General features: G+C 40.0%; 2 protein-coding genes and 1 long non-coding RNA gene across 6 annotated transcripts; 1 reads left to right on the forward strand and 2 right to left on the reverse strand.

Annotated features, from left to right (window-relative positions):
* Positions 1-47,161: 47,161 nt before the first annotated feature.
* On the reverse strand, positions 47,162-85,358 carry LOC122240389. 2 transcript variants are annotated; one of them, XR_006220063.1, is made up of 5 exons: positions 85,164-85,358; positions 83,316-83,418; positions 63,898-64,128; positions 63,479-63,610; positions 47,162-47,285 (listed from the first exon to the last, which is right to left on the reverse strand). It is a non-coding gene; the product is annotated as an uncharacterized LOC122240389 (long non-coding RNA). The 2 variants fall into 2 exon arrangements; XR_006220064.1 differs by lacking the exon at positions 47,162-47,285 and adding an exon at positions 62,347-62,396.
* Positions 85,359-85,681: 323 nt separating this feature from the next.
* On the forward strand, positions 85,682-101,627 carry PANK3 (pantothenate kinase 3). 3 transcript variants are annotated; one of them, XM_007077639.3, is made up of 7 exons: positions 85,682-85,844; positions 92,883-93,235; positions 95,477-95,730; positions 97,259-97,435; positions 98,084-98,207; positions 100,151-100,276; positions 101,451-101,627. In XM_007077639.3, exons 1-7 carry the CDS (start codon positions 85,817-85,819, stop codon positions 101,499-101,501), a joined length of 1,113 nt encoding a protein of 370 aa, XP_007077701.1. In that variant the 5' UTR covers positions 85,682-85,816; the 3' UTR covers positions 101,502-101,627. The 3 variants fall into 3 exon arrangements, with proteins under 3 accessions (XP_007077701.1, XP_042848663.1, XP_042848656.1); XM_042992729.1 differs by lacking the exon at positions 85,682-85,844 and adding an exon at positions 91,793-92,789; XM_042992722.1 differs by lacking the exons at positions 85,682-85,844; positions 92,883-93,235 and adding an exon at positions 93,852-93,965.
* A 27,445-nt stretch (positions 101,628-129,072) lies between these two features.
* Positions 129,073-130,068, reverse strand: FBLL1 (fibrillarin like 1). The gene has a single exon (XM_007077660.3). It carries the CDS (start codon positions 130,066-130,068, stop codon positions 129,073-129,075), a length of 996 nt encoding a protein of 331 aa, XP_007077722.2.
* Positions 130,069-144,179: the final 14,111 nt, after the last annotated feature.

Below are 144,179 nucleotides of genomic sequence, written 5' to 3' on the forward strand. Positions count from 1 at the left end.
CCAGAGTTCCCAAGAGACATGGGAGAGAAGGCCCAACACATGGCTTAAAGTCTGCAGGGCATGTGATTTGTATGGTCACAGACTGCCAAGGGTCATGGGGAAAGATGCCACTCCAGTGCAGAGAACACTTATTAAGATGTGGAGGAAGATTTGTCCTGGGCACTCCAATGCCTAATTAAATCCCCTCCTTTATTCATTCTTTCTCAAGCATTTTCTGAACATCTATGTGCCCAGTACTGGTCTAGGCACTGAAGACTACACAAAAGATGATCAAGACAAAGTCCTTGTTCTCCTGGAGCTTAACTGTCAATCAACAAATAAGTAAAGATAATATCAGATAATATTAAAAAGTAGAGATGTACTGGTGGGTACTTTCCACAGTGAAGTCAAGGAAAGCCTCTGTGACAAATTGAGACGGGGGGTGGATGAAGTACCAAGAAATGGAAGGAGGAAGCCTGACCCCATAGTGCTCACTAGATAATCTGCCCTCACACAGGTGTATCCAAGGGAGGTAGAGAGCTTGAGCATCTTAGTAGGCCAGAGGTGATGACATGAGTGAGACAGCACTATGAGAGGGCTTTCAGGGGTGAGGGTGGAGACAGAACTCACCCTTCAGCCTCCCAGCCCTGGGACAACCTTGGGAGCCAATGGCCTTTCTAAATAAAGAATGTCATGGATCTAGAGGCCACTACCAACTGACTGAGGACCATTTCTGCTTCCCTAGAAGATAGACCTATATCTCCATGAAAAACACAATTAGGAAGCAAGACGCTGGTGGGCAGCAGATGCACCAAATATAGGAAAGGGCCCAGGCCTGTTGTTCCTGGGCCATAGCAAGCAGGGCCATACAGTCTGGAGGCCCTGAGTGTCTACCAAGATGCCCTTGATATTAGCTTCAAAGCTTTCGGCTTGAAAGAATCTGAAATGAAAGCGGGGAGATTTTGTGCTGACACATATTATGTCAGGCTGCCTGGGCATCTCTGCCAGAAGAAGCTGCTGGCCAGGAACCTACAGCTTCCACTCTCCAAGCTTAGACAAAACAGCCCCTCCTCCCAGGTTTGGGACCTATAGTTCTACTGATCTGTCATATTTCCCTTTTGTGTCAATTGCAGAGCTTCTCAACTGAGAGAGATATTGCCCCCAAGGAGACATTTGGTAATGTCTAGAGACATTTTATATTGTAGGACTAGGACAGGGGAGCTACTAGCATCTAGTGGGAGGCCACAGGTGCCACTAAACACCCTATGATGCCCAGAATGGCCTCCATAACAAAGAATTATCCTGCCAACATATCAACAGTCTTAAGACTGAGAAACTCTGGCTTGGACTAATCAGCTCCTTCCTGTAACACCTGAATGGAATTGTTTACAAAGAAAGAAGGGGGTAAAAAAAAAAGGGGGGGGGGGGAAGAAAGGGGCAAAAACGCTAAATAGGTAACAAATAGGCCTCCTCAGGGGAACATGGTCTGTTGGTGAGAATACATAGCAAGCTAGTGATGTATACTTGTATTTAAAACACAGTTATTGATGTGGGACCAAAACATTCCTGGCAATGAGGTACCACCATCATCCTTCCTTTGCCACTCTGTCCTTACCACTCAGTCACTGCAAATGGGTGAACAGTGGATTATGGATTTATTATGCTTAGGTGACACATAAAATATGGCAGAGCAGGGGACATGCACCTTTGGACCTGCTATAGGCAGAAAAATGAATAGGATTAATAAAAATGTTTTTTCTATTTCTTGGAACTCTATTCCTCAGCTGAGTCCCAGCAGGAAGAACAGCAAAGGTTATCAAATAAAGACTTGAGGACCATGGATGTGTCTGTGGAATGTCAAAGGTGAGCAAAGAAAGTGTGGGTCAAAAGGCTTAAGCAGCCCAACTTCAAGATGGGGCAGGGGATGTTGGGCCAACTCCCAGTAAGGATGATAGGATTAACTGGTTGTCAGAGTAACCTTGCTCACTCAGAGTAATCTTATAAATTGCTACAGGGATAGGACAGGCTCTCCATCCAACCAGAGCTCTGTAAATGGACCCTGTAAATATCCACATTTGCAGGAAGAGAGGAGGAGAGGCAATCCTTGAGAGCAGAGATAGGAGTAGGGTCTAGGTGATAAGAGCAGACCTCTGTCCAACTCCAGCTCATGGCCCTAGAAAGCTCCACATCTTCTCCCCTATCTTGCTGTTTGATTTTAGCAATATCAGTGTGAGATTCAGTTTGTCCTTCTAAAAAAACAAAGATGGCAATACTTGACATAATCAAGGCTCTGTAGATTACAAGTGGCAAAAAGCAATTCAAATTAACTTAAGCCACAAAAGGAATATGTAGGCTCAAGTCATTGGAAAATCTAAGATCATTCTCACTGAATCAGACAGAGATGTATGTATCCTGGAGCTCAATACAATCTCATAAGGGCTCCGGTCTCTTATGCATGCTTGGCTTTCTTCTGTATTGGCTTCATTCCCATGAAGGTCTCCCTAGAGAGTTGGCAAAGTGACTCTCAGCCACTGCACAATGAAAGCAGTACAAACTACTAATTTCAAGTCGAGAAGAAAAGGGCTTCTCTTTTCCAATAATCCCAAGAGACATCTCAGCAAAGTCACTGCCACTGACTGGCCTGGATTCAGGTAAATGTCCATCACTGAACCAGACATTATGGGCAAAACAATAAGACTTCTTGATTGGCCAAGCCTGTATCACATGATCATCCCTGGAGCCAAAAACAGGTAGTTGAAGGTGAGGACAGGTGTTTCCCCCAAAGAAAAGAAGTAATAGATACTAGGTGGGCAAAAATTGCAGATAATAATTACTCACAAGGAATTAGTTAGAAACTATGACAAGTTTCCAGTTCAAGATGGCAACACAGAAGGATCCTGAACTCATCTCTTCCCACAGACATAATAAATCTATAACTACATATGGAACAATTTCCACTGAGAGAAACCCAAAAATTACTTGACCCACTCCTTCACATTAGGTGAACATGAAAAAAACCCATATCCAAACAAGTAGAAGAGGCTGAGACACAATCTTACCATAAATTCTACCCCTTGGCACAGAGACCCACAATCAGGAGGAAAGTAACAACCTTGAGCTTCTCACTGAGGCGTGAAGGGTTTGAAATCCACATCTGGCACCCCAATTTTGAAGACCTGCACTTGAGGGGTGAGTCCCCAAAACATCTAGCTTTGAAAAGCATCAGGGCTCACATCTACAAGACCCATGAAGCTATAGCAAACTGAGAAATAGTTCTTAAAGGGCTCATGCCTGTAGACCCACCCACCCCAGAGCCCAGCACAGAGGCAGAAAAGTGACCAGTTTTTCTGTGTAAGAGACTTATGTTAAAGCATCAGCCTGAAGGGCAGACATCTGATTTAACACATGTAAGGGACCTACTGATATATTCTCCAAAGACAGAGGCCAGTAAGTACCATCTTTGCACTCTCCCTCTGCTTGCCTCCAAGTCACCAGTATCTACTGGAAAGGAGTTTATGCACCCATCTGGTACCCCAGTTCTGCGGCTATTGCCCAGGGAACAACTTGATCACCTGACTCTGCTGGCCAGTGGGGCTTTCACTCATGGGTCCCACAGGACTGTAACAAATGGAGAAAGAGTTCTTAACTGGCTACACACTAGGGCACAGTGGGAGGCAATAGACTGAGGCTCCCAATCTTTCTATGAAAGAGACCAATTAGCTTATCTTCATAGCTTTAGTCTCAAGGGCAAGCTTCTAATTAAACACACATCTAAGGGCTGACTATAGTCCTTCTACAGAGACATTGGAGGGCAGGTGCTCCAGACCACCATTGTCTCCCAGAAAGGAGCTGGTGCACATGTCTGGTGCCCTGTTTTTTTTGTGGCTACCACCCAGGGGATGATCCTCGATCACCTGACTCTGGTGGACAGCAGGGCTTACATTTGCAGTTCTATCAGTGCTGAAAGTAACAATCTGCCAACCGAGAATATTCTACCTGGCAAAGTTGTTCTTCAAAATTGGAGAAATAAAGTTTTCCAGACAAGCAAAAGCTAAAAGGAATTCATTATCACTAGACTGACTTTACAAAAAATGTTAAAGAGATTCTCCAAGTGGGAATGAAAGGGTACTAATTAGCTACAAGAAAACATATGAAAGTATAAATTTCATGGGAAGGATAAATATATGGAATTCCAAATAATGTGATGTTGTAAAGACGGTGGGTCAATCACTTATAAACCCAGCATGAAGGTTAAAAGACAAAAGTAATAGAAAACCTATAACTACAATAATTAATGGATACCCAAGATAAAAAATGTAAATTGTGATATCAAAGTGATAAAGATGGGAGCAGGGGGAGTAAAAATGTACAACTTTAGAATACATTCAAAATTTTTCAGTTTAGATTATAAATCACTTTATATAAATCTCATGGTAACCACAAAGCAAAACCTATAGTAGACAGACAAAATAAAGGAATCTAAGTATAACACTATAGAAAATCATCAAATCACAAAGGAAGGGAGCAAGAGAAGAAAGGAACTACACAACAGCCAGAAAACAAAAATGCCAATAGGCATCAATAATTACTTTACATATAAATGGACTAAATTATCTGATCAAAAGAATTTTTTTTATTCATTAAGCCACTCTATCTATACAGAGCACACACACAGTGCAGGGAATAGAAAAAGATATTCCGTACAAATGAAAACCAAGGGTTAGAGTAGCTACACTTTTATCAGACAAATTAGACTTTAATGCAAAGATTGTAATAAGACACAAAGAAGGTCATTACATATAATGAAAAGGGTAAATCAGACAAGGTAGAACATTTATAAATATTCTGCACAAAACACAGGAGATTTAAACATATAAGGTGAACATTAACAGACTTAGTGGGATAAAAAGTCAGCAATACAATAATGGTTGGGGGATTTAATACTTCACCTTCATCAATGGATGGATCATCCAGAGAGAAAAATCAGTAACATTGGCCTTAAATCACACATTAGACTAGATGGATCTGACAGACATATACAGAATATTCCATCCAAAAGCAACAGACTATACATTCTACTAAAGGACTTATGAAACATTCTTCAGGACAGGTCACAGTTTAGGCCACAAATCAAGTCTTAATAAGTTTAAAATACTGAAATCATATCAACCATCTTTTCTAACCACAATGGTACAAAACTAGAAATCAATTACAAGAAGAAAATTAGAAAATTCACAAATGTGGACATTAAGCAACATGCCACTGAACAACCCACAGGCCACATTATACAATCAATGGAGAAAATAGAAGACCTTCAAACAAATGAAATTAGAAATACAACATGCCAAGACTTAGGGATGCAGCAAAAGCAGTTCTAAGAGGGAAGCTCATGACAATAAATGTCTACATTAAGAAACAAGAGGGGGAGGGGCCATGATGGTGAAACAAGATGGAAGTCTTTTTTGCATCTCTCATCTCTGAGTTGCAGCCAGATCAACACTAAACCATCTTGCACACCTAGAAAACTGATTTGAGGATTAACACAACAATCTGCACAACCTGAACCACAGAACTCGGCAGGAACGCAACACCATGAACTGGGAGAGAGAGAAGCCACAGAGCGCAGGGAGTGGATTTTGCTTGCGGAGAGAGGAGGGAGATGGGGGAAAGTACAGGAAAAGCAGCACCTCCCCCCAAAACCAGCTAGAGAGAAAAAGTAAGAGTGGAAACAGCCACAAGGCAGGGGCTGAACAAAAAAGGGAGAAAGGAGGGGAAAGGAGGAGAAAGGAGGAGAAAGGAGGAGAAAGGAGAGGGTTTAAATTCCACGAAGACTCTATAAACAGGGGAAGTGCAGAACCTGGAACTCCACAGCTCAATACCTGGCAGCGCTCTGGTAGGAAGAACAAATCCCTGAAAGCAAAGTGTGAGATCCGAGAGGTCCTCGAGCCACATGGGGAGAGGCGGTTCCCCTGCTGGGAAGACATTTGGTAGAGGCAGTGCAGCCTCCCAAAGGCAAAAGTCCCAGTGGACCCCAGAGAATGGCCACATTCACTGGTGTTGGAGTGAGGACATTAAGGGTGAAGCCTGGCACCAGATGAGTGTTGTGATTTGCCGTAGTCCCTGAAACACCGCTGCTACACAATCACATGAACATTTTCTGGGGCAGGATGGTGCCTGGCCACAGTCTCTGGGCATCAGCAGCAGCACAGTCTCCCAAATGTTCCTGGGGGCGGGCCCGCACCTGGCCATTTCTCAGTAAGACCCTCCCCCAGAGGGTCAGAACAGGTCACAGTCCCTCAGAAGTGAGGTGTTGGGAAACGCAGCCTCATCTGAGATAAAAATCAGGAGGGAGGCGCCCCCTGGCAGCCTGAGGGCTTGGTTACAGTGTAGAAGAGGGGAGTGGATGGAAGCTGGAGACAAAGGAGTGGTGATTAATTGCCTGTCGGGAAGAGCATAGAGTCCATACTAGAGACTGGGTAGCTGGTTGACAATTTTCAAACCTCCGGCACATAAGCATACATGCCTACAGGCACCACAACAATCCACCCCAGTAAGTTAAGCAGCGCCACCTACTGGAGAACGGAGCTGTTACACTAAATCCCACCCAACTGGGTCAACCGCGATCTTGAGGAACACAAGTCTCTCTGCCTGCTTAGTTTATGGACTATAAAGTGCTTCATAGTTTGACTATGAAGGGGAAACCAGATGTAATTTCAATCATATTTGACTCTGTTTGCTGGTCCATCTGTTTTTTTCTTTTCTTATTCTTGAATACAGAAAGAGAAAATTTTTATTTTCCATTTTTATTAAAAATTTTTATCTACTATATTTTTTATTGTTTGTAAATTTTTTATATTCTATTTTATTTCCATTTCATTTATTCTATTTTATTCTACTCATTTTTTCAAATTTTCAAACGTTTTCCTTTTTTCCTTTTCTTATCTTGCCCTTTTTTCTCTAATCTATCAAGTTTCTTTCAACAACCAGACCAAAACACACCTAGGATCTAGCATCCTTTGATTTTTTGTGTTGTTTTTGTTTAACTTTTTTTTAACTTTATTAATTCCTTTTCTTCCTTCAAAATGACAAAAATGAAGGGATTCACCCCAAAAGAAAGAACAGGAATAAATGACAGCCAGGGACTTAACACAGATACAAGCAAGATGTTTTAACCAGAATTTAGAATCATGATAATAAGAATACTAGCTGGGATTAAAAATAGATTACAATCCCTTTCTGCGGAGATAAAAGAAGTAAAAGCTAATCAGGGTGAAATAAGAAATGCTATAGTTGAGCTACAGTCTTGATTGGATGCCACAGCAGCAAAGATGGATAAGGCAGAGCAGCAAATCAGCAATATAGAGGAAAAACTTATGGAGAACAATGAAACAGGAAAAAAACAAAGAGGGAGACTAAGGCAAAAAGAGAATGATATAAGAATTAGAGAATTCAGTGACTCATTAAAAAGGAATGACATCAGAATCACAGGGATCCCACAAGATGAAAAGAGAAAAAAAGGGGTAGAAGGTTTATGTGAGCAAATCATGGTGGGAAACTTTCCTAACCTGGGGAAAGACACAGTCATCAAAATCCAGGAAGCACAAAGAACTTCCATTAGATTCAACAAAAAACAACCATCAACAAGGCATATCATAGTCAAATTCATGAAACACTCAGGCAAGGAAAGAATCATAAAAGCCGCAAAGGAAAAAAGTCCTTAGCCTACAAGGGAAGACAAATCATGTTTGCAGCATACCTATCCACAAAAACTTGGCAGGCCAGAAAGGAGTGGCAAAATATATTCAATGTTCTGAATTGGGAAAATATACAGCCGAGAATTCTTTATCCAGCAAGGCTGTCATTCAAAATAGAAAGAGAGATATAAAGTTTCTGAGATAGACAAAAATTAAATTAAAGGATTTTGTGACTACCAAACCAGCCCTACAAGAAATTTTAAGGAGGACTCTCTGAGGGGAGGAAAAAAAAAACAAAACAGAAATAAAAACAAAAAGACCAAAAGCAACAAAGACTAGAAAGGACCAGACAACACCACCAGAAACTCCAACTCTACAGGCAACATAATGGCAATAAATTCATAGCTTTCAGTACTCACTCTAAATGTCAATGGACTAAACACTCCAATCAAAAGAGTAACAGAATGGATAAAAAAACAAGATCTATCTATATGCTGTTTACAAGAGACCCATTTTAGACCTAAAGACACCTTCAGATTGAAAAGGGGATGGAGAACCATCTATCTGGCTAATGATTACCAAAAGAAAGCCATAGCAGCCATACTTATATCAGACAATCCAGATTTTAAAATAAAGACTGTAACAAGAGATTAATAAGGGCATTATGTCATAATTAAGGGGTCTATCCACCAAGAAGATTTAACAATTGTAAACATTTATGCTCCAAATGTGATACACCCAAATTTATAAATCAGTTAATCACAAATATAAACTCATTGATAATACTACTATAATAGTAGGGGACTTGAACACCCCACTTACAGCAATGGACAGATCTTCTAAACAGAAAATCAACAAGGAAACAATGGCTTTGAATGACACATTGGACTGGATAAACTTAACAGATATACACAGAACATTTCATCCTAAAGCAGTGGAATACACATTCTTCTTCAATGCACATGGAACCTTCTCCAGATTAGATCACATACTGGGACACAAATCAGCCCTCAACAAGTACAAAAAGATACAGATCATACCATGCATGTTTTCAGACCACAGTGCTATGAACCACAAGAAAAAATTTGGAAAGATAACAAATACTTAGAAACTAAAGAACATCCTACTAAAGAATGAATGAGCTAACCAAGAAGTTAAAGAAGAAATTAAGAAGTACATGGAAGCCAATGAAAATGATAACACCACAGCCCAAAACCTCTGGGACACAGCAAAGACACTCATAAGAGGGAAGTATATAGCAATCCAGGCTTTCCTGAAGAAGGAAGAAAGATTTCAGATACACAACCTAACCTTATGCCTTAAGGAGATGGCAAAAGAACAGCAGATAAAACCTAAAACGAGAAGAAGGCAGAAATAATAAAGGTTAGAACATAAATCAATGCTATCAAAACCAAAAAAAAAAAAAAAAACCCACCCCAAAAACAAACAAAACAGTAGAACATATCAATGAAACCAGAAGCTGATTCTCTGAAAGAATTAACAAAACTGATAAACCACTAGCCAGTTTGATCAAAAAGAAAAAGGAAATGACCCAAATAAATAAAATCAAGAATGAAAGAGCAGAGATCACAACCAACACAGCAGAAATACAAACAATAAGAGAATATTATGAGCAACGCTACACCAATAAAATGGGCAAATTCCTAGAAACATAAAGTACCCAAACTAAAACAGGAAGAAACAGAAAATTTGAACAGACCCATAACCAGTAAAGAAATTGAATTAGTAATCAAAAATCTCCCAAAAATACAGGAGTCCAGGGCCAGATGACTTTCCAGGGGAATTCTATCAAACATTTAAGGAAGAGTTAACACCTATTCTCTTGAAGCTGTTCCAAAAAATATAAATGGAAGGAAAACTCCCAAACTCATTCTATGAAGCCAGCATTACCTTGATTCCAAAACCAGACAAAGACCCCAATAAAAAGGAGAACTACAGACCAATTTCCCTGATGAACATGGATACAAAAATCTTCAACAAGATACTAGCTAACTGGATCCAACAATACATTAAAAGAATTATTCACCATGACCAGTGGGATTTAGACCTGGGATACAGGTCTGGTTCAATGTCTGAAAAACAATCAATGTGATACATCACATCAATAAAAGAAAGGATTAAGAACCACATGAGCCTCTCAATAGATGCAGAGAAAGCATTTGACAAAACACAGCATCCTTTCTCGATAAAAACCCTCAAGAAAGTAGGGATAGAAGGATCATACCTCAAGATCATAAAAGCCACATATGAAAGACCCACCACTAATATCATCCTCAATGGGGAAAAAGTGAGAGCTTTCCCCTAAGGTCAGGAACACAAGAGGGATGTCTACTCTCACCACTGTTATTTTACATAGTATTGGAAGTCCTAGCCTCAGCAATCAGACAACACAAAAGGAATAAAATGCAACCAAATTGGCCAGGAGTAGGTCAAACTTTCACTCTTCGCAGATGACATGATACTCTATATGGAAAACCCAAAAGATTCCACCAAAAAACTGCTAGAACTCATCCATGAATACAGCAAAGTCACAAGATATAAAATCAATGCACAAATATCGGTTGCATGCCTATACACCAATAATGAAACAGAAGAGAAATTAAGGAATCAATCCCATTTACAATTGCACCAAAAACCATAAAATACCTAGGAATAAATCTAACCAAAGAGATGAAAAATCTACACACTGAAAACTATAAAAAGCTCATGAAAGAAATTGACGATGACACACACAAAAAATGGAAAGATATTCCATGCTCCTGGATGGGAGGAATATCGTTAAAAATGTCAATACTACCCAAAGCTATCTACACATTCAGCATAATGCCTAATAAAATAACACCAGCATTCTTCACAGAGCTAGAACAAACAATCTTAAAATTTGTATGGAACCAGAAAAGACCTCGAATAGCCAAAGCAATCTTGAAAGAGAAAACCAAAGCTGGAAGCATTACAATCCCACTCTTTAAGATGTATTACAAAAATTTAATCAAGACAGTATGGTACTGGCACAAAAACAGACACTCAGATCAATGGAACAGAATAGAGAACCCCAGAAATGGACCCACAAACGTATGGCCAACTAATCTTTGGCAAAGCAGGAAAAAATATCCAATGGAATGAAGACAGTCTCTTCAGTGAATGGTGTTGGGAAAACTGGACAGCAACTTGCAGAAGAATGAACCTGGACCACTTTCTTACTCCATACACAAAAATAAACTCAAAATGGACAAAAGACCTGAACATAAGACAGGAAACCATCAAAATCCTAGAGGAGAAAGAAGGCAAAAACCTCTTACTCAGGCAGAAACTTCTTAACACATCTCCAGAGGCAAGGGAAACAAAAACAAAATTGAACTATTGGTACCTCATCAAAATAAAACTTCTGCACAGCAAAGGAAACAATCAGCAAAACTAAAGGGCAGCCAACGGAATGGGAGAAGATATTTGCAAATGACATATCAGATAAAGGACTAATATCCAAAATCTATAAAGAACTTATCAAAATAAACACCCAAAAAACAAATAATCCAGTGAAGAAATGAGCAAAAGACATGAATAGACACTTTTCCAAGGAAGACATCCAGACAGCCAACCGACACATGGAAAATGCTCAACATCACTCATCATCAGGTACATACAAAATCAAAACCACAATGAGATACCACCTCACACCTGTCAGAATGGCTCACATTAACAACTCGGGCAACAACAGATGCTGGCGAGGATGCGGAGAAAGAGAATCTCTGTTGCATTGTTGTTGGGAATGCAAGCTGGTGCAGCCACTCTGGAAAACAGTATGGAGATTCCTCAAAAAATAAAAATAGAGCTACCCTATGACCCAGCAATTGTACTACTAGGTATTTATCTAAAGGGCACAGGAGTGCTGTTTCAAAGGGACAAATGCACCCCAATGTGTATAGTGCGCTATCAACAAGAACCAAAGTATGGAAAGAGCCCAAATGTCCATCGATGGATGAATGGATAAAGAAGATGTGGTGTGTGTGTGTGTGTGTGTGTGTGTGTGTATAAAAATATATAATACATGTGTAATATATATATTATATACCTAGTGTACGTGTGTATGTGTACATGTGTACGTACATGTGTACATGTGTATATGCACATGCGCGTGGTGCGCATTATGTGCTTGTCTACATGTGGGCCTGCGTGCGTGTGCGTGCCTGCGTGCGGGTGCACGTGTATGTGCGTGTGTGTGTATATATGTGTATATATGTGTATACATGTGCATGTGTGTGGGGCGCATCGCACGCGTTTGTGTGTATATATACATATGTATACAAAACACACACACACACACACACACACACACACACACACACACACACTGGAGTATTACTCAGCAAGCAAAAAGAATGAAATCTTGCCATTTGCAACTATGTGGATGGAACTAGAGGGTATTATGCTAAGTAAAATTAGAAAAGAAAAATATCATATGACTTCACTCATATGAGGACTTTAAGAGAAAACAGATGAACATAAGGGAAGGGACAAAACATAAAAGACTCAAATATAGAGAACAAATAGAGGGTTGCTGGAGGGTTGTGGGAGGGGGGATGGGCTAAATGGGTAAGGGGCATTAAGGAATCTACTCCTGAAATCATTGTTGTACTATATGCTAACTTGTATGCAAATTTAAAAATTAAAAATTAAAATTTTAAAGACTAGATCTCAAACAATCTAACTTTCCACCACAGAGAACTAGAAAAAAAAAAAAAAGAATAAATCAAACCTGATGATAATAGAAAACAGAAAATAAGTCCAGAGCAAAAATAAATGATACAAAAACTAAAACAACAGAATATATTAAACTAAGAGCTGGTTTTTAAAAAAAAAGATCAACAAAATAGGCTACCTTTAGCTAGATTCACCAAGAGAAAAAGAGTGGACTCAAAATGAAATGAGAAATGAGAAATGAAAGTGGGCACATTACAACTGACACCACGGAAATACAAAGGATCATAAGAGTCTAGCTACTATGAACGATCATAAGCCAACAAATTGAGCAACCTAAAAAAGAAATGGTTAAATTCCTGGAAACATACAGCCTACAAAAGAGTGCATCAAGAAGAAATAATATAAAATTTGAACAGACCAAGAATTACTAATAAAGAGATTGAATCAGTAATCAAAAACATCCCAACAGACAAAAGTCCAGGACAAAATAATTTCACTGGTAAATTCTACCAAACATTTAAAAAACAGCAGCAATCTTCCTCAAATTCTTCCTAAAAACTAGAAGAGAATGGAACACTTCCAAACTCATTTTACAAAGCCAGCATTACCCCGATACTGAAACCAGACAAGAACACTATAAGAAAATTATAGGCCATTATTTTAGATGAATATACAAAAATCCTTAATAAAATAGTAGCAAACCAAATTCACATATACATTAAAAGGATCATACAAGAATGTCATCAATGTAGAGACATAGGTCATTCCTGACTTCACTCCTCATCACAAGAAAATCAACCAACAACTATTCATGAACAAGATACTACTGAGACACCATGTAAAACATGGGGGTGAAGCTAATGCATCTTCCTCCACCACAGAAACCAAGACAGCATTAGAAGGGTAGGAAAAGTGGTTACATGTTGACTGCATTGCCACTTCCCCAGGCCACTGCAACATCCATTAAGAGGTCTCCCCAAAGCCTACAATTCCTCCAGTAGGAAAAGGGAACACAGCATAAAGATCTAGCTCCCTTAACATTGTAGTCTGCTTCTTGGGAACTCCCATTTTAGTCTCACACCATGGGGATTTCAGGGGAATTTGCAAGCACTAACCACTGGTAACCTGATTGTGAAGAAGAAAATGGAAGGGGCTTGCAACAACAGCACTCAAATGCTTGCAGACCAATTTCCCACCTGCAGTGCGCAAACAGATGTCCCAACCAGCACCTTTGCTAATCGGAAGAGCCAGGACAGTAGCAAAGTCTGATCAGGCACCTCAGCAGAGCACAGGTCCTCCTGACTTGGCACCTTAAATGAAGAGCCATGCAGCCTCATATACTGGCCCCACCAATCCCCACCCCTGCAAGCCCCTGCAGGCAGAGGAGTAAAGTCATATCCCCACCTGCTACTAAGTGTAGCTCCTGGCCATGCTCAAGCAGAAAGGGCTTTGCTGGACTTGAAGCCACCTATCCTGCTCAGACAAGATAGGTGAGCTAATTCAAAACCTTGCCCACTATTTGAGTATAGCTCCTAATCCCTCCCAACCACAAAGCTTGACATATGGATCTCCTTGAAAACTTCTTGGATCTGGCCCTCCCAACCTGCCAAAGCAGGGTAGCTAAGTCATAGCCCTGTCCACAGCTGAGTGAAGCTTCCAGACCCACCCAAACAGAAAGACTGGCCAGAACACCTGGAAAGCCATGTAGCCCAGCAATGCTGAAGCAGAGAGTCTACCAGGCAGGACTAATGGTCTCTAGAGCAAAGCCAGTGGCCTAGTTAGGCCAGGGAAATTAGGGTGCAGCTTGCCTAGAGTCAAGACCATAAAGAGTCTTTCCAAGCTTGAAACTAGTTTTCTTGCTGTGTGTGGGCAGGGAAACTAATCTGTAGCCCCATTATTTGCTGAATACAGCAACCTGAACAGAGAACCTAACCCACATACACAGGAAACTACATAGCCCACCCAACAGCACTGTTTACAGAGGCTTTGAACACAGAACATAGCCCATGGCTTTCACTGTCTGCTAAGCAAACCAGGGGCTCTGTCTGATCAAGCAATTCAGTGCACAGTCTTGTCTGATTTGGGTCCCCCCAAAATAAGCCATGCAGGCCCTCAGACCCATCCTACTGCCCCAGCAGGGCAGAGAAGCAAATTCATAGCCCCAACCACTACTGAGTATATTACCCCATCCCAACCATCTATTAAGCCTGAGTAGAGAACCCAGTCAACAGCAGATTAACATCCTACAGTCTCACTTAGGCAGGGAAACAAGACAGCAATGCTAGCCAACTGTTCTCAACCAACAACACACCCACCCCCTGACCTTTGAGCTTGGGCAGTGGCCTTGCCCAAAAACAGACCCTGACTGAAAGCCTCACATATCCAAAGACATTACCAGCAGACATGTCCAGAAACCCAAACATATCTGACTGGTGAAAAAGGGTCTCTGCCAAAACAAATCTGTAAAATCTGGAAATGGAGACTACCTACTCAGATGTGCACATACCAGGGTTCATGGCTGGCTCGGATGGTGGAATGTGTGATTATTGATTTTAGGATTGTGAGTTCAAGCCCCACAATGGGTATAGAAATTACTTTAAAATAAAGTCTTTAAAAAGAAGTGTACATGAAAAGATACTCAACATCACTCATCAGGGAAATACAAATTAAAATCACAATGACACACCACCTCATACCTGGCTAAAATTAACAACTCAGGCAACAACCGATGTTGACACAGATGTGAAGAGGAACACTTTTGCACTGTTGGTGGGAATTCAAACTTGTGTGGTCACTCTGGAAAATAGTATGGAGCTTCCTCAAAAAATTAAAAAATAGAACTACCCTATGACCCAGCAATTGCACTACCAGATATTTATCTAAGGGATACAGGTGTTTCAAAGAAGCACATGCACCCCAATGTTTATAGCAGCACTATCAACAATAGCCAAATTATGTAAAGAGTCCAAATGTCCATTGACTAATGCATAAAGAAGATGTGGTGTGTACATATATATACATACATACACACAATAGGATACTACTCAGTGATGAAAAAGAATGAAATCTTGCCATTTGCAACAACGTGGATGGAACTAGATAATATTATGCTAAGCAAAATCAGTCAGAGAAAGACTGATATCCTATGATTTCACTCATATGTGGAATTTGAGAAACTCAACAGATGAACATAGGAGAAGGGAAGGAAAAATAAGATAAAAATAGAGGGAGGCAAACCATAAGAGACTTAAACACAGAGAACAAACTGAGGGTTCCTAGAGGTGCGGGAGATGGGTTAAATGTGTGATGGGTATTAAGGAGGGCACTTTTCAGGATAAGCACTGGGTGTTGTATATAAGAGATGAATCACTGGGTTCTACTCCTGAAGCCGAGACTACACTATAAGTTATCTATCTTGAATTTAAATTTTAAAAAAATATACATATACCAATAGAAGAAATCAAAGAGCCTAGAAAACTCTAACAAACATGAAGCCATCAAAGGAAACTAGTAAAGCTCCAATAACTAACCCTAAATAGAAATGTATGAACTATCAGATAATTCAGAATAGTTCACTTAAAGAAGTCTACCAAAAAAAAAAAAAAAAAAAAAAAAAAAAAAAAAGTCTAGTGAACTACAAGAACACACAACCAAATGAAATTAGGAAAACTGTGTGTGAATAAAAACGAGTAGTTCAAGAAATAGAAAACAAAATAAAAGAACGAAAGATAAATTCTTAAGCTGAAAAATACAATGACTGAAATGTAGAATTCAATAGAGAGCTTCAAAAGCAGAACTGAACACAGAGAAGAATCCATGATCTAGAAGAAAAAAATATTTGACATTATCCAGTCAGTAGGTAAGAATGAAAGAGTGACGAAAGGGTAAGAAAGAAAAAAAAGAAAGAAAAAGAGTGATGAAAGCCTATGGGATTTATGGGACATAATCAAAATAAATAAAATCCATATTATGGGAATACCAGGAGAAAAAGAAAGAAAGGGACATAAGGTATATTTAAAAATAATAATTGGGGCACCTGGGTGGCTCCATTGGTTAAACTTCCCACTTTGGTTCAGGTCATGATCTCACAGTTCATGAGTTGAACCCTACATTGGGCTTTGTGCTGACAGCTCGGAGCCTGGAGCCTGCTTCTGACTCTGTGGTGTATTCCTCTCTCTCGGCCCCTCCCCTGCTTGCATTTTGTCTCTCCCTCTCAAAAATAAACATTTAAAAAATTAAAAATAAAAAAAATAAAGAAAATAAAAGCAATAGTGACTGAAAATTGCTTAAACCTGAGGGAGTGAACATCCAGATCCATGAGGCCCAAAAAAATCTCAAGTAGGTTGAATCCAAATAGGGCTAAACCAAGATTCATTATAATTAATCAAAATCAGTCAAAAGTCAAAAACAAAGAATTTTAAAAGCAGCAAAAGAGAAATTAGATAAAAGGAACTTCATAACACTATAAGCAGATTCCTAACAAAAATGTTGCAATCCAAAAAAGAATGGGATGATATATTGAAAATATTGAAAAAAAGTTGTGAACCAAGAATTCTATACCCACCAAAGCTATCCTTCAGAAATAAATGAGATAAAGACTTTCCCAAACAAACAGAAGCTGAGGGAATTTATGACAAGATCTGCCCTAGGAGAAGTGCTAAAAGTAGTTCTCTGACCAGAAATGAAAGGTAAAACCCTAAGAAAGGAGTGTAAAGTTTATTGGTAATGGTAAATATATACTCAAAGTTAGATTCTATAATACAGTAATGGTGGGGCATAATTTACAAGTCTAACTTAGAAGTTTAACAGATGTAGTAAAAATATCCATAACTACATTAAACTATATTAGTTACACAATATGAGAAATATGTAAATTCTAATATCAAGTCTAAAATGTGAGGGAGAGAAGTAAAAAGCATAAAGTTTAGGAATTCTATTGAAGTTATAAGTTTAAAGTTGGAGTTATAGTTTTAAGATTTTCTGTAAGCCTCATGGTAACCACAAGAGAAGAAAACCTGTGGTAATTACACAAAAGAAAATGAAGTCAAAGCATATGGATACCAAAAGATATCACAACAGAAACAATACAGGCAGATAAAAAAAAAACAAGGCACAATGTATCTACAAGGAAGCAGCGGCTTTCAATGACACATTGGACCAGCTGGATTTCATAGTTATGTTCAGAACATTCCACACTAAAATGGCAGAATACACATTATTTGCAAGTGCACATGTACATTCTCCAGAATAAATCACATAACAGGCTACAAAACAAGTCTCAACAAATTCAAAAAATCAAAGTCATACCATGCATATTTTCTGACCACAATGCAGTAAGACTTGAAATCAACCATCAGAAAAAAATCTGGAAAGAGCACAAATACATGAAGTTTAAGTAACATGCTACTGAACAACGAATGGGTCAACCAAGAAATCAAAGACATCAAAAAATATATGGAGACCAATGAAAATAAAAAATACAATGGTCCAAAATCTTTGGAATGCAGCAAAAGCAGTTCTAGGAGGGAAATTTATAGCAATATAGGCCTAACTTCAGAAGCAAGAAAAATGTCAAAAAATCTAACTATATCTCAAGGAGCTTGGAAAAAAAAAAAAAAAAAAAAAAGAGAGAATAAAACCCAAAACCAGCAAAAAGGAAAGAAATAAGAAACATTAGAGCAGAAATAAAGGATACAGAAACTGAAAAATAAAATAGATCAATGAAATCAGGAGCTGGTTCTTTGAAAAGATCAACAAAATTGATAAACTGCTAGCCAGAAACATAAAAAAAAAAACAAAACAAAACCCAAATAAAATCAGAAATGGATAGCCACCAATAGCACAAAAATACAAAAGATAATAAGAGAATACTATATAAAATTATATGTCAACAAATTGAACAACCTACAAGAAATGGATAAATTCTTAGAAACAAAAACCTACCAAAACTGAATCAGGGAGAGAGAGAGAAAATTTGAACAGACTTTTAATCAACATCATACTGGAAGTCCTAGTTATAGTAATCAAACAGTAAAAGGCTTCCAAATTGGTAAATAAGTAAAACTTTCATTATTTGCAGAGGACATGACATCCTATATAGAAAGCCCTAAAGCAAAAACTAGCAGCAAAAAACTGGCAGAACTGATGAATGAATTAAGTAAATTCTCAGGATACAAAATCAATGTACAGAAATCTGTGGCATTTCTATACACTAATAATAAAGCAGCAGAAAGAGAAATTAAGAAAAAAATCCCACTTACAATTGCACCAAAAATAATAAAATACTTAGGAATAAACTTAACCAAGGAAGTCAAAGACCTATACTCTTAAAACTATAAAACATTGATGGAATATCAATTGATATTCATTGATGAACATGACACAAAGAAATGGAAAGACATTCCATGCTCATGGATTGGAAGAATACGGTTTCTTTTTCAAATTAAAAAACAAATTTTTTTTAACATTTATTTATTTTTGAGAAACAGAGTGCAAGCAGGGGAGGGGTAGAGAGAGAGAGGGAGACACAGAATCTGAAGCAGGCTCCGAGCTCTGAGCTGTCAGCACAGAGCCAGACATGGGGCTCAAACTCACAAACTGACATGACTTGAGGCAAAGTCAGATGCTTAACTGACTGAGCCACCCAGGCACCCTGGAAGAATAATGTTACAATGTCTATACTACCCAAAGCGATCTACACATTTAATGTAATCCCTGTGAAAATACCAACAGCATTTTTCACAGAACTAAAACAAACAATCCTAAAATTTGTATAGAACCACAAAAGACCCCAAGTAGCCAAAGCAATCTTGGAAAAGAAAAACAAAGCTGGAGGTATCAGAACTCCGTATTTCAAGTTATATTACATAGCTGTACTAATCAAAACGGTATGGTACTGGCACAAAAATAAACACATAGATCAGTGGAATAGGATAGAAAGCTTAGAAATAAATCCACAATTATATGGTCAATTAATCTTTGACAAAGCAGAAAAGAATACACAATGGGAAAAAGTTTCTCCGTAACAAATGGTGTTGGAGAAACTGGACAGCTACATTGAAAAGAATGAAAGTCAACCACTTTCTTACATGATATACAAAAATAAAATTCAAAATGGCTGAAGGATCTAAATGTGATACCTGAAACCACAGAAATCCTAGAAGACAGCATAGGCAGTAATTTCTCTGACCCTGGACATAATGACACCTCTCTAGATAGGTCTCCTGAGGCAAAGAAACAAAAACAAAAATGAACTATTGGTACTACATCAGAATAAAAAGCTTCTGAACAGCAAAGGAATCAATAAAACTAAAAGATAACATACTGAATGGGAGAGGATATTTGCTAATGACATATCTGACATTAGAGGATATTTGCTAATGACAACCAAAGGGTTGGTATCCAAAATATATACAGAACTTATACAATTCAAAAGCAAAAAACAAATGATCCAATTTAAAAGAGGGCAGGGAGATCCTGGGTGGCTCAGTTGATTGATTGTCCATTTTGATTTCAGCTCAGGTCATGACCCCAAGTAATAGAATCAAACCCCACAGCAGGCTCTGCACTGAGTGTTGAGCCGGCTTAAGATTCCCTCTCTCCCTGGGCCCCTCTCCCCTGCTCACACACTCCCCCGTCTCTCAAATTAAAAAAAAAAAAAAAAAAAAAAAAAGAATCATTACTTTTTAAAAATGGGCAGAAGACATGAACAGACATTTCTCCAAAGAAGACACATATGGCCAACAGACATATGAAAAGATGATCAACATGATTTATCATCAGGAAAATGCAAATCAAAACCACAATGAGATATCACCTCACATCTGTCAGAATGGCTAAAGTCAAAAACACAAGAAACAAATGTTGGTGAGAATGTGGAGAAAAAGGAACCCTTGTACACTGTTGGTGGGAAAGCAAACTGGCACAGCCACTGTAGAAGATAGTACGGAGGTTCTTCAAAAAATTAAAAATAGAATTACAATATGATCCAGTCATTGCACTAATGGGTACTTAACCAAAGAATACCAACAAAAAAACACTATTTTGAAGGGATATATGCATCCCTATATTTATGGCAGCATCATTTACAATAGCCAAATTATCAAAGCAGTCCAAGTATCCACAGACAAATGAATGGATAAGATTTGGTATATACATACAATAGAATATCATTCAACCATAAAGAATGAAATTCTGCCATTTGCAACAACACGAATAGATCTAGAGTATTATGCTAAGTGAAATAAGCCAGAGAAAGACAAATACCATATGACTTCACTCATATGTAGAATAAAAAACAAAATAAAGAAGAAAAAAAAGAGAAAGAGAGAGAGACTCTTAACCACAGAGAACAAACAGATGATCATCAGAAGGGAGGTGTGGAGGACGGGCGGTGGGATGTGTAATGGATGAAACAGGTGAAGGAAATTAAGAGTACACTTATCACAATAAGCAGTGAGTAATACATGGAATTGCTGAATCATTATTGTACACCTGAAGCTAATAGAACACTATGTTAACCAAATTAGGATTAAATTTTTTAAAGTTTTTTTTTTTTAACTATTGATCTGGTTTTAGTAAGATATTATAAATATTTTTATCTTTAACATTATCTGCCCAGAAAACAAGGATTCTGTATTTTCCCAAAATAATTACCTGTGTTTATCAGGTCTTTGATTTACTTTACAAAAAAAAAAAAAAAAAAAAAAAAGTCTTAATATTCTAAAAAAGCTAAATTTTGCTCATAGAAATATGGTCTGATGCATTTGTCTTTGATATCTTTTATTGTTACTTTGATTAAGTGGATAATTGAATATTGTTTCATACTAAAAACAAATCAAATTTACAAAAAAAGATCATATTTGTGTTTACCAGAGGCAGCAGGTGGGTGGATGGGGGATTGGATAAAGGCTGTCAAAAGGTACAAACTCCATTCTAAGATAAATATTAGGAAGGTAATGTACAACCTGATGACTATAGTTAACATAGCTCTATGGTATTTACGAAAGTATAAATCCTAAGGATTTTCATCACAAGGAAAAATAATGTTCATGATTGTAAGTCTTTACAAGATAATGGATTTTAACTAAGCTTTCAGTGATGATCATTTTACAATATACGTAAGTCAAATCATTGTTCTGTACACCTTAAAGTTATATAGTGCTATTATCAATTATATCTCAATTTTTTTTAACGTTTATTTATTTTTGAGACAGAGAGAGACAGAGCATGAACAGGGGAGGGTCAGAGAGAGGGAGACACAGAATCTGAAACAGGCTCCAGGCTCTGAGCTGTCAGCACAGAGCCCAACATGGGGCTCGAACTCACGGACCGCGAGATCATGACCTGAGCCGAAGTCGGACGCTTAACTGACTGAGCCACCCAGGCGCCCCAGTTATATCTCAACTTGGAGGGACGGGAGGGACGGGAGGGACGGGAGGGACGGGAGGGACGGGAGGGACGGGAGGGACGGGAGGGACGGGAGGATCATTATAATCAAGTGGGATTTATGCCAGAGATAAAAGCTTGGCTCAATCTCTTATCAATTGATGTGATTATCCACATTAACAAAATGAAGGATGAAAATCATATGATCATCTCAATAGATGCAGAAAAAGCATTTGACAACATTTAATGTCCATTTATGATAAAACTCCCAACAAAGTGGGTATAAAGGTAACATATCTCAACATAATAAAGGTCACATACATATCTACAATTAACATCATACTCAAAGCTGAAAAGCTGAGAGGTTTTCTTCCAAGATCAGGAACAAAACAAAGATGTTCACTCTCCCCTTTAGTTCAGCACAATACTAGAAATCTTAGCTAGAGCAATTAGGCAAGAAAAAAAAAAAAAAAAGCCCTCCAAATTGGAAAGGAAGAAATAAAACTGTCACTTTGCAAGTGACATCATATGTAGGAAACCCTGAAGACTCCACCAAAAAGAAAGAAAGATCCAATCAATAAATTCAGTAAAGTTTCAAGATACAAAATGAACATACAAAAATCAGTTGTGTTTGTACACACTAAAAATGAACTATTAGAAAGAGAAATAATCTTGTTTACAACTATATCAAAAATAATATGTAGGAATAAATTTAACCAAGGAAGTGAAAGTCTTGTACACTCAAAACTATAAGACACTGATTAAAGAAACTGAAGACCCAAAGGAGTGGAAAGATATTCCATACTTTTAGATTGGAAGAATATTCTTAAAATGTCCATAGTATCCAAAGCAATCCACACATTCAATGCAAGCTCTATCCAAATTCCAATGGCATTTTTCACAGAAATAGAAGAGTCCTAAAATTGGCATAAACCACAAAAGACCCCAAATAGCCAAAGCAATCTTAAGCACAGAGCTGGAGGCATCACACTTCCTGATTTCAAACTATTATAAAGTTATAGTAATCAAAACAATGAGATTAGCATTAAAAACAAAGGTCAATGGAACAGAATTGAGAGCCCAGAAAGAAATGCAGGCATATATGGTCAATTTTAGCAAAGGAGCTAAAAGTATACAATGGGGAAAGGACAATCTCTTTAATAAATGGTGTTGGGAAAACTGGACATGCAAAAGAATGAAACTAGATTACTATTCTATACCACACACAAAAATTAGCTCAAAATGGATTAAAGACTTGAATGTAAAACAGGATACCATAAAACTAGAAGAAAACATGGATTATAAATGCCTTGATGTTGATCTTAATCATTTTTTGGATTTGACACCCGAATCAAAGGCAGCAACAACAACAAACAAAAAAACAAGGGAGACTACATCAAAACACTTCTGCACAGCAAGGGAAATCATCAATAAAGTGAAAAGGCAACCTGCTGAATGAGGGAAAATATTTGTAAGTCACATATATATGGGGTTAATATCCAAAATATATAAAGAACTCACAACAACTCAACAGTAATAAAACAATCTGATTAAAAAATGGTCAGAGGATGGGGCGCCTGGGTGGCTCAGTCGGTTGAGTGTCCGACTTCGGCTCAGGTCATGATCTCGCGGTCCGTGAGTTCGAGCCCCGTGTTGGGCTCTGTGCTGACAGCTCAGAGCCTGGAGCCTGTTTCAGATTCTGTGTCTCCCTCTCTCTCTGACCCTCCCCCATTCATGCTCTGTCTCTGTCTCAAAAATAAATAAACGTTAAAAAAATATATACTAAAAAAAAAAAATGGTCAGAGGATCTGAACATTTTTCCAAAGACAACATACAGATGGCCAACAGGCTCATAAAAATGGGCAGAGGATATGAATAAACATTTACCCAAAGACAACATACAGATGGCCAACAGGCTCATAAAAAGATGCTCAACATCACTAATCATCCGGGAACTGCAAATTAAAACCACAAGGTATCCCCTCATACCAGTCAGAATGGCTATTATCAAAAAGACAAGAAATAACAAGTGTTAGGATGTGGAAAAAAAGGGACCCTTGTGTGCCATTGGTGAGAATATAAATTGGTGCGACCACTATGGAAAACAAAATGGGGGTGCCTCAAAAAATTAGAAAGAGACACCTGGGTGGCTTGGTCAGTTAAGCCTCAGACTCTTAGTTTCAGCTCAGGTCGTGAACTCATGGTTCATAGGTTTGAGCCCTGCATCAGGCTCTGCACTGGCAATGCAGAACCTGCTTGGAATTCTCTCTCTCCCTCTCTCTCTCTGCCTCTCCCCTGCTCTCACTCTCTCTCAAATAAACTTTTTAAAATTTTTAACAAAAAAAAATTAAAAGTAGAACTCCCCTAAGATCCAGCAATTCTGCTTCCGGGGATTTATCAAAACAAAATAAAAACACTATATTAAAGAGATATATGCACTATCCCATGGTCACTGCAGCATGACTTGTAATAGTCAAGACACAGAAATAACGTAAACGTCAATCAATGGATGAATGGATAAAGAACACGTGAAAAAGAGTATCATTAATATATAATTACTAATATAATGACTAGTAATTAGTAATTACTATTATAAATATATAACATTCCTTTGTGTGTATATGTATATATATGTATATACACACACAATGGAATATTATATGGCCATTAAAAAGAAGGCAATCTCACCATTGCAACAACACATATAGACCTTGTGGGCATTATGCTAACTGAAAGAAGCAGACAGAAAAGATAAATAACATATGGTCATACATGTAGAATCTAAGGAAAAAAACCGAACTAGGGAACAGACTGGTGGTTCAGAGCAGGGATTAGCAGCTATCCTGTCACCACCATCCCCCCTCCAAGGTAGGATAAGATACATTTTTAGGCTACTGAGGTGGGGGTGGGTGAAAAGGGAGAAGGTGGTCAAAAGGAACAAATTTTCAGTTATAAAATAAATAAATCTAGGAATGCATTGCACAGCACGGCGACTATAGGACTGCATTGTTTATCTGAAGTTGAAAATAATACTGAAAGTTGCTAATTCTTAAATAACTATTACAAGAAAAAGTGTGTTAACCGTGTATGGTGATAGCTGTTAACTAGACTTGTTGGGGTGATCATTTTGCAGTATATGCAAATATCAAATCATTATGTTGTACATCTAAAACTTATGTAATGCTATATGTCAATTACCTCAATAACAAATATGATAAAATATCGATGTGATAAGCTAAGGTTAGGAATCCACTTTGTGAATTCCAGCTCACCAGGCAAATATATGGCAGAGGCCAACATTTAGAAGCTAAAAAATAACATGAAGTTTCTTACTAAGATTTTTGAACGTCTCTAAGTTTCATCATTGGACTCAGGGTGCTATTTTCACGCAGACTTAAAAATTAAATTTAAAAATGCAGCCTAAAAATCCATCTTTCCTTACACTGGAGTGGGGGTGGTGGTGACAGAACAGCCACTGACCCCTGCTCCGAGTCCTAGAATAAAATATAATTAGCTGAAGAGGGAGGCTCAGGCTGACCACTTCTCCAGTGACCTTGTTTTGAAAATGACCTCATCTTTCGTCTCCTTGTGATGGCAGCTAATAGGCTGTAAGAGCAGTGTTTGAAGATTGCCTAGTCACAGGTGAGAAGGTAGATTCACAGAATGAGGTGACAAAACTGACATTCAGGCAGCACATGCCCTTTATCACACATTTATACACATCCTTTTGTGTAAGCCCCAAGCAATGCTGCCTGCAGGTTCTGTTCTCCCCACTTCACCAATGAATGAGCAAGACTTGAATCCCACACGTAGGAAGTGGGAGGGGGGTGATTTGAATTAGGTTTGACTAAGAACAATGCCCATGTCCTTTCCACTATTACACCATGATTTGCACGCCCTTGGTAAATGTCTCTTGTTGGATGCCTTCCCACATACAGGGGGTCTTGTGCAAGATGCTGGAGCTCATGGGATTAAGGAAAGCTGCAGAGCTAATTAATCCAAGACTGAAACCAGACCTTGTGTAAGTGTTGGAGTAAAGCCAATGCAACTATTAGGAGGAAATAATGGGAACAGTTTTTATAGAGCGGCGGCTGTGGGCCAGAGGTTTTACACATTTATCCCCAATTCTCACAAAAACTCTACATGGTAGGGATTGTTATCTCCGTGTCGTAGCTGAAGAACCTGAATCTTGGAGAAGTGAGGTCATTACCCAGGGGTTCCACAGCTAATAAACTGCAGAGCTGGGATTCAAACCTGGGCCTGCTATGCTTTTTCACTCCACCATGCTATCCCACCTTTGGCCTAAAGAACAGAGATCTCTATTTACCAGGGGTGGGGGAAGGGACTGCAGGAAGTGTTTCTGAAGATAGGAGGAAGCCATGAGTCCAAGGAAGCTGTGAGTCCCTGGAAGCTGAGTCCTGAGTCTCACTGGCAGGCCTCAGCCATAGTAACCCAGGTGTAGCTGGTAAGGCTGGTCCTTCCCCCAAAGAGCCTTCAGCTTAGGCCTATGAGAGGCATTTCCACATTCATTCTCGTGGACTCAGAACTTTTCAGCTGAGGGGGACTACTGCACTAGAGAAAAGCACACAAACTGGAGCCCGAGGGCCACCACTGACTTGCTAGGTCACTTCAGTAAATAGGTCATCTTTCTGAGCACCTGCAAACAGGGGAATGGGTTGGTAAAAGCTACCCGAAGCCCAGAAAAGTTACCTGGTTAATAGGTTCTTCATTAACCCAATTTCCAATGTGGGAAGAGGGGGATTTGCCCACATACCACCAAAAAGTCTTGGACATCAGCTGTGTGTCCAAGTCAGTTGTGACTCTACCCTGCAATAGCATCAGATTCCACAAGAGTTCAGTCCTCCAAGACTGCCCCCCAACCACTGTTTTCTAAAGCTACTTTTAAGTCCAGGTTGTTACCAATAGGCTATCGACTGAAAGTTCTAACGACCTCCTCCTCAAGCTCAATAAGTTTGCTATAGTGGCTCACAGAACTCAGAAATACGTTTTACTTACTAGAATATCAGTTTACTATGAAAGGGTGTAGCTCAGGAACAACCAGATGGAAGAGATGCTGAGGGCAAGGTATGGGAAAGGACATGGAATCACCATGCTTCCTCTGAATATACCATTCTCTCCAAATCTCCATGCGTTCAACCAACCCAGACGCACTCCAAACCCAGGCCTTCTGGGTTTTTATGGTGGCCTCATCACTTAGGTGTGACTGATTACGTCATTGGCCTTTGGTAATTGAACTCAATCTCCAGCCCCTCTCCTCTCTGTGGAGGGTCAGGTGGTGAAACAGAAAGTTCCAACCCTCTAATCACTTGATTGGCTCCACAGGCAACCAGACCTCATCCTTCCAAGCTCTCTGAAAGTCGCCTCATTAGCATAACAAAAACCACCTTTATGGCTTTCACCACAGGGAATTTCAAAGGTTTTAGGAGCTTTGTGCCAGGAACAAGAAAACCAAATGTGTAATTCTTACCGTAAATCACAGTATCACACCCGGCAAAACATTTACCATGAGAAAAAAATTATGTGCCTACACTTTGTAAAAACTACAAACACCATGAAGATATGGATTAATCCTAGAAACAGTACCCAATCTGTATCAATTTCCTAGGACTACCATAACAAAGTACCACATACTCACTTAAAACAACAGAAATCTATTCTCTCCACACTTCAAGAGGCCAGAAGTGCAAAATAAAGGTGTCAGAAAAACGGATTCCTACTGGAGGCTGAGAGAAATTCCCTGCCTCTCACCTAACTTCTGGTGCTTGCTGGCAATCCTTGATATGCCTTGGCCTGCAGACTTATCCCTCCAATCTCTGCCTACCTCACCTTCACAAGGCCTTTCCTGTGTGGCTGTATGCCCTTTTCTGTATCTTAGTGAAAGAGGCCTTCAACTACCTTCATTTTGACCTCAAACTTTCTAATTGATTAAGTTATTTGCAGCTCATGTCTTAACTCAGGCAAAAGAGCCCTGTGGGCAAAGCATGTCATGAGGGAACAGATACTACCCCATCATGCAGTAGGAACCCTCCTGAGCCAGCAAGGCCCAGCCAGTGATGACCCCAAGACAACAATGGACCTGACCTGTACTGCCCGCCTGCATGTACCCACGGAACTTTGTCCCACATTTTCCTTACATAAGCCTAGAAACATTTTCATCACTTTGGAGACTGTCTTCCTGGTGTCGACCTCACTGAAATAAATCTTTGTTTCCCCACCATTCGCCTCTCTCTTTTGGATTTTGTCAGCGGCAACTGGCCGAACCTGGTCTGTTTGGGACCCCCACTGCCAGGTGCACCCCAACTACATAATAAGGAGACTCTCCTTTGGATTTAGGACCCATCCTATCCAGTAGGATCTCATGTCAATCCTTACCTTAGTTACATCTGCAATGACTCCAATTCCAAATACAGTCACATTCTAAAGTTCTGGGTAGATATGATGAATTTGATGGGAGACACTATTCAACCCACTACACAATCTAATACTTTGATTTACAGCTGAGAAACCTGAAGTTTTTTAAAGGGAAATGACTAACCCATGGCCATACAGCTTCACATGTGTAACAGATGTTGGAGGGAGGAGAGGCATGGGCACTATGATTTTCATAAGTGGACAGCCCTTCATAGGTCAAGATAAATAAGCCCATCCTACATGAAGACAACCAGAGGGAGTCTACTCAAAACATGGTCTATAATTTCAACCCATATCTTCCCCTCCTAGGAAACAGAAGTAGGCATCTCACTCCACAGAAAAACCATTGAAGCCAGAGAGAGAAACCACAGAACCAGCCACCAGCCAGCTCTCTTACCAGACACAAAGAGAGAAACCACCACCTCCCATTTCCTCCTCTACAATTTCCTCCACTTAAAGTTTCAAAACTCCACCATAATATTAATCAGAGAAGTGACGGACCTGGCCCACAAGTTTATGATGTGCGTCTCCACGGCATCCGTGGTTCTTATGGCCAGGTGCAGCCACGTGGAATGTTAAGGAGCAACTTGAACCGTAGCTGTTTCCCCGTGTTTTTCTGTCTGATTATAAATACAGCTTGGTGAAAATCCAGCCACACCACAGTTTCAATAGGGCTGCATTTTTTCCAAAACCCAACTTGCCTTCAAGGGCACAGAGCATCTGTTTCAAGTCAGAAGCCAGGGCAAGCCTGTCTCACACGTGGCATGGCTTAGAAGCCCCAGCCATGGTACTTAAACCCTAAGTGCCCCGAGATAATTGGCCTCCAAAACAAATTCAGCGGCTGGGACCTGATCAGAAATTGCTGGTGGCTTTTTTCCTAACCTAATTTCATTCCCACCGCCCACCCCTGCCCTCTGACCTTCTTTCCTTTCTCTGGCCTAAATCCTGGAAAATAGAGTTTGGAAATGCCTGGGGGATTTCTTGGGTGGGCCCCAAATCTTCAGGGAGAAGAGATAGGACTGAAAGTTACCAGAGGGATAAGGAAAGAAGCCAGACACGAAAGGTCACATATTGCGTGATTTCATTTGTAAGAAATGTGCAGAATAGGTAAATTCAAACAGACCAGAAGCAGATTGGTGGTTGCCAGGGTCTTTTGGGAGGAGGCATGGGGAGTGACTTCTTGAGTTGGGGAGTCCCTTTTGAGGATGATGAAAATGTTTTGGAACTAGATAGAGGTGACAGTTGCACAACAGTGTGAATGTACTAAAGGACACTGAGTTGTTTACTTGTACATTTCTGTTTTGTGAATTTCACCTCAATTTTAAAAAACATTAAAAGAGGAAGGGTAGAAGGGTGGGAGGAGGAGGAGGAAGGAAGCCCTGCAGCTGAGAAGAGCTAGCCTCAAGAACAGCCAGGGGCCAAGTCTAAGTTAACCCCTCCCTTTCCAGGACAAAGCTGCTAGCTGAGTGCCTGCTGCAGTTTCCCCAGAAGCTTCAGCTGAGAAACTGCCCTGAGCCAGCTGGTCAGCCCCTTAAAGCTAAAAGGTTCTGCCTCTTCAATGCTTCAGCTCAATCACAGGCTCTTTTCTCTAATAGGTAATGTTTTGAAAGAGAGAGAGGAGGGACCCTACCTATTTCAGGAGTTTAAAATGAAATTAAGCGGAAAGACACGCAATGGGGGGGGAATTTTTTTTTTTTTTTTTTAAGTTTAGGATTCTCTGCTTCCCTACTCAGAAGTGCCTAAAATGCACACTGCCTTCTCTAAATTGAACGGAATTGCTGTTTTGAGCCCCCATCCTGTAGCACTGCAAAAACTTTATCTCACTTGCAAAAACTTAATCTCGGTTTAGCATCTGGCCGTTGCTGTCTTCATGTATTCCTGTGAGGTGCCAAAATGTGCCCATACTCTGGACCTCTGAACAACTGTCCTGACTACTTTTGTTCAATCTGTCTGGCAGGTCTCCTCCAAGTTTGCAGGTTCTCTATGCCACTTCTCTATGCCACCTGTCTGTTCCCCACGAATGTCTGGGAATTTGCCAGTATAAGAAGTTAGGTGGAGCTAAGACTGTTCACCTACTTGCTTTCTACTCTTAGCCACACAGAAGAGTCGTTTCATTGCTCCCCCACTGCACAGAGGTTTGGGAACTCTTCAAGGCTGACTCAGTCATGGTGACCAGCAGCTACTTCTACTCTACTTCCTTTTGCAGCATGTTATGGCATATGCAATATCCCTAGGGATGTGCCCTTTTCCCGGGCTCTGCCTCCTAAATGGACACAGGTCTTCTCTACTCTGGGATTCCCCAAACCTATATGCAGTCTCTGAGGTGGAATTCAAATCCAATTTGACTTTAAAACACACCTACTTCCTCCTACACAACACTACCTTGTAGCATTTAACCAGGTGCCTTAGAAAGACATCAATCTTTTGACTGTAGTCAAGATGAAAGGACTTTCAGGAAGAAAAACTGAATTAGGTACTCCTACAGAAGAGCCTCAAAGCACTGTCAATGGGGTGTAGAAACAGAAACTTGGCAATGGGTCAATGTGCCCCACTGTGGTAGGGTCCCCTCCCTAAAGAAAGAAAGAAAAACAAAAAACAAAACCAAAAAAAAAAAACAAAACAAAACCCTCAAGGTAACCTGGCTATAAGCTTATGTGACAACATCCGTCATGACCTTGTAAGATGAGACCACTTAATCAGTGTGTTACCATATATGGGAGACAAAGAAGTAGAAAATAAATTTAAAAACCTAGGCCACATGGCGTTCGGGGCTCAGTTTTTTAGGTACGAACCCAACTGAACAGTGCCGGCACAAATAAAGTTGCTTCCTGGAAAGAAAAGCCTCTGTCGAGAACCTGCTACACTTCAAGGTTCCCTGTTCCCTACAGGAAACCCTCATGGAGTTAACTTGAAAAAGTCGAGAGACAAAGGAGTTTATTCAAAAATGAATGTCTAAAAAATTCCAGGCAATGGGCGAAACTTGAAGACATTATGCCAAGTGAAAGAAGCCAAACACAAGGAGTCACATATTGTATGATTCCATTTACATGAAATGTCCAGGGAGATGAATTCATAGAAACAGAAAGTAGACTGGTGGTTGGCAGGGGCTGAGAGGAAGAGGGAATGCAGACTATTAACAGGAATGGGTTTTCCTTCTGGGGTGATGAAAATGTTCTGGAATTAGACACTGATGAAGGTTGTATAACATCATAATGTATGGGAAATCATTGACTTATACACTTTAAAATGGTTTAATTGGGAATTTTCTGTTAATTTTACATCAATAAAAAAATCTTCCCAGACATACTTGGATTTGGTCATTAAGACTACTTTATGCTTGGAGGGCCTGGGTGGCTCAGTCAGTTAAGCATCCGACTTCGGCTCAGGTCATGATCTCATTGTTTGTGAGTTCAAGCCCCGCATTGGGCTCTGTGCTGACAGCTCAGAGCCTGAAGCCTGCTTCACATTCTGTGTGTCTCTCTCTCTGCCTTCCTCTGCTTGTGCTCGCTCTCTCTCTTTTAAAAATGTATAATAGACATTTTAAAAATTAAGAAAAAAAAAGACTACTTTATGCTGGTTGGAGTGCTCAGGAAAAAGACCTATATTGGAATAGGGTTTGGGGGAAGGCATCATCTCCTAGCCTCTGCCCTTGATATGCATTTCCACCAGCTTCTTGTTTAACTCCATCATCTCTTTAAATTTCCCTTTAAAATTCTTGATAGATTTATTTCAGACCCCCCCCCCAGTCTTGATAGCTTTACCTGGAATGCAAAAATGTTCTAATGTTTGGGACTTTGCTTATTTCCAAACAACTGTGAATGTCTACAGTTGGAGGCATAGACTTCTAGTCTGAAAAGCCCCAATAGAAGTCATCCACGTACTGTCTGGAAGAGAGATTCCTCTAGCTTTGTCCCCTCTCTTTCAAGCCCTCTGTGAAAGAACACATTGTTCTCTTAACAGTAGTGACCACCTTTGGTTATGATTATATGCCAGATATGGTGCCCTCACTCCCTCAAAAACTGTGAAAACAACACTATCATTCTGATTTTGCAGGTAAGAATATAGGGACCCAATCAGTGGAGCATTTTGTGTAATCTCATACAGATGATAAGTGGCAGGGTTGAGATTAAACCCAAGATTGTCTCCACAGTCTATGCTCTTAATCATTATATCATACAGCCCGTTTCCTATTAGCCCTGTTGAGTGTACCTCAGCGCTTTGTGTCATTGCTTCCCTGACTTCTTAGTTCTTCCATATTCACTCATGTTGAGATTAGCAGAAAGAAAAGTGAGGAAAAGATTCTGGTTCTGGTAAGAACAGAATAGCCTGTATAAAACTAACCCTCCCACATAACTTTTATATACTCCGGATAAAATTTTTTAAAAAACAATTGCCTTAAGGCACTAGACGGCAGCCAAAGCAGGCCGGAAACTAAAGGGATCCAATCCTTGAAATAAAGGAAACACATTGAGTGAGATCTTCCCCTAAAGGCACATCCCTTTTTTACAATGTGCAGAGGGCTTGAGTGACTGGAAATTGAGGCATGAAATCCAGCAAATGATGGAAGCACAGAAGAGTTTCCCTAAAATCTGTGTGCTGATTCTCCTCCAATACCTGTCTGACTGCTTACAGTTCATACATAGGGTGAGACTGTAAATTACCCATAGGTTAAGAGTAAGGACCACATCCTAGGACTAAGGTCTACACCCTAGGAATAGGATAGAACTGGAAGGGACAACTCTAATAAAGGCTGAAACTACACTTCCACAGGATTAAGGTGATCTGTTAGCAACTGAATCATTCACTAGGACAAAACTTAATACTTTTCAGAGAAAGACCACAGAATCGAAAGACAGTCTTCTATTCTTAGAGCCATTTCACTCACTCAGCATAGTGTTACCATGCTTAGCACGAAGCCTGCTTAGGATTTTCTCTCTCTCTCTCTCTCTCTCTGCTCCCTCCCCTGCTCACACGCTCTCTCAAAATAAACATTTTAAACGTATATTTTATAGGAAAAGATGAATGTAACAGCTAAAGAGCTGGTGAATTTCAAGATAGATAAGAAAATTCTAAAAAGACAAATGAAACCTCACAAACAAAAAATACAATATTTGAAATTAAAAAAAAAAAAACACTAGATAACAGCATACTAAATACTGAACACTTTAAAAGTAGAGGTAAAAGTAAAGACACATCAGCAGAAATTATCCAAACAACTACAAAATAAAGAAATATTTTTCAAACATGAACAGAGTCTCAATAAGAAACATTAAATAATCTGACATCTGTGTCATTGGAATCCCAGAACAAAAACAGAAAACTAGGAAGAAAACAAATATAGCAAGCAATAATGGCTGAAAATTTTGCAAATTCAATAGAAGAAACTGCAATCTACAGATTTAAGAAATTCAGAAAACCACGACCATGATAAATACACACCCACATCCACACAAAACCATGCGTAGGCACATCATAATCACATTAATAATGACTAAAGATAAGGAGAAAGTCTTTAATATATCCAGAAGGAAAAAAATACATATAGACAAATGAAATAAACACAAGAACAAATAGAAATACAGCTTACTACTTATCAGAAATGATGGAGGCCAGATGACAATGGGATGACATCTTTAAAATGCTTAGAGAAAAGTGGGTCACCTCTGCAACACCTGTGAAAAACCTACTTACACGTGAAAATTATTTTCTGTAAGCATCTGCTCTCAATAGAGTTAAAGTTGAATGTTTTATCATTGATACAAAGGCAGCCCTGAATTTTTACTCTAAGGTCCAGTCCTGGAAGTATACTAGGTAAGTGCTATCTAACCTTTTTGACCCAGAGTTCTCATATGTAAATGGCGATGATAATAGTACCTTCAGCTCATAGAGCTGCTGTGAAAATTAAATAAAGTTGTAAATGTAAAGCACTTAGTACAACGCCCAGTATATAATGGGCTATAGACCACAGGGCGACTGGGGATGGAGAAAACGTAGACAATGGGGTCCAAGACTCCCAAAGTCCTTTCCAACCAGCTAGGCAACTGAGCTCTATGGCTAAGGATATTGGATATGATGAGGGCCCAGACTGTGGTCACAAGCACCTCAATGAATGGGACCACAAGTGAGCTACCAGGACTGAGAGCAGGAATGGTAATTCCCTGGATTAATACTAGGGGCTGTCACTAAAAAAATGGATGATGGAGGTGGAAGGTAAAGAACAAATGTTTACCCTAGAGGCTAAAGGTGGGTCACAGTTTTCCCTCAAAGAGCTCGCGTATAAGGAAATAATTCAGTAGGAGACAGAATACAAGGCACTAAGCATTGTGATAGAGGGATGCACGGGTTCTAAAGGGGCAAAAAGGGAGAGGAGAAAGGGGTGATCAGGGAAGTCTTCTTAAAAAAGCTATTCATTTGAAATGAATATTCAGGGAAAAGTAGGAGTCCACAACCAAAAAAGAGGAAGAAGATTTTTAAGGCAAGCCAAGACCTTGAAGAGACGGCGGGAGTTGAGGCAGCAGAGACAGAAGCGGGTTGGGTCCTGCTTTGTGAGCCATGCTAAGGAATTTGACTTTCTCCTCTAATGAGTGGCTTTCATTGTGTGTATTGTGTATGTGTGTGTATGTTATACCAAGATCCACAATAATAAAATCATTTTACATGGCCACCTGAACCATAGCAATAGACATTGTATGTGTATGTGAACATATGCACGTATAAATCTCAAATGTAACTATTCTTAAAAAATGGAAGTTTTAGGGGCTCCTGGGTGGCTCAGTAGGCTGAGCATCCAACTTTGGCTCAGGTCATGATCTCACGGTTTGTGAGTTCGAGCCCTGCATCGGCCTTTGTGCTGGGAGTACAGAGCCTGGAGCCTGCTTCGGATTCTGTGTCTCCCTCTCTCTCTCTGCCCCTCCCCAATCACGATCTGTCTCTCTCCCTCTCAAAAAAAAAAAATAAACATTTAAAAAAATGCCTGGAAGTTTTAATAGTCATCATACATCTACCCCGAGGCTCACAAATTTTACTCCGATTAGCATGGCTAAAAGAAACCAGTAGAAATGAAAAGACAGGTATAAGATTATTCCCAGGAGCTTTGTTCATAATAGCCAAAAAGTGGAAACAACCCAAATGTCCATCAACAGAAGAAATGGATAATGAAATTGTGGTGCATTCACACAACAGAATAATGAAAGCAGACAAACTACTGCTACACACAACATCACAAATGTATCTCAGACATACTGAGCTAAAAGAAGCCAACCCCCAAAACCCCATTCAGTTCAAGAACCAGCAAAACTAATTGATGATTATATCAGTCAGAACAGTGATGAACTCTCAGGGAGTGAGGGGGGTTAGTTTGGATTGGGAAGGGGCATGAGGGAGCCTTCTGAAATACCAGATGTGTTTTATGCCTTGGTCTAGGTGGTGGCTAAATGAGAGTATGCACATATAAAAATCCATCAAGCTGCACACTCAATACTTGTGCACTTCACTGAATATGTTATAGCTGTTGGGGAATGTCATCAAAAAGATATGACTGCCAGTTGGCCCATGAGCTGGACCTGGGCACTTGGAGGCTCCTCACCTGCTCCCCTGCCCTGGGAATGTGGGTTCCACTTGCTTTTTCCCTCCTGGAGGCTGCTCCTAGGGCATAGCCTTAAGATGGTGAGACAGTTGATAACATCTGTACCGTACATGTGACTGAGCCCAGTTAAGTCCTCTCTATATGCTTTTAAGATTTAAGGGGTGGATATGGGGGTCCATTCATCTTGCAGCTGCCCAAGAGAAGCCTCGTTATATAAGATCCCTTTGCTTGTTAAAAGTGCCACCTACCCACCTGGAAAAGCCTGCATTTCTTTGGTCCTCCCTGTCCTTCAAGCATGGAGGCTGAGAGGTTCAGATTATACTCAGCTCCCAAGAGGAGCTACCATTTAAATGTAAATGCTTACATTTAAAATAATCTGAAATAAATGTTTCACAAAACAATACTTATATATGACTGAGGCTTACATTTAATCCGTTCAATTTTTTTAATGCTGATTGCAATTCACTAAATTGATTTCAGAACTCACTAAAGGTCCTTTTTTCATTATTTGAAAAGCACAGATTTAACCACGAGGGAGCCACTGAGGATTTTGAGAAGAGGAGGGATGCAAATGAGCTAGCGTTTCAGGAAGTGCCCTCTGGTGTAAGGTGGAAGGTGGGTTCAAGGTGTGAGACTGGAGCTGCAGGGCCAGGTGAAGGCCCATTAGGTTTGAGGATGGGCACTTGAAAAGAGCATTGTTGAACTGGGTCTTTCTTTCAGGTTGTGGGGTTTTGTCTGCACTCTGCACAGACCTCTCACCCTGCATCACCTGGCCCCAGTGTTCACAGAGTTGACCTCCTTCCCGCCCTGTCCTGCAGGTGGCATCCCCCCAGGGAGTGGGTGGCTAAGAGGAACAGGCCCAGTCTCCCCACCATTACAGCCAGCATACAAGGGTGTGGACAGAACCTGCCCTCCCTCTTCCCAGCAAGCAATGCTCGCCCTATGTGCACTATTAGTGTAGTAGGGTTCTCGTGCATAGTCGTGACACCGAGGCTTTTCTTTGCAGGAAGCAACTTTATTCCTGCCGGCACCACTCTGTTGGGTTTGTACCGAAGAACTGAGCCCCAAATGCCACATGGCGTAGTTTTTTATATATTTTCTACTTCTTTGTCTTCCATGTATGTTAACACACAAACATGCAGTCTGATTAAATGGTCTCATGTTATAAGGTCATGAGGGATGTTGTCACGCACGCACATAGCCAGGTTACCTTGAATGGTTTTTTGTTGTTTTTTTTCCTTTCCTTAGAGAGGGGACCCTACCCCATTGATGCTCGGACCCCTCTATTTTGGATCAAAGAGCATCATCTTGGTTTAGAGGTTTATATTTCTGTAACATAATTACATGAATGGCCATCCTTTTTTTTTAAATCATGGCCTCAATGAGACTGGAGACAGACCAAGGGAGCCAAGCAAGGGAGGATTAAGCAACCTCCCAGAATTAGGAGGATATTTTTACGAGAGTTTGAATCCCCCAAAAGTTGAAAACCATCCTCCAAATAACTCCCCAGGTTTCAACTGTTCCAGGTCTGGATGGGGACATGAACAATCCTTTTTATTTGATTTGTGATCTCTTTTATGATTTTTTCCCCCCTTTATCTGAAAACAGCAGTTGCTTAGGTTAAACTTTTTATAAACCTTTTTTTTTTTTTTTTCCCAGAAGTAAGCAGATAATATAAGGCCAAGAGATTTTCATAGATAGTATTGCACATTTTGGTTTGCTGCTTGGCTAGTAAGTTAAGAGCTCTGGCAGTTTTATTGGCAGTTATAATTTTTATAACTGCTTGTAGTCTGATTATGTGCTTTAGCATGTAAATGGGAGTGTGGTAGCCCCAGGACCCATCCTCTGCCCAGGTGGCAGGGCCATAGTATTGGATTATACGCTTGGGAGGCCATTTATCGTCTTTTTAATTGCCAATTTGTAAGGCACACTGTTTCCTTTAAGTCTCCCTGTTCCCATACATTTGGACTCCGAAATGTTTCCCTCTGGCAAGTGGGAGCAGGAAGAAAGATGGACGAATGGTTTCCAGCACATATGACCCTGACCAGACTGAGGGAAGTACCATATAGGCTGTCCTTCCACATATCTAGTATAGTCCACCTGGGGCCCACCATTTCATGGCTGTGTTGACATTGTCCCAGGCCTCTCAGAGATGAGAGAAGTTAGAAAAGGGGTAGGGACCTGGCTCAAGGTAATTTGGGGTCCCCCACCATTGGGTTTTCTGAGCAGTTCAGTTATAAAATCTTTGGCCTAGGCATGTTAAGTTTTTAATAGAGATGATGATGAACTTTTACCCCACCAGACAAGACAGTTTTTCCCAATAATTGAGCTTTTGAGAACCCAAACCCCAGTAGTAGGACTGGGGTATTTTGTTTTACTAGAAAATTTGTGGGGATCTAATTTTCTAATCTCTTATGGCCATTGTTTCCCCATGTTGGTACCAACGAAGTATCCTATCCACAAAAGGAAGGTGAGTGCTCACAGAAACCTCTCACCACTTTTCTAGCAGGCCTGGGCAGCCTCAGCCAATCCTATGGCAAAGAGCAGAGCAAGAATCATAATAGTGAGAAACAAGGTGTGACAGTGCATCACAGTAAGGAAACAGATATAGAGAACAAGGACTGTCTTTTGTTTTGCCGGACTGTCGATTCTTCAAGCTTCTGCCACATGAAGATTAGTCAGCTTCTGGAGTGACTAAAGCAGGCCTGCAGTCTTCCAGAGACTCTGGAGTTGCAGATTGCTTCTTCGGTATGGTCAGCTTACATGGTGTTGATGGATCAGGAATGCACTCCCAGTTTCGAGATGCTAGCTTCACTCTGATGTAATGAATCCAGGGACCCACTTCGGCTAAACTGCAGTAGGGGTGGCCAAAATGACAGTGAACAGGCCCCTCCAATGGGGTTTCAGGGGTTGGACATTTCATTCCTTTATTTATATTGCATCCCCTGGTTTAAAGGGGTGAGTGTCTGTGGTCAGACTCACAGGTAATTGCTCCCTGACCCAGGGGCATAAGGTGGTTAGGGTAAAAGCCAAGGGCCCACATCTGTTGTCTTATTGCCTATCTCATTTAGATACTCCCTTAGGCCCTTAATAATGGGGGGAGGGTGCCCATAAAGGATTTTATAAAGAGAGAACCCCATCTGTTCTTTAGCATCCCACTTGCAGCTGCCTCCCTGAAGGTTCCTATCTCTCCCTGCCTAATGTTAACCCTTTCCCTATTCATTTCTCCCCCTGGAATAGGGCCCCTAAATCCCATTAGGGAACAGGGATTACGACTGTTCTGGCTTCTTCAAGCTGATAAGGGACGATATAGAGGTACAGCAGTTTGAGTCTACCCAAGGGTCGGTCAAGTGGCCCACAGTATGGTTCTACAGGAAGGCTGGCAGGCATGAGGTGGCATAAACATTAGCAGACACAAGGAGAAAGACACAAAGTAAAGATTATATTGACCAACAAGATGGCATTTAAGATAATGTCCCCAGTTCCCAAACCTGTCAAACAATCTAGGAGAGACCCTGACTTTGTAAACAACATGTGTCAGGGAACCTCTCATAACCCAGGTGATGGAGGAGGAGGAACAGTAAGTAATCAATGGTGGCTCTATTACCAAGAGTTTGGCCCTAACTTAATTTAAAAAAAAAAAAAATTTAAGCATCTAATACCTGTGAGGTGTTATTTAGAGTTTTGCTGAGTATAAGCAGGCAGTTTGCTTTATTTTGAGGTGTAAAACTTTTTCAAGAGCCAGGAGTTCTACTAGAGAAAGAGTTAAGGTAGCCATTTACCATTATTAATTTGCAAATCTTTAGGTAAGCCAAACCTAGGTATTATTTTATAGAGCAGAACTGTTATTACTTTTTGTGCCGTTTCTGTCTTGTAGGGGAAGGCCTTTACTCGATTAGTAGAAGTATCAATCCATACCAACAGACGCTGGAATTCCTTTGACCTTGGCATAGGAGGGAAACCTAATTGTCAGTCTTTCCTGGATGGCCTCCAGTTTCTTGACTGCCTGGGAGAGCAAGTTTGTGGTTGAGAGGATTGTTTCTAAGACATACTTCACAGGCTGATACTACTTGTAGAACTGTCCTTGACAAATTTTTTCCAGTAAATATCCTTTGGGCCATTTGATAAGTTTTGTCCCCCCCTAAATGAAAGGCCTGATGCTGTGTTTTAATGATCTTTTAGCTTTGTGAGCTTGGTAATAGTAATTGCCCTGCTCTGTTTGTAACCATTCAAGGGCTGGAGACAGTGTCTAGGAGACAGACCCTAGTTTATTTATATGTGTGTGTGTGGGGGGGGGGGGGATAGGTGGGACTGAGTCTCCTTTAATAATTGATATAACAGGCAAAATATTTTCCTGAACCCTGGTATTTACAGCCTACAAAATCCAGTAATTCCCAAAAACTTACACAATTGTTTATTTGTTCTGGAGTTAGTAGTACTATAGTCTCTAATTTAGTTATAATGTCCCTTCCCAGCAAGGGAGTAAGGCTCTCTGGTATTATCAAGAAAGAATGAGAAAAAAATTAGTTTTTCCCATATGTATCCCAGGAGCTGAGAGAAAAATTTAGTTATAAGTTTTCTGTAGATGCCTCTAATCGTCATGCTGAGTTTGGATAGTTGGCCTGGAGGGTAAAGGAGGACAGAAAATGTAGCTCTGGTGTCAAGAAGGAAATCAACTGGGGTGCCTGGGTGGCTCAATAGGTTGAGTGTCCGACTTCAGCTCAGGTCATGATCTTGCGGTTTCTGAGTTCAAGACCCTCGCTGGGCTCTGTGTTGACAGCTCAGAGCCTGGAGCCTGCTTCAGATTCTGTGTCTCCATCTCTCTCTCTGCCCCGCCCCCCACTGTCTGTTCTGTCTGTCTGTCTCTCTCTCTCTCAAAAATAAACATTAAAACTTAAAAAAAAAAAGAGAGAGAAGGAAATCAACCAGTTTTCCTTCTATAGTTAGAGTTGCCTGAGGCTCTGGATTTCTGATAGATAGTTGGTTTAGGGGAGCCACCATGAAGAGCCCCAGGCCCGGTCAGTCCCTTCCAGGGACACTGGTAATCTGAGCCCTCACAAGTAGATGTCCCCAAGGGCATTCAGATCCCCAGTGATTGTCTCCACATAAGGGGCATGGCTTAAGGGGTTTTCATTTTGGTTGTCCTCTCTGAGGACCTTCTTACTTTTAGTGCTCTGAACGGCCATACAGATGGCACTTGGTGCCAGGAACCTCGGAAGTCCGGTCTGACATATTATGTAAGGCTACAACTAAGGCCTCAGATTTTTTTTTTTTTAGGCCTCTTTTTCTGTTTTTTTGTTTTTTGTTTCTTGCTTTTTTTTTTTTTTTTTAATTCTCTTCTTGATCTTGGTTGTAATTACCCAATTGGCAGCTTGTAAGAGCTCCTCCAGGGTCACTTCTGGACCAACAGCCAGTTTTTGCAGTTTTCTCTAAATATCCGGGGCCGACTGAATGACAAATTTGTCTTTTGGAATCGTCTCAGCCTCAAGGGTGTTAGGGGAGATAGCCATATATTTAATGAGAGCCTCCCTTAACCTTTCCAGGAAGGCCACCGGGGTTTTATTTTGTGTCTGTAAGATAGTGGCTAATTTAGCATAACCTTAGATCTCCTGACCATATATAAAAATTTTTTTAAGATTTTTCTTTACAAACCTTTTATAACTTTGCTTTTAGATTTTGACCTAAGCCTTTATATATATATATATATAAACAACCAGTCTCATTTAGGACAAAATTACTCTTTTTTAACTTTAACAAAAAATGCATTATCATTTCTTATATATATATATTTATGTATCTACTCTTTTACATGCAGAGTTGCTTTTCTTATTTTCATTAGTCTTAACTATATTTGGCAGATTTTTAACTCTTACAAACCTTAGTCTCCAGTGAAAACTAAGTAGTAACCAATTGTGAACTGTTACATCAGAATTTTTTAGACAGCAAACTTATGAATCAATTAAGCACAAAGCATGTTTTCCAACAGGTCCAAATATCTTTAGTTTCTCTGCAACAAGTCAAAAGCACACACCTACATCTAGTAATTAGTGCTTTAGCCTCTTATCTTGTTAGATCTCCAATGAATTTAATCCCAATTTAAACTTTAACATTTTAGTTTACCAAAGACTTTGAAAGCTATCTTAACAATTACCCATGAAAACTATGAGACAGACGAAGTTAACCATTACTTTAAGTCCTCCTTTTGCTAACAAATTTGAACAGAGATAACATAGGCATATTTGACCTTCAGCAAATCTAGATAGAATAAAAGTTTTTGTTGTTGTTGTTGAATAAAAGTTTTTGTTGTTGTTGATAAACATTGTCTGTTTCAAACCAACAAACTTAAATTAGCTTAAACACTGAATACATTTTACTTGGATCCATTTAAGACAATTTGCTCCCCATGGTTAATTTTTTTTTTTTAATTTTTTTTTTAACGTTTATTTATTTTTGAGACGGAGAGAGACAGAGCATGAACGGGGGAGGGGCAGAGAGAGAGGGAGACACAGAATCCAAAGCAGGCTCCAGGCTCCGAGCCATCAGCCCAGAGCCCGACGCGGGGCTCAAACTCATGGACCACAAGATCGTGACCTGGGCTGAAGTCGGACACCCAACCGACTGAGCCACCCAGGCCCCCCTCCCCATGGTTAATTTTTACCTAGAGCACTGGTGGGGAAATCTGAAATGGGTGGTCTTTGCTCCAAGGCCTCTAGGGTGGGAGGAGGAGCTGATGGTGTCTGAGGCATTAAAGAGCAGTTATGCAGGCTGCCCCCCAGGTGGTGCAGAATGGGGGGTGGGGGGGAGGGAAAGCAGAAGAGGCCAGGTGCCAGCAAAAGGCAGAGAAAGAATTCCCAGTTTTAAATCTTGTCAGATCAGACAGAGGAGCAGACTCCAGGTTTCTTTTGTTTTGTTTTGTTTTCCATTAGTGGAATTAGGCAGTCAATGTCAGTTGAGAGAAGACAGGGAATTTCCCCAAAATGAAGAGTGTTTCAGCAGCTATTTGGGAATAGTCCTTAAAGTCCCTGTTCTTAGGTAGACTATCCAAAGACAGTTGGCTCTAATTATCATAGTCATTGACCCAGGAAATGAATGAGAGACAAGTCCCCACACACAGTCACACAGCAACTCCAACCCATCTATCTCCCTACATTCAGTGCCTTAGAGTTGCGGCTTTGTTCCTCATCCCTTGTGGAACCACTAGGGCAACTCTGGGAGGTGATCACGCTCCCCTTCTGCCTCTTAGGGGCAGGCCTGCCAAAATGAACCCTGGTTCTTACCAGTCTGATGGGCAGCGCTCCCTGAGCTGGTTCCTGGGCCTTATGGGTTCCATTGGCGCACACAGGGTCCTCACCCTGGTACTGGGAAGGCTAGTCTCCTGTGGATCAAGCCATCTGCTGGCTCCAGGTAAGGCTGCCTCTCCCAGCCCTCCGGGATTCATATCTCCTGCAGCAAAGGAGGTGGAAATGCACTGTCTCCAAATCCTGGACGAGCCCCCAAGTAATGTAGCAGGATTCTCACACAGAGTCATGACACCAAAGCTTTTCTTTCCAGGAAGCAACTTTATTCCTGCCGGCACCACTCAGTTGGCTTCATACCCGAAGAACTGAGCCCTGAATGCCACATGGCATGGTTTTTTATATATTTTCTTGTCTCCCATATATGGTAACACATACAAACATGCAGTCTGATTAAGTGGTCTCACGTTGTTACAAGGTCATGAGGGATGTTGTCACATATGCACATAGATTACCTTGAGGTCTTTTGTTTTTTCTTTCCTTAGGGAAGGGACCCTATCACATTAGGGACCAGGCTTCAGGTAAAGCTGATGAGGAAAGAAAGCAATTTGTATGTCCTACTCTTTCCCAGACATTATGCAAGTCACTTTATGTGTGTTATCTCATTTTATTCCTCCAGCAACCGTTTAGAATAGATCTGATCAAGGATGAAGAAAGCGAGGCTCAGAGAGGGGAAGTGACACACACACATGTAAGCAGAGTCGCACAACTGTTAAGTGATAAAGCCAGGCTTAGAATCCTGTAGGCTGATGAAAGGTGCAACACTTTCTGAACAAAAGGCCTAATAATGTGAGTGTGTCCCACTCGATCTGAGATGCAGGCTACAGAAGGGGAGCCCGAGTCATAGCATGTGCCAGCACTCCTGGGCTCTTTGAGAGCTTCCAAAGAGGGCTGAGAAATCTCGAGGAAGCAGCCCTCTCTGTGTAGTACTGGGACTTCACACTCTCTGTCCAAAGTGTGGTACATGGTGACCCTTCCCACTCTTTGGTCCTTGTTTCAGCTGGGCCAGCACTTCTGCTGGCAGCCCCGACCTCACAGCTCCTGCACTCAGCACTGGGCAGCACTGGTGGCAGCTGTGTTAACCTCATTTCTCTAGCCTGGGATAGCAGGTTAGAAAACTGGTGAGCAAGAGTAGGTCGTCTGGAGCTTCGAGGAGAGTGGAGGTCAGGAAGGGCCATATCCCTGGCTACCAGGCCCAGACAGGCCCAACAACCCTGCCTCTATTTCTATATGAGGATTGCAAGACAAGGAGAAGCTGCTGAAATGCCTAGGCTCTGAAGAACCAGGTTTCCTTCTAGTCTAGTCACCTCCAGAGAATTCTGGAGGCAGAAGACGATTCTAGTGGGAAGCGTTGAGGCCACTGCAAGATGCACCTCTCTGAATGAGAAACCGAGCATAATGAGTATCTCCCAACAGTGCCTAGGGAGAATAAATTTCCAGTTCACACACAAGCATGCATGTATACATGCACACACACACACACTCACACACACACACACCAGCCAACCTAATCACTGCTGTCTCCGTCTTGTGCCCTGAGACCCAATCCCAAGGACAGTATCCTCTGGGTTTCCTTTTCAGGGTCCTTGCTGGAAGCCCACCACACACCCATGGTAGCTCTGATTCCTCAGGCAGGCTCTAGCCAACCTCTTTTTTCTTTAAGTTTATTTATTTTGAGAGAGAGAGAGAGAGAGCAGGGAAGGGGCAGAGAGAGACGGAGAGACAGAATCCCAAGCAGGCTCCATGCTATCAGCGCGCAGCCCAGTGCGGGGCTTGAACTCACAAACCACAAGATTATGACCTGAGCCAAAATCAAGAGTCAGATGCTTAATCAACTGAGCCACCCAGGCGCCCCTAGACGACCTCTTGCTTTCAGTTTTAGGAAGGAATAGGCATCTGTTCCAGATTGCCCTCTGAACTCAAGGTGATACCACATTCTCTCAGTGGTTCTCAGGGAGCCTCCTGCCCTTCCTTTGAGGTATGTGTGGGCAGGGATTCCTGCTCTTGGTCACTCTCTCTCCATCATTTACATGCCTCTTTATACTCCCAAAGCAGCAATGGAACCAGATTTTTTGATCCCCATTTGGCATGTTCTGCATAACTGGTCTAGCTCCTCCCTTTAGAAATCGAGGGCTCTTAATGCCTTTTGTTCTCAGCTTTATGGGTATTTTCAATCAGAATATTAGAAGATCAAGAATGCTGTACACCCTCCACCTACCATTCCTTCTTTTTGGCACTTCTGCATATAGCGGATAGATCTCACCCCCTAAATACATGTGCACATCTGCACAGATGCATACACACACACACACACGCATCTCCCATACACACACAAATACAACAAGTAGCTGAAAACAGAATCTAAGAGACCCAAGTGGTAGAGATGTTATCTCCACAAATAGCATCTGGGCCCAAAATACCTGTCACGCATCAACCTGTGAAGACATCTGGTGGGTGTGAAAGGTTTTGAGGCTGGGATCTATGCAGCCCCCTCCAGCTGCACTTCAATGTGTGTTCATTTCAGTATTGGACTGTAGGAGGCAGTCTGATTCCCTCATTTCTAAGTAATCAGGGGGAACCTCATAATAGTCTGCTGATACTTAAAATGACTCCAAAAAGGATGGGTCACACCATGGACCCTGTGCCTGCATCCCCCCAGGGGTCATCACTGTGTAATTGAGTCCTGGCATCATCTGAGCCAATAACCAGGCAAAATTAGATATTTTCAGTGAATGCCTTTCCTCTGCCAGCAATGCACAGCTCACAGCTCACAAGGGCCTTCCACACACATCACTTTATCCCAGTCTTGTGCAGAGCTCTGTGAGAAGAGAATATTACCCGTCTCTGGGAAAGATGAAGATGCCCATTTCAAGACTCCTGAGGTTCTTAATAAACCAAACTAAATACATTGGCAGAAACCCTGATTACTTTCCTCCCCTACCCCATTTCTCCCCATCGCAAACCTACCTACACTGATACGGCTCCTCCCCACCTACAACAACGGGCAAGGATCCAAGGCACACCTGGGCTTGGGACCCCATTGCTCTGCTCCTCAGGGCAAGTGCGGTTCCCCGTTCACCCTGCCTTCCTCAGGTTAGCGGCACTCTCTCCCAGAGCTTCCTAGTCACCTGCTTCATTTGCAGAATGATCCAAAGTTAAGCTTAGAGAAGAGAACTAGAGGAAGGAAGAGGAAAGGGGTGAAGGAGAAGGGAAGAAGGAAGGGGAAAGAGATGGGAGAGATGGAGTTGGCTCTCTACCTACATGAAACAAACCCACTTGTGTTTCTTCTGACTGGACACTTCTCCCAGCCATCGCCTTAATCTCTTTCCTTCTTTTCACAGCCAAATATTTGGGAAGAAAGGTCTATACATGTCTCTACTTCTTTACTTCCTCTTTCTTTCCCAACTGGCTATAATCTGGCTTCTGTCCCCTCCTCTCCACTAAAACTGATCTAAATTCACCAAGGAGTATCTGACTGCTAAAAAAAAAAATTAAAAACAAAAATTTGTTTTCTCCAGAGCCTCTGGTTCTGCAGATGACCCCCTTCCTTTTCTTGAGACTTTCCTTTCCCCTGGCTCTGTGGCCCTATCTCTTCCTGAGATACATCCTCCCTCTCCCTCTCCTTTTCTTTCTTTGTCCACTAACCCCTAAATGTCAGGACCCCTCCCTACACCATATTAATTCCTCACTCTTCATTACCACAGGGATGTGACATTCAAATCCACAATTCTAACCACCAGCCTCAGCTCCCCACTGATGATGGCCTACACCCTGTCATAATAACAATAGCTCATATGATTAACTGATACTATGTGCCAGTGCTGTGCCAACCCACAATAACCCTCTGAAGCAACCCATTATCAGCCATATTTCACAGATGTCCAAACTTAAATAACTAGCCTGAGGTCACATGGTTATCAAGAGGCTGTTTTTTTTTTTAATTTTATTTTTTAAATTTACATTCAAATTAGTTAGCATATAGTGCAACAATGACTTCAGGAGTAGATTCCTTAATGCCCCTTCCCCATTTAGCCCACCCCCCTCCCACAACCCCTCCAGTAACCCTCTGTTTGTTCTCCATATTTAAGAGTCTTCAAGAGGCTGCTTTTAAAGTCCATTCTCACTGCTGTTTCTGGTTTCCAGCAACATGATAAACTAACAAAGGGCTGCTGGCTCCCTCACCACAGTCCGACCCTGGAGGAAAAATGAAAGTGATAAGGAGCTGGATGAGTCTGAGGTCCTGTCAAAACTGTGAGGAATCCCTCTGGAAAGCCAGAAGATGGTTGGGTCCCAATGGAGATGGAAAACAGTAGCGTAGGGAATAGGAGGACAGCCAAGTGCCAACCAGGTGACAGATTCTGAAGAGGGCCTTAGAGCTGCTCTTTCCTGCATTTCCATGGGGGCTGAGGGTAGGACTGCCTGCCAGCCAGTGCCTGGAGACAGAGCAGCAGCAGGGCACTGGCTGGGCTGTGAACCGAGAACAGCAGGTGCACCCAAATGGCCTGGCTCAGGACACTCCTCCCTGCCCCACAGCCTGAGGACAAGGGGATGTCAGCCAAAGAAGACAGCTCTTGGAAAGAGCAGTGCCCAAGGGTAAGTACAGCCAGGCTCCTCAGGGACAGGGAAAGAAGCAGTGGTTAGTTCCAGGCTGGAAGGCCAGGGCACTCATCTTGAGGTGTACACCCGAGCACACATACTCACATTCTTAAAACTTTGCAGAACACAACAGGGGCCAATCCTTTCAGCCCTCCGCCTGGACACACATTCCCAACCAAGGCGATGAGCCCCCAAGGGGAAAGCTGGTGTGTGTGATCACAAATTAGAATAACCAAGGTGAGCAACACCACAAAAGAAAGTCAAAAGGGTAGCCAATGAATATCAGATAAAGCCTAGCTGAAGGGCCAGAACAGACAATTCAAATAAGCACAACAAATATCTTCAAAAATATAGAGGAGTTTGTAAAATGACTCAAGAACAAATACTCATGTTGAAAAATAATTTAAAAAAATTAGCAAAGCTGGTTTGCAAAATATTAACTGTTTTAATATCAATTAAATATTAAAATATTAAATTAAAAACCAATGCTGTTTTTTTTAAAAAGGAACTTTATAGATTGGTTGAATAACAGAATGCAGAAACTTATTTTATTTATTTTTACTTCTTTTTTTTTTTTAAGAAACTGTTTCTTTCCTGTCAACCTTATTTCCATTTTGTTTGCCTTTATGGGAAAATAGCTCAAGACCACTCAACGGTTGTTCCTACCCATTCAGTGGCCTGAATAAACTTGAAGAATGAATTAGTGAGACTGGAAATTCCAGTCAAGACAATCATCCAGAGGAATAACTGGGAAGAGATGAAAAAATAATAAACTATAGAAGAGAAGCTACGAGACATATATGGAAGAGAGAAGCAGACCTGTCAGCATTTAGATAATAAAAATCCCAGAAGGGGTAAAAAATAAGCATAGGTAAGAAAATATTTGAAGAAACAATAACTAAAATTTTTTCCCAAGATTAGAAAGAAAGAATAGACTTTAGATTAAAAGATCTCACAGTGGGGTGGCTGGGTGGCTCAGTCAGCTAAGTGTCCAACTTTGGGTCAGGTCATGATCTTACGGTTCGTGAGTTTGGGCCCCACGTTGGGCTCTGTGCTGACAGCTCAGAGCCTGGAGCCTTCTTTGGATTCTGTGTCTCCCTCTCTCTCTGCCCCTCCCCTGCTCACACTCTGTCTCTCTCTCAAAAATAAATAAACATTAAAAAATTTACAAAAAACATCTCGTAGAGTGACAAACAGATATGTATAAATAAACCCACTCTTAGTCATGTTAAAATGATAGCTTAGGATATCAAAAACAAAGAGAAAATGCTTCCAAAGAGGAAGAACAGATCATCTCTTAAAAGCAGACAATGGAATTCTGAAAAACATTTATTCCAATGTAAGTATGTATATATACATATATAAAATTTATATATCACATAATGTATAATTATATATGTAAATAATTATATATTTGTATCTCACCATTTATAAAGCACAGCTTGATTTTCACAATGTGAATACATCTGTGTAACTAACCCTCATATTAAAAGGCCCTTTTAATTGGCCCTTACCAGTCACCATTTGTACCCCACAGACAACTCCATCCTAACTGCTAACACCATGAATTAGTTTTTTTCTATTTTTGAATTTTACATAAATATATGCACACTGTATATACTAATTTGTATCTGGCTTCTTTAGCTCAACATATGTTTATGGGAGTTATGTGTTTGCATCCATGTAGCAATTGTTCATCTATTCTCACTGATAATAGAGCAGAGTTTCTCAACCTCAGCAGTGCTTATATTTTGGGCCAGATAATTCTTTTATGGGATGACTGTCCTATGCAATGCAAGATATTTAGCAGCGTCCTTAGTCTCTACCCAGTAGATGCCAATAGCAATCCTCTTCCCTCTCCCAACAAGTTATGAGAACCAAAAAAATATCTCCAGACATTGCCAAATGTCTCCTGGGAGGCAACATCGCTTCCAGTTAGAAACATTGCTGTATTGTAGAAATATAGGAAAAGTTTATTTATCTGTACTACTGTTGATAGACATTTAGGTTGTTTTCTAATTTGGGACTATTATGAATAATACTATTATGAAGAAAAGCAGTATTTTCAAAAGTTTTAAAGGAAAAGAGCATCAAAACTGGATTTTTTAAGTTTATGTCTGTCTGTCCATCCGTCCATCCGTCCATCCATCCATCCATCCATCCACCTATTTATTTTAGTAATCTCCACACCCAGCATGAGGCTCAAACTCACAACCCTATGATCAAGAATCACATGTTCTTCCAACTGAGCCAGCCAGGAACCCCTCAGAATTTTAATCTATATAAAAAGTGCCAGTTTTATCACTCAAAACAATATTCTCTTTGGAAATATTCTTTGAAAATTCTTTTGTAGTTAGTATTCCAGCAAGAAGAGAAACAAGGGGCACCTGGGTGACTCAGTCAGTGAAGCATCCGACTCTTAATGTCAGCTCAGGTCATGATCTCATAGTTTGCAATATCAAACCCCACATTTGGCTCTGTGCTGACAACATGGAGTCTGCTTTGGATTCTCTCTCTGCTCCTTCCCTACTCGTATGCTCTCTTGCTCTTGCTCTTGCTCTCTCTCTCTCTCTCTCAAAAAAGGAGGAGGAGGAATAAGAGGAAGAGGAGGAAAAGGAGGAGGAGGAGGAGAAGAAAGAGAGGAGAAACAAATCTATATGAATGCTACAAGCTATATGTAAAATAAAGGTGAGTAAACAGCATAGCAAAGTATGCTGTTATCTAAAATAGGAAAAACAACTTCCACTTCTGGGTAGAATGTAGGAGGTTGAAACAGGCCAACCCTGACACTAACAACTATTAAAACCTAGACAGATTACCCAAAAAAAAAAAAAAAAAAATCACATTTTCCAGCTGTCAAGGACTTTGGAATAAGGACTGAAAGGACTAAACACTCCACAGAGGAGAGAACAGTTCACTGGAGAGCTATCAGATCAGCAGCTGATACACTCCCCTGGCGGCATTTGCCACATCGGGACATGGGTGGAGGACTGGGACTTGGCCCAGGCAGACAGCCACTACTGGGGGAAAGGGAAACCATCAAAGCTTTCTTCTATTGCTGGTGGCTAGAGTGGAAAAAACAGAAATGAGGAGCCTTCAGACACACTTGATTTTCCTGACCACAGGTTTGCGGACTCCAAAGCAGGAGGGCAGGAGGCTAAATGAGCTGGGCTAAAAGCTTCTGAAAGTCAAATAAAATCTGATGCAGGGGCACCTGGGTGGCTCAGTCGGTTAAGCGTCCGACTTCGGCTCAGGTCACGATCTCACGGTCCGTGAGTTCGAGCCCCGCGTCGGGCTCTGGGCTGATGGCTCAGAGCCTGGAGCCTGCTTCTGATTCTGTGTCTCCCTCTCTCTCTGCCCCTCCCCCATTCATGCTCTGTCTCTCTCTGTCTCAAAAATAAATAAACGTTAAAAAAAAAATTAAAAAAAAAAATCTGATGCATATGCTAATCCATAAAACAAGTCTTAATAAATGTAACAGGACTGAAATTATACAAAGTGTGTTCTCCAACCACAATGGAATTAAGTTAGAAATTATTAGCAGAAAGAAATCTCAGAATTGCTCAAATATCTGGAAATTAAACAACATATCTCTAAATAATCCGTGGGTCAAAGAAGAATTCCCAAGAGAAATTAAAAACCATCTTGAACTGAATGAAAACACAACCATAATGTCAAAATGTATGGGATGTGATAGGGGTGCCTGGGTGGCTCAGTCGGTTAAGCATCCAACTTTCGCTCAGATCATGATCTCATAGTTCATGGGTTCAAGTCCTGTGTTGGGCTCTGTGCTGACAGCTCAGAGCCTGGAGCTTGAGCCTGCTTCAGATTCTATGTCTCCTTCTCTCTCTGCCCCTCCCCTGCTTGTGCTCTGTCTCTGTCTCTGTCTCTCTCTCTCAAAAATTAATGTGTTAAAAATATTTTTAAAAAATTATGGGAGGTAGCTAAAACAATGCTTAGAGGGAAATGCATACCTTCAAATACCTATATCAGAAAAGAGGAAAGACTTCAATCAATAACTTAATCTTCCACCCTAATAAACTAGAACAAGGCCAACAACACCTTAGGAAAAGGTACAAAAGATCTCTTTGCAAAAGAAGATAACCAAATGTCTGATAAAAGGTACTCAGCTCTGCTAGTCATTAGGAAAATGCAAAAAACCACAAGGTAATACAAACCAACTAGAACCAGGACAAAAAGAAACAGAAAAATATCATGTGCGGGTGACATTGGTGATGGGGGTCTAAACTGACACACCTACTTTGGAGATTTGGTTAGCAGTATTGACCAAAGCTGAACTATACATACCTGACGAACCAGCAGATCCACCCCCAGTGATATACTCAACAGGAATGCCTACCTCTGCTCACCAAAAGCCATGCACTAGAATGTTTACAGTAATTCTATTCATAATAGGAAAAACAAACAAACGAACAGAAAACTGGAAAATACCAAATGCTCATAAAAAGTAAAATCAATCAATAAATTGTAGTATGTCATATCATGAAACACTATGCAAGATACTACACAACAATGATCAGACTACAATTACATACAGCCACCGAAATTAATCATACCAAAAAAAGGGGTTAAGCATAATAAGATAGATACAAAAACATACATGCTGTATGATTCCTTGTATATAAAATGCAAAAATTGATAGGACAAAAAAGAGTAAATAAAAAAATATTTACTCTTTTAGAAGTAAGAATTGTGATTTACCTTAGTAAGGGTATGAGGAGTGATTGGTGATAGGCATAAGGAAAATTTGAGTGTTAGTAATGTTTTGGTTTTTTATTTCGCTAGTTACACCAGTGTGTTCATTTTCTGAAAATTCATTGAGCTGTACCTTAATTATATGTTTGCCTTTGTATATGCATATAATATTTCAATTAAAAATTTCAAAAAATCATGCAGTAAGTGATTCAGACAGGATTCAAACCCAGCCAGTCAGATTTAAGAGAATGAATCCTAAATCTCAATTCTAGATTCAAGGTTACACCATTCTCGAGAATGATTGAAGAAAAAATCTAAGTATATCCCTATGTTAGTCAGGGTTCTCTGAGGAACAACAATAGGATGTGTTTGGAGAGACAGAAAGAGGGAGAGAGCAATTTTTTGTTTAAGAAATTGGCTCCTGCAGTTGTCAGGGGCTGCCAAGTCCAAACTCTGCAGGGAAGGCCAGCAGGCTGGAGACTGAGGGAAGAGATAATGTTTGGGCTCAAGTCTGAAGGTAGTCTAGAGGCAGAATTCCCTCTCCTTCAGAGGACCTCTGACATTTTTCTCCTAAGGCATTCAGCTGATTGGATGAGACCCACCCACACTATATAGTCTAATCTGCTTTACTCAAAGCTTATTGATTTAAATGCTACCCTGTAAAAAATGCCTTCACAGAAACATTTAGACTGGCTTTTGACCAAATATCTGGGTACTAAAGTCTGGCTAAGTTGACACATAAAATTGACCATAGCAATCTCTAACAATTCAAAATGAAAATTCTAGACAAAGTCTAGAGACAAAAGAGTGGAGACAAAAGAGAAAAGAGTTGTCGAGTGGAGACAAAAGAGAAAAAATAAGGGATGTGAAAACATGCTAATATTTTTGTCTTGTTCAGGAGGAAAATAGTGACAGTATTATGTTTAAGACATTATTAGGGAGGATAACTACAAATATTTGTCTTAATTCATTAAAAATAGAATGCATGGGGCACCTGGGTGGCTCAGTCGGTTAAGCGTCCGACATCGGCTCAAGTCATGATCTCGCGGTCCGTGAGTTCGAGCCCCGCGTCGGGCTCTGTGCTGACAGCTCAGAGCCTGGAGCCTGTTTCAGATTCTGTGTCTCCCTCTCTCTCTGACCCTCCCCCATTCATGCTCTGTCTCTCTCTGTCTCAAAAATAAATAAACGTAAAAAAAAAAAAATTAAAAAAAAATAAAATAAAAATAGAATGCATGTATTTCAAGCCAACAGAACAAAATTCAATTTAATGAAAGGAAGGAAAAGAAAAAAAAGAATAAAATATAAAGTGTAGTAAACATAAAATAAGAATAATTCATATATAATATGAATCTTAGTTTCAACAAAAGTAAACTCACTGCTCAAGAGACTATGAGATTCTATTTTTGAAATATCTATATCAAATATATTTCTTATAAGTTACTGGTAGAATTTATGTCTACAAACAGCTAAGCAAATTTTGAAAAAGAAGAACCAAGAAAGACTATCCACATTACTAGTTGTTAAGGCATATTTTAAACCACAATAAGTCATCAATGCATTGATATAAAGGAGCAAATAAACCAATGGACAGAATTAAGAGCTCAGAAGTAGACCCAGGTATACATAGCAATTTGTTAGATAATAATAAATGGACATGGATGGATTTTCTTGGAGATGATGTTGGGAAAACCAGTTTACCATATGTGAAAAATAAAGTTGGATCTCTACTTCAGACCATACACAATGGCGAATTACAAAAAAGTAAAGGCATAAATATAAAAAGTAAAATTATAAAGTTAATAGAAACTCCTATCTGTGTGACCTGTGAGAAAGAACCTGTTAACACTCTAAAAGCAGACATTACACAGAGGAAAATATTACATTTGACTACACCAAAATTAGAGATTTCAGGGGCACCTGGGTGGCACCTGAGCATCTAGCCTCAGCTCAGGTTATGATCTCACGGTTCTTGGGTTTGAGGCCATGTTGGGCTCTGTGCTGACAGTTCAGAGCCTGGAGCCTGCTTCAGATTCTGTGTCTCCCTCTCTCTCTGCCCCTCCCCCATTCATGCTCTGTCTCTCTCTTTCTCTCTCTCTCAAAAATAAATAAATATTAAAAAAAAATTTTTTTAATTAGAGATTTCATAAACAAAATACAGATGAAAAATTGGGAAAAGATACCTGCAATATTTAAAGTTGGTAAGAGATTAATATCTACAACACTCAAAAATTCCTTCAAAATCAACAAGAAAAGAACTGGAAACCCAGTAGAAGAATGAGCAAATGATATACACTTAAATTTACCGAGGAGGAAACTTGAGTGGCTAATAAGCAAAAAAAGAAAAGGATAAAGGCCTAGGAGCTCCTTGGTGGCTCAGTGGGTTAAGCGTTTCAAAATTTTTGGTTTCTGCTCGGGTCGTGATCTCATGGTCTGTGAGATGGTATCCCACTTCATGTGCTGTCAGCACAGAGCCTACTTGGGATTCTCTCTCTCCCTCTCTCTCTCTGCCTCTTCCCCGCCCCCCCACAAGAGCTCTCTCCCTCTCAAAATAAATAAACGTGAAAAAAAAGTTTTAAAAAAAGAAAAAGTTAAGAAAAAGCCTAAATTTACTAGTAAAAAGCGAATTACAAACTGTCATTAGATATCCCATCAAATTAGTAAAAATTAAAAAGTCAGGAAATACCAAGTGTTGGCAAGGATATGGGAAAACACCAACCAATCCTCTTGCACTGCTGATGGGAGAGAATAACAGAACAGCTAAACTGGAAAGCAATCTGCCAGAATTTTCATACTTGACCAATTCAAGATACATGTTTTTTGTGTGCTATGAACTGAGGGGGAGGTGATTGCACATAGCCATATGTCTATCTATCTGATTCCCACTGAGGCTTAAATTCATCATGATCTAATGTAACTCATCATCTTGCTCTACCCTCTCACTCCACTCCTCCTCCGTTTCTTGCATTAAAGTCCCTGCCAGGTTAATATTATCACCATCTACTTAGTCACCTAAAGATGGTAACTTGAGTCAACTTGTACTGTTCCCACTCCCTGTGACTTTGGTCAGTTCTCCCATTTGATGATTCCACCTCTAAAGTGGTCTTGAATCCCTCCATTTGTGTCCATCCTTACTGCCAAAAACGTAATATAAAATCTGGTTACTCCCCTTTTAAGTAACTAAAGTAGCCTCAGTCCTGCATCTTCCCCTTTCCTCTTCTATTCACAGTGCATACCAGCAGCTAGAGTGACCGTTCTAAAATATAAATGGGTTCACAGAACTCTCTCCTTAACAGTCCTTCACCAGTTTCCCAAAGTTCAAGTCCTTTAAGCTGTAAAGCACATCTTCACCATCTGCCTTCTGCCTCTCTCCAGCCTCAATGCTCTCCGCTCTTCCACATTCAACCCATGACCCTGAAACACCAACCTGGTGACACCATACTCTGTTCTTGCCTGGGAAGCTCCAGGGTTGGCCAATTACAAGGAAATTTGATTATAGAAATAATTATAATAGATTATCAAAATAAATGTCTATTTTTTACTGTATATATTTTTGTAACTTTGTATTTTTATATCATTACAATCTTAGAGAAATTTGCATGAACAATACAAAGAACTGCATACCCTTTACCCAGATTTATCAGTTATTTACATTTAGCCCCATTTGCTTTGTCTTCATAATTCTCTCTGTATTTTTTTCATGTCATTTTTTCTGAACTATTTGAAAGTACGTATGTTGGAGACATCATGGCCCTTTATCCCTACATATCTCAGAGTATATTTTCTAATAAGGACATCATCTTACACAATCATGTACGGTTATCAAAATCAGGAAATTTAATATTGATACCATACTATTATCTAATCTATAGATCTATAGTCCATTTTCAAATTTTATCAATTGTCCTAAAAACATCTTAAAAAAAAAATGTGTATTTATTTTTGAGAGAGAGTGTGAGCCAGGGAGGGGAGAGAGGGGCAGGGGATAGAGGATCCAAAGCAGGCTCTGTGCCGACAGCAGAGAGCTGGATGTGGGGCTCAAACTCACAAACCATGAGATCATGACCTGAGCTGAAGTCAATGCCTAAGGACTGAGCCACCCAGGTGCCCTGTCCTAAAAACATCTTAACGTTTTGCCTGTTTGGAACCCAATCCAGAGCCACACATCTAGTTCTTATGTCTCTTTGATCACCTTTACTCAGCCTTTTATTGTCTTTCTTGACTTTGACGTGTTTGAATTGTTCAGGCCAGTTATTTTGTAGAACATCCCCCAACTTGTGTTTATCTTGTGTTTCCTTATGAAGAGATTGGCATTTTACATTTTTGGCAAAATACCACTGCAGGGACATGGTATCCCTTCTCAGTGCATCCTATCAGGAGGTACAGTTTGATCCAGTATTGGTGATGTCAACTTTATCATTTGATTAAGTGACAACTGTCAGGTCTCTACACTTTAAAGTAAGTTTTTAGCCATTTTATTTTTGCTTTAAACATAAATATGCACTCATTCACCAATCTTTTCATTCAGGCCAAGGATTTTTCTTTGAGTATCGGTCTGCTAACTGGATCTTTAAGCCATTTCCAATGCATTTCCTAGAATGCATTGTCTAAAACTTCCAATTTCAATTTCTTTAAAGAAGAGCAATAACTGGGGTGTCTGGGTGGCTCAGTCAGTTAAGTGTCTGACTCTTGATTTAGGCTCAGGTCATGACCTCATGGTTCATGAGTTTGAGCCCCGAGGTGGGCTCTGCACTGACAGCACGGAGCCTTCTTGTGATTCTCTCTCTCCCCCTCTCTCTCTGCCCCTCCTCTACAATTTCTCAATCTCTCTCTCTCTCAAAATAAATAAACTTAAAAAAAAAAAAAGAACAAGAACTTAAAGCCACTGTCAAAGCAATCTGAGTGCTGAATTATTCTAGAGTTTGTATTTTCCCAGTCTTTTACTTTTTTTTTTTTAATGTTTTATTTATTTTTGAGACAGGGAGAGACAGAGCATGAACAGGGGACGGTCAGAGAGAGGGCAACACAGAATCTGAAACAGGCTCCTGTCTCTGTGCTGACAGCTCAGCTGTGCTGGGTGGCTCAGTCGGTTAAGTAGCCGACGCGGGGCTCGAACCCATGGACCTCGAGATCATGACCTGAGCTGAAGTCGGCCGCTTAACGGACTGAGCCACCCAGGCACCCCTTCCCAGTCTTTTACTTAAGCAAATTGACTTCATCTATTTTTTCCCAAAGTTTTCAACCTGGTTTTCCTGGTAACAATTCTCTTTTCATACTTAAGTTCATTGGTAGGTACAATTTTTAACTAATTTATATAATTCTAATAACAAGTGCAACTGGCATAAGCAGGTTTGGGAACAAATGCAACTGACTGATAGTGGTAATTAGCACACAAGTCAACTGATGGAAATAAAAACTATGGGTTTTATTTACTCCTATGTATGAGTATTTAGAATGCTGTAAGCATCTATCAATATATTTTTCAGGCAGAATGGATAGTGTGGGTTAATCTAGTAATGCAATTAAGTAGAAGTCAGTTAACAGAGCTTTTGCTAGAAATTAAACCTCCCAAATGGACAGACATGAGTTTTCAGATTGAAAAATCCCACCAAGCACCCAGAAAAATAAATTTAATCCATCATTGAGAAATGTCACTGTGCTGAAATAAGGAGAAAACCCTAAAAGAATCCAGAGAGGAAAAAAACAATATTCACCTACAAAGCAAAGAAAGTTGTAATTGCACCAGATTTTTCAATAAGCTTCAAAATTCTGATGGAAAATCATTTTCAGTCAACATTTATGTACAAAGATAAACTATGAACGAAGTATGAGGGAAGCCCAGCTACATAATCAGTTATGCAAGATCTCCCAAGCAATCTTTCTTATGGAGGTAGTGAAGAATATATAAGGAACACAGTAACACAAGGGAAGATGCCGAATCCAGGAAACAGAGGGCCCAACCCACAAGTGTGGGCAAGTATCCGCTGTCCAGATGAGAGAAGAAAGATGTAAGGAAGCAGAAGAGATGTCTCTGGTAGGGGGAGAGGGGAGAGGAGAAACAAAGTATTGAATGGAGTACCTGATGTCTCTGAACATTTAGAAATATTATTGATAGGCATTTGACAGATTTTAGTAGCAATGGGAATAAAGAACAATAAGTACCTTGAAAACTAAGCAAATGACAAATACTGAAGGACCGCATCAACTAGAAAAAAAACAGTTGTATAAAAAACAAGAAACAAAAAAGTATCAGAGCATAACTTTTGGCTGAACAAAGAACAGTATTTATACAGAATAATACAAACTCTGCCTATTGACTTAAAAACTCATGTAGAAGTAGAATGTAAGCTTTATGAGAACTGAAACCCGGGTGCCTGAGGCTCCACCTCAGTCAGTGGAGCATGCGACTCTTGATCTTGGGGCTTTTCGAGCCCCATGTTGTGTGTAGAGATTACTTAAAAATAAAATCTTAAAAAAAAAAAGGAAAAAAGAACTGAAACCTCATCCTAGTCACTATTATATCCTAGTATTTAGGACAGTGTTTGGTACATTGGAAATGTTTAAATGATGTATCTTGTTTTTTAATGATAGTATTTAGAGCTCAAAATTTTAAGTGAAGGCTAACAGAGTTTTGTTTTTTGTTTCGCTTTGTTTCGCTTTGTTTTGTTTTGTTTTGTTTTAAAGACTTTGTTTTAATGCGAGACTTCCTGAGGCCATACAGAAAACTAGCTGGTGGTGTGAAGTCTGCCATTCTCCCAGGCACCTCATCCATATAAAAACATGTTCTCACAGACCGTCCCCACTCATCAGTGTCCCATCTTGGTGTCCCAGCCCTGGATATTCACAGCTGGTGGTCACACTGTGCTCATGCTGCACCCATTAGACTGATACATTGGATCTGAAGCTATGTCAGTCACTCTTGGTGGGGCAAATTTGTTGTTCCAAATGAATTTAGCCTATGTTAACAGACAAGAAAAGTTTCTGATGGATTCTGCCCCTTCCCCCCCAATCTGCATAGTTTGGTTCTACAAGTGTTTATTTTCTACACAATTGTAGATCTCTGATCACTAACAACATACAACATAATTTTTCCCAATGTTTATCCTTGTTCCCTCTGATTATCAACATAATAAATAAAGATTGCAGAAACCTTGGAAGAAGAAAAAGAAGTAAAATTAAAGTAAAAATAATGTAAAGAAGTAATCCTTCCATACACTGTATGTAACTAAATGGAATTTAAATAAAAACTTGAGGTAGGGGGAAGAGGTAATCCTTTCAAATAACCAGAGATAACACTATTAAACATTTTTTTTCTGAGCCCCTTTTTTTTCTTCTCGACATTCAGATTTTACTATTGTAAATATTATTTCATGCTTAGTTTATTAACCACCGGAAATAAGCATTTCTCCAATCATTAAAAACAAACCTATAAGCAATATGAAAGATTGTTTCAAACTTATTGCCCTTAAAAGAGCATTTTAGCTGCTAGGAAAACCCCTTTTTATAAAAATGGTAAGGGAACAGAATATTTCCTCAAAGTGCTGGTCCGTGGGAGGAAGTCCATGTGATACACTGGGGTGAGGCTTTACCACCTGGGGCTCCACACTCAGGCTTTGATTCTAATACTAGTGTGCCTCTTACTAGCCAATGACCTTGGAAGTTTCCTTATCTGTAAAATGGGGATAATGATATCTCCCTCAGAGTTATTAGAAAGATTAAAAGAAATATGGCATGTCAAGTGCTTAGCACCACACCTAGAAAAGAGTAAGGACCCAATGAATACCAACTGCCATCAGTCTCTTCCCTTCCATCATCATCCTAATTAAGGGTTAAGACAAGCAGACACTCCTAAAGCTTGGTTCCATCTCCTGCAGTTAAAATAGCATCTCAGAGCTTGTTGTCTTTGCTTATTTGATCCTGAATATTTCTGTTCCAATTAATACTTAGTTTCCTTTTGGAATGCTGTAGCATTTTGCCTTCCAAAGCCAGCGTTTAATTAATGCTTTCACCCATTCTGTGCCTTACCCTCTTATCCTTGAGAAATGTTAAAAATCTAACTGCCAACTTTGGCCGCAAGCCACATGTGAGAAAATAAATGTACGGGCTAAACATTCTTTGTTGTAAAATGAAAAGAAGAAAGAGAACTGAGTAAGTTCTGAGTGAACCATAACCTGGGCTGTATGCTTTTTCCACCAAAATTCTGCAGTGCAGGTATTTTACTCCTTCTTGGCAGATCAGAGAGGGAAAGCAAATTGCCCACAGTCACAGAGCTAGGAAGTGGCAGATTTAGAAATGGGAGCGAATTCTCTCAGATTTCAAAGATCTGGCATCTTCCACACTATCATGCCACCTCTAGAATGTGCACTGCCCAAAAAGGTTCAGAAAACACTCCACCATCATTAATAGTTGATACTTACTAGGCAGTCACTAGATGCCCAGTGCTCAATCTATTTCATGCAGGATCTCATTTAAGCCTTATGTTGGCACCATGAAGTAAAAGCAGGTATCATCCTTGAAGAGGAAAAGTGAGGCTCAGAGAACTGAAGCCACATGCTTGAGGCCATGATGCTATGAAGAGTCATTGCTGGGACTCCAACCCAGGTCCATGTGACTCCTGGGAGCAGGCTCTGAACCACCACACCCTCCTCCTTCCCTGTCATCCTTCCCTCTCTTGCCCACTCATAACATCTGGTTGAAAAAAAGGAAATCAATTCTTATACCCCAAGTTCTTCATATTGATTCTCTAACTCAGTTCGTAATTAGCGAACATGGAGTGAACATCCTAGGAACCAAGGGGAGACAAAGACAAAGTCCTTTGTAACAGGATTCCTGTTGTGTCAATCATTATCCAACTATGAGATCCCAGAAAGCAAACCCGGCTCCATGGTCACACTTTGCCAGGTCTCTTCATTGTCCCTGTGCCAAAAGCCATCCCAGTAGAGACAATATCAAGCATTACAATGAATTAAAATATCTTCAAGCCTGAAACTGTTTTCCAAAGAAATTGGGCCAAAGGCCAAACTTCGATCTTCTCTCTCCTGAGGCTGAGGATCTGATTCCCCTGAGACAGTTTTCTGAAAACAACAACAGACTCTGCTCCTTGATCAAAGAAGAGGCCAAGGACTGACAGGGGAGGATGTAACAGACAGGTTGCCAGGGTGGGGTCAACTCTATGATCCTGTGAGGGCTCCAGAATGCCCTGGGGACATCAGGCTACAATAGGACTCCTATTGAGACCATATTCTTACTTAGCTTTTTGTCACCTTGTCTTGCTTCCTCATTCCCCTCTACCTTTTTTGCTCCCTCAAAAAATTATTATTATTTTTTAATTATTATTATTATTTTTTTAATGTCTATTTATTTTTGAGAGAGGGAGAGACGACAGAGTGTGAGCTGGGGAGGGGCAGAGAGAGAGGGAGACACAGAATCCGAAGCAGGCTCCAGGCTCTGAGCTATCAGCACAGAGCCCGATGCGGGGCTCGAACCCACGAACTGTGAGATCATGACCTGAGCCGAAGTCAGACGCTTAACCGACTGAGCCACCCAGGCACCCCCCTTTTTTTTTTTTAATTTTTTTTAATGTTTACTTATTTTTGAGATGAAAAATTTGTTTAAACAATAAACCCCATCTCAGGTTCTGCTTGTAAGGAAACCAGTCCAAAACAGTGGGTACCAGAAAGAGTCCTAAGAAACAAAATGCATGCCACAGCAATGCCATTGCTAAGACTTCCACCTACAAAGAAGAGGCAGTGGTGAAGTTGAAGGGAACACCAGATAGTACAGTCCCTCTGGCATCTGAAAGGTCTGGGGCAAATGCTAACCAAACAGACCATGGATTAGGTGGTTCTTGCTAAGTTCTTCCAATGTGTTGAAGAAAGAAGATGACAGATTCATTGATAAACAATTCCAGAGGGCCTATTTGGCAATAATTTAAAGAGATACTTACCTCCCACAGCTTGCGGGCTACCAGAGCTGAAGAGCAGGCACAGGACTGCACTGTAAGAATGGCAGAACTTCAAAGAATGCCAAGTGCATCCCTTTACACCAAAGACAAGGCCCTGACAGGGAAAGAGGGGACACTGATCCTTGGGAGAGGCTATCTGTAGAGATAAACCAAGAGAGTCCTGAATCCTGTGGACCTGCTGAAGTGTCCCTGTTCCCTTACTGGAAGATAAACACTCTACCTTGCTTAAAAATGAGTCAGGTGCTTTATAAAACAATATCTTCCCTCCTATAGATTTGTCCCACCTACACTCCTGGCCACCAGACTGATCATGGGGGTAAAACCTTAGCATGGACCAACTCAGAAAATGCTAGGCCTACTGAGGAAAGAAAGGGATTATATATCAGATCTGGCCAATGTGCATAAACCAAACTGAGGGAGAATGTCTGTGGAGGATTCCAAGGGTGATAGATCAAAGCAGGTAAGATATAAGCTCGATAAGGTAGTTTGTTGATGTGAAGGGGTCCTCTCTCCAGTGCCACAGGATGGCCCGAGGGGTTGGTTCTAATATGCTGGTGGGAGGCTCTTGAAAGACTAGGAAAAGCAATGAGCCAAACTGAACAATGCAGAGATGCCACAGCTGCCGTTGCAAACTAGAGGGGAGGTCTGATGAGCTCAGAGAAGTGGGCATGCTAGAATGGGTCTACCATATGAGACAGGAAAACCCACCAGCCAACCATGCTCCTTGGGAAGTCCTGGAGGACTCCCCCTTTACCAATGAGATAAGAAAGTATGAGTGAGTTTGGCAACAGTACCCCAAGAAGCTCCATCATGGCTGTCCTTTATAGGAGATGCTGCAACAGAACTGTGTTCCCCAGGAAAAATAAAAAAGTGAAATTCCAGAATAGCAAAGACAAATGGAAGCACTCAACCATATGACACAAGATGGGTACAATTACCATAAAAGGCAACAAGGGTGGAATAGTGGCCAGGGCTCCTGGACCTGCAGGCATCTAGATAGCTGGTTCATCGAATATAGTAATGTTGGGAGCAAATTAAGATAGTTAACTAGGGTATACACAATCAGAAGAGATCAAGAATGGAAGGAGCACAGAATGAGATCAGAGATACTCACAAGTATAAGATCAAGGCAATCACACAGGGTCCAATGCTCAGAAGGGCCTCTTGCTTGGAGTTTAATGCTCTGCACTTGCCATCTTGAACTTCTTAATAATTTTATCTTTGAATCTGCTTTGTAGGGGAAGTCCTATTAAATTAAGACAGTAAAGATGAACAGAGACTTGGAGTCTTGGTTCACAGGTAGTGCCACTTCCCAGCACCTCTCTGCCTCCTCTACTTCCTAACACCCTTCATTCTCCCCCACCTCTCCCTCCCTGCCCTGTCCAGTGATGGTAAAAGCCCTCTGCCCTTGGCAGGGGCCTGAGTGCAGACATTAGGAAAAGTGGGGTTGGGCAAAATGGTAGCTGTCCCTTCTTCTGGTTGGCAATGCCATGGCACATTTGGCAAGCATTGTGGCAAGAACAAGCCTCTCACCTATCCCCCATGCAGGTAACTGTATGTCCCAGAATGGAGGTTGAAATAAGCTTAGGGTCTCCTTCCACTGTGGGCTGCAGTGGGTAGCCTGTGGGAAGGGGAGGTTCCTGGCTCAAATTTCTCAGCCAAGATGCATCATGGCAGGTGCTGGTGTATCTTTCTGCCTTGCACACCCTCCCTTCCAATCTTCCTGGGTCTGGCTTGTGTTTGTGTCTTCTGACGAGGCACCTTCTGGGGATGAACCACAGAAATACAAATTAACGTAATTTTGGTGATATTTGCCTTTCAAATTGGCATTGCACAAAATGAAGATAAATGGTAAAATTCATGCTAATAGTTAAAATTTTTCATTTTACTTTACTTAAAACCACATTAAATAGCAAATAAAAATACCATGGCAAGTTGAATAAAAATGGTAGAAAGAAGAAAAAGGTTTTATATGTTATTATCTCTCTGTTTTTTGTTTTTTTTTTTTTTGAGAGAGTGTGCACAAGCAGTGGAGAGGGGCAGAGGGAGAGAAAGACAGAATCTTAAGCAGGATACATGCTCAGCATGGAGCTTGACGTGGGGCTTAATCCCATGACCCTGGGGAACATGACTTGAGTCAAAATCAAGAGTCAGATGCTCAACCGACTGAGCTACCTAGGCTCATACTAAATATATGTTAGTATCTGGACCTAAAAAATTATGTAACCAGTCCTGCTCACTCCCCATCTCCTGAGAGCACTGCCCCCCATAAATCACTTGAACAGGATCCCTATCCTTCTCCCACCCAGCTATTAGAAAACCTAACATAAGATACATGGCAATTTATCCAGAAAAGAAGAAAATAGAATTCCGCCAAAAAACATGGGAGCAGTAAGAAATAGCCATTGTGTCCTGTCAGCAAGAGCAGAACTGAGTTCTCCTCAACTGTCACACTTTCTCTTCCTCCCAAACTCACCCTGAGTTCCTCTCTAAAACCAGTAGACAGGGTTATCTCTGGGATTCCCCCAGCACCTTTGTTCATTTACTCCACAGGCAGGGGTTGAGCACCTAATAATAACAGCTATCAGACAAGTGCTTACCATGCCTTGTGGCCAATCCACAGGTCAACTCTAGCCAGCAGGTAATAGGATCCCCATGTTAGAAACAGGATACAACCTCACTGGCATGGGGTCACTTGCCCAAGATCACTCATCAAACAAGTGGCAGACTCAGGATTAGACTGCAGGGCATCTGCTTTTCATCACCAGATTACTTATCCTCTGTCTGCCCTATGCTAGTACTGGAGCTAGAGAGGTGAGCAAGACACAGTCCTTACAAAAGCACATCTTATTAGTGAAATATTGGCTTATTTATACATATTGCAGGCTTAATTATATTTACAAACAATTTGCATCTAATCAGAAAGTCCCAAAATAGAAAGGGGGCTCAAAGTAAGTCTAAATATGTCTCCCCTTCACTAGTCAGCTAGCCTGCCCAGGAGGGTTAGTATGGCCTCCTGGAATCAGACAGCTCTAGTGATGGGATGCTCACTCCCACACTGGAAATTTCCACCTATTTTCTCCAGTAATCACCATTGGAAAGAACATACTTACCATCTATTCCTTTGTAACTACTTCTCTTTGGTCTAGCTCTACTCCTGAGAGCACAAACTAGAAAAGACAAGCAACAGCCCCAACCAGCAACAGCCCCTCACACAGGGGTGAACACTGCTGGTCTCCCTATGACTTCTATAGGATATGGTTTCCCAACCCCCCTCACATCTTGGCTGCCTTGTCCACTCACTCCAGTTCCATAAAGGCAGACTCTCTTGATTCCAAGTGTCAAAAAGCAAAATCAACCTGATTTAAAAAACAAAGAAACTGGAAGAACTGCATTTATTGGCTCAAGTAACTGAAAATGGAAGCTGACAAGATGGAGGAACTGGAATGATATATGAGCATGGAGTCTCTTGCCTTGTGTACTCCAGTCTGCGGTAAGCTCTCTCTAGAGGGTTGAAGCAGAAGAAGCAGGCTTACATCCCCAGAGCTTAGCATCCCTGAGGGGAAAGAAGGCCAATAAAAGCACTAAGGTTGAGCCTCATTGGTCCAGCTTTGGATTGTATTGCCAACCTTGAACCAATCACTGTGGCCAGAGGAATGGAACATGCTAATTGCTAGGCTTACCTAGAGGCTTACCTGGACCTGGAACAGGGATAAGAGTGGGAGAAGGTTAGTTTCCCAAAGGAAAAAAAAAAGTCAAGTTACTTTTATAAGACATGAGAATGAATATTCAGCAGGCACAACCCACAGATGCCTTCCAAACACCCACAGCCAAAAGCATGACACCATGTGGTCTGACAAGCCCCGTGATGGCAAGATTCTAATTCTTTCTGTCCTGTCCAAGGGAGAAAGATGGTTTCTGGGCCTCCAATGGGAACTGTGACTTGGACTCATGTTCAATTTTTTTCCTTTTTCCCCTCTTTTCATTTCTTCTTTATCCAACCCACTAACACAGACCCAGACTCCTTCCTGTTGAATCCAGAGGCAGAGAGAAAGACACATGGTATACTAAGGGACCTGGATTCCTTTGGCCTCCCAGAACCTGAGAAGACTACCAATCCCAAAGACACTCCTTCCGGGGGAAAGACAACCCAGGACTAGTGGGATTATCTTGGGGCACTCAGGGGAACTGATGGAGAAATAGCTCCTTCCAAGTGATCAGGTTACACAAGTCACTCTTCCAGGTAGGCCTCACTTTACATAACATACATGATTCTGTACAGGTTGGTAATTTTTTAAATATCAAATTATAGTTTAAATGTACTGTGAGGGGCGCCTGGGTGGCTCAGTCGGTTAAGCATCCGACTTCCGCTCAGGTCATGATCTCATGGTTTGAGTTCCAGCACCAAGTTGGGCTCTGTGCTGACAGCTCAGAGCCTGGAGACTGCTTAGGATCTGCGTCTCCCCCTCTCTCGCGCACTGTCTCTCTCTGTCTCTTAAAAAAAGAATAAACGTTTAAAAAATAAAATAAAATAAATACACTGTGAAAATAATATAATAAAAGCTACCTACCATTAATTAAGTATCCTCTATTTGCGGGGATATTTTAAAATTTTATGAACTGGGTATTATCATCACCATTTCGCAGCTGAGAAAACTGAGTCTCAGAAACTGCCCAAGATTCCAAGGGCAGTAAATGACAAAGCAAGGATTTGAATCTAGGCCTGTTTGCCTCCAAAGCCCCTATTATGTTTTCTATCACACACATTAAAGGAAAGGAACCCCACAGCAGTGATTTTTATAATATTCTTGATAATGCCGCAGAATGTCAATTTTGTGCATGTAGATTTTTATATCCAAACTTGTTTATAGTACAGTGTACCTATGAGTTATTCTGATGGTTTATGAGAATAATCAGTATCAAATGCTTTTTGACAACGAGGTTGCAGACATATAAGCATATTTATTCATCCACTCAAATGTGCTCTGTCCTGTACTGTGCCTTCCATATGCAGTTAAGTATGGTGGTCAAGAGCAAGATCTATGGCATCAGACTGTCAAGACTTCGCTCCAACTAGGTGAATGGCCCTGAAAGACCACCTTAGTGGTCCCCATCATAAAATTAATGCAACAATAGGACCTATGCCATATAAGTTTTACAAAGATCAGATTAAATAATATAAGTTAAATTCTCAGCACCATACCCTAACCCAAACCCTAATCCCTAACCCCTAACCCTAACCCTAACCTCGTAAGTATTCAATGAATGCTCCTACAAGACTATAAGCAATATGAGGGCAGGGAGTGTGTGAACTTTTCTTCACTCAACTTTTCTTCACTCTAAGGTTCACTCAACCTTAGAACCTCGTCCGGTGCTTTGCATGCTGTAGGCATTCAATAAACATTTGTTAAATGAATACTTTATTTAAGCTAGATCATTTAATCCTTAACTAATCCAAAAAGCAGGGACAGAAAATAAACAAACACAACTTGTTTAACATATAATAATTTTAAGCAGTGTTAAGGGCAGGAAGAAAAACAAAGCAGAGAAGAATAATGAGTGACAGAAAAAAAAGGGTGGGGTGGGGGGAACATGTGTTGTAGATAGTCAAGAACTAAACCAATTTAGACCTAACAGGGAGTGTTATGGACTGAACATTTGTTTTCCCCTGCCCCCCACCCTGCCAAACTCAATGGTAAAGCCCTACCCCTCAGTGTGGCTGTATTTGGAGATGGGGCCGCTAAGGTTAAATGAAGTCATAAGGATGGGGCTCTGATCCAACAGGGTTAGTGTCTGTACTTACAGAGGAGACATCGGAGAGCCTACTCTTCCCATCAGTTTCTGCACGTGCATCTAGGAAAGACCATGTGAGCACACAGGGAAATGAAGGCCATGTATAAGCCAAGAGAGGAGGCCTCAGGAATGAACTTACCTTGTCAGCACCTTCACTTTGGACTTCTAGCCTCCAGAACCATGAGAAATAAGTTTGTGTTGTTTAAGCCACCCAGTCTGTTATGGCATTTTGCTACAGCAGACCGAGCCAAAAAAGACAGGGCATATTCTAGGAAAAGGGAACATCAAGTGCAAAGGCCCTAAAGGAGCCTGGTTTTCAGGAACAGCAGAAGGCCAGTAAATGAACAAGACAAAAAGTGGCAAGACAGAGGGCCAGAGAGCCACACCAGTCCTACCCATAGGCTCTAACAGTACCGTACCAAAAGCAAGCCCTCACTCCAAACAAAATCATTATTATCAGCACCATAATATTTAAAATGAACAACTGACTTTTTCCCAAACTTAGGTAAAGGGTAAATAAGGGCCTTTTAGAAAACTAAGATACTATAGTTCTATAACACAGTCTATAGATCAAAAATATTCTTGCCATGCAAATTTAGCTTCTATGCAAATCAGACATGGCCCCCTACTGTGAAATTCTGTATTAACCCCTGGAAACAGAACCCTTTCCCTCTCCCTCAGGCAGTGACAAGTGTGTTCCAGCTCTAAGCCACCAAAGCTATGACCCTCAACCCCTAGATGGGGCCCGTGTGAACAGTGCTAGGGAAAGGCTCCAATTTCTCTATGCTATCAGATCTGGCCAAGCCTGTTATTTTTCCTGCCAAGGTAGATCAACAGACCTGGTTAATGCTGAAATCCCTGGAGGTAACTAAACAGCAAAAGTGGGCTTGGCCTCAGAGAAGGAAGGAGGGAGGGGGCTATGTAGATTTTCCTTTCTTCAATGCCAGCCAGCACTACAAAATTGGCATTGTTATCTACTTTCCTCCTGGTGACATTTACTTTTGAAGCAAAAACAAAAACAAAACAGGGAAGAGGAGTCAGGTGGATTGGGAAATCAAATTCAGAGGTGGACATAGCTTTAGGCATAAATGTCTGCCTTTTATCTGAAGAAATGGTTTGCAATTGGCAGCAAACTTGCCCACCTAATCTGTATCCCCCTGGCCCTTCTCGCAATATGTGGAAACATTTTTGGTTATCACACTTGGGGTCAGAGGGAGTGCTACCATCATCTTGTGGGTAGAGGCCAGGGATATTGCTAAACATCCTACCGTGCACAGGGAAGCCTTCCACAACAAAGTCTCATCCAGTCCAAAATGTCAACTCTGATTTAAGAAAACAGGACAAGGAAAAATAAACTCAAATATTTAAGGGCCTTCCATGTACCAAATGATATACACATATACCTGCACATACATATATGTCATTTAGTCTCTACACCAAGTCCACAAAGTGATGCCCATTTCCCAGATGAAAAAAATAGAATGCGGACTTCACCCAGTTAGTAACTGGCACAGTTAGCAACTTCACAGGAGGAATTTGAACCTGACTCTGGGTGGTTCTCACTAAACTGTGAGCTCCATGAGGACGGGGACCTTGGCAACCTTGTTTACTTCCTCATACCTAGTGCCTAGCAGAATTTATACTTAATGGAAATATAATAAAGACTTCTTTGAATTAATAAGTATCTGAGTCAGTGGACCTAAAGTACATGATTGTTTCTTCCCACCACTCCTTAGAATAATGAAGATCCTCACGATATCCCTCTAGGGTTCCTGTCAAGTCAATATGTTGCATGTCAGAGTCAGAAATCTCCCTAGGCCAGCACAAGTAAAAATGGAAGTTTATGGAAAAATGCAAAGGTATTATGGAAACAAAGCATCGCCAGGACTAAAGGCTTGGAAAGCCACCAGGAATCAGAGTGCCTCATGTTCTCTATAATGTCTACATCTTGGTTTTCTTTTCCAACAGAAGACTTGCACTGTGTAGCCATCTTGCAGATGGTCCTATGTACCAGCCTCAGCAACATTTTGACTCTGAAAGTCCCCATGGCCTTTCAGCTTGGCTCTCCTTAGTTAAGTAGCTTAGTCTATCCATATCCCAGTTATTATCCATTCCCTGAGGAGGGATGAGATCGGCATAGCCTGGGCTAACCTTCAAGATGCCCCTGGCCCCAGCCAGACAATTGCAACTTCACGACACACTCTGAGCAAGAATGGCTAAATTAGCACCTTCAAGCCTGAGGACCATGAACTGTAAAAATGATTGTTGTTTTCAGCAACTATGTTTTGGGACGTTTATTATCCAGCAGGTACCAGAAACAGATTTTGGTATAGAAAGTGGGTTGCTGCTACAACAAAAACTTAAAAGTGTCTCAAATTATAATTCTGCTCCCAGTTCCAAAGTCTGAAGACCAAATATATATTTCTTACTAAACCTCACAATATCATAATTACCCTTGTGTTTGACCAGCAGGCAGAACTAGAAGGGCCTTGGAGAGTATGTTAGTGAAAGTCTAAAGGGTCTTGATGATGACTTAAAGGAAAGTGAGGAAAATGCTACTGAAAACTGGAGGAAAGGGGACACTTGTAGCTGGTGGAAGGTTTGGTGACACTGTCATCTGCTGTAATGTGGAAAAGAAGGAATTGTTCCATAATGAATATGATCATCTGGCCAACCTGATTACAGTACAATGCAAAGGAGAGAGAGCATCTAAAAGAAGAAACTTTTTTGGTTTGAGCAAAATTTAGATGCTACGTAAAAAGTGCCAGGGTTTTCTGAGTTTGAAAATAAAACAACTTCTCATGCCCAACCTCTCCAGAGGGCAAACTTTTCTCAAATTGAAATGACTTTCAGCAAAGGGTGGGTACAGCATCTTTTGTTAGGCACTCAGAAAGGTTTCAGAAGGTACTTCATAGACCAATTCAAACAGACAAAATCCTTCTAAAAAACTTTAGACTGTGCCTGGCTGTCTTAATTAAACAACAGGATTTCCTAAAAAGGCCCCCAAAATAGAAAGGACTTATGTAAGCCAAAGGGATTTGTGGTCATGGCTTTTTCCCCAATGGAAGGAACTCCAGGAAGAATCATTTAAAAACTCAACATTTTTTTAGAATGAGGTTGAACTGGGGCGCCTGGGTGGCTCAGTCGGTTAAGCGGCCGACTTCAGCTCAGGTCATGATCTCACGGTCCGTGAGTTCGAGCCCCGCGTCGGGCTCTGGGCTGACAGCTCAGAGCCTGGAGCCTGTTTCAGATTCTGTGTCTCCCTCTCTCTGACCCTCCCCCATTCATGCTCTGTCTCTCTCTGTCTCAAAAATAAATAAACGTTAAAAAAAAAAAATAGGTACGTATTAGAATGAGGTTGAACTAAAAAGGAGGAGATAGTGTAAGGTGGAAAAAAAGGGCTTTGTATTCCAGAACTTCTACGGGCAGGAAGCAGGTTCAGAAACTACTCCAGGAAAACACAGTTTATGTTCCATGGAAAAGGAAGGTTAAATTCAGAAGGTAGAACCAAGAGCATGGGAGGAAGAGCTGCAGAGATCACTACAGAGAATTGGTCCTAACCAAGGAAACTATAATGCTTGCTACAGTTTTCCGATGCCGATTCCAATATTGTACATTGGGTGTGGAAGATGAATAACCTGTCTTTTTTAGTTCACAGATACTCAAAGCATTCTTGAAAAGCTGTAACTAAGGATCAACACTCAAGGTACCTCATCTACACCTGGAAGTAATAGAGAAGATGAGATTCTGGACTTCATGTCTGTCCATGATGCCATTAACTGTTTGGGAGAGTCTTGGGATGGGCCAACTGCCTTTTGAGTGAAGGAAGAACGTAATTTGTGATCAGAGGCAGACTGTGATAGTTTGAAAATCTGACCTTGCAACTTTTTGACATTCCTACTATGGAAGAATGGTCTCTTTCTCTCAATGACTGCTTGATCAACAGAAAACAGGAGAAGTGGTACTGTGCCAGTTTCTCGCCCAGTCCTTAAGAAATGAGCAGCTTCTATTTCCTCTTTCTTGAAATTCTTGCTTTTGGATCCCACCCATCATGCTGTAAGGAGTCCAGGCCACAGGGAGAGGCCAAGGGATTGTGTTCCAGCAGACAGCCCCACTAAGGTCCCAGTCTATAGCCACACGGGAGTAAGAAAGCTTTAAGAAGATTCCAGCCAGCCCCAGCCAATAACCAACTGTAACCGCACAGAAGACAGTGAGTGAGATAGTATTAGCTAAACCCAGGCAGACCTCAGAACCATGAGAGATAATTAAATTATTGCTGTTTCTTTAAAGTCACTAAGCTTTGGAGTGATTTTTTACACAGCAATAGAAAACCAGGACAAATATTTGCTGTAGTTACTTTATGTAATCTTAAATTGCTTGAATTAAAACAATAACCTTAATATATATATACAAAACCTTAATAATAATAAAGAATCACTAACATATAAAATGAATTAAAAGTTACTATTAAAATATTACTATTAAAATGACACAAGGCTTTGGGATCAAAGAGAACTAGGTACAAATCCTGGTCAGCATCCTATTAGTTGTATGACATTTGATAAGTTACTTAGCCTCTCTGATTGCCAGTTTCTTTCTCTTTAAAATGGAGTAAAGTGGAGGGTACCTGGATGGCTCAGTCGGTTAAGCATCCAACTCTTGATTTTGGATCAGGTCATGATGAACTGTGCCACAGGCTCATGCACTATGAGACTGAGCCCCAGGTCAGGCTCTGTGCTGACAGAAGGAGCCTGCTTGGGATTCTCTCTCTCTCCCCTTATCTCTGCCCCTCCCCCACTTTATGTGGGTGTGCTCTTTCTCTCAAAATATATAAATAAACATTTAAAAAAAAATGTTTTTAATGGAGTTAAGGGACACCTGGCTGGCTTAGTTGATGGAACATGCAACTCTTGATGTCGAGGTTTAAGTTCGAGCCTCATGTTAGGTATAGAGATTATTTAAAAATAAAATCTTTTAGGGACACCTGGGTGGCTCAATTAGTTAAGCATCTAACTCTTGGTTTTGGCTCGGGTCATGATCTCATGGTTTGTGAGTTAAAGCCCCATGTCACACTCTGGGTTGACAGTAAGGAGCCTGATTGGGATTCTTTCTCTCACTTTCTCTCTCTCTGCCCCTCCCCCACTCACACTCTTTTTCTCTCAAATGAAAAAACATAAAATCTTTTTTAAAAAAACCCACACATTTAATGTGTCAATACAGCCTTCCTTAAAAAGGAAGAAAGGCCTCAGATACACAACCTTACCTTACACCTTAAACAGCTGGCAAAAGAACAGCAAATAAAACCCCAAACCAGCAGAAGACAGGAAATAATAAAGACTGGAGTGGAAATCAATGCTATCAAAGTAAAAAAAAAACCAAAAAAACAAATCAATGAAACTAGGAGCTGGTTCTTTGAAAGAATTAACAAAATTGATAAGCCCCTGGCTGGTTTGATCAAAAAGAAAAAGGAAAAGACCCACATAAATAAAATAATAAATGAACAAGGAGAGGTCACAAACAACACTGCAGAAATAAAAACACTAAGAGAATATTATGAGCAATTATATGCTAATAAATTGGGCAATTTGTAAAAAATGGACAAATTCATAGAAACATATAAACTACCAAAACTGAAACAGGAAGATATAGAAAATTTGAACAGACCCATAACCAGTAAAGAAATTGAATTAGTAATCAAAAACCTCCCAAAAAACAAGAGTTCAGGGTCAGATGACTTTCCAGGGGAATTCTACCAAACATTCAAAGAAGAGTTAACTCCAATTCTTTTAAAGCTGTTCCAAAAAATAGAAATAGAAGAAAATTTCCAAACCCATTCTATGAGAATTACCTTGATCCCAAAACCACACAAAGACTCCACTAAAAAAAATAGAACTATAGACCAATTTCCCTCATGAAGATGGATACAAGAATTGTCAACAAGATACTAGCCAACGGGATCCAACAATGCATTAAAAGAAATAACAGGGGCACTGGGGTAGCTCAGTCGGTTAAGTGTCTGACTTTGGCTTACGTCACGATCTTGCAGTTTGTGAGTTTGAGCCCTGCACTGGGCTCTGTGCTGAAAGCCCAGAGCCTGGAGCCTGCTTCAGATTCTGTGTCTCCTTCTCTTCTGTCTCTCCCCCACTCACTCATTTTCTCTGTCTCTCAAAAATAAATAAACATTAAAAAAAAATTGAAAAGAATTATTCACCATGATCAAGTGGGATTTATACCTGGGATGCAAGGCTGGTTCAATATCCACAAATCAATGAATGCAATATATTACATTAATAAAAGAAAGGACAAGAACCACATGATCTTCTCAATAGATGCAGAGAAAGCACTTGACAAAATAAAGCATCCTTTCTTGATAAAAATCCTCAAGAAAGTAGGGATAGAAGGATCATACCTCAAGATCATAAAAGCCATATATGAAAGACCCACCACTAATATCATACTCAATGGGGAAAGCTCTCAGTTTCAGGAACATATGTCAGGAACACGACAGGGATGTCCACTCTCACCACTGTTATTCAACAGCGGATTGGTAGTCCTGGCCTCAGCAATCAGACAACACAAAGGGATAAAAGTCATCCAAATTGGCAAGGAGGAGGTCAAACTTTCACTCGTCACAGATGACATGATACTGTATATGGAAAACCCAAAAGATTCCACCAAAAAACCTCTTAGAACTTATTCATGAATTCAGCAAAGTCACAGAATACAAAATCAATTCACAGATATTGGTTGCATCTCTATACACCAAAAATGAAGCAGCAGAAAGGGAAATCAAGGAATCGATCCCATTTATAATTGCACCAAAACCCATAAAATACCTCGGAATAAACCTAATCAAAGAGGTGAAAAACCTATACACTAAAAACTATAGAGCGCTTATGAAAGAAACTGAAGAAGACACACAAAAAAAACGGAAAAATATTCCATGCTCATGGATTGGAAGAATAAATACTGTTAAAGTGTCAATACTACCCAAAGCAATCTACATATTCAATGCAATCCCTATCAAAATTACACCAGCATTCTTCACAGAGCTAGAACAAACAATCTTAAAATTTGTATGGAACCAGTAAAGACCCTGAATAGCCAAAGCAATCCAGAAAAAGAAAACCAAAGCAGGAGGCATCACAATCCTGGACTTCAAGCTGTATCACAAAGCTATAATCATCAAGACAGTATGGTACTGGCATAAAAACAGACACTTAGATCAATGGAGCAGAATAGAGAACCCAGAAATGGACTCACAAACGTATGGCCTACTAATCTTTGACAAAGAAGGAAAGAATATCCAATGGAATAAAGACAATCTCTTCAGTGAATGGTGTTGGAAAACCTGGACAGCAACATGCAGAAGAATGAACCTGGACCACTTTCTTACACCATACACAAAAATAAACTCAAAATGGATGAAAGACCTAAACATAAGACAGGAAACCATCAAAACCCTAGAGGAGTAAGCAGGCAAAAACCTCTTACTCAGGCAGAAACTTCTTACTCAACACGTCTCCAGAGGCAAGGGAAACAAAAGCAAAAATGAACTACTGAGACCTCATCAAGATAAAAATCTTCTGCATGGTGAAGGAAACAATCAGCAAAACTAAAAGGCAACCAATAGAATGGGAGAAAATATTTGCAAATGACATATCAAATAAAGGGCTGGTATCCAAAATCTACAAAGAACTTATCAAACTTAACACCCCAAAAAACAATCCAGTGAAGAAATGGGCAAAAGACATGAAAAGACACTTTTCCAAAGAACACATCCAGATGGCTAACAGACACATGAAAAAATGCTCAACATGACCCATCATCAGGTACATACAAATCAAAGCCACAATAAGATACCACCTCACACCTGTCAGAATGGCTCAAATTAACAGCTCAGACAATGACAGATGCTGGCGAGGATGCGCAGAAAGAGGATCTCTTTTGCATTGTTGGTGGCATGCAAACCAGTGCAACCACTCTGGAAAACAGTATGGAGGTTCCTCAAAAAATTAAAAATAGAACTTCCATATGACCCAGCAATTGCACTACTACGTATTTATCCAAAAGATACAGGTGTGCTATTTTAAAGGGACACATGCACCCCAATGCTAAAGCAGTGCTATCAACAATAGCCAAAGTATGGAAAGAGCCCAAATGTCCATTGATGGATGAATGGATAAAGAAGATGTGGTGTATACACACACACACACACACACACACACACACACAACGGAATACTACTTGGTGATGAAAAAGAATGAAATCTTGCCATTTGTAACAACGTGGATGGAACCAGAGTGTATTATGTTAAGCAAAATTAGTCAGAGAAATACAAATACCATATGACTTCACTCACATGTGGAATATAAGATACAAAACAGATGAACAGATGGGAAGAGAAGCAAAAATAATATAAAAAACAGGGAGGGGGACAAACCATAAAAGAATCTTAAATATAGAGAACTGAGGGTTACTGGAGGAGGTGTGGGTGGAGGGATGAGCTAAATTGGCAAGGGCATTAGGGGGACACTTGTTGGGATGAGCACTGGATGTTATATGTATGGGAAGAATCACTGGATTCTACTCCTGAAATCATTATTGCACTATATGCTAACTAACTTGGATGTAAATTTTAAAAAATGAAAGTAAAAATAAATAAATAAATAAATAATAAAAACCCCACACATTTAAAAATTAATTAACTAATTAATCAAATGGAGTTAATTGAGAACATCTATTGTTTAAGATTGTTGTGAGGTTTAAAATCAGAGGATAAATGTAAATCCTTAGCCCAGTACCTGGTACATAGTAGCTATTCCATAAACATTTCTCATCATTGTTACTTGATATTGGTTGAGCCAGTGTTGGCTAGCAAAGCCTCTGGTAATGAATAGGTCTTTTCTCACGTGGGAGCATTGACAATTCTATTAAGCAGGCTGGCCAAGTACCTACCAGCTTGCCTTGTGCCATGGGCTCTGTGGCTGGATGACTGTGGAAGCAGACATTCCAAACAGGGCTTAAGCATTTATGTGGTTCCAGATGAAAATGGCTCCAGTTCAGTTGCTACTGAAAACCAACTCACCTTCTAGCCTTAAGCATCAATGTAAACAAATGAGAAAGAACAAGATAAAAGGACAGACATCCACAGCATGGACAAGATCAGCCTTGTGCTTAAGGACTCAGCTTCTGTAGAGTAAATGGAGAAGTTAAGCTGCTTTTCTGTTAGCTAGTCAATTCAACTAATTGGATATTAATTAAAAATTGACTTTGACAAAAATCTGTTTATGCTATAAAACATCCAAAGCAAGAGTTGGTAAGGCTCATGACATAAGGAAACTTGTGGTCTAATTAATGATGTTAATTCAATCAATCTTAACACTTATTTATTCATTCCCACTGCTGGAATCTTCGCCTGAGCCCCACCTAAGCCACCACCTTACCTTTACCAGGCCTGAGTAAACTTTCTAAAACCTAGTTCTAATCCTGACACTCCCCTGCTTTTAAATCTTTGATGGGTCTCTGTTGTGCTTTGGATTAAGTCCAAACTCTTTAACATGGTTTCCAAGAAACTTTATAATCCGGTTTAAAACCCTCCAATGGTTTTGCATTGCTTTAAGACTGGAATCCAAACCCTTCTCTGTGTTCTACTAGACCTGCATGAACTGGATTCTCTCTCACCTCACCTCCTTTACTCCACTCCAGACACTAGTCATCTTGTTTCACCAATGTGCCTCAGAGCCTTTGCACATACTCTTCTCTCTGCCTGGAACACTCATCCTTAAGTTCTTTGCTTGACTGGCTCCTTCTCACACTTAAATGGAAGTCAACCATTCCCTAATCAACCAATCTTTTACACATTAAAGAGTTAGTTGACTTTCTCATAGCATGTATTGTAAACTGGAATTATCTCACTTCTTTATCTGCAGGCCCCTTGAAAGCAGGAATCCTATCAGCCAAGGTCACTGCAATAGCCTCAGCTTGCAGAATAGTTCCTAGAATCTAGTATGTGCTCAAAATGTTGTTGGTCAAGAATAAATCTCCATTTTCCAGATTTGGAATCTAAAGCTCAGACAACTTAGAGGACTTGCTTAAGTAGTACAGCCAAGTCTGACCAACTTCAAAGTCCATGCTCTAGGCCTGTGAACTACTTGTTACTGGTCCAAGCCTAAGATAGTGACAAACTGGGCCAACATGTAAAACAGTGAAATGCCACCTTCATGGAGTATATCTTGCTAGGAAAAGAGTACCAACTGAACTAAAAACAGTGTGTCAGTCAGTGAGGCAATTGATGTACATTTTGCTGCAAGCTCCCTACCCCACTGGGAGCTAATCCCAGGCAGGGGTCAGCACTGCCCCGTGGGCCACAGTTTGAATGGCATCTAGCCTGGCCACCACATTATACTCTTCACTCTTCCTTATCCCTCATGCAGTGACTTTGTGTGAAGCACACGGTTTGTTCCTGACTCCTTTATCCTCCCATCTGTGGGCTTGTGCACAGGAAGGGTCTGATAATTTGTCTTGTAGATACAGAGAATAGTGAAAAGGTGGGTGGGGTTTTCTTAATCCTGCTTTTCAAAGTAAGTAAAAAAATAATTTTTTGTGGATTATTCCCAGTTTTGGAATGTTCTTAAGGTTCTAAGTTCCTACAAGCTAGCTATTCTTAACGGGTAGTTGGTTAAACTCTGTCAGAGCCCTGATTTCCAAAGTACAACTATGCAAACTATTCTTATTATACACACTGGCCTCATAGCCTAAGGCAGTGACAGCCTTAAAAATCCTATGATGAAGGGCCTGTCCTTATGTGCTCTTAGTGTCTTGTTTCATTGGTACAGAGCTTGCTAACCAGAGTCTGCCCCCATTCTCCATCAGTATGGGCTTTCTACCATGCTAATCTCACCAAATAACACCCCCTACACACACACACACACACACACACACACACACACACACACACACACACACAAATGCCCCATGCCAACATAGCATGCCAGTAGGGAAGGCTTTTACATTCATTCAAATAGTCAGTGAGAGCTTTCTATGGGCCAGTAACTGTGTTAAGAGTTGAGGATTAAAGACCAGAGTCCTTGCCTTCTAGGAGCTTTCTAAGCTGAATGAGGACATCAGACTAAATGTGACATAAATAGTCTCATGATGAATGCTATGAACAAAGTACTCATGTTTTACAAGGTCAACAGCCACCCTAATGCAGTCAGCTTGAGTGCGCTAGTAAGAGAAGAAGGGACATTTACACTGAGGCTCAAATATAAGCATGAATGCTTTGTTTCTCTAATAGTTCCCAGTAAGGCCACACTTTTGCTCCCATATGATAGGTACTATGTTAAGCACTTCAGATGCAGGAAGTCATTTCATCTTTACAAAGGCACGGGAGCCTTTTTTATCCTCATTTTATAGATGAGGAGACCAAGACATAAAGAAGTAAAATTACCACTCCAAAGTTGCACAACCAACCAAAGATCAAAACCTAATTCTGCCTAATTGTGATGCCTAGCTTTTACCATTAAACTCTACTCTAACCTGGTCAAAGCCTTGATAAATACAGTCTTACAGGTGTCCTAGGCCCAGGAAGAGGCCCAGCTGTAATTAGAGGTGCCCTTGATTAAACACAATGTTAGGAAGTACAGGATGGCTCCCAGGTCATACTCTCTTCAGTATTAACCCCATAAAGGACAATGATTCACTCCTGCTAAACTGCCTTTGTTGCCAATACTTACTGGTTCTTAGAAGTTTCTAGAAGGCTGAGAGTTTCCAGGTTGCATTTGAAGGTCTTGGACCCAAACTCATCCAATTTATTTATTTGTGAGCCACTATTCTGGGTTAGCCCCCATGCTAAGCTTGGGGATACCAAAAAGAATAAGTCACGGTCCTAGACTTGAAAGAGTTCATTTGGTAAGTAAAGGCATCATTATATTACTATGCAAAGAATGGCAAGGAGAAGCTTGTGCTGGGACCAGAAGTAGCATGAAGGAAAAGAAGTCTTTCCAGAGGAGGTGGGGATTTCTGGGCTGGGTTTTAAAGTATGAATAGGTGCTCAATGGGAACTCAAGAAGAGAGTCTTCCACATGCAAAAGGGGTGACAGCATCAGGCAGTACAATGTACTCCATTTGCTAGAAGCAGCTTTTATCTTATCAAAGCATATATAATGAGGGTGCACAAATACAAGGGAAGCAGCTAAAGAAGTTTACACCAGCCAATCATAATGTGTCTTATATCTCAGGCTAAGGGGCTGGATTTCATCCTGAAGACAGCACTGGGGGAGAGCCATGGTTCTAAGCCCTGGAAATGGTACGGTCCAGTTCGCTTTTGAGAAAACTCACTCTGGCATCAGTAAGGAAGGTAGATGGAAAAAAGCCAGTCAAGAGGCAGAAAGAGCCTTTAAGAGTAGACATGGGAGATGTGGACGCTGGTGCTCAGATGAGAGTGGTGAGGTTGGATAGAAGTTAACAGACATGAAGACAGCAGCGAGAGGACTTAGTGACTGGTCAGATGTGGGCTGGGAAGGGGCGAGAAGAGTCCAGGATGACTCCCAGATTTCTGTGTTGGCAAGTGGGTGGATGCTGGCACCACCAGCTGAGACAGGGCCTTTAGGAAAGTGAGAAGGCAGGAGAAGAGGGGGAGGAGGATGATGAGATCATATCTGGACTTGTTAGGTTAAAGTGCCAGAAAGCAGGGCTCAGTGGTCCGAGTGGAGCTCCAGAGGATCTTCCCTGTCCCCACAAGGAATGTCCAAGGGAACTCATCCCCGGGCAGGGCAGAGGTATGTGACACCCCAGCTGGGAGCCTCTATGATACAAACCACCAAGTGTTCAAACATGCTGACCACTATGACAAAACATGGACTGCATCCCCAATTTCAGGAGAGGAAGGTCCTGGAGGACCAACAAGGCCAAGGCAGAACCCTTGACTTCCCATTTACTTATTCCCCATGCTCCTTGGCAAGTGACACTACCACACCCTAAAACCTGTCCTCTTACCTCCCTTTCCTTCCCCTAATCCACTTCACTAGCTCTGTATCTCAAACAGCCCTATCACTCCTGATCTCTGTCCCACTTTATCTTCATAGCATTTATACTTTCTAAAATATTATGGTTAACCAATGAGACAAGAGTCTACTTGTTTACTATCTAGGTCTCCTTTGAAATGTAGACTCCAGGAGGGCAGGACTTTGTCCTGTTCTTAACCATACCCCCAAAACCTAGAATGTTAACTGGCACACTATAGGAGTTCAGTAAGCAGTTGTTAAATGAAGTTCTCATCCCAGAACTTCTCTCCCTCTCTGCTGCCACCACACTGATTCAAGTTCTCACACACTTCCCAGAGTGTTCCTGGAGCCCCTTAGACATGTTGACTGCTTGCATGTGGGCCAGGAGGGCGAGGGAGGAGCCTTTCCATTTCCAAGTCATGGAACCTCTCCAATCTATCCATTCTCCACATTGTAGCCAGAGTGGCTTTCTAAAATCACAGATCATGTCAATCTCCCACTTGAAAATTTCCAGGGGTCCTCAAGGTCCAGCATGCTCACCTCTCCAACTGTACCTCCAATCACTTTACTCCACTTTACTCTTTACTGCCCATACTCTGCTCTGTTCCTCAAGCCAAACCTACCTCCAGTGCCAGTCACACCTCTGTCTTCCCCAGAAATCTGCAAGGATTCCAGTTCATACACTACCTCCTTGGAGAAGCCTTCCCTGACCATCCAAACTAAAATAGAGCCCTCCTTCTCTGCCCTCACACATCCACCTGATTTCCTTCACATCACTCACCACAGCCTATTCTTGTTCACTGATTTGTTAACTTGATTATTATTTCTCTCTTTTTCACTTCTCTCTTCTCCTAGCATGTATTCCAGTGCCTAGAACATAGTTAAATCTCAGTTAACATTTGCTGGATAAAATTGTGTTTCCATTGTCATGATGGTGATGCTTATAGTAATGATGCCCTCCCACAGTGAGATGCTGGTTTGAGTTTGTGGAGCCAAGGTCTGACTGGAGCATGCTCTTGACCATCTAATTAGAGATAGAATCCACTGTTACAAGCTTGGTCTGCGCTTTGAAGCCAAGGTGTATGTGTGTGTGTTTACTTTATGCCAGGAGACCTCATCAGCATCATTAGGTATGATCTACCACCTATCTCCATTGACACACACTCAGCAAAAGCAAAATGAGGATGTGTCCATTCTCCTCTATTCCTCTGCAAGATAGGGTGAATTTTTTGTGTGTGATAAGCTATAAATATTGAAACAGGAACACAGTCTCTTGGCCCCTTTAGATACTCTCCCCAACTCTCACACTCACCCTGCTGGGAGGGGTTTTTATGACATGATAGAGAAGAGAGAAAATGCAGTTAACCAAACAGTACTGGAGGGAGGGATGGGGCTGATAGTCAATAGGGGATGCAGAAGAAAGTTTCTGGCCAAAAACCGAAGCAGGATAACCTGTCAGTTTCAATACCACTGGAACAAAACTTAAAGGAAAATGCAGTTGAACACATCTCATAATGTTCCTGAAAAAGAGACATATTTTAGTGAACCTCAAAAATCAGAGACAGAAGAAACCTCAATTGTTTCATTTTAAAGATGGGTAATCTGAAACCTAGAGAGGAAACAGGACTTTCCCAGGACCACACTGAAATTCAGTGGCTGATCGGGGTGCTTGGGTGGCTCAGTTGGTTGATCGTCCGACTTTGGCTCAGGTCATGATCTCACAGTCCGTGAGTTCGAGCCACACGTTGGGCTCTGTACTGTTAGTTCAGAGCCTGGAGCTTGCATCAGATTCTATGTCTCCCTCTCTCTCTGCCCCTCCCCCACTCATGCTTTGTCTCTTTCTCTCTCAAAAAATGAATAATCGTTAAAAAATCAGATTCTATGTCTCCCTCTCTCTCTGCCCCTCCCCCACTAATGCTGTGTCTCTTTCTCTCTCAAAAAATGAATAAATGTTAAAAATTTTTTTAAAAAAGAAGAAGAAATTCCATGGCTGAGCTGAGACTAGAATTCTCACTGTTCAAAGTTCAGTAGTTTTCTGGGACACAGCATCACCAGCGTAAGCCTAACTTAGCTAAATTGAACTAAGTCATCCACATGTACACTCGTCTCTGTGGCCACGGAAACTAGCAAAAGCTTGTGTCCAAAACTCACCCAAATTCTTATGGCTTCTCATTTTAGCTCTCCTTCCTCTTGGTCCTTGGCCAGCCTATCACAAGACACACATATCACTTCCCTTCTGACTCCCAAGCTGATGCTGTCAAAAAAAAGCAGGAAATAACTGAAAGATATATGCTGGTAGAGAACAGGGTATGTATATTTTTACAAAACCAGCGGGTGAATCATATTAGATACTGAACACTCTTTGAAGCCATGTCTGATCAGAAATCATGATTCTCACCCAATAAAATTGTGGGCAAACAGGACCATTTAAGAATATCTACAGCTCCATATGGGATGGAATGACAAGAGGGAAAAAAAGAGGAAAAGAAGGTTAAGTCTACCACTCATGGTTCAGAGATCAGGTCAGATATCGGGAGCTCAGAAAAATGTTTCTATAAAAAATATAAATAAAATTATATTTCTAAACGACAAATGTGAAAACTGGGGTCAAAAAAACAAAAAATAAGGAACCACAAAGTACCAATTAAACTTGAGGTCCAATCCCAAATAATTACTTTAGGCAAACAGTGTAGATAATCTTTCTTCATCTTTACAATAAGGATAACAACAGCAATCATAGATGTAGTCATCGCTTACAGATCACTACCCATATGACAGGCAGTGAGTTAACTACTTTATATATCCCTTCTTTCATCTAACCCTCATCTAATCCAACCCCAAGGAACATAGACATCATTATTTCCAATGAGACTCAGACAGATGAAGTAATTTGCCCAAATTTATTGCCAAGGTATAGGACCAAGATGTACATTCAAGTCTGCAGTTCTTAATCATTATATTTCAAAAGGTGGTTGTGAGGATTACATTTAAATTAAATTAAATTAAATTAATTAATGTATTTATTCTTATTTGAGAGAGAGAAAAGGCACGAGTGGGGGGGGGGGGCGGGGAGAGACAGAGAGAGAGAGAGAATCATAAGCAGGCTCCATAGCAAAGCGACACGAGGGCCTGATTCCAGGACCCAGGGAACATGACCTGAGCTGAAATCAAGAGTGGGATGCTCAACCAACTGAGCCACCCAGGCACCCCTAAATTAAAATTTTAAAAGTAAGCTCTCAGTACTTGCTCCCTGGTAGTTTGTGTCCCTTCCTGTCCATATTTACGATCCTTGTCTCATCCTCCATAAGAGAGGGGCAATAAAGCTCAATCATCCATTGCCAACTCTCAGACCATCTGTTGCCAAAGTCACTGAATTCCTGGTCAGCTTACTGGCGGACAGAGGTGGAGGGGAGGCCAGGAAAAGATGCTCAATGCCATCCCTTCCTGTTCCAGCTAGAAGACTCAGGAAATAGGGGGCATTGAGAAAGGGGTCTCTGGCTTTGCTGTGAGAACTGGAAAATCTAATTTTCTTCTCTGGAAATTTCCCCCTTTGGAAAGAGGAAGCTGGACTGCAGGGCCCCTGAAGGGACCACGGAACTGTGGCAAAGAGCACGTGTTTCCCAATTTATTTAACTCCTCAGGTCCCACCCCATCTTCAAAATGGTAGATAATAAAATAATTGTAGGCAGTTTACAAGGTTGCTCAATCGAACTAAATAATTCCACAAAAAGTGCTTAGCAGAGTGCCTAGGACATGGTACGCATTCCATAAATATTAATTATTATTTTTATTGCTATTATTAGTATTCCAACCCCATAACATTTGAGGTGTCTCTTAAGCCAGAGGGTCCCGTTGTGAATGACTTTAATTTACAAATGCATTCAACGGTCTGCCTAAAGAGCGGCTCCACAGCCCTGTGTTTAGTGCTTTCCACCGCCCAATGACCAGGTTTTCTACCTCCAGGGGAAGGCTGCGACTTACAGACAGCCATGACAGTACCTGCACAGACATAGTACCCTTCCCCTTCTTTTCCAGCCGCGGGGTGAAGCCTGAGCCCCAGACTTTCGCAGCCCGCCCAACTCAGCCACCATTGGTCGCCTCCTCGCTGGCGTGATTAAGGCCCCGCCCCTTCTCTCTGGGACCACGCTGAGGCGACCTCCGGAAGCGGAGGGGCCTCAGAGGAGGGACTGCGATGCAGCCTGGGCTTCGTAGTCCGACTGGAAAGCTGCAGCCAGAGACCGGGGCATCGCGACCCGGAGAACTACCATCCCCAGCAGCCGGCGGAGAGAGGAGGGGCTGGCGTCACGTGGGCGCTCGGCCTGGGCGGGCTATTTCTCAGTGCGGCGGCGGCGGCGGCGGCTCGGGGGACCGGGGCCTTTTGTTTGGAGCGGCTGCGGGGGGGCCCCGGAGCGGCGAGGCCGGAGGCCTTCCCCAGCTCGCTCGGTCCCGGCACACCCTCGAGGGGGTGGGGAGGCCGCCCCCTGGGCCGGGCCTCGCCTTAGGCGCCGCCGCCCCGCCCCAGGCCCGCCCCGCCCGGCCTGAGGGGAGGAACCGGCCGGGCCTTCCCGCGCGGCCGAGACACCTCCGGAGTCGACTCCACTACCCCCCGTGCTCCGGACTCGAGGCTGCCTTTGGTTCCTTAGGCAGACGCCATGAAGATCAAGGATGCCAAGAAACCCTGTAAGATGGGGTCTTGGGCCCCCCGGGTTGGGAGAGCACTTTGGGCCCCGTGTAGAAGCGCCTTAGCGGAGCGGCGTTGTTCCCGGCCCGTCGGCCCTCGCAGGCGCCCGGCACGGGATGGGGGGGCGGAAGGACCATTTCAGCATCGGGGTCGAGGCTCCCTCTTCATTCCCCTGTGAGCGCGTGACGAACGCCTGCCGCCTCCTGGCCCTTTCCTCCCACTTCCTTCTCGAGATCTGGAAGGCACTTGGGGGAATTTTTGATTCGGGTTTTGCCAGACCAGACGGGAGCTATCAGTCCGCTCCCCCAGCTGGCTCTGAAGTGAGGTTGAAAATGGGTGTCATTTGCGCAGGGGCATTTACCGCCCCCCCCCCCTTTTTTTTTTTTTTTTTTTTTTTTACTGATTTCTGAGCTTCCAGCATGTGTCCTTGAAATCCTGGTGTGTTCCTGGGAGTTGTCACTGCTGTTACAATTAAAGCCTTTTTAAAACACGCCTGTAACCTACCAGCGGGTAATTGCTTTGGCTTGTTTTTGTTTAGAATAACAGCTAGATCGTGTTTGCTTGGAAAAAGACATAAAAGGATGAAAATCATAGGTATTCCCGCCGCTCAGGGCTAACCACTATTAATATTTTGGTGAATACTCAGATTTTTCTACGCCAGTATATATGTGCGAACTTTTTAATGAAACGTTCTTTCCCATGTTTTAAACGAGCGTATCAACTTTCATTTGCTTCCTTTTATTTTTAGCCTTTTAAAAACCTTTACTCCTGTAAATAGCTTATTTAGTCATTCATTGTGATTTCATACTAAGTACATTCTCCCAGAGCAACTAGGAATGTGGGGATGCATGCTTAGTTCTTAGAGTTGTGTTGATAGTTCACAGTTTTTAGTGTCTCAAGTGATAAAACGGAGCACTGACACCTTCCCTTCTGGCCCGTCAGGGTTCTTGTTACCTCAAGGGAGAGGCAACTTACTGCAGCACTCTGAAAACTATGGATTGTTATTTAAACGTGAGATAATTCATTCTTAATGTTACTGGTGAGGAAATTGAATTTATTTAGCCCCAGAGTAACTTTTCCAAGGCTATGCCAACCAACTCTGCTAATGAGGCTCAGGGCCCTAAGTGAACTCCTAGTCCAGTGTTCTTTTTTCTGCACCCATAGGGCATAGTTTAGTCTAAATACTTAAACACAAACCTTTCTGACGTGGTGATTTTATCTGCCTGCTGAAGAAAATGTGTATTTTAACGATGATTTCTTGTGATCTTTAAAGAGTACTTACTCAAGGGGTCTATAGAATAGTGATGGGAAGGTTTAAATGACAGTTAATAGAGAACCAGTTTTAATTTTCTTTACATTTGCTGAATTAAACTAACCTTGAACAGATGCAGTAACGTCGAACACTTGGACATGTTCCTTTAACACATACATTTTCCCTGCTTGTCTTAGAAGTTCCATTTGGTAAAATGAGTTGAACTTTGACAAGCTCATATTCTAACTCTTAGGGTATTTTCTTTTTGCCATGATGCTGATGTGATTTGTTAGATTTGGGCACACTTGTAATCAGGTATGAATGCTGCCTCTGTCAAAGGTGCTTCAGCAAAGATAATACGTAAAGGTTTATAAAATAAACTAAGTTGAGAAAGGAGCACCTGTTTTTTAGAAGTTGCTTATTACTGCTTAGGGCACAGTGTTGAAGGAGTCATGCTGAAACACTAGTCAGTTAATCGGATTTAGAAGTCTAAAGTGACATTTCCCGTTTCTTATATGTAAAAGGTGACTTTGCTGCTTCCTCAGTTCTTCACTGGGAAAGTAAAGAACATCTTGTTTTTGTGTGGGGGAAGTATTTCAATTATGAGCTATAAATATATAGACCCAGAAAGTGTCATTTCTGACGTTTCAAACCACTCCGATTAGGGAAAGATGTATTTGTGTTGTTTTTGAGTACTTGTATAGGGTTTTTTTTTTTTTATAATTATAAACTAAGTGAGCACTTCCTATGTGTAAGGCACTCTTTACATGCATTGCAGCATTAAACAAGTGGCTTTAGCTTCACACTCTTACATTCACCTAAGGGTTAGAAAACATTGCTTTTAGATACAACACTAATATATTACAGGGTTAGAAACCAAATGCATGTATTTAACCAGATAGTGAGAAAAAGAATCCGTTTCGTCCTCTAGTTGTATAAGGTTAGCGTTAATTCAACTCCAAGGGAAGGATGAAGTCAAACATGAACCTCATGACAAATTTTTCTAGTGAAAATTTTTCTAGTTTTCTATGAAAACCTGAAAAATGACAATGTTGGCTTGCTTTGCCTTATGTTTTTCACACTGCTTAAGTATTAGATGTTAAAAAGCCAATCACGGGTTCCTCTCTACCTGGACTGACCTGGACTGATATCTTAAGATATATTCAGTCTTTGTTTTGCTTACCTTTGTGACATGAAGCCTGATTAACAAGGGGACAGTAAAAGATAAATTTTTTTAATTTGATGAGATAAAGGTTTTTGAATCTCTGCTTTGCTAACCCAACCTGAAGCTTTTGTCAAGACCAAAGAGAAGTATATGGCATATATGTGTAGTTTGGCCTGTTTGTAAATTGAATCATTGTTTAACAATTATCACTTCCAGTAGATAATAAGGTACAATTTAATATGATAGTTTCTAACATTCCCTTAGATGTACCTAATTTACCAAAGGAAAAAAAAATCTTACGTGATGCTTTTCTAAGGAATTGTGACACTGAAGGTGTGAAGGTGATTATTTTCTTAGTCTATTTTGAAACACCAGCATTTTTATTTGGAGTGATTATCGGGAAGAGCAAAATGTCTTTTTTATCCAAGAAGTTGAAGCATACTTGGAGTTTACCAGTGCACATGCCCATTTTAGAATTTTGTTTCTTAAAATAATGTCTTGAACATTTTCATCATTTGGTTTCTCTTTCTGCTAAAGAATAATTAAATCCTAATTTGGCATAGGATCCCTTTGGGCTGAAATCTGCATGGGGCCAATAGCAATTAAATGGTTTGATAATGCTTCTCCCCCACCCCTTTACAATGCCTAGCAAGACACCAAACTCACATAACACAACTTATTAGAAATTAACAGTTTGCCCTGTGGCTAGATATCTCCTGCTGTTTAATCATTTCAAAAGGTGACTGGACATGCAGGTTTCTTCATTCATGATCCACCCTGGTGAGGAAGATAATTCTTGGTAGCACTTTATGCTTATGGTAGTCCTGGATATTTTTGTTACTTGCAGGGAACTAATGGCAGCTCTTTTAGGCTCGGCTGAGAAATAGACTAGGAACTATTATTTTTTTGAAGTCCAAGTAAATCACAGGAGATTCTAGGAAAGTCTGGGGAAGGCAATGCATATTTGCCATCATCAAAGTACGTATTTGTATTTGTGGAGTGTGTGCTTTGTTTTTTAAATGTGTGTTTTGGTTCATTTTCTTTTTTTACCTTGGCAGTGGAGAGTTTAATTCTCAAAGAATAAAAAAATATTTAGCTTATATGCAGTAAGTAGGCTGCTCATGCACTGGTGACCTACTTTTAACCTATCCCTTGGCTAAAAGCAACAAAGCTATAGGTATAGATACTTGCCTGACTTTTTAGAAAACTGATGTTTTTATTACCTCATAAGCTATTAGTGGACCTGTGGTTGTACTTAATAACCTTATATTTGCTTCATGCTTTCATTGCAAATAAAGTTTGAGCTCCATGATCCTTTCCCCTCCTATTTTGGTCAGTGAGAAAATGGGGGGTTTTTTTGTTTTTGTTTTTTTTTTATGTACTGAACAATGTAAAGATCGGTTATTTGACCACTTACTAAATGATAGGGAGTGGGTCATAATTAAGGATTTGTTTTCTGTGGTGCACGCCTGGCTGGATCAGTTGTTAGAGCATGCAGTTCTTGATCTCTGGGTTGTGAGTTCCAACCCCATGTTAGGTGTAGAGATTACTTAAAAAATAAAATCTTAAAAAAAAAAAGAAGAAGAAGAAGAACTTGTGTTTTCTGTGTTCTTATTGCCTTCTCCATACTTTTTGAATGTGGTCCTCCCCACCTGCCCACATAAGGAAATGAATTCCAGAATTCTGCTGAGTTGAAAGGCTCACTAATACCAAAGGTGGCTGTTACCAGTTTTTGTGTTTTTTTTTTTTTTTTGTCAGTGGCAAGGCTGAGTTCTCTTTCAGTATCTACCTTCCTGATTTTAAGAAGAGAATTACCATAAATGAGATTTACTAAGAAATAGAGGGAACATGTTATGATCTAGATTGCACATGATGATGAGTGAGAAACTCATCATTTACAATCTAGTTACCCTTCCTTTAAGAACAGACATCTCCTAGGCTAGATGTGAGATGAATCTTGAGCTTTTTGCATTCATAATTTTAAAAGCCTACCTCTAGGCAATAACCCTTAAAGAAATTACATAGTTCTTCCAACTTAATCTGAGGTATTTGGAAGAACCTTCTGTTTCTTTAGTGTACAAAAGTGGCTACACAAAGATTTAAAATTGAATGGTAGGTGTGCCTGGAAAAAAGCTCAGTTAGCTAAGCTTCTGACTTTTGACCTCAGCTCATGTCTTGATCTCCCTCAGCTCCGTGCTGGGCTTGAAGCCTACTTAAAAAGATAAAATTGAATGGTAGTACTCTGTTTCATAAGTTTGTCATTGTTGATGGTTGTTAGGTCATACATATTTTATATTCTTCAGCAATTAATGTAATTTAAAAGAAATGAGGGATTTGGTATACTGTAATAATAAAACAGCTTTGTTTGCAAATGTTTTTTACTTTCTGTGTGGAGTTTTCCTTTTCAGATAGGACAAGTTTGGTTGTTTCATGCAAATAGATCAAGAAAAGCCTTTTAAAAGAAGTGAAAGGTTTTTGTTTTTCTTTATCATTTTAATGATAATTACACCTAAACAGTCATTTTCTGTCTCTGAGAAAGAACTAGTTAACACTTGCACCCAATCCTGTTTCATTCACAAACAGGATTTCATTCTGTGAGCCTTTCTGTTGCCTACTCCACAGCTCCGTGTTTTGGAATTGGCCATTGCCCTTTGGGGTCAAAAACCTTAGTGCTAACCACACAGGTTTAGAAAAGTAGAAAGTTTCTTCCTCCCCAGTATTTTTATCTGTAAACTTCAGATATCTTCCTAGGCAGTAAGTAAGGTTCTTTTAAAAATTATGGTTTCATGTAAGAATTAAAAGTTCTTCACATAAGTGTTAATTGGTTTTGTTTTTTTTTTCTTTCAAGAATGGCAGTGTTCACTTATTTATAAGCCTGGGAGTAGGCAGGGACTTCTGACTAAAAATAAAAATAAAATGAACTTTGAACTTGGTAATGTTTCAGCGTTATAGTTTGCGTGGAAGTAACATTTTTATTTGCATATTTTGACACCTGACAAAGGCATAGAAAGAAAAACTATAAACTTAAACAATTTTTAAAGTATTTTGAACTTTGGAAAATAAAAGTTTTTAGCTCAATAAAACTCACCTTGTAGAAACTTTTCTATCCCAAAATATACTTTACATATCAGCAATGATTTGCACACCCACCCCCATGAAATCTAGAATCAAGTATCAATCAAATAAATCATTTTGGTTATATAATATCAGAAGCATTCCTATGTTTTATCTAATATACATTGAAAAGTGTCCTAACTGCATATCTGTTCAACAGTTTGGGAAAATTTTGAAGGCATCTCTGATTTATTGGATCAGTAAAGCTACTCTGTATTGTTTTCTTTTAAGACCAACAGTTGCTGTGAATATCTCCTTTGTAGCTGTTAGTATTGCTACTTCCTAGTAGGGATTGAAAAATTGAGAAACTTTAGCCTGTTTCTTTTACTACATCTTAGTTATTTATAAAAACATAGGCATAAAAGCATAATGCCTCTTTGGGGTCTTACTGCCACCCAGATTATGGTCTTATATCATTTTACTATTTTTTTAAAGAAGTTTCTATTTTAAGATTGTCTTTATTATAGACCTGTATCTGCAACTTGGGTTTCCAATACAAAAACAGGCTAGAAAGAAAGAAAAGGAAAGAAAGAAAAGTGAGCTCTTTCTCCAGGAAAAGAATTACACTTCCTCATATTTAATATTAATTTCAGTAAATGTAAAATTCTGCAATGGAGAAATATATAGAATCCTATCTTGCTGAATTGTATGTTCCTGGTTTCTAATAGTCACACATAACAAAAACACTAATATTTAAGAAACAGAATTTTAGAGGGAACTAGTCGTCTTTGACAACTTCTACATAAACACCTGTTATATATTTTATTCTGAGGCATTTTGTAATATATGTATTTAAGTATTAAATTATTTTGAGTATCATCTTGTTTAAGATCCCAGAGAATAGAAACAGACCTTAAAGAAACTTGGATTCAGAGAAGTTAATGGCTCTTCTAAAGTCATATAGTCCAGTTAGTGAAAGAGCACCAAGTCCCAACTTATCTACCCAAATGATAGAACTGGCTGCCCACATATGCCCCAGGTAGACTTATCTTCAATATTATTAACAGCTAATTTTATTAACCAGATGTACCAAAGAAACCTAATGCTTAATGAGAAAGAATAAGATTTCTTTTTAAGGAGGTACTTTTACCTTGGGTTACTTGAAGTAATTATAGGCCAATTTTACTATGTTACAATGTTACTAGAAACATCATCAAGTCCTAGGTGGTGACCTATTTATTAAAACAGAATTGTTCCAAATTTTTCCTGATCCCCTGCGGCATATGATAAGTATTTAATAAATGAAAAGGAATGCCTACCTGACCAGGAATTAAAAGGCCCTGGACCAGCTCTAAGCATCCTATGTTACAGAGTTTTAGAAAATACACAAAGTAATGCTTCAAATGGAAAAAGTTGAGTTGCACATAGAAGATGCATCTTACCCCCAAAATATTACTGACTGCATGATTCAGAGTAAGCGAAATTTGTGGCTAATTAACTAGTTTCTAACTAATTTGTGTTTCTAAAACCAGTGTAGATAAAGTTATTACTTTTTTTAATCCACAGCTTTCCCATGGTTTGGCATGGACATTGGGGGGACTCTAGTAAAGCTCTCCTATTTTGAACCTATTGATATCACAGCAGAGGAAGAACAAGAAGAGGTTGAGAGCTTAAAAAGTATCCGGAAATATTTGACTTCTAATGTAGCATATGGATCCACTGGTATTCGGGATGTACACCTTGAACTGAAGGATTTAACACTTTTTGGCCGAAGAGGGAACTTGCACTTTATCAGATTTCCAACCCATGACCTGCCTACTTTTATCCAAATGGGAAGAGATAAAAACTTCTCAACATTACACACGGTGCTATGTGCTACAGGAGGTGGTGCTTACAAGTTTGAAGAAGATTTCCGCACAGTAGGTATCTGTTACTTAAAGCCAAACATTGATACCCATTCTCTTTAATTTTTAAAACATGAGTCTAGGTTTCCTTCCATCTTACATGTTTCTTAGATTAGTTGCCCCTGCTTGGATACAGAGGAAGTTTATATTCATGACAAGCTTTTCATCTGGGACATGTTTTTGGCGGTGGGGGGTGGGGTGGGAGGGGGCAGAGGGAGACAGTCTCAAGCAGGCTCCACTCTCAATGTAGAGCCCAACATGGGGCTCCATCTCATAACCTTGAGACCATGACCTGAGCCAAAATCAAGAGTAAGACATTTAACCAACTGAGCAACCTAGGCACCCTTCTTTTGGGGCACTTAAACACCTTTATAGACTGAGTAAAAAATCACCCAGATTTGGCCTTATTGTACATAATGTTTGGTAAAACCTGCTAGGTTTAGGGACTGTTACAAAGCTGCAATAAGAAGAAATTTCAGTGAATTAGGTAGTGTACAAAGCCAGATATAAGTGGGGTTTGAATTATTTTCACTATTATTGTCCTGTGTTTGCATTGCTCTTTGTTATTACTCATATAGCCCTCTCTCCTAGGGCCATCCCCCTCCCCCAAAGAAAAACAGCTGAAGCCAGTGTCTTTTGACTAGTAGACATCTGAATGAAAGTCCCTATTACCTCCTTTTCCTGATTTTATCTGTCAACATTACCATGGTCTTGTCTCAAAGAGTGCCATTTGGAAATGGCAAATGTAAGCATTGATTTATGTGCTAGTGGGGGTTTGCCAAGCTTCTAGTTCTTTCCATTAGAGTAAAGATTAGAAAGTTGGCATTTGGGGCTACTGAAATTTGTTTTCTGTGAAAATATGCAAGTGGACCGTTTAATTTCTTAAATTTATATAGGGAAAATCTTAATAGAACATAAGTGATCACTTACATGGCTCATATAACATAAGCCCCTTAAACTTTGGGATAGTTTAAAAATCTAAATTTTTTTTAATTCTTTTATTTTGATGGATAATACTGATTTGTTTTCAATTTATTGAATAATTTGAACATAAATTTCATGAATTTGAGACCAGTTTGCTTGGACATGAGATATTTGATGTTTAGTATTCTTACCAAAAGCAGTGTCCTTGATGCCAGCTTTCATTTCACCTGGCCACTATCAATATTTTCTAGTGATGAAGTTCTGTAATAACTTTCCTGTTGATGCTCCATCATTTATTAAGCTAATAATTGAGCATGTAGTATATGTCAGGTATTATGCTAGACACAGCTCAGCTGGAAATAAGACACAGTCTTAGCCCCGAAAGAATGTAGTAGTCTAGACCACACAAATGATTTAAAAGTAAAAGTACCGTGTCTGATAATTAATGCTATTACTGTGAAAAACAGTGCCACGGGAACACCAGAGTAGTGTGGTACCTAACAAGTTCTGGAGAACGAAAGCTTCCCAGAGGAAGTGATCTCTAAGCTGAGATTTTATTACAAATACTTTATAATATTCTTTACTAACCTGAAATGAGTTTAATAATTTCAAACTAGTACTCAAAGTATAATATAGAGACAGGAAATGAAGTTATTTATATATTGGTAGATTTCTCTAGTAGGATCACATAAAAGGGGCATAATGAAATAGTTAGATGCTGGCACTTAGATATAAATTCACCGTAAATTCTAAAGCCACAAATGATAACAGATTGATATGGAAGTCCAGTATTCCCTCAGTTTATATAATGGTTGCATTCCTAGCAAATTTAGTGTATATATATTAAAACCATATAAAGAATACTTTATGTTTACACAGGCATGGATAATTATAAACCAATTTTCCTACTGCTACCTACAAAAATGTCTGTCAGAACAGTGAAAGATAGAGCAGGAATGGGATATTTCTTTGTTTTGCACAACTGCCCCACTCACTGGAGTTGTGCCCCACTCATTTGCACAACTGCCCCACTTATCTGACATCACAAGTCCCTGCCCATTAAATGTTAGTTTGGTTCTTTTCTCCTCTCTTTGTGAAAACTGAAATAATCCCCACAAATACCTCCAGAGGTAATACCACCATCACCAAGAATCATAGGACTAAGAGATATTGACACAAAACAAGTGGAAATGTATAGATGATTTTGAAGTTTTATAAAGTATGTGAAAATTATACAGTGCATTTGAGTCAAATATTTTTAATACTGTCCCTTGTTCACTTTGTACAACTTTTTTGGTGTTTTTGTGTGGTTTTTGTTTTTGTTTTTTACAGATTGGAAACCTCCACCTGCACAAACTGGATGAACTTGACTGCCTTGTAAAGGGCTTGCTGTATATAGATTCTGTCAGTTTCAATGGACAAGCAGAGTGCTATTATTTTGCTAATGCCTCAGAACCTGAGCGATGCCAAAAGATGCCTTTTAACTTGGATGATCCCTATCCACTGCTGATAGTGAACATTGGTTCAGGAGTCAGTATTTTAGCAGTCCATTCCAAAGACAACTATAAACGAGTAACCGGGACAAGGTAGTAACCTTTTTGTTCTTATTGCAGCATTCATGTTGTTTTATACACAGAAGTTGTGAACTCATATTAATGCCAGCCTTTAACATGTATTTATGCAATAGAAAAAAAAGGTAGATGTGTAAGTAGAAGTTAAAGTGTTACAGATAATTTTGTTTCATAAGGTATGTGTGTAAAGACTCAAACTGAAATCATTATTTATATTTGCTTAGCAACAGTTGGCACTAAACTTTCCACAATTGTAAGAGGGAATTTTTATCTGGAATGATTCCAGTGACTTTTTTATTTTCCAAAGCATTCTTCTCTCCTTTCACTATTTTATAGATATATTTAAGCCTAATGCTTGACACTGGTTAGCTTGCATGCTGATTGGATTAGATTCATATTTAAGTGTTGTGTTAGACAACATTATGATAATTCTTATAGGATGAATTGAACATAAGCTCTTTATGGAATAACATTAATGTTCCAAATATCCCATAGTGTTTTCTATAATGCCTGAAGTATTGTGAAATGAAATTTTTAAATTGTCCTTATGATTCTGATATATACTTGAGGAAGAAAGATTTTGGGGTTTATGAAAAACACTCATTTCCATTTTAAAGTAGTGCTCTTATTAAAGTGATACTTAATATTTTTGTTCATTTTAACTAAACTGCCCCCCTCATGGAGCTCAGACTCACAACTCTGAGGGTCACATGTTCTACTGACTGAGCCAGCCAGGCGCCCCTAAGTGATCCTTAAATTAGTATTTTATCTCTATGGTAGCTAAAAATCTACCTCTATTGTGATGCTCTATGCCAGAGAATTACAGGGAAGTATTACCTACTGCAGTCAATTCTAAAAGAAATTAAGTCTGGTTAACTAAATTCCAGCAGTGACCAGGAATAGAGTCTGTTAGAAATTGAGGTGAAACTGAGGAACAAAGGTTTTGATTTTAGGGGTTAGAGAGACATTTCATTTTATCAGCATATCCAAAAGAATAACAGAACCAAGTAAATTTCTGGCATTAACATATTGACCAGACTGACAAAAATTTTCTCACCATATTCATTTCTGGGTCACGTTAAATGCTTATGTATCACAGTGAATTGATTTCAGCCTTGTCAGACCAAGTAAATAGATCTTTCACTAAATCATTTCCTGGAAACCATTTAGAGTTACAAATTTTCTCCTTTTAATTCATATAGCAATTTTTAACATTTAAACTGCTTTTTCACACACATAAAAGCATTTATTTTTTGGCAATTACAAAGTGTAAGGAATTGGTAAAGATGATAGAAGATATAAAATATCTCTTCCATCCTCATGATGCTTCCACCAAGTGATTATCTTTCCCTGTGGTTTATTTCATCTGACAAATTTAGTTTTGCTAGGCATTTTTCTTACCTTCATTATGTTGATATTTCAGCACTTGGCATTAGCAATATGTTCTTTCTTCGTGTTTGTTGAATATATGAATACTCTTATTTTTACTCTGGAAGAAGAATACAGTGTATAAATGTAACTTACCCAGTTTTATTTTCTTTAGCCTTGGTGGAGGTACCTTTCTGGGTTTATGCTGTCTGTTGACTGGCTGTGAAAGTTTTGAAGAGGCTCTTGAAATGGCATCCAAAGGTGACAGCACCCAAGCCGACAAGCTGGTCCGTGATATTTATGGAGGAGATTATGAAAGATTTCGTCTGCCAGGTTGGGCGGTAGCATCTAGGTAACTTTAATATTTATGTTGTAATGAAAGTTGCTTATTTAGTTTTTAGAAAGCAATATATATTAGGAAGTTGTAAGGAGGCTTACTTACTCTTAACCCAGTTTAGGTTCCAAGTTTTGAACATTCATGTAGTTTAAAAATTAGATACACATTAAGAAGTCTCCCAGGTATATACCCTATAGGAAACCATTTTTATTCTTGTGCATCCTTTCAGTTTTTCTTGATGCAAATGTAAATACATATCCTTATCCTCCCCTTATTTAGAAGGTAACTTGCAAAAGGTAATATTTGTATACTACTATACAGCATACTGTATATACTCTTCAGTAGGCAAGATATCCTAGTCTATCTGCTGGCCTCCCACCCTACCTTCATTTCTCTCTCTTTCTCACCTTTTCTCCCCCTTCCCTTTTCCTCTCCCTCTCCCCCCCCCCCTTATTAACAGCTTCTTGGTATTTTATTGTGTGGGTTTATCAAAGTTTGTTGGATGTTTTGGTGGTTTCCAGTATTTTGCTGTGTATAGTTCATGGGTCAGTCAGTAACCTTGTTAACATGCATTATTTTGTACATACCACATTTATCTGTAAGATAAATTCCCAAAAATGTTGATTATCAGCAGAACTGATTTTGTCTTTCATTTCTTTGCAGTTTTGGGAATATGATTTATAAGGAGAAGCGAGAATCTGTTAGTAAAGAAGATTTAGCAAGAGCAACTTTAGTTACTATCACCAATAACATTGGGTCTGTGGCACGAATGTGTGCTGTTAATGAGGTAAAAAAATTAACTGTATGGAAAATGTGGATTGAAATTTTATTTATGTACAGCAGGGCTTCTTTATGTTCCTTAAGGAGGTCTCTAGGATTGAGGTTACTCATCTCTGTTAAATCCCAAGGCTCATTAGCTAAATATCATGTGTACCCACTTATTGTTATTTGTAAAGAAAATAGCAGATAATTCAAATTGGAAGGAGGACAAATAGATATTTATATTTCAAATTTGTCTAGAAGCTTTTCCACAAATATACCACCTAAATCTCTTGAAGATAGAAAATTCTTTTTTCAAACATAGGACATTTTTGAGGTAACTACTGAAAGAGGGTTTGGTTTTGTTTTTTGGGTTTTTTTGGTTGGTTTTTTTTTTTTGCTGTTAATGTTGCATTTGATTAGCAAAGTGCTTGGAAGTTTTCTTATTGCCTTTGGCTTCTTTACAGTGCTGCCTTGTTGCATATGGATCAAGCAGCATTGTACAGGGCTATGAAGGCATTGAGACTTGTTCTTCACATGCAATTTGAATGATACATACTTATGAGAAGCATAGATTTACCTCGTAGATTTGCCTCACTATTGGGTTATTTTTATATGAAGGAGAGTAAATACACAGTTCTGCCTTCATGTAATAGATGTATTTGCCCATTTAATTTTTGTAAATAATCAAATACTTTAAATGAATTGGAAATTTTGCTTTCTGAGGGAATCCTTCATTTGTTCATTCATTTATTCATTGTGGAGTACCTTGTACCAGGTATTTTTCTAGGCACTAGGGATATATTAGTGAAAAAAACAAAGACCCCTGACTTTGTGGAGCTTCCATCTATTCTAGTGATAGAGTAAATTTTTTAGTATATGTTAGGTAATAAATGCTACTTTTTACAAAAAGAAAACCAAACAAGATAAAGAGAATGGCAGAAGACAGATTGCTGCGTAGTTTGCTTGTTAAAGGAAGGCTTTATTGAAAATGTGACCCTTGGATAAATATTTAGAGGAGGTAAGATAATCATGCATATTATTCTGTGTTAAAATCCAGAGTTCTAAGTGTCTCAATAACAGTTTAGTAAGTTGGTGGAAAGAGCCACTAACAGGTGTTTTAACCCAGGTTTGGGGAATATTTCACTTTTGGGGGCAGACAATATTCTGGGACCTTTTTTCTTAGCCCTGTAGATCTATCTAGATTTTCACTGGCCACTTAATAGTAATTAAGGCCATAGCTTACACTATCCAAACTCAGTGTGCAAAAATGTATACTCAGAAGTCAATATATTGTGAGAATAGAAAAGCATTTTGGAGATTGAAACACTAGTTCCTCCATCTAAGATTTCCTTCAAGGTATCTAGGGAACTAAATTAGTGAGTTGCATCTTAGCAGAGAGTAACTTGATGGGTTAGGCAGGGCCGGAGATGCTGGAAGCCTCAAGTTTACAGTGTTTTAATTCTAAACACATTTAAAATACTCTTCCTTGGTTTCTCTCCTTTAATCTCAATAATATTTCTCCAAATTACTTTCTTAATAGGTTATTTATTGGCCATTTTCAAAAACAAGTCTCATCTAAAATCATTTACTAGGTCTTTCGAGAACTTTTCTTTTTTAAAATAGATTGTATTTTTTAGACAAGTTTTAAGTTCACAACAAAATTGAGTGGAAAATACAGAGTTCCCACATATACTCTTGAACTCCACTATCACCCAAAGCCCATAGTTTACATTTTGGCTTACTCTTGGTATATATTCTATGGATTGTGACAAATGTGTAGTGATATATCCTGAACTAAATTTTATATATTCAGGATTATGGAGGTATATGTACCAGGAATGTAATAGACACTAAAAAAAGGTAGTGGCTAATTATATTTTTAAGTGGAGATTTTCTAAACCCTACTGTATTATAAAATGTACTTGATAGCTCTTATTTCAGGTCATTTTATTTGTTCTTTTCTTTTAGAAAATAAACAGAGTTGTCTTTGTCGGAAACTTTTTACGTGTCAATACTCTCTCAATGAAACTTTTGGCATATGCACTGGATTATTGGTCAAAAGGTCAACTGAAAGCATTGTTTCTAGAACATGAGGTATGATAGGAAAATTATGTTTTGTGAATTTTAATAGTATGCTTTTTTATATGCAAGTTTTATATTGCTTCTTGCTGTGTACTTAGAAGTATAAAACTGCGATTTACTAAATACTATATTGAGTCCCACACTTCAGTTTCAATTGGGGAGATAGGGGTTACTATAACCCCCATAAAGGTTACATGGCCCATTAATGCAGGCGCCCCATTAAGAGGGAGTTTCCCACTTCTGACCAAGAGAGAGCAGTATTAGATCTTATTAACTCCTTAAATATTGGGATTGCTTGTGTACTTAGTGGATTTGTTTTGTTAAATTGTTTTTTGGGTTTTTTTCCTCCCTTGAAATAATATTAAATGTGAACAACACAAAAATATGTAATTTAGCAGTGAAAATTTTTAAAATTCTTAATCCTCCCATCACAACCTCACTTCCACCTCCAGAGGTGACCACTGTTAAAATTTTGGAGTTTATTCAAGATTTTTTTCCTATTCTTTCACTACATCCATTTATTCTGATCTGAAAATATCAGTTCATGTAATATTTTGGGTTAAGTAAATTAACCTTGAATTATTTTGTTTCTGGTCAAGTGGACATATTAATAATTTTAATAACACATATTCAGAGTTTTCCCTTATAAGTGTCTGTTTCATTGTCCCTACTCTCACCCTGTAGTTGAGAATGGTGTCCTGCTGTGCAGGCTCCGCATGGCATGCTGTATGCTGTGAGGATGACACATGAACAAAAGGAATTGTGTTTGAGGAAAAGGGGCAAGAGGGGTACAGAGTTGCAGCAATAACCTTAGAAGCTTTTTAATGTCTAAGAGCAGTACTTTAAAAATAGGTATTTCAGGGGTACCTGGGTGGCTCAGTTGGTTAAGCATCTGCCTCTTGATTATGGCTCAGATCATGATCTCACCGTCATGAGATCAAGCCCCAGTTGGGGGCATGGAGCCTGCTTAAAATTCTCTGTCTCTGTTCTTTCCCCGTGCGCGCTCGCTCTCGCTCTCTCAAAAGCACGTATTTCATATTTTCAGATATTAACTGATAACACAGATTGGTAGATTTCCAAATAGATGTTCTTAAATAGATTATAATAAATATCTGTTCCTAATAATGAATATTGTATGCTAATTTAAAAGCTAGACTGCATTAATAATTGTTTTTAAATTATACAGGGATACTTTGGAGCAGTTGGTGCACTTCTTGGGCTGCCAAATTTCAGCTAAAAAGCATCCGGTTTCTCTCTGCTAATAAATGTCATCCAAGAGGAACTGAAAACCAGAGGCATCATTACTGGGAACCAAAGGATAACAGAGTAGCACTACTGCTGTTGATTTTTAAATGTCAGAATGGTAAGCTGCTGAAAGTTGCCATATTAAAAGAGAGCTTGGTAACATGTGAAGTATTTCTAATTGAAATGCTTTCCCTTCTGTATATAACCAGTGTTAAATCCTTAAATGCAATACAGCCTCTGATTCTTGAGCTTCCTCTGAGAAGATTTTCTATTTATTTTATGTAGCCAAGATTGCAGTACTGTATGCTCAAACACAAATCTTAAAGTCTCAGAAATGTTTAGCTCCTGAAAATAATTGAATCTGAATAAGTGTGTTCTATGTGTTTTGGTTACTAGTAAGTGGACAGTAACATACTCTGTATCAAACTTATTGAAATGGCTATCAAAGATGATCATTTTTATGTGATTTTAGAAATGTTAAGGCAATATTAATTTTTCATTATTGTAGTTTTGTCAGCATTTCCCCTGGCCAAAAAAGCACGTTTATGTGATCTTTTCCCAGACATACAAGCTTTTTCAAATGGTATAATTTAATTAAAATACTATTGTTAAATATTAGCCTGAATTTTAAAATGAATCCTAGAAAATTATTTAAAAATGTTTCATATTTTTTAATTGGAGGCTCAATTACTTATTTGAAAGTCCATTTAATGAAGTCCCAGGACTCTTCTAGTAGAATATGTTTTGCGTGCATTGATAAAAGTCTGTGATCTTTCTGTACCACATTTATCTTGGGCCCAAACTGAGTCATTTCTGTTTAATTAGGTCTGACCATCAAAACTACAGACTTTAATCTATTATGAACAGCAACCAAATCATATTTATTCTAAACAGATGTGATGGAAATCTGAAATATGAATGGTTTTGAAGCTGTAGGAGTCTGAGGCAGTATTACAGAATTCTAAAAAGATCAGTGTTTTACCATTTTGGTAATAGAGGCATTATAGTTTCAAAATTTGTAAGTCCTTTTGCCTTGGAATTTGTTCTCTTTGTTGAAGTCATTTTTTATAATGTTACAAATCTTTTCAGATTTTTACTTTGGCAGCAACATTTTGGAGGTCCTGTAGTTCAGCAAATATTCAAGACCATTACTTAATGGTTTACAAAGTAGACTTGGAGAAAATATTCACCTCCTTAAATTACCAGTAAATCTGGATGTACTTGGAAGAGTTTAAAAATTGTGTATATTACAGGAAGAAAGAAGTATTAGTATGTTTTTATAGAACATAATTTTGCTCCATAAAGAACAATTTGCAGTAGAGGTGCTGGACATTTCTCCTTATAGTTTTCAAATTTTGTGCTCAAATATTTAAAATTCAGTTTTATTTATCTAAAGAGATGAACATATGAACAATAGGAGTGAATACTTAGAGGAAAAAGCATGCAAGGTAATGTTTTGGATTTAGAATATTTGGAACTTGGCATTCATGTTCCGTCAGTAAGCCACTCTGAAACCCGACAGTGACTAAACATCTGTGACTTTACTGTTTCCATTGTTGTGGTTAGATCTTTCTGTCACTACAAAAAGCTACATGTTCAGTTTATTTTAAAATTTTGTGATTTGGACATTTGTACAAAAAGTTTTTATTTTTAAATGATAATTTCACGTTGTATCTTGTGGCAAACTACCTTACCAGCTGTACATTTAGGACTGTGTTTAAGAAAGAAATGGAGGGGCGCCTTGCTGGCCTAGTCGATTGAGTGTCTGACTCTTGATTTCAGCTCAGGTCATGTTCTCACAGTTTGTGATTTTGAACCCTGTGTCAGGCTATGCACTGCTAGCATAGAGCCTGCTTGGGATTTTCTCTCTGCCTCTCCACCACTCACATTCTCTCTCTCTCTCTCTCTCTCGAAATAAATAAAAACTTAAAAAAGAAAGAAAAGAAAATGGAATGGTCAGGGTCCATGTAAGTTAATTTGATCAATGTTCTGGTTAATCTGAGAATGTGGTTCATACTTTGTGTCCTTTGAAACTGAAATTTCCTATTAAAATGCATATAAAGTGAACAACCATTTCAGCACTGTTGCTCTTGGCCATTCTCATGTACAGTCAAGAATTACTTGAGTAATAAGAATGAACACAGAGTTGTGATCAAGACTGCCAAGATTATGTTTTTTTAAACATAATCTCATGAAATTCTTTGTAAGCATACAGTGGTAAATAGGTTTGGTTCTAAGCCCAAACAGCATAATGCCTCAGAGCTCTATTTCTACTAGGCTATACTGTTTAAGAACATAAAGTGTGAGCAGTATGTAATTTTATATTTTCTAGCAGGCATATTTAAAAAGTAAAAAGAAACCGGTGAAAATCATTTTGATTATATATTTCTTCTTGACCCAGTATATCTGGTATGTTACTATTTCAACGTATAATCAATATAAAATGTTATTTAGGAGATACTGTACCTTTTCTTTTCTTTTTTTTTTTTTTTTTTACTTTGCCTTCAAAACCAGTGTGTATTTACACTTAATAGCACATGTCAGTTTAGGCTAACCACATTCCAGGTTCTCAGTAGCCACATTTGAGTAGTAGCTACTGTACTAGACAGTTCAGTTCCAGAACCAGCTCTTAAAAATGACCACTATCAAGTATCCATGAAAATTTTATGGATAAGGGCTTTTAAAAGAATACTTGAGAAGGGGATATGGGAAATGTTATTTTTTATGGGAAAAATATGGAACTTTTTAAAAAAATACAGATTAAGAAGTACCTTGTTTGGGCTAGTTTATTTTACAAAGACAAGCTGTATTTCTGACTGTTCCAAAAAATAGCTTACATTGGATCCTGCCATTTCATCATACTGTGTATCATTTTTCCAGTGATACACTGGATAAAGTTGCTCAAGACCCATCCTGACTGGTCTCAACAGTCTCCAAAATGTCTATTTCCTTCACTGAAGCAAATTTGAGGATTCCAGTGACTTAAATCCCCTTCCCACCCCCAACCTCATCTACTTGAATTTAGAGAAGACAATTTTAAAGGACAAAAAAGAGACCCTTTTAATTTTTCATTGAGTTGTATATACATGAGAGAATTTTCTTTATAACTTTTGGATTTAATTTTCATTCTTAAAAACTGATAATATTTTCAGATGCAAAGAGCACTATCAGTTTGTTTGGGGACTTGGTAAAGAACACAAGGTCTAGAACTTTCCACCACCAACCCCCTTCTCCCCCCAAAAAAGATTGCCTTTTAACTAGAGACTCTTAGAACTAATGGCCTTCAGTTCTATAACCAGTTTCTCCATAGAACTAGTACTAGACTTGCTTGACTGTCAACAGGGGCATTTATTCCTTGTTCGGCTGCTCTAATTTAAATAGGTGGGCTCTTAGTTTAAATAAATGGCCATTGCCAATAACATATACACGGCAATTGATAGTCTTTCAAAAGGTTCAGATTCCTTTGCCAAATATTAGACTCTGTAAAATTCCTGAGTTTTTACTTTTACATGCAAATGTGATTACTGTATTCTAAGTACCAGTTCCTGAAAGTCCGTTTCTATAAGAAAAATGATGCAGCTGAAGGGAAAGGTTTTCCTCTATGTCCTATGGGACTCTTACCTTTGAGAGCAGTCTTGCCTTGATTTCTAAGGTTGCATTCTTGGGTGGAAAGCTTATTAGCAAGATAATAGTTCCCAGATATCCTTTATAACCACTTTGCTTGTTATATGCAAAAATTTTATATTTTGTTTGGTGTATCCTTTTTTTTTTCTGTTGAGCACTTTATGCTTTTTAGTCTATTGCATTTGAGAATGTAGTTTAGAAATCCTTTCTTATTTAAAGCCATGTAAAAACTGTTAAAGGATAATCACCAGAAAAAATGAGTGTGCATTATTTTGCATTTAACTTACTGGTTTGTGGTATGTATAAACAAAATATTAGAAATATATTGCCTTTTTGTAATACTCTTTGACCTTATTTAAGATGATTTGCCAAGAAATATCATTGATGTCCTGTTTTCCTAGTAAGTTTATTTTAGTGTGTTTTATTCTAATACTGAAGGAATTCAGCCAACTTTGTTTATATTGTCAGATAACCTCAGAAAATAATGTGCTTTATCTGTATTACTGCCTATTTTCAATATCTGAGACAGTAGTTGTCTTATATTTTCTACTGAGCCTAGTAATAATCAGCAAAGACCAAAAGAAGTAATTTTTTTCTTCCTTTAAGGTATTTTTAATAGCCTGATAAAAATAATGGTGGCTTGAAAAGTAAATTACCCCAGCTTTTTGACCATATCTAAGTTCTGAGTAATTTCCACTTCTAAAAAGTTCAGATGTCTTCTAAAAGCAGTCTCTATTGCTTGTGTTATCTCTTGTGTATTCAGTGGATGTGGGGATCACGATTTGGTATTACATTGGAAATAGTGCCAGCCACTCTTCTAAATTCTTTGAATATTATTTTCTTTCATTGTAAAATGAGGAAATTGATTTGTTACAATGGGAAAGGACACTGTTATCATCAAGATCCTGAAAGACAGTTGGTTGCTCCATTCATGGCAGCATTTGGAGACTAAACTCATTATGTTTAGATATTTGGTGTCAATGTTTTGGAGTTAATTTGATTTGTATATGTTGATAGGTACTAGATTCTGGATTCTCACCAAACCAATAGAATGATATTAGGTTTCTCTCATAATGTTATGTTATTGCCTGTAATGGCCAAGTAGATCTATCTTAAAGTAATATAAGAGGTTTTATATCTGTATATTAAAACTGTGTGTGTGTGTGCTTTAATCTGTGCAAGTATCAGAAATTTTTATTGAGTTAACTCTAAAATTATGTGGACATTATTAGAACTTTTCCGTTGTACAAAAAGAAACATCCCACTAAATTCATGAATGTATGAATATTAGATATATTTGAGATTCTTTAGTGGCCATTGTCTTCAAGTTCTTTCTTTCTGGTCATTGTGAGTGGGAACAGATGTGAGATTAACCCCTCCAAGAATTACTTACTGCTTTTGTCAAACACAGTTTGTACCAAAATGTATAAAACAGTTTTAATTACCTCCAGGTGAGTTGAAATGTCATGTATTCTAGTCATCTACATCCAATATGATGAAGGCCTAAAACACTTTTATCCTTAGAATTATCTGAGGATAATCAAATTGTACATGTGTGTGACAAAATAATGTAGCAGTGAGTTAATCTGGGACTTCAAGTACATGAGTTCGTGCTGAATGATGTGTTTGAGGGGAATTTTCCCCCCCTTAAAAAAAATCTAGAAATCTTTACATTCTGGCTTTTTGTATAGTGAAGAGATTATTTTTCTTTTGTATTGTTAGTCATTTTGCTGCAGCAGCCACTAATTCTGTGTTTAAAAGAACTAAGGTGGAATGTATTTTTCAAAGGAGTGAAAGAAGTTAAAATTCAAGGTTTTGAATTATATAAAATATGCAACTAAATTTCAATTCTGAGATATTGCTGGTTTTGTTTTTGGGGTTTTTTTTGTTTTTTTGTTTTTTTGGTTTTTTTTGCTATTTCTTAACATCTTTCATTCGTTGCAGTACTTACAGTTTCAATAGCTTTCAAAGAACATTTCAACTTTTACATAATTTGTAAAGCATATATAAGTAATGCAAATAGTTTGAGATAATTTTGGCTTTACATTGTATCTCTGAATCATGGACATCATACCTGTCACAGTCAGTAGTGATTACAGATAACCAAGCCATTTTGAAATTTACCACTTTTTTCCTGAGGGGCCCTTTTTAGTTTACAACATTTAGAAGCAAAGGGTAACTTTATACATCTAACATCAATATCTTAGTCTCTTGATCCCAAATATAATTAATGGAATTAGGATATAAGTCATATTAAGACAGTTTTATCATGTCTTTATTTGAGCTTTTTATTTGAACTACATTGAGAGTTCAGCTTTTTAAATAAGTTGAATGGCTCTTGTGTTACTTCTGCCCAGTGATTGACCAAATCCTATCTAGATGTTTGTATGTTTGAATTTTACTTACACAAGCCATTTCAGTTTAAGTTGCCTTATTCTGTCACATCGTTCTTGTCAGGTCTGAGCTTTGTCATGTTGGAATTCTTCTAACAATGAATCTGTGATGTAAAAATGTATGATGTGCTACAAATTTTATTCATAATAAACTAAGTTATAGCCTATTGTAACCTATAAAACATTGCTTGTAAATCGTCTAATTTATTTTTTCATTTATGTACATTTTCTTATGTAAATTTTAAAATATTTGTTGTGGCCTGTTCTATAAACATTCTTGTACTCTTCTCCTTAATCCTTATTTGCATGAAGGAAGCTTAGGTTTTGCTTGTTTATATTGGCTGGCAATTAGGCCAACTTCAGTACTTTCTGCCTTCTTTTCTGTAGTTTAACTTTTTCTAGTTTTCTTCATATTCTAAATAAATGTTAAAATCATACTTTTTATTTCCTACTTTCCAAATAAATTCTCTAAGTTGTTTCCTATGTGTATGTTTTTATTATTTCATTTTATATATTGTACTCCCACGTTTTCACTGATTAAAGTTGTAGCTGAAATTACCTATAGTAGAATGTAAACTCTGAGAACAAAGACTTGGCAAAGTCTTACCTTTATCCTGAGTAGTTGGCACAGAGAAGGCGTTCAATAAACAATTGTACAGAAAGTGTCTTATCTGTCATGTAAGAAGTAATTGTTAGTTTTTCCCCACCTTCTTCCCATCATTAGAAAGTACAGTTAGTTATTCACAGATGAGAGTCTTAATGACACTGGGTAAAAAATTAAAGATTTCATCTAAGAGTAAACTTCAAATTAGAGGTGCCCTGGTATCTCTCACACACCAGTAGCCAGTGACCAGTCAAGTTTGGGCGCTCACGGACTGCCGAATCAAACCTAGGATTTTACAGGGAATTACAAAGCTCAGAAAAGTCAACTGTACTGTGCCAGGTCACACAGCTGATTATTAGCAGAACCGAAACTAAACTAGTTTTTCTCAGCCCATTCCACTGTTGTTGTTTTAACCCTCTTCCTGTTGGGCAGGTAGCATATAGGAACAGAATGTTATTCAAATAAATTTAAAAATAATTAGGTGATAACATCCAAGTAAGATAGAACAATCAAAATAGAAAAATTAGAACAACTATAAGTACACAAGAAAAATCAGAAAAGGTAAATATCTTCATAAACACAATAAAATTAAGTATACTAAATTTGCCAATTGAAGAAGTAATTTGGGTTTAAAGGGAGAAACATCCATAAGCTTTTTATAAAATAGAATGTTGACTAAAGTGTGAGAGAGGTCAAGACACCATTTTACAAAAAAACCCATTCCCAATGCAGCAACACAATAGGGAAGGATCTCACCACAGATACTTCTAGACGTGAAGGATTTGTGCCCCCTATCAGGTACTCCAGCCCCTGGGATCTGTACCAGAGAGACAAGCTCCCATAACATCTGGCTTAAAAAGCAAAAGAGCTGATGTCTAGGGATCCCAACGTGCTATAGGAAATAGATTCCTCTCTTGCGGGGTGGGGGGGCGGGGTTCATACACAGTCTCACTAAACACAAGACGGCCAAAAGCCAAAAAAGTTGGGGAAGTGCCTGGCTGGCAGCAACCCATAAATGAATACCATAGGTTCAGGGGTCCTTCCTCAGGAGTGAGGGGTTCAAGCCCCAAATTGGGGATCCGCTGCTCTGGAGATCTACACTGGGAAGACCTGATTTTGAAAATTGGCAGGGCTTAGCTCCAGGGGCTTTGAAAATCAGTTGGGTTTAACTACAGGAGAGCCCAGGGCTATATAAGGTTACCAAAATCCTGCTTTTAAAGGTCCCATACACAATCTCATTCACTCTGAGGCATAGAACAGAGACAGCAGTTTGAAAAGCACCTGGGCCATGAGTGTAGGAGAGCTATTGACTAATTTTAAGGTATATGCCAGAGGGGCAGGGATTTGTAAGAACTCTGGGAATAGAAGTGCTGTTGGGCACCATTTTTCTTGACCTTTTTCAGTCCAGCTGGATCTATGCTGGTGGGCAACAGTTCTGACACTCTCCAGCTAGCTACATTGCTAGTACCACTCAGCCTGGTGTCCCTTGTGGACCTACCACACCCAATGAACCAACCCAGACAGGTGTCCTTCCAAAGCAGTTCCTGCCATACTACACCTAATAGGCAGACTTCTTTGGAATCAGCAGCCCTCCAAAGCAACTCCTGTCCTCAGGAGGAAGGGAGACAACCAACCTGCCCACCAACATGCATATAACAGTCGTTGCCAGTCCCCTCAGCCAGCACCCCCACAGCAGTCACCTCCCAATCATAACAGGAGGGTACACAAAGCCCACACAGGGGACACCGCAGGAGCACCTGGTTCTGGTAACCAGAAATTGTACTTCTGGGAACCAAAGGCCCACACATAAGACCACTACCTTCTGGAGATGAAGTTGACCTACTAATACATAGAAACACAGAATCAGACAAAATGAGGAGACAAAGGAGTATATTCTAAATGAAATAAGACAAAATCTTTGAAAAAGAAACAATGGAAATAATCTACCCATCTGAGAGTTCATAGTGGTGGTCATAAAGATGGTCAGTGAATTTGAAGAATAAAACTCAGAACTTCAACAAAGAGATAGAAAATATAAAAACCAAGCTGAAGAATACAATAATGGAAATGAAAAATACCCTAGAGGGAATAAACAGATTAGAGAATGAGAAGAATGGATCAGTGTTCTGGAAGATTAGGTAGTAGAAATCATCCAAGCTGAACAGCAAAAGGAAATTTAAAAAATTTTTAAATGATTATTTATTTTTGAGATGGAGAGAGAGCATGAGCGGGAGAGAGGCAGAAAGGGAGACACAGGATCCAAAGCAGGCTCCAGGCTCCGAGCTGTCAGCATAGAAACTGACACAAGGTTTAAACTCAATGAACTGTGAGATCATGACCTGAGCCAAAGTCGGACGCTTAACCAACTGAGCTACATAGGCTCCCCTAGAATTTTTTTAAAAATGATGATAGGCTAAGAGCCCTTTAGCAAAACATCAGGTGTACTAACATTCACATTATAGATGTCCTAGAAGAGAGAGAAAGGGGCAGGAAGTTTATTTAAAGAAAGAATAGCTAAAAACTTCTCTAACCTGGGGAAGGAAACAGACATCCAGATCCAGAAAGCACAGAGAGCCCAACAAGATAAACCCAAAGAGGGTTACTAAGACACAGTAATTAAAATGTCAAAAAGTAAACATAGAGAATCTTAAAAGCAACAAGAGAAAAGAAATGTAACATACATGGGAATACCCATAGGACCATCAACTGAGTTTTCAGCAGACATTTTTCAGGCCAAAAGGGAATGGCATATTATGTATATACAAATAAAGTGCTGAAATGAAAAAAACCTACAATGAAGAATATTCTACATAGTAAGGTGATCATTCAGAATTGAAGGAGAGATGAAGAATTTCAGAGACAAAGAAAAAATAATTTAGAATGTGTTCAAAGTTAAGTGACCATCAACTTAAAATAGACTGCTATACACATGGGGTGTTATGTATGAACCTCAAAGTAACCAAACCAAAAACTTCAGGTAGATGCACAAAAAACAAAAAGAAAGAAATCCAAGCATAACACTAGAGAAAGTCAACAGATCACAAGGGAAGAGAGCAAGAGAAGAAAGGATCAGAGAATTACAGAAAGAACCAGAAACCAAAATGGCAATAAGTAAATATCTACCAATACTTACTTTAAATGTAAATGGAATAAAAAGGTCCAGTCAAAAGACATAGGGTAAGTAGGGGAGACTGGGTGACTCAGTCGGATTAAGTATCCGACTTCATCTCAGGTCATGATCTAGCAGTTCGTGAGTTCAAGCCCTGCGTCGGGCTCTGTGCTGACAGCTCAAGAGCCTAGAGCCTTCTTCTGATTCTGTGTCTACCTCTCTCTTTCTGCCCCTCCCCTACTCACACTCTGTCTCTCTCCCTTTCAAAAATAAATAATAAACATCAAAAATTTTGTAAAAAAAGACATAGGGTAACTGAATGGACAAAAAGATCCATCTATATACTGCCTACAAGAGACTCATGTCAGACCTAATGTCACATACATACTGAAACTGAATGGATGGTAAAAGATATCCCATGAAAATAGAAATAAAAAAAAACAACACAAAACAAGAACACTATGGTACCATTAGTTATATCAGACAAAATAGACTTTAAAACAAAGACTATAACAAGAAACAAAGGGCATTACCTAATAATAAAGGGATAAGTCCAACATGAGAACATGAACACTGTAAATATCTGTGCACCCAACATTGGAGCACCTAAATACATAAAATCTCACAGTAAGAAACATATGGGAGAAATAGTATGATAATAATAATAGGGGACTCCACTCCATGTACATCAAAGGATAGATTATCCAGACAGAAAATCAATAAGGAAAGTATCTTTGAAGGACATATTAGACCAGATGGACTCAACAGATTACATGTATATTACAACACACACACACACATACATAAACAAAAACATTACATCCCCAAACAGAATACACATTTTTCTCAAGTGTACATGCAATATAATCTAGAGCAGATAACATGTTAGGCCACAAAATAACTCTCAATAAATTTAAGAAGATTAAAACATATATCAAGGATATTTTCTGACCACAATAGTATTAAACCAGAAATTAATTCCAAGAAAAAAACTGGAAACATAAACACATGGAGGCTAAACAACATGCTATTAAACAACCAAAGTCAATGAAGAATCAAAGAGAAAATTTAAGAAAATACCCTGAGACAAATGAAAATGGAAAAACGATGTCCCAAGATCTTTGGGACACAGCAAAAGGAGTTCTAAGGAGGAAATCTATACAGGTCTACTTCAAGAAACAAGAAAAATCCCAAATAAACCATCTCACACCTAAAGAACTAGAAAAAGAAGAACAACACCCAAATTTAATAGAAAAAGAAATAAAGACCAGAGTGGAAATAAATGAAATAGAGACATCAAAAACAATAGAAAAATCAATGAAACTCAGAGCTGGTTCTTTGAAAATATAAACAAAATTGGAAAACTTTTAGCCAGATTTATCTTTAAAAAAATAGAAAGGACTCAGAATCACAAATGAAAGAAATTACAACTGACACCACAGAAATACAAAAGATTACGAGAGAGTACTAAGAAAAATTATGTGCCAACAAATTGGACAACCTGGAAGAAATGGATAAATTCCTAGAAACACAATCTTCAAGACTGAATCAAGAAGAAATAGAAAATCTGAAAAAACAGATTATTAGTAATGAAACTGAATCACTAATTTTAAAACTACCAACAAAGTCTAGGATCAGACAGTTTCAAAGGTGAATTCTATCAAACTTTTAAAGAAAAGCTAATACCTATCCTTCTCAAACTATTCCAATAAATTGAAGAGGAAAGGAACAAGTCCAAATTTATTCCACAACATCAGCATTAGCCTGATACCAAAACCAGACAAAGACATTACAAAAAAAGAAAATTACAGACCAATGTCCCTGAGGAGCATATATGTAGAAGTTATCAACAAAATATTAGCAGATCAAATTCAATAATACATTAAAAGGATGATAACCGTAATAAAGTGGGATTTATTCTAAAGATGCAAAAATGGTTCAATATCCACAAGTCAATCGTGATACACCACATTAAAAAAATGAAAGATGAAAATCATATGGTAATCTCAATAGATGCAAAAAGCATTTGACAAAATTAAACTTCCATTTATGATAAAAACTCTCAGTAAAGTGGGTGTAGAAGGAACATATCTCAACATAATAAGGCTAACTATGACAAACCCACAGCTAATTCCATATTCAATAATGAAAAACTGAAATCTCTTCTTCAAAGATCAGGAATAAGAAAAGGATGCACATTCATAGCACTTTTATTTAATATAGTACTTGAAGTCATAGCCACAACAGTCAGAAAACAAAAAGAAATAAAAAGGCATCCAAAGTGGTAAAGAAGTAAAACTTTCACTCTTTGCAGATGATATAATACTCTATATAGAAAACCCCAAAGACTTCACCAAAAAAAAAAAAAAAAAAAAACTTGCTAGAACTTATAAACAAACTCAGTTGTCACATGATACAAAATCAATTTACAGAAATCTGCTGCATTTTTATACACCAACAATGAAGCAGCTGAAAGATAAATTAAGAAACAATCCTATTTACAATTGCAACCAAAATAATAAGATACCTAGGAATAAACCTAACCAAGGAGGTGAAAGACTTGTACCTGGAAACTATAAAACACTGATGAAAGAAATTAAAGACAACACAAAGAAATGGAAGGACGTTCTATGCTCATGGATTAGAAGAACAAATAATGTTAAAATGTTTATATTACCCAAAGCAATCTACACACTTAATGCAATCCCTATCAAAATACCAACATACTTTTCACAGAACTAGAACAAACAGTCCTAAAGTTTGTATGGAGCCACAAAAGACCCTGAATAACCAATCAGCAATCTTGAAAAAGAAAAGCAAAGCTGGAAGCATCACAATTACAGACTTCAACTTATATTACCAAGCTGTAGTAACCAAAACAGTATGGTACTGGCACAAAAATAGACACATGGATCAATGGAACAGAATAGAAAGCCCAAAAATAAACCCACTATTACATGCTCAATTAATCTTTGATAAAGCAGGAAAGAATACCCAATGGGAAAAAGAATGTCTCTTCAACAAATGGTGTTGGAATATCCGGACAGCAACATGCAAATGAATGAAACTGGACCACTTTGCTAGAGCTCAGGGAAGATGGTGGAGGAGTAGGGCAACCCTAAGCTTGCTTCTTCCCTCAAACACAGCTAGATAAATATCAAATCATTCTGAAGATGCAAGAAATTGATCAGAAGTCTTAGAGAACAAAGCTGCTCATCTACAAACAACAACAACAAAATATGACCTATGGAAGGGAGGAACTGTGGAAAGTTGATTCGTGGGAGAAAAGAGCTCAGGCACTGCCCAGGAGAGGGAGCCCTGATTGTGAAGGAGTAGCAAGAGAGGAGGAAAAAGAGAAGGAAAGAGTGGGGGAAGGGGGAGGAAAGTGAAAACACACAAAAGGGACTGCACAAAAAAAACTGTTCTCCAAAACCACTGACTAGGAAAAAAGAGAGGGTTACAATACCACCAGTTTTTTAACAGCTGAGAGCAGAGTCTGAAGTTTGGGGGGTCAGCCCTGGTCATGCCCTGAGGAGGCAGGGCAGAGCCCAGGGAGCAGGCAGAGCCTGGTCTGGGTGTCTCCTGGGTTTCACAGGGAGAAGTGGTTCCCCAGCTTGGCATGCATTTTGTAAAGGTGATACAGCCTCTCTGTGAGCAAAAGACCCAGCAGACACCATAGAGCTGCCTCGCTTTACCAATATAGGAACAAAGACCCCTGAGGGCAGCAATCCCTGGTGGTGGCTGTGTGTTGCAACTTACCATACATAAATTCAAAGGGGCTGCCACTGTGCAGTCACGCAACCATTTTCTGGGACAAGCCAGTACCAGTCATGGCATGGCAAGACCCATGCCCAGAGGATCAGCACAGGTCCAAGCTGCAGGGGTCTCTGAAGTGTGGGGTTTTAAAACACAGTTGTGCCCCCTAAAACCTAGAAGGGCAGTGCTGCCTGGAAGGCAGACAGCTGGGACACAAACAGGGGGAAAGTGGGGATCTGACAAAAGCAGGGGACACAGAAGGGGTAACTGCACGTATGTAAGGGCATCCCGAAGAAGGGTGGGCATGTATCTCCCAGCTCTCTCCAGAGTGGTAAACCATATTTACCCCATGCCCACCAACCTGATCCACCTCAGCAAGCTAAACAGTGCCACCAAATGGAGAACAGATCCACTAACCCAAGCCCCGCCCCCCTGTGCCCTGCAAAGGCATCTCCACTAGGGCAAATCCACCTGAGCATCACAGCAGCAGAACTCTCCCCCAGAAAGAGCAGCACAAACCCCCCCTCACCCACACCAAGTCTACTGATCACAGAGTGCTGTAAAGCTTCAGCTCTATGGGAAATAGGATCTAACTTCCTTTGGGTTTTGTTTGTTTGCTTTGTTTATTTTTGCCTTTGTTTTTGTTTCTGGATACAGAAAGAGCAACTTTTTAATTACTTTATTTTTTAATTTCATTTCATTTTTTATTATTTTTAATTTTTTTATGTTTCTTTCTACCTTTTTCTGTCAAGCTTCTCTTAACAAGAATACCAAAACATACGTAGAATCTATCTTCATTTAATTAAAAATTTTTTTCTTTTTCTTTTTTCTTTTTTTTTTAACCTCCAAAATGACAAAACAGAGGAATTCACCCCAAAAGAAAAAAAAAGAAGAAATGAGGGCCAGAGATTTAATCAATACAGATATAAGTAAAATGTCTGAACTAGAATTTAAAACAATTATAAGAATACTAGCTGAACTTGTAAAAGGCATAGAAGACTCTAGAGACTCCCTTACTGCAGAGATGAAAGAACTAAAATCTAGTCAAGGTGAAATTTAAAATGCTATTAACAAGATGTAAACTCAAATGGCTGCCATAACAATGAGGATGGACAGAGCAGAGGAATGAATCAGTGATACAGAAAATAAAATTATGGAAAATAATGAAGCTGAAAAGAAGAGGGAAACAAAGGTAATGGATCATGAAGGTAGACTTAGGAAACTCAGCAACTTATTAAAACGGAAAAACATTTGTATGATAGGAACCCCCAGAAGATGAAGAGAAAAAAAAAGGGCAGAAGGTTTATTTGAGTTAATTACAGCTGAAAACTTCTCTAGTTCAGGGGAACTTCTCTAGTTCCCCTCTGGGGAAGGACCCAGATATCAAAATCCAAGAAGCACAGAGAACTCCCATTAAATTCAGCAAAGGCTGGCCATCGCCAAGGCATATCATAGTCAAATTCACAAAATACACAGACAAGGAAAGAATCCTGAAAGCAGCAAGGTGGAAAAAAGTCCCTAATTTACAAGGGAGGGCAGATCAAGTTCAATGCAGATCTGTCCACAGAAACTTAGAAAGCCAGAAAGGAATGTCAGGACATATTCAATGTGTGGGATGGGAAAAATATGCAGCCAAGAATTCTTTATCCAGCATGGTGGTCATTCAGAATAGAAGGAGAGAGAAAGAGTTTCCCAGACAAACAAAAACGTGACCACTAACCAGCCTTGCAAGAAATATTAAGGGGATCCTTTGAGTGGGGAAAAAAGGACTCAAAGCAATAAAGACTAGAAAGGAACAAAGAACATCACCAGAAACTTTGCAGGTAACACAACTGCACTAAATTCATATCTTTCAATAATCATTCTGAATGTAGATGGACTAAATGCTCCAATCAAAAGACATAGGGTATCAGAATGAATTAAAAAAAAAGACTCATCTACATACTACCTACAGGAGACTCATTTTATACCTAAAGACATCTGCAGATTGAAAGTGAGGGGATGAAACTGGACCACTTTCTTATACCACAAAAAAATTAATTCAAAACTGATTAAAGACCTAAATGTGAGACCTGAACCTATAAAAATCCTAAAAGAGAACACAGGCAGTAACTTCTTTGACATTGGCCATAGCAACCGCCTTCTAGATAAGACTCTTGAGGCAAGGGAAATAAAAGCAAAAATGAACTATTGAGACTACATCAAAATGGAAAGCTTCTGCACAATGAAGGAAACAATCAACTAAAAGGCAACTTACTGAATGGGAGAAGATATTTGAAAATGCTCTATCTGAAAAGGGGTTAATATCCAACATACATAAAGAGCTTATACAACTCACACCAAAAAAACCAAATAATCCAGTTTAAAAATGGGCAGAAGACATAAACAGACATTTCTCCGAAGAAACAGATGGTCAACAGATACCAGATGGCAACATGAAAAGATGCTCATCATCACTTATCAGAAGGGAAATGCAAATCAAAAATTACAATGAGATACTACCTCACACCTGTCAGAATGGCTAAAATGAACAACACAAGAAACAACAGGTGTTGGGGCACCAACGTGGCTCAGTCAGTTAAGCATCCAACTGTTGATTTCAGTTGAGGTCATGATCGCACAGTTTGTGGGATTGAGTCTGGTGTTGGGTTCTGCACTGACAGGACAGAGTTTGCTTGGGATTCTTCCTCTCTCTATGCCTCTCCCCTACTCACACTCTCTTTTTAAATAAATAAACTTAAAAAAAAAAAAAGAAACAACAGGTGTTGGCAAGGATGTGGAGAAAAAGGAACCCTCTTGCACAGTTGGTGGGAATGCAAACTGGTACAGCCACTGTAGTAAACAGTATGGAGGTTCTTTAAAAGTTAAAAATATAACTACCTTATGATCCAGAAATCAGACTACTGGGTATTTATTCAAGGAATACAAGAACACTAATTCAAAGGGATACATGAACCCCTGTTTATAGCAGCATTATTTACAATACCAAAGATATGAAAGCAGCCCAAGTGTCCATCAATTAACAGATAAAGATATATATATCACACACATGTGATATATATATCACACATATGTGATATGTATATATATGTATATGCATATACATACAACTGAATATTCAGCCACAAAAAAGAATGAAATCTTGCCATTTACAATGATATGGATGGACCCAAAGGGCATCATGTTAAGTGAGAAAACTCATACAAAGAAAGACAAATACTGTATGATTTCACTTATATGTGGAATATAAAAAGCAAAACAAATGAATGGACAAAACAGAAGCAGACTCATAAATTTAAAGAAGAAACTGTAGTTGTTAGGGGGAGGTGAATGGGGAAATAGGCAAAATAAGTGAAGGGAATTTAGAAGTACAAAATTCCTGTTATAAAATAAGTCATATGGCACAAGAACAGACACTCAGATCAATGGAACAGAATAGAGAACCCAGAAATGGACCCACAAACGTATGGCCAACTAATCTTTGACAAAGCAGGAAAGAATATCCAATGGAATAAAGATAGTCTCTTCAGCAAGTGGTGCTGGGAAAACTGGACAGCGACATGCAGAAGAATGAACCTGGACCACTTTCTTACACCATACACAAAAATAAACTCAAAATGGATGAAAGACTTCAATGTAAGACAGGAATCCATCAAAATCCTCAAGGAGAAAGCAGGCAAAAACCTCTTTGCTCTTGCCTGCAGCAACTTCTTACTCAACACGTCTCCAGAGGCAAGGGAAACAAAAGCAAAAAATGAACTACTGGGACCTCATCAAAATAAAAAGCTTCTGCAAAGCAAAGGAAACAATCAGCAAAACTAAAAGGCAAGCAGCGGAATGGGAGAAGATATTTGCAAATGACATATCAGATAAAGGGTTAGTATCCAAAATCTATAAAGAACTTATCAAACTCAACACCCAAAAAACAAATAATCCAGTGAAGAAATCGGCAAAAGACATGAATAGACACTTCTCCAAGGAAGACATCCAGATAGTCAACTGATACATGAAAAAATGCTCAACATCACTCATCATCAGGTACATACGAATCAAAACCACAATGAGATAGCACCTCACACCTGTCAGAATGGCTAACATTAACCATTCAGGCAACAACAGATGCTGGCGAGGATTTGGAGAAAGAGGATCGCTTTTGCATTGTTGGTGGGAATGCAAGCTGGTGCAGCCACTCTGGAAAACAGTATGGAGGTTCCACAAAAACTAAAAATAGAACTACCCTATGACCCAGCAATTGCACTGCTAGGCATTTATCCATGGGATACAGGTGTGCTGTTTTGAAGAGACATATGCACCCCAATGTTTATAGCAGCACTATCAACAATAGCCAAAGTATGGAAAGAACCCAAATGTCCCTCGATGGATGAATGGATAAAGAAGATGTGGTGTATATGTACACACAATGGAGTATTACTTGGCAATCAAAAAGAATGAAATCTTGCTATTTGCAACTACGTGGATGGAACTGGAGGGTATTAAGCTAAGTGAAATTAGTCAGTGAAAGACAAAAATCATATGACTTCACTCATATGAGGACTTTAAGAGACAAAACAGATGAACATAGGGGAAGGGAAACAAAAAGAATATAAAAACAGGGAGGGGGACAAAACAGAAGAGACTCATAAATATGGAGAACAAACTGAGGGTTACGGAGGGGTTGTGGGAGGGGGGATGGGCTAAATGGGTAAGGGGCATTAAGGAACAATGAAATCATTGTTTCACTATATGCTAACTAATCTGGATGTAAATTTTAAAAAATAAAAAATTAAAAAAATAAGTCATAGTAATATAAAGCATGGCATAGGGAATATAGTCAATATTTTAACAAATTTGTATGGTGACATATAGCAACTACACTTATGATGGTGAGCATTTTGTAATGTGTGTGTGTATTTATGTATGTAGAGAGAAAGAGAGTCATTATGCTGTATACCTGAAATTAATATGATATTGTATGTCAACTGTACTTCAATTTTGAAATAAATACAATAAAAACATATCAGGTAATCATTAATAGATCAGGCAAACATTTACAAAAAGCTTATGTAGTGATATTCAGGCAAGAAAATAAACGTGAAGACAAAGGCCATTATTAGGAATAGGGCCATTACATAATCATTACTAATCAGAAGACATAACTATTAAATATATATATGCAACCAATAAAATATCCACAAAATAAAGCTAAAATTGATGAAATGTTAAGGCATAAAACTGCCATCACAGTTGGACATTTCAACACCTCTTTCAATCATTGACAGCTCAGGTAAACAAAAAATCAGTAAGGCCACACACTGAATTATGCATCCAGCAGTAAAAGAATACACATTCTTTTCAAGCATACATAGAACATTTGTAAACATTGATCATATACAAGACCATAGAGTAAGTCTCAATAAATTTCAAAAAATAAGACCACATTCTCTGAGCACATCACAATTAAATTATGTGATGTTATTACATGATGATAACAAGAAGATAAAAGCTAGGTATTTGCTGATGACTTGAGAGGCAGTGTAGAGTACTGGTTAAAAGCTAGTATTTTGGAGCATGGGTTTAATCCTGCTCTGACTTACTAGACACATGATGTCAAGCAGATTTCTCAACTCTGTGTACTTCACCACATGCAAGATGAGGCTAATAATTGTACCTTCTTGTGGCTCTCATTAATGTTGTTCAGCAGAAATTTTTACTATTCCATCTTTCAGACACATAGTGGGATTGTACTTCCCAGCTCCTTTTTGATTGGATACGTTCATATGACTAGTCCTGGCCAACTTGTTGAGTGAATTGTGATTGGAAATGATGTGCACTACTTCTCAGCTAGATCACTTAATCACCTGTGTGAGAGCTTTCAGAATCATCTTTTCGCTTTAGTTTGACAACCAGCAGCATTCAAGATAGTGGCTTCTCTGACAGCTTGATCTCTAAGTGATGAAAATTAACAGAGGTCCTGTCTCCTCATTCACCCACCAAATAATGAAGGTGCTGTGGTGTAAGGGAGAAAATAAACTGTTCATTTAGGCATAGACTTGGGGATTGGTTACCATAGCATGATCCATTTGATATATCTATCCCAACTGATACAGAAATTGGATCAAATAGGAATGCCACTGAATACCAAAAACCTAAAATACATGGCACTGGCTTAGGGGCCAGCGGCAGGTGATGAAGAAACCACTATGAAGGGACAAAAGGATGGTGATTCATGTTATGAAGAAGTGAAGCTTTGGTCACCTGATAACTTGGAAGGTAGGAAATGTGCCAGTGAACTTGGGGCCTTAAGAGAAGTCGAAAAAGAGTGTTAGTAGCATATATTGGCAGCTTTGTTTCCATTTGATCATGTACTCCAAGAAACAGATGGGTTCAGGAAAGAATTGGACAAGGAATTCAGCAAGGAAGTAACTATAGTGGACCATGAGATCTTAGCCAGGTAAGGAAGCAGGGAGTTGAAGGAGTGGTAAAAGATGGTGGATCAGAGTGTTGGGGGCCTTCATGGGGTTCATGGGGGCTGGATCTACCTTTTTTTTTGAGAGAGAGAGAAAGAAAGGTTGCACAAGTAGGGGAGGGGCAGAGGAGGAGAGAAAGAGAGGGAGGCGGAGAAAGAAAGAATCTCAAGCAGTCTCCAAGCTCAGCACGGAGAAGAGAAAGATACTGTTTTCCATAAAAACAACTTCTGGTTTCCCCCTCAGCTTTTTTTGTCCAGTGTTTCTGAAAGCCTTCTTGTTTGGCAGAGATAGAGCACTCTGCCACACACAATGGCTGCTGCATGTAGCCATATTTTTTTTTTTTTACCATAAACAACAATTTTAACAAGATGTAGTAAGTTCTCTGACCAAAAGAAATGCAGAACAACAGGGTTATTCTAGCCTTTTTTTTTTAAGTTATTTATTTGAGAGAGAGAAAGACATAGGAAGGGCAGAAAGAGAGGGAGAGAGAGAGAATCCCAAGCAGGTTCTGCGCTGTCAGCACAGAGCCCGATGAAGGGCTCAAACTCAAGACCCATGAGATCATGGCCTGAGCCGAAATCAAGAGTCAATCATTTAACCAATGGAGCCACCCGGGGGGCCCCTATTCTAGCCTAAGCAGAGGAGAGGACAGATAGAAGAAACAGGAGACATGGGAAGAGGGGACAGGGAAGACTACCTACAGGACATGTCTGAGTCAAGTCTTGAAAGCATGAGGAAGGAGTAAGTCAAATAGGGGATGTGGAGAAGAAACTACTCTACAGGAAGAAATGATCATGAGCAAAGCCCACAAGTATGAAACACAAGGCCATACAGGCAATTTAGAGGTTCTGAAACAAAGTTCAAAGCAGTATGAAACAAGATTGAAGTTGTCAGAAGTTGGCCCCTGGAGGGCTTTGAATGCCAGATGCCGTTTTAGTCATTCAGGCTACTGTAACAAAACACCACAGACAAGGTAGTTTATAGACAACAGGAACCTACTCCTCGCAGTGCTGGAGTCTGAAGTCTGAGGTCAGGGAGCCAGCATGGTTGGATTCTGGTAAAGGTGCTCTTCCAGCTTGTAGAGCGCCAGCTTCTTGCTGTGCCCTCATGTGGCAGAAGGGGAAGAGACCTGTTGGGGCCTCATTTTTTTAAATTTTTTTAACATTTATTATGTTATTGAGAGAGAGAGAGAGAGAGAGAGACAGAGCATGAGTGCAGGAGGGGCAGAGAGAGAGGGAGACACAGAATCCGAAGCAGGCTCCAGGCTCTGAGATGTCAACATAGAGCCAAACGCGGGGCTCGAACTCACAAACCGGGAGATCATAACCTGAGCCGAAGTCAGATGCTCAACCGACTGAGCCACCCAGGTTCCTCTGGGGGCCTCTTTTGTAAGGCACGGATCCCATTGGAGAGGACTCTGCCTTCATGACCTAAACACTTTTCAAAGTCCCCACCTCCTAAGTCGGTTCTGTGCCCCAATTCCAAAATGTGGAGACAATTTTCCCCCCATACCACCACCAATTCTCCAACGCCATCTAGCTGTCCTACAATTCAACTGAACTCTGACATTCCCTACCTGGAGATAGCCTCAGATCCCACAGGCTGAGGGCTCAGTCCCCCAAGATTCCACACTCCCAACGTCAGATGCCAACAGTAAGCCCTGGTTATTACCTGTGCTTCTGACTGACCAGCTATAAATCAGAGGCTCCCCAGAATTCTTGTGTGATGTTTTCAGGCAACCAGGTCCTCCAGGCAGAGGTTTGGCTGGAGGCAGTAGGTGGAAAAGTGTTTAATGGACAGTGGACATAGAGCCATATCTGATTGGAGACTTGGTGGCCACCAGGGAGTGGGAATGGCAAGCATGAGAAATAGAAGGAAAATGCAAAGGCAACATTTTGGAAAGAAATCTATAAATGGTTTTGCTCAAGAGCCAGAAAAGCCCATACAAGACAACTTAAGTATTGAGTACTACTTAGAGTCTGGATAAGGAAATAAACATCACAGAATCTGGCCCCTGATTAAATATAGATGTGTAATCTCTCATGTCTGATCAGAGGTGATCACAAAGGCTTTACTCGGCAGATAGGGTGCCGGGAGGTGCACAGGGGGAAGCCGCCTCTCCATGCCAGATTTGGTGCACAGCCTGCACATGAGGTCTCTGAAGGACTCTGGGCCCCCGGCAGGTAAATTTACACTTCTACCCCGTCCCCTCCATATATAGGTCTCTATCTGAAGCCTTAGAGATCTCCTTCAGGCACCTCTGCCACCTTCTGGAGGCAGCAGGAAAAATTGAAGACACTTTTCCCCTCTCTGACTTAGTACTCAGAACTTCTCCAGTCCTAGCCTTTCCCATCATCCCCGCCACCACCTACCTTAGGGTCCGTAAAATTGCTGAAGCCTTTTGTTCCAGATGCTGGAAAGTGTGAGATGACTGCCCACCCCCATCATGGAGCTCTTATCTCCCTGACCCTCAAGCAGGGCAGATGGAATAGGGGAGTCAGCACTTTCTCTAGTTTTAGCTTCTTGCTCATTCCATGGCAGTAATTAAAACTTAATTCTGACACCTGACAGCTCAGTGCTCTCCCAGCTCAGCTGAACTTTTGACAAACATGATCTGCATGCAGCCCTCAGGGCCGAAATGGACAGCAACATCGGTAACTTTGTTTTCAAGCATACACTTTAATCCTCCTCGTCTTTGGAATCTTAGGGAATATCCTGGCCTGTCATAGAGGCCCCAAGTACCAGCAGGTACTGGAGAAAAGTTCAGTTTGTCTTTCAGTTATTCAAAATACTGTCCTAAATTTGCCTTTCCCAAAGACAAGAATGGTATGGGATTTTAAATAGTGGGTATCAGCCCTAGGTGCACATTAGAATCACCTGGGGGACTGATTAAAAAAATAAAACACCGAAGCCAAGTCTTTCCCTAGAGTATTTGATTTTAATTTCACTAACTTAAAGAAACAACATAATCCTGTTCTAGAACATCCCAGATCTCCCACTTTCTAACCAAACCACATTGGGTGATTCATATCACTTTCCTGAGCCTCAGTTTCCTGATCTGTCGTATGGGGGCAATAACCCTTGCCTCCAAGGGGGTGGTTAAGTTAAACAAGTTGTCTGGAAGCACCTGACACATAGTATGTGCATAGTTAGATATTGTCTCAGTCAGAACATGAATCAAGAGCTTTCAGAAGAGGGATTTCCTCTGGGCCCAAAGGCCTGGAAGACTACTTGAAAGAGTTAGATTTGCCTCCTTAAGAAGGAATGTTGACATTTGTGTGGGTAGAGAGACAAAGGGGCCACTCTAAGACATAAGCAATGAGAACACCTTCTCTGGGCCCCATACTTTACAGGACTTTGCTCTGGCCTTCCTCTGTCAGCACCTTGTCCCACAGGGCAAGGAGGCCATAGGAAACAAGTGCCATGCACCCCAGGAGCCCATGTCCCCATCTTCTAGATCGTGGATCAGACACCAGAACCCAGCCTGGGCAGCCTGGACCTGCTTCTATTGTATTCCCCAGGCCAGTTCTCCTGGGAGATAACACTTCCAGTTTGCAACTCTAGTCCCATAGAGTGCCTTAAAGAAGGCTATTTAAAGGGCATGGGGACAGAACTTGGATTTGAAGGCTGGGATACTACAGACGTGTGCATGAGGCCTTTCAGGGTATGCAGGAGATGAGGGGTGGAAAGAGGAAGGGCAGGCCATGGGCCAGGCAGGGGCTTTCATATATTCTCTTTATCCAGACCACACAAATATTAGAAGTAGCTCCAACAGCACTGTTCATTTTATAGCAATTCATTAAGCTGAACATTTACATTTCAGTATTTTTCTGGTACATTTTTTCTCATAATGAGATGTAAAATAATATTTTTAAAATCAAATAATGCTTAGCTCCATGCCTGAGACCTCATAAGTGCTTGAAAAATACGAGTGAAGCAGAATCCAAACATACTCACTGCAGCTCAGATGTGCATCTTGCTTTGTAGTAGGATTGCAGCTCAGGAGGAAACTGCCAATTTAAAGGAAGTTGGTTTCTTCCAGTTTAAAACAGTCTCTTTTGGATAAAGTTCCGTTCTCACAGGTCTTCACCCTCTCTATTCTTCCTCCCTTTATCCCAGAAGGCATCTGGGCAGGGGGAGGCTGACAGACATCATGGTGATGGTGAGGGTAGGTGAGATTGGATCTGTGTGTTCTCCGCTCCCCCGCACCAGCTTGTGCTGACTTACTTTGGCGCAGAGATCATCACTCCTGATCCTCAAGTACCAGCTTTTAACCTTCATGCACCTGCTGCAGAGGTGACTGCAGGAGGCCATGCACTAAATGCTTGGGCCAGGCTCTGCTGTGGCTCTTGCTAGGCAGTTGATTCTCTGAAACTCAGCAACAACTTCTATCCAGCTTTCAGCTTGAATATCGGGCCCAACTGAAACCCTACTAAGTTTGCCAACCCCTATTCCAATGCAACCTTTGGCTTTTATGCTAATTCCTAATTCTCAGCTAACTTGTCATCTTATCTTGCCAATAAGAGGAAAGCTGGGAGGGAGGAACAACATGCAGAGCTCTGTGCAGGTATTTCGCATTGCACGTGGGTTTCCTCAGTCAATCTTCACAAGCCAGTAAGAGAGGCATTTTAGCTGAAGATTCCTGTCCCTCCCTAGTGTTATAGGCTGAGCTGTGTTCCTCTAAATTCAAGTGTTGAAGCCTTAACCCTCAATGTGACTGTATTTGGAGATGGGGCCTTTAAGAGGTAACTAAGGTTAAATGAGGTCATTAAGGTGGGGCCCTAATTTGATAGGACTGGTGTCCTTATAAGAAAAGGAAGAGGGGCACCTGGGTGGCTCAGTAGGTTGAGAGTCCGACTTTGGCTCAGGTCATGATCTCATGGTTTGTGGGTTCAAGCCCCGTGTCAGGCTGTATGCTGACAGCTCAGAACCTGCTTCAGATTCTTTGTCTTTCTCTCTCTCTCTCTCTCTCTCTCTCTCTCTCTCTGCCCCTCCCCTGCTTGCATTCTGTCTCTGTCTCTCTCAAAAATAAATAAAACATTAAAAATTGAAAAAAAAAAAAGAGGAAGAGACACAAAAGATAGCTTTCCCTATCCCCTTCTCCTCTCCCCTTCTGCCCCCTACCATGCATATAGAGAAAGGCCATGTAAGGACACAGGGAGATGGCAGCCATCAACAAGTGAAGGGGAGAGGGTCACTGGAAACCAACTGTGCTGGCACCCTGCCCTTGGACTTCCAGCCACCAGACACGTGAGAAAATTAGGCATCCAGACTGTGGTATTTTGCAATGATGGCCCAAGCAGTCTAAGACACCTAGAAATCACAGTTTAATACCTTCTGGGAACTCAAACATTCTTGGCCCTGAGCATCTCAGGTGACCCTGAGCATTCACTGCTGCCTATTTCCTGGGCCTCACTGCCCCCTGGAGTTATAGTCCCATACTTTTCCCTGCCTTTATTCTCCAAATCAGGTTCTAGCTTCCTTCCTATTTTCCCTTAGTTCTAATTCCCATATTTCTCTTGGTACTTACCATGTTGTTCCATTGGCCCAGGAACGCATCTGCAACTCAGAGACAATCTTTAGGAGGCTGTTTTCATGCCATTTCTCCATTGATAGTCTCATCTCAAGCAGGTTCAGACATGAAGTATAAATTGTCCCTGTGTATGCATGTGAGGGTTCTCCTGCCAAGGAAAGAGGCTGAGTTTTCCTTGTTCTGTCTCCCACCCTGGGGAACAGACACCCTGTAAAGAAGAACCAAGTGTATCTTCTTGAGGCTGAGCTCACTTTGACAGAGGCTGGATCCTGTAATGCTCTGGAAGTTTCTTGCAAGTCTATCCCCAGCCTCAGGGGTTCATCCCAGCATCAAATTGATAAGCCTAGGACTGAAAAGAGGGCTTTTCAAAGCAAAAGAGCCAGCATAGATTTCCATGGAAGGGCTACAGATTTCTGAGTCAGGTTCCTGTGTATTTGATTTATGGCTGAAAGCCCTATGGGAAGAACTTAAGCAAGCCATGTCATCTCTCTGAACTGTAGTTTTCTCACTAAATGGGAAAAACAATCCTTGCCTTTCAGGATTGTAATGAAGATTTCACATTCTTTTTTGGAAATGACTAGTTGGGTTTTTGTAGACATTTATTCCATTCACCCTATTTCACCTGTGTCACTCCGGACAACAAATCTGAACTGTAGCTCTTGGCTTGCAGTATAGCTTTGGTGTGCATGTGGTGGGGGAATGAAGGGAGGCGAGGAGGGATGGATGGATGCCTTTTTAAAAATCTAATTTATCTCATTTTGTTCAGGAAATATCCTCTCAGAAAATGCAGACTAACTTCAGTCTCTGCCCCAGCACATCTTTAGGAAGGCAGAACCATTCTCCTAATAATGCATTCCTGAGTAATAATTCCCAGACTCAATATCAATGACCTTGGCAATTGGCAATGGGGATTTTCTTTAATGTATGAGTAAATGAATAAATAAAATGTCTTTTAAAGGACTGGTTTTGGAACATTCCCAGCTCTCCTGGGATTGCTTATTCTCCCACTCCCTTTGGGCTAGTTTAGAGAGCCAGAATTGAATGTAATGAGTCCAGCAACTCAAGATCTGTAGGAAATGGCTTTCAGAGACAGGTACTTTCTGAAGTCCTTTATATGGTTGTTTCTCAGACACTTGTTGATACCACTTTGGGCATATTATGCCTCGCAGTAGGAACACTCTGTGAAGTAGATCCATCTCCTACCTCCCTGCCCTGTTTTGCTCTTTTGAAATCTAAAGGTAACACAGGGAAGTGGAAGAAAGAATACAATGAAACCACAGAACTCCGTTCTGTGTGTGTCCACATGTTGGGACTTGCGATCTGTCCAGTGTGGGCCATGCAGAGGAGAGTTAAGATCCCACTGGCATAGAGGAAATAGCAGTGAATTTAGAGCCCAAACATTAGGATTTAGATTCTATCTCCTAACTAGTTATACAAACTTGGGCAACTAATGTACCTTCAGAAGCCCTGTTGTTTTCCATGCAAAAGGAAAATGTTTAACAAAGCCATCTCAGAGCTGGTATGATGAGTTAATGAACTAGGGAATGCAAATGGTCTTAGTTGAGGAGTAAAGTACTAAATATATATTGTACTGGAACTTTGGCTTCGAGTCAGACAAATTAAGTGTGTTACACTATACTATTTTCCATCAATATCCAGTGCCACTCCCTGGAGTAAGGCTTGATTGTGTAACTTTGCCAATGTAAACCGAAGTGCCCCCTCAATTCCAATGAGGACTTTACAGGCTTAATAGCAATTCCCCAGCTCTCTACTCCCTGCCCCTGTGATGAGAAAGCATGTGTGAAGAGAAGCTGAGGGGCCTGCAGGGCCCTAGGTGATTAGAGTAAGCACAGCTCCCATGCTGTCCCTTGATGGGTTCCTATCAAGAGCTACTTCAGCTTTTTGGGGATTTGGGGATTGATTGTTACTGCAGCAAAACCGTCTGGCCTCCTGATACACCTGGGTACTGTTTCTTTAGACCATTTAATAGAAGAAAGAAAAACAACACACAAAGAAAACACATATACTGAACACAGCACAGTCTTGGGGAGATCTCAAGGACAGCCCTTGCTGAGTGCTACTTGCTGCTGCCCTTGGGAAGGGGCCGGTAGACCCCGACGACTACAGCGTGGTCCCTCTCATAGGGCTCCAGGGTCAGTTGCTCTTGAGGCTTTAAGTTCTCCTGCTGCAACTTCCTCACCTCTGAAGCAAACACCGCCTCAGCAGATGCAGTGGAGTCAATGCAATTGGCCTTAATGGAAATAAGGAAGTGGCCCCCGTTGCGCAGGAAGGTGTGGGCATTCAGAGCCACTATGCGGGACTGGTCAGGCTGGGCCACATCGGCAAAGATCACATCCACCATTCCTATGAGCATGCGGTACTTGAGTGGGTGCCGGGCATCTTCGAGAACTGGGATGATGTTGGTTCGCTGCTTGGCCACATTAACCAGATCGCGGCCAGCGCGGTGGGAGAACTCAACCGCATACACAAGGCCATCGGGGCCGATGATGTCAGAGACGTGAGACACCGTGGTCCCCGAGGCAGCACCCAGGTACAGCACTTTGGACTTGGGCTTGATGTGGATCTGGTCGACCCCGCCCAGGATTGCGGCTGCCAGCTTGGAACGGAAGGGGTTCCATGTGCGGTATTCCTGCTTCACGCCGCCCTCAGTCACTGTGATGCGCCGTTCGCCGTACACCGAGTGGCCCGGCACCATATTCAGCGTTACCAGCGCGTCCTCCGCTCCGCGGTAGATGAAGACACCCTCATGCCTGTGTGGCTCCACCGTCACGGCATTGGCGCCCTTCCGCCGGCGGTTTTTGCTCCTGGCCACGCCGCCACGCCGCTGCCCGCTGCCACCACGGTCCCTGCTGTCCCCGCCTCCGCGCCCCCGCCCCCGGCCTCCGCCCCCGAAGCCACGCGACCGCGCCCCGAAACCGCCTTTGCCTCCGGGGCCGCCATCCCCTCCTCCTCCTTTGCCTCCTCCGCCTCGACCCCCGCCCCAGCCACCACCCCAGCCGCCACCACCACGCCCACCGGACCCACCGCCGCGGGAACTTGAGGCAGACTTCATGGCGCGCCCCGGGCCCCCGGGTGGCTAGCAGGGATTGTAAGGTGTCGCAGATAACTGGCGGTGGTTGTTAGGGGTTACCAGTGGCTTGGAGCCGTTGTCAGGGGTCACCGGTGGTTCTGGATGGTGGTCCTGGCGTGGGACAAAGATTGCTAGCAGCGGTTGCTGGCTAGGTAGGCTGGCCACAGTGGGAGGCCGGGGCAAGGTGTGCGGCAGTCGGGAACAGCTCTACCGCAGTCCCCCCATCCTTGGAGCCGCCCTTTGACGCAGGGGCTGGCGTGATTGCATCACACCCGCTTTGGCGACCCTGCAGCCCCGGAAGCCCCCCTTCCTAACCCTCTTGCAGCTGCAGCCTGCTGCCTTATAAATCTTCCCCTTCCTCCTTGCTCGTCTCCTGATCTTTCAGACACCCTTTGCACTTCTCCTGGGGTGCAGGGAAGGAAGCGTCTCCGCTGCGAGAGGTGAAGAAGACAGCATCGGCTTTAGTTCTTGCTGTGCCACTTGCTGTGTGGTCTCAGGAAGCTTCCCTGACCCTCTCTGAGATTCTTGTTTCAACTTGACAAGTTTCTGGAACTGAGTCTCAACATCCCACCTGTAAAACAGAACCTATCTCAAAAGTTTGATTGATTGATTTTTAAGTAGGCTTCTCGCCCAACTTGGAGCCCAACGCTGGGCTTAATAAAACCCCGACTTGGGTGGTGAATTCGTGATCTCAGGTTCGGGACTTGAGATCAAGACCTGAGCTGAGATCAAAAGTTGGCCGCTTAACTGACTGAGCCATGCAAGCGCCCTCAAAAGTTTTTTTAAAGTGCTACATACACTTATCCCAGACATGGCACATGATAAGTACTCTGTTAGCCTTTCTTTTCTTTTCTTTTCTTTTCTTTTCTTTTCTTTTCTTTTCTTTTCTTTTCTTTCTTTCTTTCTTTCTTTCTTTCTTTCTTGTATTTCTTTTAGTCTTTTTATTGACATATAGTTTACATACAATAAATGCACTAATTTTTTAAGTAAATGCCTCTTAGAGTTTTTGCCACCCTTGTAAAAATGGCTCTTGCACACTTATACAACGTTTATGAGAATGCAAATTGGTACACTTAAACAATATATCTATACTTTGACTTATTCTACTTTAAAAATTTTATCCTAAAGGGATGATCCCAACAATTACCAATGATACTAATTAGAACTGCTAGAGTGAGGGTGGTAATGGCGGTTGTGATAATGATCATTGTTGTCAAAGAAGTTGCAGAGGTCAGATGAAGTAAACTAATCCAAGAGAAATATTTAGAAGACAGAAGTCATAGGACTTTCTGATGGAATGTATGTAGGTCAGAAAGGGGAAAATTCCAAGCCAGAGATTGACTCCTCTTTAATGGTTAATAATCTACAAGCTGCAGCCCTGGTTTCTCTCTCTTTAACTCTGCTCCTTTCCATCAACTGCACTAAATCCCAGAACTCATTCTGGGATTATGGGGCAGCAAGAAATTGTTTCTTCAGTGTGAATGGGGACACAAAAACCCAAGCCCTAAATCCTGTAACACACCTCAAGCAGGAAAAATCTCATGTTTATTCCTGAATTATAGTTTATTCTTCAAAAATCCACTCGTTCAGTCTGCATCATCATTTTGAGCATTAAAAACAAAACCAAAACACGGTGGGCATCACAAAGAGTAGAAAACAGGTGTAACGTGAAGGCCTGAACTTTCAGTCAGCACCACGGACAGCGACGCCAACCGAGGACCGACTTGGGACTTGTCCAAGGGCAGGATAAGGGTGGTGTGGGTAGGTGAAATAAGCAACCCGTGGACCTCCCTATTAGTGGAATTAAGTGCCTGCTCCAGAGAAAGACAAAACGTACCTGAAGATCGGGGCAAATGTCAGGCAGGGTGTACTGAATGTGCACATGCCAAATAAAGCTTTTATTTCATCCTGGACTCTTTCTCTTTCAAATTCATGGACAGCAACACCAGGTCTGGTTTTCTCAGAGGGCTAGAGTGCCTCCTTAATAGGGGCCATAAGTTTATGTGTTGGAATGTGGACAAGCAGTCAAAGAGTGCAATGTACAGTTCCTGAGGTGGATGATTGTTACAAAACATTCTCCTTAGAGGCTTCGTTATCATTATAAATTGAGGAGTGTTCTCCAAAATGATGAGCTATGCTTGCTGCCTTGGTAAGATTTCCCCCAAATCAGACCTTATAATGGTTTATTTTATGGATAAATTTGACTGGACCATGGAATGCCCAGATGTTTGGTCAAACTTATTCTGGTGTTTCTGTGAGGATGTTTGGGGATGAAATTAACATTTAAACCAGTAGCCTAACTACATAGAACAATGTGCCCTTCATAATGTGAATGGGACTCATTCAATCCATTAGAGGCCCAAATAGAATAAAAGGCTCACCCATCCCAGAGTAAGAGAGAATTCTCTTGCCTGACAGCCTTTGAACTGGCATATTGACTCTTCCTGGTTTTATAGCAGCCTGCCTGCCTTCAGATTTGAACTCCCACATTAGCTCTGCAGATTTTGAATGTGTCAGTCTCTCTAATTGTGTGAACCACTTCTTTGTAATATCTATATATAGATGTAGATGTGGATATAGATCTAGGTACAGATATAGATCAATCTGTCTATACTGTTGGTTCTATTTCTCTGGAGGACAGACCCTGAGGCAAGAACATGGATCCAGGTTTTTTTTTTTTTTTCCAGGTGGTTTTTTAAGAGGTAATCCCAGGAATCACATATAGGGGATGGGAAAATGAGACAGGAAGATAGAAAGGCTAAGACAGGACACATTAATTAGCAGATTACTGCAGTGGGAGATGAGGGCTCAGTTGTGTTGAGCACTCTCTGAGAAATTGTGTGGAGGGCATCTAATTGTTCTACTGCAGGCTGGGAAGCTAGGGCATTAATTCACCATTCTCCCTTTCACTATTGTTGGGAGTTGTTTCTGGGGAATTAACTCCCCTGCCTTTTGAGTTGCTCCTGTGTGTGGTTAAGCAAACTCCTATGATGCTGCAGAGAGCCATCAGACAGAGAGGCAGGCGCTTGGGTGGGGAGCTGCTATCATGGTAGAAACTGTTTACCACAGCTGCAGATGAACTCAGAGCTGGGCCTAGGGGATATTGGGTAAGGCGCCAACAGTGCCCGCTTCACTTGGCTACTACATCTCCTGTACAACCAGAACTTTGTAACTTAGAAAATGTGCATGAGCTCATAAAGCTTATTACCTCAGGAAAGAAAGTCCTACTATAATTGCATCAGCACTCTCTGTAATAAAGTTACTCAACTTAGCAGTACCAAACTATCATCAATATTTTTTACTCTAGTACACAGTATCATGCAACTATGCAATTGTATTTGAGAAGTTTATTCCTTCTTTGCTTTTATTCAGGGTACTAGAGCACAATCCTTCACAATGAACCCTCTCCATTATACCTCCAGACCACTGTAGAGGATCCATATCCAACACCAACAATCTGTCCAACTTTTACCTAAGACAGTTTAGATAATTCTGTACAATATTCCAGGTATAAGCTTCTGAGGGCATATCAACTGACTTATTCTGAACTTTGTCTTATCACTTTCTGTTATGCTGTTATTAATGCTCCTTTACCACAATACAAACAAGTATCTCCCAGGTCTCTATTCCTAGCCTCTGTTTTAAATGGACTGAGGTGGACTTTCTAGTGTACTTGCCGTTCATTTCAGAACTGACATTCTCAAGAATGTCATGCATTCCCATGTGATCCATTAAATGGAATCCACTGAGAGGGGTGGCTAGTGATTTAAAATTCTAAATCTAATGAGCAACATCTTCATGAATTTAGAGTTTTGGGAGTAACTACTGTAAACTGGCAATTGCAGTGGGCTACCTCACTGGTGGTAAGGCCCACCCTACTCACTAGATTTCATGCCAGGGCTTGAAGCAGCCTCTACCACACTCTACAAGTGACAATTTCTCCAGGTATCTTTTCCCCACCCTCATCCTCCATCAGTCTCATCACATTACTGCTGTCATTTTCAACAAGATTGTGGCTTAGAGTTCCAGAACCACCCTCCCTTATGGTATGCAAACCTCAGCAGCTTTCTCAGGCCTCTTCCCACTGCCTCATTGCTGGTGGCAGCTTTGGAACTGATAAAAACCAAGTTTTCAAATCTTGCTTTTAACCAGAAGCATCCTTACCCAGAGCAGTGTTTGATGACTCCCAGAGAACTTTTCTGTCTCCTGGCTTTGGTTCCTACCTGGCATATCCATTTCTTACAGCCTGTCTGTTGAGATGCTACAGCCTGGTGGCACCCATCAGCCAGCAAGACTTTCAGTCCAGTTGGACATGTTCCACCTATCCTGTGCATGACTCCAGAATGCTACCAAAGCAAGGATTTATACCAGGTATTGGCATCCTAAGGTGTCAAAACGCTCTTCCATTAAACTTTTCATCTGGGGCCACTGATAACATTGAAATCTGTCTCATTCCCAAAGGTTTATTCACGGTGGGTCCTATCTACTCAAGATATTTCTTCAAGTGCTAATTTGGCATTATGACCCAGACAATTTTCTCTGACAGAGAATAAGAACAAATATAGCCAGTTAAAATTTATTTACAATTGACTTGTTATTCCATAAAATATGGCCTATAGTGATGTTCATAATTATATCTGTGACTGGGCCTTAATAGTTAACATGGAGTACACCAGTCCTACTCACAGACTTAAAAAGATATATGAGAAACTTTGCTATATTTCTCTCATACACCATTCTAGAAAATTGCTTGAGGATGACCAGCAGTGATTTAGGTAAAACCAGTTGGAAGCTGTGTAACCTCATCCCCGGTATCATTAGTATTTAAACAGTCCTGCATGAAATGGCTTCTCCAACCTGGTTTCTAAAAACCTTGGTTCACTTCCAAAGGTGACTCTAGGGATTTGTATCTCCATCCCCAGTGAGTCACAGCTGTATCTAATCAAGATGGGGTGAGCTATGGTGCAGCAATGTAACCTTCAAATCTCAATGGATTAATATAACTATGTATACTTCTTGCTTTTCATGTCCATTGAAGGTGCAGCAATGTAACCTTCAAATCTCAATGGATTAATATAACTATGTATACTTCTTGCTTTTCATGTCCATTGAAGGTCCATTGGAGTTATGCTCCACATAGTTACTGAAGGGCTCAAGTATCAACATCTTGTGGCTGTAATATGAGAAACAAGAGGGCTTCCATTATTACCACTAGGGAAAAGAGTGCATAGAGAGCTCACATTCCTTTTTCTGTGTGTTGGCCTAGGGTTTGATATAGTCATTTCTACTTACAACTCATTGACTGGAACTAGTTACATGCCTTGTCTAATTGGAAGGCAGCCTGGAAACAGGAGTGAGATAATCAGTGAACAGTAAATGTTTTTTGCCATAAGTATCTATTGCATAATGCCAGGCTAGCACACCTGGATCAGTGTATCCAACACAAACATCACAAATGAAATTTACTGTTCAATGTGCATATATTTAAATTTACTCATTGAGGGAAAATATATTACCTTTTTACTAACACATGACTGAAACCTAGAATCATAATCAAATTTGTGGCACATATCTAATATAGCTTGTTAACTAAAGCAGAAAAAGAGAACTGTCTCTCCTTTCCTAGTCTCTGGGCCTTAGAGAACAGCTCACGTTCCTTAAATGGGATTCCATTAACATTTGGCCATTCCATCACTAGTTGTGGCACTTTATGTCTAGGGTGGATCAGACTCTCTATTTCCCTCTATAAAATTAGTGACTGGGGCTCAGTTAATGCTTAGAAAGCTTTGGTGGGTATATTAGTCAGGGTTCTCCAAAGAAACAAAAATTTATTTTTTCACAGCTCTGGAGACTGGAAGTCCAAGCTCAGAATGCAAGCATGTTGGGTTTCTGGTGAAAGCTCTCTCTGGCCTGTAGATGGCTTCTCTCTGTGTCCTCACCTGATGGAGAGAAAGAGAGAGAGTGAGCTCTCTGGTGTCTCTTCTTATAAAGACATTAATCCTATTAGTGTCATACCCTAGGACCTTAATTAATCTTATTTACTTCCTTATTCTCAATATAGACATTGAGAGCTTCAACATCTGAATTTTGGAGAGACACAATTCAGTCTAGAAATAAGGAACTACTTTTCCAAAGGTTTTCTTTCTAGAAGAAATCTTAGAAATCATAAGTAATTCCTCTTTTTTCAGAATAGGAAATTGAGATTCAGAGGTTAGCTGGCTTGTCCATATTACAAATCCTACAATCTACATATTTTTACAAATTACCTAACATCCCCACAAAAATACAGTGGGTCTAATTGAGCTTTCATCAATCCATTACATTTTACCTTTACAAGCATTTTATAAATTTATTTCATGAAACTCTTGGCCAATTGGAAACTCAAAGCACCAAACAACAAAACAAAGCAAAAATGTTTTACCTCAACTGGCCAACCACATGTACTTTCATTAACCTCAATAAAATTTCTATGATCCAACCAAACATTATTTAACCAATTTTCTAGGACAGTTAATGCTGGCCACTTGAGCCGATACTGGCCATGAAGGAAAATCAAAGAATGACAGGGAAAATTAACAAAAAATTGCATTAAATCACATCATGCCCTCGTTTAAATTCTCCATAAGAATTAATTGTTCAATGGAGAAAAAAAATCAAGGCTGCAGATGACTCATCATTTACCTCAATATATTAAGAATAATTTCTCTGAGACCCCATTTGGACTATTAGTTTGCTCTGCTTTCTAAGAATTTGATAGCTAGTAGGGAAACCACAAATATAGCCATAAAAATTAAAACACTTTTGAACTTCAGTTGCTCTCATGGCTCCTCTTTGACACCAGTCAACTCTAAATGACCTGTGTGTGGTTTCATTCTTGCCTGTATGGATTCCCTCATTTCTCTAGGAATTCTTTGTCAGTGGGGCCAAATCAGAGCCTGACAGAAAACATAAGCAAACCCACAATTCCTTGTTAACCCAGAGTAACTCTGACTACAGTTTAGTTTCTTTGTCAATGATTTTTAACTTCATTTTGGCTTCTCTGCTCTTTAAGAATTTCTAGGGAGATGGAGAAATTCAAGACTTCCAGAAAGAAATAATTAGACTAAAGTTGACACCTCCTGTACTACTGATTCCTTGATGATTCCAGTTTGCCTTTGGAAGTTCTCCCTGATGTCAGATGATAAAAAGTGAGTTTAATGAGTTTTAATGATTTTTCCCCAGCTTTACTGAGATATAACTGACATAAAACACTGTGGAAGTTTAAGGTATACAACATGATTTGATATATGTATGTATTATGAAATGATTACCACAATAAGGTTATTTAATACATCTATCACCTTACATCATTCCTTTTGTTGTTGTTGTTGTTGTTGTTTATTTATTTTAAGAGAGACAGAGAGATCACAGTAGAGGAGGGGCAAGAGAGAGGGAGAGAGAATCCCAAGCAGGCTCTGTGCTTCTGCCCAGCTCGGTGTTCAAACTCATGAAATTGTGATAGCATGAATGACCTGAACCAAAGCCAAGAGTCACATGCTTAACAGACTGAGCCACCCAGGTGCCCCCTAGTTACATTTTTTTTTGTATGTGATAAGAACTTTTAATATCTACTCCCTTATCAATTTTATTTATTTTTTTAAATTTACATCCAAGTTAGTTAGCATATAGTGCAACAATGATTTCAGGAGTAGATTCCTTAGTGCCCCTTACCCATTTAGCCCACCCCCCCAAAAAAAACCCTCCAGTAAGCCTCTGTTTGTTCTCCATATTTAAAAGTCTCATGTTTTTGTCCCCCTCCCTGTTTTTATATTATTTTTGCTTCCTTTCCCTATGTTCATCTTTTTTCTATCTTAAAGTATTCATATGAGTGAAGTCATATGAGTTTTGTCTTTCTCTGACTAATTTCACTTAGCTCTACATCTACTTAGCTCTAGTTCCATCTACATAGTTGCAAATGGCAAGATTCCACTCCTTTTGATGGCTGAGTAATACTCCATTGTGTGCTGAGTATAACTCCATATATATATATACCACATTTTCTTTATCCACTCATCCGTCGGTGGACATTTGGGCTCTTTCCATACTTTGGCTATTGTTGATAGTGCTGCTATAAACATTGGGGTGCATGCATCCCTTCAAAATAGCACACCCATATCCCTTGGATAAATACCTAGTAGTGCAATTGCTGGGTTATAGGGTAGTTCTATTTTTAGTTTTTTGAGGAACCTCCATACTGTTTTCCAGAGTGGCTGCACCAGTTTGCATTCCCACCAGCAGCACAAAAGAGATCCTTTCTCTGCATCCCTGCCAACATCTGTTGTTGCCTGAGTGGTTAATGGTAGCCGTTCTGACAGGTGTGAGGTGGTATCTCATTGTGGTTTTGATTTGTATTTCCAGAATGATGAGTGATGTTGAGCATTTTTTCATGTGTCAGTTGGCCATCTGGATGTCTTCCTTGGAGAAGTGTCTATTCTTGTCTTTTGCCCATTTCTTCACTGGATTGTTCATTTCTTGGGTGTTGAGTTTGAGAAGTTCTTTATAGATTTTGGATACTAACCCTTTATCTGATATGTCATTTGCAAATATCTTCTCCCATTCCATTGCTCGCCTTTTAGTTTTGCTGATTGTTTCCTTCGCTGTGCAGATGAGGTCCCAGTAGTTCATTTTTGCTTTTGTTTCCCTTGCCTCTGGAGATATGTTGAGTAAGAGTTGCTGCAGGCAAGAGCAAAGAGGTTTTTGCCTGCTTTCTCCTCGAGGATTTTGATGGCTTCCTGTCTTACATTGAGGTCTTTCATCCATTTTGAGTTTATTTTTGTGTACAGTGTAAGAAAGTGGTCCAGGTTCATTCTTCTGCATGTCGCTGTCCAGTTTTTCCAGCACCACTTGCTGAAGAGACTGTCTTTATTCCATTGGACATTCTTCCCTGCTTTGTCAAAGATTAGTTGGCCATATGTTTGTGGGTCCATTTCTGGGTTCTCTATTCTGTTCCATTGATCTGAGTGTTTGTTCTTGTGCCAGTACCATACTGTCTTGATGATTATAGTTTTGTAATACATCTTAAAGTCTGGGATTGTAATGCCTCCTGCTTTGGTTTTCTTTTTCAAGATTGCTTTAGCTATTCAGGTTCTTTTCTGGTTCCACAGCAACTTTCAAGTATACGGTATTATTTACTGTAATCGCCATGGTATATATTACATCCCCAGTACTTACTCATCTTATAATTGGAAGTTGGCACCCTCTGACCACCTTCACTCATTTTCTCTCCCTGGCTACCACCAATCTATTCTGTTTCTAGGAGTTTTGTTTTTTTAGATTCCACATAGTGAATCCACATAGATTTCACCTAAGTGAGGTCATGTAGCATTTGTCTTTCTTTGTCTGAATTATTTCGCTTAGCATAGGATCTCTAGTTTCACCATATTATCATAAATGGCAGAATTTCCTTCTTTTTTATGACTGAATAACTTTTCATTGTAAATATATACCACAATTTATTTGTCTATTTACCCAGCAGTGGACATTTACATTGTTTCCATATCTTGGCTATTGCAAACAATGCTGCAATAAATATGGAGGTGCAGATCTCTTTGAGAGAGTGATTTCATTCCTTCAGGTATATATCCAGAAGTAGAATTGTTGGTTTATACAGTATATATAGAGTATATATATTATATTAGCCCTATTTTTAATTTTTTGAGGAATCTCCATGCTTTTGTCCACAGTGGCTACAACAATTTACATTCCCACAACAGTGAACAAGTGTTTCCTTTTCTCCGCATCCCCACCAACACTTGCTACTTCTTGTCTTTTTGGTAATAGCCATTACAACAGGTGTGAGGTGATTACTCATTTTGGTTTTGTTTTGCATTTTCCTGATAATTAGTGATGCTGTCATGGCCATCTGTATGACTTCTTTGGAAAAATGCCTGTTCAGATCTTTTGTCCATTTTTAAATTGGGTTATTATTTGCTCAGATTTTTTGTTTTTATTTTCTTTTTGCTATTGAGTTATATGAGTTACTTACACACTTTAGACATTAACCCCTTATCAGATATATGGCTTGCAAATATTTTCTCCCATTGTGTAGGCTGTCTTTTCATTTTGTTGATTGTTTCTTTGCTGTACACAAGTTTTTTAGTTTGATGTGGTCTTACTTGTTTATTTTTGCCTTTGTTGCCTGTGCTTTTGGTGTCATATCTAAAAAGTCATTGCAAAGACCAATGACAAGGAACTTTCCCCCTATGTTTTCTTTTAGGAATTTTATGGTTTCAGGTCTTACGTTTAAGTCTCTAATCCATTTCAAGTTAATTTTTGTGAGTGGTGTAATACAGGAGTCCAGTTTCATTCTTTTTCATGTGAATATCCAGATTTCTCAATATCATTTATTGAAGAGATTATCTTTTCCCCATTAAGTATTCCTGGCTCATTTGTCAAAGATAAAATTTTAACATTTAGAACACAGGTATGTTGAAATGCAGTGATACTGCCCTCACATAGTACCTTAATTGAACTCATTTATTCAGTTCCCTTGGTCACAATATGAAATTGTTATTGTTAAAAATATTCAAGTTCTCCAAACATGCTATTTTTTTAATGTTTCTTTTTTTTTAATTTATTTTTGAGAGAGACAGAGTACAAGCAGGGGAGGGTCAAACAGAGGGAGACACAGAATCCAAAGCAGGCTCCAGGCTCCAAGCTGTCCACAACAGAACCTGACGTGGGGTCTGAAGTCACAAACCGTGAGATCATGACCTGAGCCAAAGTCAGACACTTTACTGACTGAGCCACCCATGCTCAGTCAAAACATGCTATTTTTATTTTTTTATTAAAAATTTAAAAAAAATGTTTATTTTTGATAGAGAGAGAGAGAGAGAGAGAGACAGAGTGTGAGCAGGGGAGGGGCAGAAAGCGAGGGGGACACAGAATCTGAATCAGGCTCCAGGCTCTGAGCTGTCAGCACAGAGCCCGACATAGGACTCGAACTCGTGAACCATGAGATCATGACCTGAGCCGAAGTTAGATGCCCAGCCGAGCCACCCAGGCTTCCCAAAACATGCTATTTTTAAAACCAGCACCTCCAATAAATTCTTTATTCATCCTGGAAAGGCTGAGACCTTTTCACTGAAATGCCTGCATTGTCTTCAGTAACTCAGAGTTCTCAGAGGTCCTCAGCTCCCAGGCCCCTGTGCATCTTGGTGTCCTACTCAGGGCTCTGTGCCTTACAAAGAAAGGGTAGCTGGCATTCCTCTCAGTCCACCAGATACAGGGTCATGGGAACAGATGATCTTGAAGCTACAGGGATAGGTGATACTCCTGGTATGTGGGCACAGGTAGGCCTGAAATCTGGATGGACTAGAAGGAAAAGGAAGGAATCTGAAAAGTAGTAGAGGAAAAAGAGGAGAGAAAGAGAAAGTGGAGGAGGAAAAACATACCATTTAAAGCTAAGAGACATGGGTCCCAATCCTGGCTCTTTGAGTTGTCAACTGTGTCTTCAATGGAATAATCAGGTTATAAGGAGTATAGAGTCTAACAGTAGGTGCTTGAATGAGTAGTTCTTACCAAAGCTATTAAGCCAGAACAGGTACAGAGGGGCTTATGATGTTGGCAGAATTTCTTTACTGCTAGATATGGACACATTTTTATTTAACTATGCTTGACATCTCTTAAGAAGCAAATAGGTATTTACTAAGCAAAATCATAGGAAGAAAGAATTTCTTTCTTTCCTATCCAGTCCTTATTCTTATTTCAGTTTCCTCCTAGATTGGTGCTTCAGCCTTCTTATGATTTTTGCATTCAGTCATGCAAACCCAGTGACAGGCAACTGAACATCAGCCCAAAGGAATTAAAAGGATTATTTTTCCAAGGGAAAGGGGAAAGACTCTTGACAAGAATAAAGACTTAATTTGACCAAGTCTCACTGATTCAACCCTGACTTTAGTGTTCTTCACAAAACAAACTCTTTGGGTTGCTAATTTGTCAGACATTAAACATTACTTTTCTAAATACCTTTTTAAAGTTATTTATTTATTTTTAGTAATCTCTACTCCCAACATGGGGCTCAAACCCACAACCCCCAAATTAAGAGTTGCACACTCTTCCAACTGAGCCAGCCAGGCATCCCTATACATTCTTTAAGCCCAACGTGGGGCTTAAACCCATGAACCATGAGATCATGACCTAAGCTGAAATCAAGAACTGGACGCTTAACCAAATGAGCCACCCAGGTGCCCCCTTACACATTATTTTTCTGACATCACTTTCTAAAGCATTCCTAAGAGAAGAAAAATTCCTCCTACGTTCCTAGTACTGAGCTAAATGTTTCATCTCCTATAATCCTCACAGGAACCTTGGAGAGAAGGTATTATTGCTTCCATTAACAGATGGGGAAGCTAATGACTGAGAGAGGAAGTGACTTTCCCAAGCCAAGGTACATAGCTTGTAAGCAGTAACTAACATTTGTTGAGTGTCTACCAAGAGCTATCTCAGTTATTATTACTGGTGGTGGTGATGGTGGTGGTGGTAGTAGAAGCAATGGTAGTTGACTACCATTTTGTAACACTATATATATATATATATATATTATATTATATTATATTATATGTATATTTTGAGAGAGAAAGAGTGCACAGGTGCATGAGCAGGGAAGAGGCAGAGAGAGAGGGAAAGAGAGAATCCCAAGCAGGCTTTGTGCTGTCAGTGCCAGTGCAGAGCCCGATGCAGGGCTTGATCAGACAAACCGTGAAATCATGACCTGAGCTGAAATCAGGAGTTGGATGCTTAACAGACTGAGCCATCAAAATTTTGCAAATATACATACACACACACACACACACACACACTCACTCTCTCTCTCTCTCTCTCTCTCACACACACACACACACACACACACACATATATGCTAGTGTTTGGGGTTGATACAAAAATATATATTTTAACACTGTGCTTATAGTATATAGATGATATATATGTATATATGACTATCAAAAATGATAGACACTACCATATAATTGTTAGCTATTATGTATAATATATAATTCTATAATTCTGTCTAGTTGGAAAGAGTAAATAAGAATACACACACACACACTCACATACATATATACTCATTTGTCCTCCTCAACTAGATACACAAATTATTTAACATGTCCAGAGTCACACAGCTAATAACTAGTGGAACCAGGGTTTAAAACCATATCCAGTGGTGCCTGGGTGGCTCAGTTGGTTGGGCATCCAACTTTGGCTCAGGTCATGATCTCACCGCTCATGAGTTCAAGCCCTGTGTTGGGCTCTGTGCTGACAGCTCAGAGCCTGGAACCTGTTTTGGATCTGTGTCTCCCTCTCTGTCTCTGCTCCTGCCCTGCTTGCGCTCTATCTCTCTCTGTAAAAAATAAATAAACATTAAAAAAATTTTAAACCATATCCAACTTTATACATTCTGCTCTTAATTGCAGTCCTACATGGCCACATCCCCATTGTATTAGTCTGCTAGGGCAGCCACAACAAAATACCACAGACTGTGGGTGGCTTAAAAACCAGAGATTTATTTTCTCACCATTCTAGAGACTCAAAAGTCCAAGATCAAGATACCAGAAGAGTTGGTTCCTGATGAGAATTCGCTCCTCGGCTTATGGGTAGCTGCCTTCTTAATGTGTCTTTACATGGCCTTTCCTCTATGCATGTGTGATGTGGGAGAAAGAGAAATATCTCTGGTGTCTCTTCCTCTTCTTATAAGGACACCAGTCCTATCAAATTAGGACCCCATTCTTATGACTTCATTTAACCCTAATCACCTCCTTAAATGCCCCATCTCCAAATACAGTCACATTGAGGGTTAGGCTTCAACATATCAATTCGGGAGGGAGGAGGGGACACAGTTTAGTCCATAAACTCACCATCTTCATAGTTGGTAGGCAAGGTTAAGGCAAGGAGAAATTAAGTAACTCTTCCAGAGCCAAACAGCAGGGCAGTAAGTGTTTGAACTGTGTAAAAACCCAGCCCATATCCTGTAAACTTCTTCAGAGAAAGAATATGTACTTCTCCTGTACTTTAACAAAGAGTTAGGGCATGATTTTAAGCTTATTAATTTTTCTACT

Source organism: Panthera tigris, chromosome A1 (assembly GCF_018350195.1).
Source record: "Panthera tigris isolate Pti1 chromosome A1, P.tigris_Pti1_mat1.1, whole genome shotgun sequence".
In the NCBI taxonomy this organism is placed as follows: Eukaryota; Metazoa; Chordata; class Mammalia; order Carnivora; family Felidae; genus Panthera; species Panthera tigris.

Bases quoted from the DNA above. Each gene is read 5' to 3' on its own strand.
- PANK3 (XM_042992729.1), top strand. From the start codon at position 92,711: ATGCTTCAAATGGAAAAAGTTGAGTTGCACATAGAAGATGCATCTTAC. The intron at 92,790-92,882 runs GTAAGCGAAATT...TTTAATCCACAG, and splicing joins TACTGACTGCATGATTCAGA to CTTTCCCATGGTTTGGCATG. The intron at 97,436-98,083 runs GTAACTTTAATA...ATTTCTTTGCAG, and splicing joins GGTTGGGCGGTAGCATCTAG to TTTTGGGAATATGATTTATA.
- FBLL1 (XM_007077660.3), bottom strand. From the start codon at position 130,068: ATGAAGTCTGCCTCAAGTTCCCGCGGCGGTGGGTCCGGTGGGCGTGGT.